This window comes from Medicago sativa, chromosome 3, assembly GCF_051527215.1.
Source record: "Medicago sativa cultivar Bolivia chromosome 3, Bolivia_mono, whole genome shotgun sequence".
NCBI lineage: Eukaryota > Viridiplantae > Streptophyta > Magnoliopsida > Fabales > Fabaceae > Medicago > Medicago sativa.
In genome coordinates this window covers 85,932,724-86,062,417 of record NC_140751.1, presented here as the reverse complement: position 1 = coordinate 86,062,417, position 129,694 = coordinate 85,932,724, and the positions used below count along the sequence as shown (strand labels likewise).

General features: G+C 33.6%; 8 protein-coding genes and 1 long non-coding RNA gene across 12 annotated transcripts; 6 read left to right on the top strand and 3 right to left on the bottom strand.

Annotated features, from left to right (window-relative positions):
- Positions 1-14,330: 14,330 nt before the first annotated feature.
- Positions 14,331-19,704, top strand: LOC146941301 (spermine synthase-like). The gene is made up of 11 exons (XM_085755072.1): positions 14,331-14,420; positions 15,213-15,433; positions 15,542-15,586; positions 15,999-16,075; positions 16,158-16,280; positions 16,671-16,775; positions 16,848-16,920; positions 17,052-17,123; positions 18,235-18,430; positions 19,075-19,204; positions 19,347-19,704. Exons 2-11 carry the CDS (start codon positions 15,244-15,246, stop codon positions 19,410-19,412), a joined length of 1,077 nt encoding a protein of 358 aa, XP_085611198.1. The 5' UTR covers positions 14,331-14,420; positions 15,213-15,243; the 3' UTR covers positions 19,413-19,704.
- A 1,649-nt stretch (positions 19,705-21,353) lies between these two features.
- LOC146941300 (cyclic nucleotide-gated ion channel 1-like) lies at positions 21,354-29,631 on the bottom strand. 2 transcript variants are annotated; one of them, XM_085755070.1, is made up of 8 exons: positions 29,404-29,631; positions 29,129-29,258; positions 28,190-28,751; positions 27,747-27,959; positions 26,178-26,467; positions 24,280-24,391; positions 23,065-23,301; positions 21,354-22,307 (listed from the first exon to the last, which is right to left on the bottom strand). In XM_085755070.1, the coding sequence occupies exons 2-8, from the start codon at positions 29,155-29,157 to the stop codon at positions 21,609-21,611; spliced, it is 2,142 nt and encodes a 713-aa protein (XP_085611196.1). In that variant the 5' UTR covers positions 29,158-29,258; positions 29,404-29,631; the 3' UTR covers positions 21,354-21,608. The 2 variants fall into 2 exon arrangements, with proteins under 2 accessions (XP_085611196.1, XP_085611197.1); XM_085755071.1 differs by having other exon boundaries at positions 29,129-29,248.
- Positions 29,632-33,160: 3,529 nt separating this feature from the next.
- On the top strand, positions 33,161-37,890 carry LOC146941299 (uncharacterized). The gene is made up of 9 exons (XM_085755061.1): positions 33,161-33,560; positions 33,644-33,710; positions 34,294-34,322; positions 34,413-34,621; positions 35,058-35,176; positions 35,326-35,421; positions 35,506-35,581; positions 36,615-36,768; positions 37,517-37,890. Exons 1-9 carry the CDS (start codon positions 33,348-33,350, stop codon positions 37,667-37,669), a joined length of 1,116 nt encoding a protein of 371 aa, XP_085611187.1. The 5' UTR covers positions 33,161-33,347; the 3' UTR covers positions 37,670-37,890.
- Positions 37,891-40,323: 2,433 nt separating this feature from the next.
- LOC146941298 (putative protein phosphatase 2C 76) lies at positions 40,324-46,636 on the top strand. Of its 2 annotated transcripts, none has more exons than XM_085755060.1 (9): positions 40,324-40,558; positions 40,663-40,925; positions 41,811-41,938; positions 42,895-42,993; positions 43,216-43,374; positions 43,758-43,844; positions 44,393-44,484; positions 45,637-45,711; positions 46,164-46,636. In XM_085755060.1, the coding sequence occupies exons 2-9, from the start codon at positions 40,663-40,665 to the stop codon at positions 46,353-46,355; spliced, it is 1,095 nt and encodes a 364-aa protein (XP_085611186.1). In that variant the 5' UTR covers positions 40,324-40,558; the 3' UTR covers positions 46,356-46,636. The 2 variants fall into 2 exon arrangements, with proteins under 2 accessions (XP_085611186.1, XP_085611185.1); XM_085755059.1 differs by having other exon boundaries at positions 40,658-40,925.
- A 3,268-nt stretch (positions 46,637-49,904) lies between these two features.
- On the top strand, positions 49,905-54,413 carry LOC146941297 (DnaJ heat shock amino-terminal domain protein). Its single transcript, XM_085755058.1, has 3 exons — positions 49,905-50,026; positions 50,122-50,254; positions 51,804-54,413. The coding sequence occupies exon 3, from the start codon at positions 51,913-51,915 to the stop codon at positions 54,025-54,027; it is 2,115 nt and encodes a 704-aa protein (XP_085611184.1). The 5' UTR covers positions 49,905-50,026; positions 50,122-50,254; positions 51,804-51,912; the 3' UTR covers positions 54,028-54,413.
- An 11,744-nt stretch (positions 54,414-66,157) lies between these two features.
- On the top strand, positions 66,158-78,476 carry LOC146941296 (putative trehalose-phosphate phosphatase 2). Of its 2 annotated transcripts, none has more exons than XM_085755067.1 (11): positions 66,158-66,326; positions 75,312-75,401; positions 75,489-75,644; positions 75,881-76,021; positions 76,546-76,617; positions 76,704-76,832; positions 76,948-77,001; positions 77,487-77,588; positions 77,676-77,753; positions 77,852-77,992; positions 78,089-78,476. In XM_085755067.1, exons 2-11 carry the CDS (start codon positions 75,366-75,368, stop codon positions 78,224-78,226), a joined length of 1,047 nt encoding a protein of 348 aa, XP_085611193.1. In that variant the 5' UTR covers positions 66,158-66,326; positions 75,312-75,365; the 3' UTR covers positions 78,227-78,476. The 2 variants fall into 2 exon arrangements, with proteins under 2 accessions (XP_085611193.1, XP_085611194.1); XM_085755068.1 differs by having other exon boundaries at positions 66,183-66,326; positions 72,342-75,401.
- Positions 78,477-84,876: 6,400 nt separating this feature from the next.
- LOC146941295 (uncharacterized) lies at positions 84,877-94,829 on the bottom strand. Its single transcript, XM_085749940.1, has 12 exons — positions 94,758-94,829; positions 94,040-94,582; positions 92,460-93,032; positions 92,011-92,332; positions 91,533-91,779; positions 91,232-91,448; positions 90,771-91,123; positions 90,171-90,662; positions 88,056-89,193; positions 87,625-87,975; positions 87,178-87,415; positions 84,877-86,386 (listed from the first exon to the last, which is right to left on the bottom strand). Exons 1-12 carry the CDS (start codon positions 94,827-94,829, stop codon positions 85,020-85,022), a joined length of 5,913 nt encoding a protein of 1,970 aa, XP_085606066.1. The 3' UTR covers positions 84,877-85,019.
- Positions 94,830-103,746: 8,917 nt separating this feature from the next.
- LOC146941294 (uncharacterized) lies at positions 103,747-104,598 on the bottom strand. The gene is made up of 2 exons (XR_015033521.1): positions 104,445-104,598; positions 103,747-104,338 (listed from the first exon to the last, which is right to left on the bottom strand). It is a non-coding gene; the product is annotated as an uncharacterized LOC146941294 (long non-coding RNA).
- A 7,324-nt stretch (positions 104,599-111,922) lies between these two features.
- Positions 111,923-112,552, top strand: LOC146941293 (uncharacterized). The gene has a single exon (XM_085749939.1). It carries the CDS (start codon positions 111,923-111,925, stop codon positions 112,550-112,552), a length of 630 nt encoding a protein of 209 aa, XP_085606065.1.
- The last annotated feature ends 17,142 nt before the right edge of the window (positions 112,553-129,694 follow it).

Sequence of the window (129,694 nt, the reverse complement as noted above, 5' to 3'; positions counted from 1 at the left end):
ACAATGTTTTATTTGTGATCAACCGAATTATGATTTATTTTAAGTCCAACATTTCTTTTGAATCAGATGAACTATTTAGACGTATTAAATGAAAATTGTCAAGATAAATGTAATGTTTCTATTAAATATTTTTTCCTTTTATATGTAAAAAAATCTCTTAAATATTTGCATTGCGTTCGCTAAGGATTTTATTTGCTTATACATGTCGATGTAAATTTTTATGTATTTATATGAGAAAGTTAATATGACAAAATTTTGAAAACTAATAACTATTTTTAAAATATCAACGTTAATGTAGTGTTTTTATTAAATATTTTTTTATTTTATTTGCAAAACATTGTTAAATAATTGCACTTGCACTACACTCGTCAAAATTTTTTTGTGCTTATATTGCGGAAGCAAATTTTTATACACCGATATGAGAAAGTCAATGTGATAAAATTTTCAAAACTCATGATTATTTTCTTGTTGAGATAGTGCGTATTAAAAACAGTAAACTTGAATTCAATGAAATCATATCTTCTACCAAGACATTCACTGGGGAAGCAGGAACCCTTCTGATTTAGGAGCAGATGAAACTTTTTTTACTTCCAAAACAAGTAGCAAAAAATTGAATAATAGTTTCATATCTTTATTATTTTCACTAGCAGAAAGATGAGACACTACCCGACCTGTCTGTCCGCTCTTTTTGGATCATGGGTCATTGAAAGTTGAAAGTAATTTTGGAAGGAAAAAAAGTCAGCTCAAAAGAGCCAAAATATATTATTTTCTGGTCCATACTATTTGGTTCAGAAAAAATGGACAAATCTCAATGACCCAAATAATATGGACCAGAGATTTTATATTTTTTGTGAAATAAACTAAATAAAACAAATATGAATGATTCCATAATAATTCAAAAATAAAATAATTTTTTGTTTTTTGAGATTTTATGATTACAGTGATCGAGAGAACGTGAATCAGTGAAAAGAGAAACAAAAATTTGTTCTGGCAACTTGATTCCATAATCAATGATCCAAGAATAAATAGTTTATCTCACATATGTTAATAGGCCTCACATATGATAAGAGTTGCTATTTTACTCTTTAATTGCCCATTGAACATATTATATCTTAGTGTATCGATGATAATTTTCCTTTTACTATTCCTTAAGGTCTTAGATTCGATTCTCCATGATGCCAATTTGGATGGGCTATAATTTAGCTTCTTAAAAAAACCATTTATTATTGATTATATTTATAGTGACATATACTTGACATATCATGTATTTTGCACGATATATTTCATGTGGTAACCAAAAATAAAATAATGTGTTTGTTACACTTTTTTTAATATTTAAATTTAATTTTATCCGTAATCTTTTTTAAATGATAAGGAAAAAAATCGGACATATACAATTTATTATATTTTTTTAATATTGAATTTACTTTTTTTTAATATTTAAATTTACTCTCATCCGTTATATTTTTTGAATGATAAGGAAAAAATCAGACATATACAATTTGTTACATTTTGTTTCAATATTGAATTTACTCTTATCTATTTATTATATGTGCTATTTGTATTTAAAGTTGAGGGTAATTTTAGAAGTAGAATAAGCATACTCAAAATAGGTTATTTTCTTTATATGTAGTATAGAATAGAAGTATAGATATTTAGTCTCTTTTAATATTTTTGTTTAAATGTTTAAAATTAAAATATATATATATATACACACACACATACTATATTTTATACTACATATAAAGAAAATAACCCTTTTTAGAATATAATCATCCAGACCGTTGAATATGACCTTATTGGAATAAAAACAAAGCAGGAACTGGAATTTTGGAAATTGAAATCTTCAGTGTAAGTCGATCTGACAAACTATCCCATTAAAAACCTAGTCAACACGGAAGGATAATGCTTCGACGATCAAAACGGATCCTACCGACTAACAGTATCAAATATATTCAATCAGACAGTTGAATATGACTTTATTGGAATAAGAACGAAGCATGAACTGGAATTTCGAAAATCGATATCTTCGGTGTAAGTCAATCTGAAAAACTATCCCATTATAAACATAGTCAACACGGAAGGACATTGCTCCGACGATCAAAATGAACCCAACCGACTAACGATATCAAATATAATTTATCAGACCATTGAATATGACCTTATTATTATATTGTTGTTGTTTTTGCTGCTATTATATTATGGGTGCGTTTAGTTTGAACCACCTAATGTTTTGGTCCAACTTAGACCAATTTTTTGTACCTTTGATCAAATGAGATACATGGATTTTATAATAGTCTTGCCGCACATAATTACTCTCTTACTATTTCAATCTCTCACACCATACACGTTCTCTCTCTTTTTCATTAGTTCATTTCTCTTTCTGCCTTTCTTCTCCTATCTCTCATCAACACAATCTTAGATCCAACCTCACCATTTTTACAATTCAACCATAAACCACTACCACTCCACTCCTCAAGTTCTTATTCCTTTTAATCTTTTTACTGTTGAATTAAACTTCGAGACTTTATTAGATTGAATAAATCCTTTATTGGTTGAGACTTTGAATTTTCTACATTATTATTGGATTAAATTTCAAAAATTTTCAGTTCACTGCCAGCTTGAGAATCAATATACTGACTAGCTTATGTTTCTAGATATCAAACAATGGCAAGGATGTCTAAAATGGATGTTTATACTTCAATATTTTTTTGTTTTTTTTTAGAATATATGTCTTCCTGCATTACCCAGAACAAAAGACAAATTTGTTGTTGTGAATGAACTAAAAGAAATGAATTATTAATTAACAATTAATCAATGAGATTTTACATCTAATTAGATTACTTGAGTGTTTCCTCTCACATTTAGATTTTACACTTTTAATTGAGTGCTAAAACCTGTAAGTTATACCATTACACCTTTAATTTAACAATGGTTGGTGAAAGGAAAACATACTATGAAGAACACCATAGAAAGTAGGAAGAGATGAAAGAAAGAGTGTTTGCAATGAGACTATGAGAGAGAAATGGTTGATGGCTTGTATTTTGTGTGGGTGAACCACAATAAGATATGGTGGGATGGTTAAATCCAATGGTGAGAAAAAGTGGTCCAACTTGGACCAATATTTTAGGTGGTCCAAACTAAAATCACCCTTATATTATTACCCGGGATGATAATATATATCTACAGGTAAACATAAAGTTAACTCTCTTTATTTGATAAAAATGATATTTATGTCGCTCTGCTATTCACGTTAATGTTTGTTAGATGAGTGTTAGTGGATATTAAGGTATTCGCAAATATCAACGAGCCAAATGATTTTTAAAAACAAAAAATGCATTATTATTAAATAATTGAAATTATTATTCGTTAAATTTTATTATTAATATTTGTGGCATTAATAATTATTTTACAAGATTTCATATGAGATTTGGACAATGTCTCTTGAAGTTGCAAAGTCAAGCTCTTACCGCTGAGCTAACACCTCTTAGACTTATTCCTTCTATTTTGATAAGACAAAAATATTATACCACTCACTTTTACCTTGATAAGAAATTACTAATAAAAAAATCATTAATTAAAATATCCAGTTATATTTTATTTCAAATGAAGAGAAGATTTTTATTTAAGTGATGCGATAATTGTGTAGTTTTACTAATTTAATAACATGTACAAATTTATGTGAGTTTGGATACTTAAAACATGTTTATTTTATTCTATATGTGTTAATAATTTTACTAAATGTAGTAAATTTTATCCGCACGTGCATCTATTAATTTGCAGGTACTTAATATATGGTTTATTTTATTTTATTTTATTTGTGTGTACCCATTAAGATATTTGTTTCGTATCGGTCCATGGTGAACTTTATTTCCAGATACCATGCATACTTAATTTTGGTCATCCTCAATTATACTGTCTAACTCGAGCAATGCCAGGTATGCACACTAATAATCAATGTTAGAACCTGTGTTGGGGTCTGCTGTAATAACTTGTCCGGTACTGCCCCATCTTTCTGCTAGTGAAAATAATAAAGATATGAAACTAATAAATCAATTTTTTTCTACTTGTTTCAGAAGTAAAAAAAAGTTTCATCTGCTCCTAAATAACTTTCTTCAGAAGGGTTCCCGCTTCCCTGGTGAATGTCTTGGTAGAAGATAAGATTGTATTCAAGTTTATTTGTTTTTAAATATGCCCGTATCTCAACAATAAAATAATCATGGGTTTTGAAAATTTTATCACATTGACTTTTCTGATATCGGTGCATAAAAATTTGCTTCCGCAATATAAGCACAAAATTTTTTCGTCGAGTGTAGTGGAAGTGCAATTATTTAACAATGTTTTGCAAATAGAATAAAAAAATATTTAATAAAAACAGTACATTAACGTTGATATTTTAAAAATAGTTATTAGTTTTCAAAACTTTGTCATATTAACTTTCTCATATGAATACATAAAAATTTTCATCGACAGTTATAAGCAAATAAAATCCTTAGCGAACGCAATGCAAATATTTAAAAAAAAAATTACATATAAAAGGAAAAAATATTTAACAGAAACATTAAATTTATCTTGACAATTTTCATTTAATACCTTTAAATAGTTCATCTTATTCAAAAGAATTGTTGGACCTAAAATAAATCATAATTCGGTTGATCATAAGTAAAACATTGTTGTAGTTCATCGAATCTAGACAAATAATATGATTTTATATAAAAGAATAATATTTAAAATATAAAAAATGAAATGAATGAATTGATATTGTTTTATTTTAGAATGATTTTATATAAAAGAATAATATTTAAAATATAAAAAATTAAATGAATGAATTGATATTGTTTTATTTTAGAAATATTTATTATTATTTTTTTTATTTTAGAATGATTTTATATAAAAGAATAATATTTAAAAATTAAATGAATGAATTGATATTGTTTTATTTTAGAAATATTTTTTTTTTTTTTGGTGGTGGCCGGGTTCGAACCCGTACCTTGCATATATTATGCATTGTCCATGCCAACTGAGCTAAGCTCACGAGGACATTTATTATTTCATATATACACATATTCCTACAAAAAAAAGTTATACACATATAAATTGACTTTTTCTTAACTAAAACTTGGATTATAAAACGCTGCAGAAAAAAAATATTTCTCACTCATAAGATATATTTTGCATTCCAATTCATTTCATCTAAAAGTATTGGTCAACTGGTTAAGCTATATGTTCAAGAGTTTGTGTGTGCGCCCTGGTTCGATTCCCAGGTTCCCAGGGGTGATATTTGTGTGTGCGCCCTGGTTCGATTCCCAGGTTCCCAGGGGTGATATTTTTATTTTTAATGATTTTTTAAAAGCCATTCTTAATTGGAATGAATGCATGTCATTGTTCTTTGAATGGTTGAAGAAGATGAATTGAAGAACTTCAATGATGAAGGATGAACTCAGATTTGAAAAACAAAAAAAAAAGGAGGGTTGGAGAGTGATTGGATTGAAAGGAAAATCTAATTAATTTGATGGTTTAAATTGTAAAATGTCATTAATTTAAAATGGGGTGAATATGCAAATAAAAAATACATGCTTAAATTATGAAATAAAATAATAAATTTAATTTTTATAATGGAGGACACGTGGCTATTTTTGATTGGTTTGGGTAAATTGCCCACCAATTTTCAAAGGCAATTTAGAAAAAACCTTTTAGAGAACATTGTTCTTAGAATTTCGGTTGTACCAATTCAACCTTTACAAAATGAATAAACAATCAATTTAGTCCTTAAATTATCACACACTCGCCAATTTAGCCCCTGAACTATTAAAATCTTGTAAAAGGTCCTTAAACTACACAGTCATTAATCAATGTAGCCCCTCGGTAGGGACCAAATTGATGGGAAGAAGTATAGTTTATGGACCTTTTAGTTAATTTTTATTGTTTATGGACCAAATTCATTAGAAAGTGATAGTTTGGGGACTAAATTATTTGTTTATTCTTTACAAAACCGGCACCATTTATATGTTACACATACACATGTTGATGTTATACTTTATCTAATGCGAGACTTCTCAACAGCAAAGATTATAGCTAGAAATTTATGTTTTATTATTATGTCATAAACTCAAAATGTCTCTCAAGATAGATCAAAGATATTTCACCAAAATAACACAAGAAAAATTAAGTAGTAGCATTATATATAATTAGAAGTACACTACCAAAAAAAAAATATAATTAGAAGTGTTAATCAAATTGTTAGTAATAGACTTAAAAATATATTGATAAATACTCAATACATTTATTTAAGTCTTCGTTGAATAATATTTATCAAATTTATAAATATATTTAAGTTATACTATTCATATTTTCATAATATTAGCAAAATCTAATTTGTCAGCAAAATCTAATTTGTCAAATTGCTTTACATCTTTTTTTTCGGTAGTGGCCGAGGTTTACATCTTTTTTTTCGGTAGTGGCCGAGGTTTGAACCCCAGACCTTGCATATTTTTATGCATTGTCCAACCAACTGAGGTAAGCTCACGATGACAAATTGTTTTACATCTAACAACAATACTAGTTTAATATATCTAACATTTTTACTTATGCACTTTTATATATATATATATATATATATATATATATATATATATAAATATGTAAAAAAGTTGAGTGTAATATTTAACTAAACGTTACTATATTACTCCCTCCGGCCCTAAATATAAGAGAAGAATCTTTTTTTAGGTTAATTGAATAATGAATGAATATAGACTATAATATGAACTAAATACAATGTTTATTCAATGAACATAAAAAAAGAATCTTCTCTTATATTTAGGACCAGAGGAAGTATGTTATAATATTTTTTTTTCCAGTTACAAACAAAACATAAAAATCATGTATATTTAAGAGTAAATGCACCAACTTGCTCAAGTGAAATTGTTTTAAAAATCTTGAGCTCAATTTATGAGTAAAACGATTCTTAATCAAATTTTACTACATTTCAACTAATTTTTATAGAACAATTTTGATCAGATTTTGCTTGTCTTCCAACCAAATTTGGATTATTAGATCACTTCCCTAGGAATGGGAGGATAAAAAAAAAAAAAAAGCAAGAACCTACAATTAGAGCATAAATATCGCCTGAAATTTGCCGTGTCCTCACATTTCCCAATAGCATTGTGTCAGCATTTTAATTGGCACCGTGGTAATGCATTGCAACCGTAGCATTTCAGTTTTCTTTGATAAAAAATAATATAAAATATAAATGTAAGAGACATTGTGATGTTTGATGGGACCCATTTTAAAATTTTAGAAGAGTGGTATAAATATTTAGAAAATGTGGTTGAGTGGTTTTTTTTTGTGGTGTTTTTTATCTTTTTTTTTGGTGGTGGGTTGAGTGGTTTAAATAATTGTAAAGGGTGAAGTAATATATATAGTATTATGTTATGTGAGATCCATTTATACCACCTAAATGAGTGACATGGATGTAGATGCTCTAATATGCTCTTTTTGTTTATCATTGTATCATCTAAAGTTTGGATTTTAGGCCATCCACCTAGCAGCATCAGGTGCAGTTTATAACTTTTAAGTAATCCAATCATTTTGGACGAGAAAGAAAAATTAAGACCATCTACAATGGGGAATCCTTCCCCTATTAAGCACCATTGTAAATAGGCACCCCATTTGTGACACCAATGCATATGGTGCTTATGAAGGTGGGTGCTTATATATGCACCCTCTCTCTCTCCGATTACTCATGGGTCCGACATGTACAATTAATTCTATTTTTTTATATATTTAATTATTGTATTATTTTGATATTAAAAAATAATTATAGACAAACTCATCTTCAACTTCAACATGATCTTGTGGAGCATATTTGGCAACGTTTTGGGAGTGATGATCAACAAGATTAGTTGTTATTTAGAATATGCAATTTTTCATCATTCATGTTATATCGCTTTTTTAAGTTTTAATTTTTTTTTGAATTATTAATAAAAATAAAATGAAAATGTTCGTTTTTTTAATAATTTATAATTAAATTATTTCAATATTTTAAAATTATATAATTATGAATGAGTATAAAAATTATTGTTAAAATGTAATGATATAGAGTTATTGCTGGGACCCAATTAATAATTATTTTGAGGTGCTGGGTTGAAGAGATTGAGTGTTTATTACGTATTAATTATAAAACGAATGACGTGTATAGTCATGACCCATTTAAGCACCCAAATTGGGTGCCGCATCGTGGATGGTCTAAATAACTTTCCAATCATCTAAAGTATTATTATTTAATGGCAAGAAAATACATAAACCAGCTTTCTCTTGCCACCACAAAAAGCAACTCCATCGCTACGTTCTTAATTAGGACCACGAATAAGAACAATTTTAATTTTTCGGATGATTGGAATTGTGTGACATGGAAGACCTCATGAAATGGTTCATTGTATTGTATATGGAACATTTCTTACTTTTGATTAATGAATGAACTGGTGCCACGTATAATGAACTTATTTTTTTAAACAGTTAGAATAGATTCTCAATTCTTATTTATTTTATGCAATAGATTCTCACTTGAAGTTGAGATTTTGAGTTTTTTGTAATTAAATATATTGAAACACATACTATTTTACATTCAATTTAATTTTAATTAAAAACAATTTTCTCTTGACCAATAAAAAAACAAGCTTCTTCAAAAAACGCACGATAATTTAAATCAACCCACGTTTCAAATGCATTCGTTAATATTTGAAAAGAATCTTATTTTTGGTGAAGCTTGTGGTTGTCGATACACATTGTTATTGAAATTCGGAAACTTTGTATTTCTTTTTTGAGACATTAGCATGTCCTTAAAAAGAAAAGGAACAATTATATGAGACGTACACCCTCCGGTTACTATTATAAGCAAAACTTTGCATTTTAAATTCATTCAATTAATGATGTATATGATCTTTATTATAGACTACATACATCATTTAATGAATGAATGTAAAATGCAAACTTTTGCTTATAATAGTGACCGGAGGGTGTACATTAATATTCCTGTTTTGTACTCATCCCATAAACCGACATCTTAGCTGCTTTACACATCTGGAATATTGCAAACCATATACTACAAAGTAGTTCTTGACCCCTCTACAGATTATGCAATCTGTTCTTAGTGGTGGTAAATAATTTGGGATATCTCTTGCACTGAATTATGTTTTTCACGTGTTGAATTGAATGTGTGCAGTTAAAATATAATCAAGATAGCTCCTTTTGCACGGCCAACTTTGATCTATCAACCACGACAGCAGCAAACACACCAAAACAACTCCTCATAGACAATTTTGCTAATTAACAAAGAGAACTTGAATTTCATCACGAGAGCAAGAACACCAAGCCACAAAGAAACAACAGAAATGCTTGATTGCCTTCCTACACAGTTAATGCAATTTTGTACCGATAAAAACACAAATATCCATTTAAAACAATATAATTAATACTTACTAAAAAACTTAATATAATACATTGTCTGAAAATACAATTAATATAAAAACGATATTTTAATACTGACCCAAAGAAAAAAGACTTTTCTCAAAAAAAAGTCAATAAATAGATATAAATTGAAATACTAACATATACTCAAAACACCTACACTGAATGTCAAAAATGTCAAATGTTTAATGTATAATTATATACACATTGATAGATAAATAGATGAAAGAAAACGATGTGATATATTAACGAAGTGTTATAAAAAAGAGAGATAAAAGTAAAATGAGGTGTAAAATGAGTATATTTTATAAACATTTTTTTTTTATCTCTCTCCATATATTTGTCAAATTGCTTCTCTAGATTATTTGGCCTATTCTTTGTAAAGTTCTATTGAGCGTTCTTGTCCCCTTTTAGATAATTTGTTTTGTTGATTTTTTTGTGGTGGCCGATGTTTGAACCCCTAACCTTGCATATATTATGCATTGTCCATACCAACTGAGCTATGCTCACGAGGACATTTGTTTTGTTGATTGTAAAGACTCTTGTAGTCCTTTTTTTTCATTGTTAATTAATTTTTTCTACAAAAATATTAAAATAGATAAAAAAAGGCTTAAATATGCATTTCATCCCTGCAATTATAGGCCATTTGATTTTTCATCCCTGAGCTTACTAAGGGCATTTTGGTCATTTCACGTGCATATGATTCAATTAGCAGTGCCACGTCATCAAATCAGTGACGTGACAGTGATTAACTCTGATGAGGGACGAATTTTCAAATGATTAATTTTTACATGGGCAAAATGGGAGGATTAGTAAGCTCAGGGATGAAAAATCAAATGGCCTATAATTACAGGGATGAAATGCATATTTTACCCATTAAATAAACAGGAATATAACATAAAGTAGTTTTTTTTTTTTTGGGCTTTGGCCCTCTTTTGTAAAAAAAAAAAGAGTAAAGACTAAAATGAATGATGTGCTTTAATTTAAATAAAACAAAAATGTTGAACGTGTCACTTAATCAAATATTTGACAATAAATAACCAAAAAGTCAAAACAGCTTTTTGAAAGTATATGATTGATTTTTTTTTTTGAGGGATGATTGATTTTTTTTATTAATCTGAAAACATAGTATGAATATAATAGCATTTAGGAATTTTTTTTGGTAGATACAATTTTGTTTGGTGTCGATATTGTATAGACAAAATTAATTTAAAATTTAAATTTCTTTTAAATTAATTCAATATAATTCTCGTGACCTTATCTCAGTTGGTAGTGATATTGCATGTTATATGCAGGGGTCAGGGTTCGAACCCCGGACACTCCACTTCTCCACAATTAAATTGTGTGAGCTCTAGCCACTAGACTATTTGACCAAAGAAAAAAAATTAATATTGTGTGAGCTCTAGCCACTAGACTATTTGACCAAAGAAAAAAAAATTAATTCAATATAAAATAATGCCACTAGACTGTTTGACCAAAGAAAAAAAAATTAATTCAATATAAAATAATATTTTATTGAATAATTGTATTGCATGTTCACCTAATATTCATCTTATTTCTGTTTAACATAGTTTTTTTCTTCTTGACTACATTAGTTTAATTTGTTAAAGAGGAAAAAAAAACACTATCAATATAATTTACCCCAATATTGGCTAGATGGTAGGATAGTTTGGCCTATTTCCAACTCCTATATGTATAAAATAGAGAAATTATGAGTGTTTTTATAAAAATATTATTCATTATTTTTTTTTAACAAATCAAAATGGAATATATTGCTCAAACGAAAGAATAATTCATCCAGCATAAGGTGTACTAAAATGATGAATCACCCAAATCTGTTACAAACCAAAGCACCTATGAAAAGGTTGCCACCATAATAAACAAGAAAAAATTACACAACACCCATGCAACAAAGTGGATGTCTCCACCAGTCATGATAACCAAAAGCAATAGGAACAGGGTGCGAAGACAACCAAAGAAATGAGTTCATCTTCACCTTTTCAAGAATACTATGAATATTAATTAGTGCATTTTAGAAAACACAGTTGTTTTTATCTTTCCAAATTGCCCAAGCACACGCATTCCAAATAATTTTAAGGTATGAACGAGTAGCTCTCGGAAACGCTGCTAACTGAGTAAACTGCAAATAGTGCTCCTTGATAAAGAGAAATTAAAAGAACCAGAGGAAGAAGAACAATATATAGTGAAATGTATGATAGGGAAAAATTATTATTTTTTTTTTAACCAAAATAAATTATGTCATTTCATTAATCAAAATGTGTTCAATACAACGTGGTGGAGTAACAACAATCTCGAAACTAGCTTCTAACATGGCCGCCTTTGCTAATTTATGAGCAACCACGTTTGCTTGTCTCCGCACAAACTCAACACTAGAGTTTTCATAAAATTGACTAAATAAAGTTTTAATCTTGAATAATACTTCCAAATTTTGCTGCATCATGCTCATTGGAGGCAAAACTGTCAACCACCTTCTTTGAATCAAGTTCAAAATCTATCAGTCCTAGACTTAACTCGTGGACCCATTGAAGAGCCGACAACAGACCAAATCTAATGCTAGGAGAAAAATTATTAATGTCTCATTGTATTGTGAAGTGAGTTATAGTTTGGGTCAACTTTTTTTTTTTTGCTAAGTGACTTATAATTCGAGAATGAGAGATTATATTTAAGTGTAGAGAATTTTTAGACTAAATTTTAAAGACTTTTTTTGCATTTAACTATGATCTTTAAGTAATTTACTTAATTTATTAATGGTCACTGATTCTTGCGAGCACAAGTACATTAAATTTGTATTTGTACCCTTTAAGTGATGGGTGGTTAAAATATTCATTGATTTTACTTATGAATATTTATTAGGGTCATGTTAACTTGTGCCCTAGGGCACAAGTTAAGAAACTAAAAATGAAATTTAAAGATCACTTTTGCATTGAAAATATAAAATTTTAAACTTTTAATACAATGAATGTACAATTCACAAGAAAAAGTTTCTTTGTTTAGTTTTTAAACTTGTGCTCCAAGGGCACACGTTAACATTTTCCTATTTATTAATATACACTCCTCGTATCCGAGACAAATTTTATCCGCAAATATCCGCGTGTAAGAAATTTTTCCATGTCTTTGGTGTACTTAACAAGCTTTTGATTAACTAGTCATTAAATCATGTGAGACATATAATGTAAAAATCACCTATTATAATCAAAAATTTCCAAAGCATAAATTTAAACATTTTACTTAGAGTAGTGCTAGCAACACTTTATTTTCAACACTCTCTCCAACAATCACTTAAATCATGATGGTCTCACACATTGAAAATAGGTTCCACTTAAAATGGTGGATCATACATTACTTTCATCAAATAAGAGAATAAATATTGAAGTGTGTGTCTCTAGCATTCTTTTATCAAAGGAGACAAAATCCCTTCATTATCATTTGGATCAATCAATTAATGGTTTAGTTTTACATCTCGAAAAAATAAAATATAAAAGAGTGTAGTGGTGGGATTTATATGTTCGAGTGTTTTTAATCTACACTTCTATCCCTTTTACGGTTAAACTCTTTAAAATTACAATAAATAAAATAACTTAATAAAGGTTTTTTTTTTAAGAAATTAAATAAAGTTTTTATCCCTATAAAAATATCAAATTTTATTTTTAATCTCTTTAAAGATTTTTTTTCCAAACAATGATACTTTAAATATTTTCTACGAGCATTTTTGTTTCTTGTTTTTAGTTAATTCATGTATACCTTTTAAAATTTGAAATTATTTTTTGTTGTCATATTTAATAAACTATAGAAATCTCCATCCCAGAAATTTAAAACTTTTTAACAAGATTAATCAAACATAAATTTTTAAGTTTTTGATGCTAAAAATTTATATTATTTTTTTTAAGCCAAGAATAGAATGACATCGGAAAAAATAGTATTTAATTAATATTCTAAACATGCATATAAAAACTAATTCCAAGATTTAAAAAGGATACATGAGTTGACTTAAAACAAAATTTAACAACAATTAAATCTATTTAACTCATCTGTAACCTCGTGGTTCAACTTTCAACATCAATTTGATAAACGATATGTAAGTACTTATGTAAGAGATCTCGATAGCTCAAACCTCAACTTATCTAAACTTTTTTCATAAAAATAGAAAATACTCCCTCTGTCCCTTAATGTAACCACCCATTTGATTTTATTTTTGTCCCTAAATGTAACCCCCTTTTCAAATTACTAGATGCATTTATTACTTTTTTCCTAAACATACTCTTAATTAATACCACTAACTTGTCTTGAAATATGAATAGTACACATACAAACAAAGGACAATTTGGTAATATTAATACACAAAACAGACACATTAATTACACTGACAACTTTTCTTAAGAAACTAGACTTTTGACCTGTGCATCGCACGGGTTTTCCCGACTATAATAGAGATCAATAAATAATCTTTAACCCGTAAGATCATTAATATGGTAGAAAATATTTTCTTAAAAAAAAAAGGCAAGCGGATAGGAATGAAATTGGTGTGCAATGCATTTTTTAAGATGTAATTTGTTAGGTTAAATAATTGCAAACTTAATAAAGCAAATGAGCGGAAAAAAATTAGGTTAAGTTGCTGCAGACGTAACAAAATTAATAAATAAGGATGTGAAAAATGCAAAGGGGTTACATCAGGGGGACGAAGGAGTAGAAAATACTAATGGCATAGTGTATTTTATTGGGTGGCAAGGCAACATCAACATCAAGGGGGCATTAAAGCTTAATTTAATAGAGTTTAATGGAATCCCCATTTTCTTTCATGTGGAGAATAAAAATCTTATAAATTGATACATAGAGACGCCATTTTTGTTCCCAGAAGAAGCAATCAAAGAACTGTGAGAGAGAGAAAGAGCCGCGTTTCTATCAACAACACCCTCACCGACATTCACACCAGACAGGTCTCTCTCCCTTCACTCCTCTTCTCTCTGTTTCGTTTTTTTTGCATATCCTAAACCCTAGTAGTTGCGCTCAATAAACGCGCCCCATAGATTAATTAATATTACAAAATTGTGTTTTTCGATGATTCACTATCACATGTTGATGCTTTTCTGATTAATATCATATTATTATTACCAATTATATTAAGAAAATACCCTGTTTTGTTTTCTTATTTGATTTATCAACATGTATGTACTTGATGGAATGATCGATCCATGCTACAATTGCCTTAATTTAATATTTTTAATACAAACTGATTTCATGCATGCTGCAGAATCACTTCAGCTTTTATATTATAATTTAATTCATTTGATATCAAATTATTTTATATTATTAAAATATATAGAATTTTAATTTTCCCCCCTTTTTCTGGTGGCTTGTTTTGTTTTCTTCAATCACTTTTATTTTATATTTCAGGAGTCCTGTGTTCTGTACTCTTTGTCAGTGACAAAAACTATAAACTTTAATTTATAAAACCAAATAAATAAATCAATAAAAGAAATGCAGTGCTTTTAAGCTTTGCTAAACTGGGTTTTTATTGTTGATACTTTGCTTGGATTTTACATGTGATTTTGTTTTTTGGGGGCTGTTGTTTTCTTCTTTTCATTCTCTGTTCTGTTATTTGGTTTTGTGAGTATTGATTTTTGTGTTTTGAGCTTATGTCTAAGCGAAAGGCGTCATTTTTTGTTCTTTGAGATTTTAATTATCATTGTTTAATTTTTTGTGTGACAACTGGTGTATTAATTATACAGAGACTGGAGCCAGTGAAGAAAAGGGTTATTTATGGGGGACGCCGTAGAAAGAGGTTTGGAATGCCAGAAGACTATGGATGGGAAGGCGAGTAACAGGAATGGTTTGGAGAAGGAGATTCCTTCATGTTGTTTGAAAGCCATGGCTTCAGCCCCTGAGTTGGAGGCCAATTGTCACTCTACCGTTGTTTCGGGGTGGTTCTCAGCATCTCAAACTTGCTCTGGTCATTATCAGCTATTTTAATTTTGTATTCTTCCATATATTTCCCATTTCCTTTTCCATTCCACTAACAACAATCTTTTGTTTCATCGTGTGGCATATTTTTTTACAGAAAAATCAGAGGAAGTTCTTTATTTCAACAACCCAATGTGGCCAGGTGACTGTTATTTTGCATATGGAGTTGTTTTTTCTTCATGTATACTTGCAACTTTGGAGTGTGCGCTTTTTTTTCTTTTCTTCTTTCTGATGTTTGATAACTGAGACTGCAAATGTTTTTACTATTAAAGACAATCATATTCTTGTTTATCAATAAATAAAATTTGATACAACCGAGCCTTCATGGAGAAGGATGAATATGGGGGTGGGGGAAGGAATTACAAAAATTCTTTTATATCTTTGAAAATAACTTTTGGCCAAGGAGGATAAACTAAATGTTTGATGTTACAGTATCAAACTTACTACATATTGTGGTAACATACATTTCGAAATGCTCTCACTTTGTTGCCAAGTATGTAATTTTTATGTGTATATGACGGTTGCTGATGGTTTTGGTGTGTGTCTATCATTAGGAGAAGCCCATTCAATCAAAGTAGAGAAGAAATTGTTCCAAGAAAAGTCACTGTACCAAGAGGTCTTGGTTTTTGAGGTATGGCATCTTCTTCCTATATTGTTCTCTTTTTATTCTACCTATAAATGAGAAGTGATTAACACTTATCTTCTTTTTACAGTCATTAACATATGGGAAAGTTCTTGTACTTGATGGGATTGTTCAGTTGACTGAAAAGGATGAATGTGCTTACCAGGAGATGATAGCTCATCTCCCCCTCTGTTCCATTCCGTCCCCCAAAAATGTAAAGTCTTTTGATCTGATCATCAGTGTATTGGGTCTCAACTTATATTGTGTCTTCTTATTGAACAAAATATTGAAGTAACGTTGGTTTCAATTCAAAAATACAGTTCTCTATTATCACTTAGGGGAAATGATACTGCAGAAATACGTACATCCTTTGATATTCAGCAGTCTCAATGTCGCTTCTTCCTACTCTATTCTTTAATATTTTGTTGATCTTATCATCTTGACAATGCATTGGTTATGGCTCCAATGCTCTTATATGTGTATGGAGGAAAGCATTTGAGACTGACTAAAATTTGAAAGGATTGAATTCAATTCATTTTTATTATGCCTTTTTTCCCATACTGTTTCCACCGTCTGCTAAATAATTTTTATGTTGTTAATTCAGGTTTTAGTTGTTGGTGGTGGAGATGGTGGGGTTCTAAGGGAAGTATCCCGCCACAGCTCTGTGGAGCATATTGATATTTGTGAGATAGATAAGATGGTTATTGATGTAAGTTATGGCTTATTTTAATATAATTCATTTCATTAATGAAATGAACTTATTGCAATGGTTATTTTGTAGGTTTCTAGGAAGTTTTTTCCAGAGTTAGCTGTTGGGTTTGACGATCCTCGTGTACACTTGCATGTTGGTGATGGTACATATGTTTGATGCTAGTCTCATTTTATGTTTGTTATCATGCCAACTATGGCTTTAATTTACTGGTTACAAACTATTAAGGCTATGTAAGCTTATTCACTTAATACTCTTCCCACCCATTTTTGCCAGCTATTGAATTTCTTAAACGTGCACCTGAAGGGAGGTATGACGCCGTAATTGTTGATTCCTCAGATCCTGTGGGTGAGTAATTTAAATTCAAAATGGTCTGTTCAATATGTTCAGTAAATAATGCACATTATTGGAATTAGCACTGAACATAGCATATGTTATTTTGTTCAGTAAATAATGCACATTATTGGAATTAGCACTGAACATAGCATATGTTATTTTGAAATGAAAAAAGTCGTGTTTTGAGGAGGATCTATATTTTCTCACTAGTATGGAAATTGCTTAACTAGATCATTGGCCCCAACCCTTGTATCTCAATCTAACACACTTTTCGAAGTTGTGGGTTTTAGATAAAAAAAGGAAGAAATAATAAAAGCTTGAATATTGTGATAATAGTTTGATAGTGACTTTGTACAAAAGACTAGATACTGATTCATATTTGTAGGGAAACAAGACTCTTAATCCTAAATAAATAGATAAATCAGAAAACAAACATAGTAATCTCTAAGTAATATAAAAATTAATTATAAGAGATAATCTAAGATACTCGAAAATTATAAAGTGGTCTAATGAGATAAACTAAGGTACTGCAATATAATATAGAGATACTATTAGATATTGAAGGAGTTTGAAAGAGGAGGTTCGATCCCCTGAAACTAACATAACTAACTACCAACACTGCTAACATTTGCCCATCAAAGACAAAAAAGATACTGCAATATAATATAATATTAGATATTTCTAATATTCTACACCACTATTCATATCAGCTCTGTTCTTTACTTTGTGTCAGTTTAGCCTTCATTTATGAGAAATTTCAGTGATGACTTTAGATTGTTTCATTGGTATGATTGATCATCTGTGTCACATACAATTTTGATTTGAATTTTATTGAAAACCGTGATTTCTTTCATATTGTTTTGTTGGCTGCTGGTATAGTGATTGACTATCTATGTGTCACATCTACATTACATATAAATCAGATTTGATTTTTATTCAAAACCTTCGTTTTGCTCCGATTTTCCCTGAATTTTTGTTCCTAAAATATTTATATTGAACTATTCGCTAAACTAAAACTGATCAGCCACTTATTAATTTCATGTAATGTTAAGCAGAGTTAGATTCTTCCTTTTCTGGTTGGTTATTTTTATCAACAACTCACAATATCACTTTTGTAATTTAGGTCCTGCCCAGGAACTTGTAGAGAAACCATTTTTTGAGACTATATCTAAGGCATTAAGACCCGGTGGAGTTCTTTGTAATATGGCAGAAAGTATGTGGCTTCATACACACCTTATTCAAGACATGCTCTCCATTTGTCGAGAAACATTTAAAGGTTCTGTACATTATGCATGGGCAAGTGTTCCAACATATCCAAGGTAGAGTTTACACTATTCAAATTGCTGGTAAATTAGTATGTGATTCTACTTTGAAGTTCCTTTGATTTTACTTTTAAAGAATTTCTGTTTTCCAAGTTTTCTGTTTCTACATGTTGTGAGAGTAAGGGTAATTTTTTTACAGTGGGACACTTACACCTCATGATAAAGTTGATCCCACTGATGGATCTTCAGTAATTGTTGGTCCCACAAAATTTGTGATTATGGTTGGTGTGTTGCTGGAAAAATTCATAGGAATCATGAAACTTTCATTTTCCACTTGTTGAAAATGTTACAAATTTGTATATATTTTCCACTTGTTGAAAATGTTACAAATTTGTATATAAAAAAGTTAAAAATTTAGGCAGTTGATCCTAGCCTTTTTGGTTTGTCACGTTGCATTAGTGTGCTTAAAGGTTGTGGTAGGTTTTCACATTACCTTCTTGAGAGGATTCACTTTGTTATAATTGAATTTTTGGTTTAAGAAGGCCTGAGATTTTTACTTGCCTAGTTTGGCATTTTGGAACAGTATAGGGGTAACAACTAATCCGTGCCCTGACAGTTACTAAACATGATTGTAATTTTGGTTCATCTTGATAGTATTGGTAATTATGTGATGCTTATTGTATTCCTTTCTTGGTATGCAGTGGTGTGATAGGGTTTCTTCTATGCTCAACAGAGGGGCCGCATGTTGATTTTGTGAACCCCATCAATCCCATTGAAAAGTTAGAAGGTGCTGATAAGCATCGGAGGAATCTTAGGTTCTATAACTCAGAGGTAAGTATATGGTCCATATATTGTATTTACTTATTTAACTTTATTTATTGGTTCAAATTTTGCAACAAAATATCAGGCATTTAAGCGTGAATATCAGAATACCTGCATGCAAGAAAGATCTTACGACCCTTTTCTTATGCAGATACATACAGCGGCTTTTGCACTGCCTGCATTTCTGAAGAATGAGGTGAGGTTGCTCCGTCAGTAGCAATGCTTGCTTGCGTATTGTACCACTAGTCATCTGGGGAAATAGATTATTGTGGGAGAAATAGGTACCAGGCGTGATTATTTATGTCATCCAATTCCGTCTGTGAACCCATTTAAGCCTTGTTGAACTCTGGGCAATATTATTAGCCTCTTTTTGTGGTTGTGTTTAAGCTTGAAAGCATGCATTACCAGTTATTGATGTATTGAATAATTTGGGATGCAGGGTGTGGATTTTAACAAATATAATTTTGCATTTTGTCAAAATAAAATTTCACATAGTAAGTGTGTTTAAATGGCTTTTGTGAATCTGTAATGTGGGATAGTGGCTGAGTTGGATGAGATTTTGGTTGAATTTGCGGTGTTTATTACCGTTGGTACAAACTCTTGCTTTGGGGCTTTGAGCTAGTGACCATGGAACTTTGTCACATTTGAAGATGAAAGTGGGAAGGGAAGAATACAAAGTAAACTTCGCCTATGTATATTAAATTACAAAATAGTTATGATGGTGAGAGTAAAATCTATGGTTTTATTTGACAAAAGTAGCAGACGAGTAAGCAACGGTAAATAACAGTATCATAACTATCTAATACATATATAGATTTTTTTCAGCAAAAAAAATCCATGAATTTCCTTTGTTACTCAAGATGTTTAATATATTAATGCTAACAACACACTATCTAATACACTCTTTGTATGGGACTCCAATGATTTGGTGCGACCTATATAGTGTTTAAAAATGTGTTAAGAGTATGTTGGTAACACTCCACATTTTGCACTAAATGTGTAGTATCTTTGTTAACTCGAACAATAGATAATCTTTCAATATACTCTCTCCGGTCACATTTATAAACAAAATATTACCTTTTAGGTTTATTGAATGACTAATGTATTTTGTCTATAAATGTGACCAAATACATTAATTATTTCATGAACCTAAAAAGTTGTTTTTTGTTTATAAATGTGATCGGAGGGAGTACTATATTACTTCACATTTTTTAATTATTTAAACAATTAAATTATATTTTTTAAATATCCATACCACTCATTCAAAATTTTAGAATGAATCTCACTGATCTCATATTATACTCTAAAACTTATTAATTAAAATAAAAACAAAATCAAAAGTCAGAAGTTGCAGGCAAAGGAACCGTTGCCATGCAAAGCCACTATTGAGAGTTTGGATACTCTTATTTTGTACTACCAATTATACAAGACCTTTCGACAAAAAGTTTTGGTATTTGTGTAACCGTTTCATGTGGACAGACGATATTTACACTCATAGGAGCCTCCTAGTAATATTGTGAAACTTAATGTGGACGAGGACAAAAACTCTTTCAACAACCCGAGGCTAGCCGGTTGTGATTAGTTAATTGGATCATTGTTCCCTCTTCTAATATTAATGTTGAATTACATGCAATCTCTTATGGTTTGATTGTGACTTGAGCAATGGTAGGATCATGTACTATTAGATAAAATAATAACGACAATAGTTATTATTTTTATTAATATAGTAATCATGTATATACTAATTACTAAAACTAGTTTTTACAACACTACCAAAAAAAAAAATTAGGACACTACCAAAAAAAAAAAACTAGTTTTTACACATGTATTGTATTTTGTTGCCTAGGGTTACAATATCTGTTTGATGATACTTAATTTATCAAATGATTAAATTATACTTTCTTATAAGTTTTGAAACTAATTTAAAAAGCTATTGTTATTTCAACATAACTTTCATTGATAATTCTAAATAAAAATGACTAGTATGTAATTACATGTTTCATTTAATTGAAATTCCAATGTAAAAGTGATAAACTGATAAAGGTTTCCCGAATTTCTTCCCTTGTATGGTACCGTTATTCATTTGACATTTGTTCTAGTACCATTTTGGACTAAAAATATCATCACCATCGGCCATCACAAAGTGCGAAAAACAGACTAAAAATAATAATATTCCGCACCAGTTTCATTCACGAGTGAAAACATTTTAGCAACAATCATATACGTGTATATACAACTTAATAATCAATGCTTTTATACACATTCTATATTTTACGCTAACTTGAAAAATAAAATAAATAACAAAACTGACATCTTGGTCTTCCTATCATAATTTCATTCTAATTTTTTCAGTTATGTGACACCATTTCTTTTCTTTTCTTACAGCACAAGGCATCCATCTCCATTGATTACACTATTGCTCTTCAGCAGTAAAATCTGGTTCGGTAGGCTTCTGGAGCATCATGGGAGGTAGTCTCTCTGGCACCCTGGGCTTCCTTGAGCCATTTTTACGTATGGCTCGAAGGACATTTGCAGCAAACCTTGAAGCATATATTGTGGCACCTAGGCTAGGTGAACTACCACCTTCCTTGGCCAATGCATCTTGGAGCCTATTCTCCTCTTCCCTTAGAGACTCTTCGAGCTTCTTTTTACAATACCGCCTCCACGCTGCTTGTATGAAACATGCAGCCCATGTACGCCATTGTTGCGAGTAAAATCTGAAAGTGTGTCGAAGCTGCTTACTGTGAAGGCGCCGAAATTGAGATGCAACAAACTTCAAATCCTCAGCTTTTAGAGCAAATGCTTCCACTTCTGAAAGAGTTTGGACAGTCCTGGTTGAGATGGGAAGGTTGGATGCAGAACGAGGATCTAATGCCCATGTGAGAAGCTCCTCTCCACAGAAGTCACCGGCCTTGAGGTATTCAGAGTTGAAGAAACCCGTTCTTCCACCGTTTGTTGTCACGGTCAACAATTTGCCGCGCATTATGAAGAGCATCTCATCAACAGGATCTCCTTCGCGAACAATGCAGCTTTCTTTCGTGTAAAGTACTGGTTTGAGACAGTCACACACTGCATCCAAAAGTTGCTCATCCATCTTCTCAAATATTGGCACCTGAAAGCTCGTTCAAGAAAGATAAAAAAAGAGTTATTAATATTATATGGAAAATCAAACTATAGCTTCAAAGCTTCCAATAGCAAAGGTGATTGGCTTATTTTTCAAGGATTGTCTTAAACCAATCGTATTTTGAATTCCCATGATTCTTCACCAGGAAGCATGGCATTCACAAACTAATTTTAAAATAACTTCAACATGACTGATGTCTCTCATCTCTCATAGCAATTACAATAGAAGACAGAAACTTTATGACCACCAGTTAAAAACATGATCAGCACTAATTCAAAAAAGGTAAAATGTATATATGCAGAACATGTTCAAACAAATGACGTGGGAGAGAAACAAAAAGAATTGCATTCAAATATATGCTACGGTGCATGTATGTTATTCACTTATTTATTCTACGTGTCTTAGAAGCAGAAATCCATTTTTTTTTAAACGTACACCCAATATTTGTTAGGTTTGTGCATGCGAATACAGTATAACATAACTTCCTAATATATTCTATTAAATGCTCCACCACCAAACAAAATATAGATACACTAAAACAGGGAATGTAATTTTCTATTTTGAGGGACCTGCTAGGCATTATGGACAGACATATTCAGCAAAGAAATTCACAACCACTATAATCGCAGATAGATAAAGAATTTTTCAGAATGAGAAAACTTAAAAAGAAACAAAGATCATTGAAAAGTAAAAGAACTCCTGTATTAAAACAAGTTTAAAAGACAGGAAATATGGAGAAACATACCCTCATCAGCAAAGCCAAGCAGAGATGACGCTTAATGTCCCTTCTTAAATCCTTGGGAAGATTACGGATCAAATTGTCTTCATCAACTCCTCTAGTTTCTTGCCATTTGTATTGCTCATGTCGTCTGATTCTTTCTCTCAAGTGGTCAGGGAGTAGTCGATGCGACATCCACTGTTCTGCGTCTCTCCTTTTCACTCTCATCTCCTCCAATCTTGTAGTTGTTGACTGTAAATATGTCTGTTTTGGAAGAAAAATGAAGTATGATGGATCAAATTGTTGAGGAGAATAACCCAATAATAGAATGGTCCGGGTGTCAAACTATTTTTCAAGCAATAATGTCAATGTAAATAAATAAGGAACAGGATTGTATTTAAAAGATAATAGGAAAAAATAGAAATATTTATGGAAGTGGAAAAGGAATAGGAACATATGTTTGCACGTACGCAACACAGTCCCATACATAGAGAATTACAAAAACTTAATAAACACGAATTCACTGGTTCACCCTATTCTAGGAAACACTTGCAGAGGCAAGGCAATCAACATCACTTGAAAAAAATCAAATGTATGCATTTTTTCCTTAGAAGGCCCAAAATATAAGACTCTATTATTACAACATCCCAGGTCATAATACCACAAGATCACTACTTCCCCAGAACAGCCCCAGAAAATAGTTCCACGAGAGCTTTTCATCCACTCCCCAAAAAGAGGACCAACACAAGGGTGGGACAATTAAAGCCCTAGTTTAAGACACACTAGCAAAGGTCGAACCTAAAAGCGCATACTGATATTTATGAAGCAAAAAGACCACACATGATGGCAAAAAGGCCCAACTCCTCTCAAAGCTAGTTTTAGGTCTCACCCATCATTGGGCCTGGCCCTGCTCAATAAGTATATCAAAATTCAATACTGAACATTACCACTGTAATTGTAGCAAAGTGCTCTAATACCAAAAATATGATGTCCTTTTTCTTGAGAGTCTCCCAAAGGGAAAATCAAATTAAATAGCAAAAAACAAATTTATAGTGCTTTTGCTATAAAAAAAAAATAGCCAAAAGAAAGACATAAAACCAGCAAATATTAACAAAAAGGGACAGATCTCAGGAGGAATATATAATACTGGAAACCAATTTATTCCAAAATCAACAAATAGTACCAGCTTGAATTATTGTCTGATTAAATAAACATTATACGTAATAGATATTCAGTACCAACCTGCATATTTCCAATGAGGAATGCAAATAATACCAAACCAGCAATGGAAATGAAAATTGCAAAGAAGATTTCCCAAACAAAGGTACTTGTTGCCAGGTTCTGACCAAGAGAACTGCAATAAAAAGGATCCCCCACAAGAGGGTGGAGGAATAATTAAAGAATGTTAGACAGTAACTTGGTAGAAATACTCAAAATCAACATTTAAAAAATACTATGGGGGGATTTGTTTCATGACATGCAAAAATATTCCCAGAAAGGTGACCTTGGGATTTTAAGTTTCCATATTTGGTTCAAGTGTTTCTTTAACAAAAAAAAAAAACCTGGGTATTATTGATTCCCCAAAGAATGTAATTTACTCACGTTTTCCTTACTTTTCTTTCTATGTTAATGGGTGAAATTGTATATTTCCATAAAAATTCTTAGAATTTGGGGTTGAGGCCTAATTCAGCCTCACAAACTAGCTTTTAAGGTGAACTCGGCCCATGCAGTCAGGCCTCATAACCACTACTTTAAGTCATATCTATAGACAATGTTGGATTAGACACACACCTTCACTTGCACTACTCAAGCCATATCTCTACGTGATCTAAGACTAGACACACACCCCTCACACTCAACACAATGAAGGAGCTAGGAGTTGTAATTAAGGAAAGGAAGCCAAAATTTCCGCAAGTAAGGCGGCTAGGGGAAAACCACAATTAACATAATTTTCCAACAACCCCGTCATGCCCAAGCTATGGGCCTGGAGTGTCACAATGCAAGTGACCCAATATTAGATCTATCTATGACAATATTTAATACTACCTCCATCCCTAATTATAAGACTCTTTTGAGAAAAAAATTTGTCCCTTTTTATAAGACCCTTTTGTTATTTCCAAATACATTAATTATTTCTTTACCAACATACCCTTATTTATTTTCCATATTTTTCTTCAATCAACAATAAATAATATGTTGAAAATATAAACAAACTCTGTCTCTTAAAGGATATAATTCTAAAAACAATAGTAATTACAAACAAATTTAATACTACAATCAACTTTCTTAATTCTCGTGATTTTATCAAAAGGCTCTTATAATCAGGGAAGGAGGTAATACCATCTTATAATTTGGACTTATGATCCATCTCAACCCCACAACACTAAATTATAACGTGAGAAATGACTGAGGCTTATAAGCACTACTCAAGCTATATCGCTAGGTGATGTGGGACTAAACACCTCCCGTCTCCTCGCACCCATGAAGGAGGCAATGAAGGCAATCAAAAGTTGACGCAATTAAGGCAGCTTGAGACACACCGTAATTAAGGTGGCTTTCCAAGAGGAATAGAAGTTACTTTCAAACTCAACAAATAAGACTGAATAATTGTTTTTATGTATATTGTAATTAGGACAGTTTTTATTGTATCAAAGCCTCCTTGGATTTATTATTGCTAAGATCTATAATGTCTAGTTTCTAGTTTCCACCAAATTCTACCACATTATTATCATAATTTTCTATTATTGAACTAAATAAAATTTGAGAAATTTTCTAGAAAAAATTACGTGCTTCACAAAAATATGTGAATTGAACTTGGGAAGGAAAAAAAAGGGTTATAGTATTCCCAAGAATATAATTCCTGGTTGAAACAAATGCCCATGTTAACATGAACATATACAGCTCTGAAATTGACATTTGACTAGCAGACCCCCAATTTTCCCTCTTCTTGAGGCGGTACATATTTCAAAAACTTAAGCCAAAACCATTTTCCTCTTCTTTGAACCAAGTCACAATGGCGCTCATAGTTCACATCAACTTAGTAAAGTGGCCACAAAAATCATAAACACATTGCAGCATATGATTAATTAGTAATCTAAATAACCAATAGCATATATTAATAAAGAATCAATGAAGCAAACCTCAAATTCTTTAGGCCCCACCAAAAACAATAAAAAAATTTCTGTGGGAAGTCCATTGACCCCACAACTCCAGATTGAAGGGCATCAAGGAAAATTCCAAAATCAAAGAGCTTTTTATCTGGATTCTGTATTGGGCATGAAGCATTCAGGAATGTTGTAATTGTGCTCAATCCATGATGATCATCACAATACAATTCTGCCTTTATACACGTGGTATTTTTTTGACAAGCCCTTTGCCAGCATGTGGTTTCTCTTTCTATAGAAAACAAATACCAAAAGGCACCAAGAACCTATGAAGAAGTAAATCAGAAATTAGAAAGATAGGAAGATGATATATTTTTGAATTTTCATATTTTATTTTTTTTAAAAGGCAGATCATATCATTTTTTTGAATTTTCATTAATAAGAGCATTTTTACTAAAAAATACAACAATTATGAAGGATTTAAATATGCTACATTTGGAACCAACATAAAATGACGTGGACCCGAGAATGTGAAACAACATATACATCAGACGCATGTGCTTAATATGTGTATCTGTGGGTCAAACAAAAGTGTCTAGCGATATGTCCAATGAAGGCACAACTCCTTTAATTTTTAAGCGTTTGCGTCATGGTGACCTTCAGCAAGATTCTTATTAGGAGATATAATGTGGGTATGAGAAAATTGATTCAGCTCGTTAGACATAATTAGGAAAAGAAATGAAAATTAATTCATAACATGACCTGCTGTATGTTGTCATCTGCAAAGAAAAGGTCTAAAATATCACTTTTGCACACAACTAAAACATGAAAACCTTCCCCCTCCCAATCCGCCTCTTATAATTATCAGGAGATATAATGTGGGTATGAGAAAATTGATTCAGCTCGTTAGACATAATTAGGAAAAGAAATGAAAATTAATTCATAACATGACCTGCTGTATGTTGTCATCTGCAAAGAAAAGGTCTAAAATATCACTTTTGCACACAACTAAAACATGAAAACCTTCCCCTTCCAATCCGCCTCTTATAACTTTGTAGAATTTACCAAAGGTTATCATATAATTCATCATACAGAGACCCCTTGTAGATTAATTTTTTAACCAATATTCCAATATCTGTATCAAGTACTAAAATCAGGTATGTGATGTACAACTCAATACTACAATATATTTTGATTAATTTTAACCAATACACTATTATCTGTATCAACTCAGATAAGACACTTATAATGAGACGGAGGGAGTAATGTACATCTCAATCGTGTAAATTGCACAGTTGGGATCATAAGCCATGTGTGTCCACATAGTCACCACAAGAGAAAATATATGTGGCTAACAAAATTTACTTGTTTAATCTAGTGATCAGGAAAAATGAAATTTAGTGTAGTAGATAAAATAAAACCGCAATTATTAGATACGCTTCAAATTTAAAACCATATTTAAAAATAAAAAATAAAAAAAGTAAGGAAAAATACCAATGAATTCAGAAATAAAAAACCCATGTAAGTAACTAAGTATAGCTAAAATACTTTTTAATAAATATGCAAATGAAAAAAACAAAAATAAATAATGCAGCATAAACATACATGACTTGCAAGCATGTAAAGAAAGAGATTGAATGCAGCTCCAGCCCATGCTGTTTCAGTGAGAATGCCAGAGGTCCTTGTAACCTCTTTATATAGTGGAGCTATTCGTATAAACCGTGGCACATATTGGAAGAATACAATAAATTTCAGCAAGTTTTTCGTGTTCAGTGATTCAGAGCCTGTCATCTTCGGAATGATAAATAGAATAACCACCTAGCAATGTAAGAGCGAGTTTTGAGTCAAAAAAGCTTACTAAAAGAATCCAATCGTGTAAACTTCTGAATCTATGCATATAAACACTTAGGAAATTAAACATGGAGGGCTGAACTTATCGACTAATTACCTATTTACATTACATGATGAATTTGCCAACACGTTATGATATTGATATTGGACTTCAATGCAATAACTAACTAAATTAAGGACAGAAGAGTTTTCCGTACCTGTGGGAGGGGAAGAACGGCAAGAATGTCAACTAAGAAATATGATGCCATATATCTCTTTGCTATTGCCCAAGCATCTTGAACCAACACACCTCTTCCAAATACTCGAGAAGAGGGAGCAATAAATCCAGTACGAAATTGAAAAATTATATGAATAATATAAAAAATGTCGGAGAAAGACCTTAAAACAGTTGCCGTAGTTTCCATTTTTTTGTCCCGTGAAAGACATTTCTTGCCATCATCAATCACAGGGATATAAAAGAACAAAGGATCAATCGATACAGCAATAAGACACGATAACACAAATATTTTGTTCCATTTTTGAAGAAAAGGACCCTGCGGATCAAGAATTTTATTTCTAGAACTAAAACATCTAGTAAGAGCACTGCTTTGTGAAAAAGATTTAAAAGGTTTTTTTGCAAATCCCTTTATCCTCTCAGAACTAGATTCGAATCCCCTTTGAAACTTGCTTGAAACTGATTTCAGTGTAGTTTTAATTCTCCCTGACTGCGTAATGTGAATTATTCCGGGAGAGTTAACCTCTGAACTCCAGTCCTGAAATCTAAACATCATATAAAAAACAACAAACATAATCTCAGTCCATGATAAACCATTCGGTGAAGACACATTCGAACACAAATGTGGATTAAGTAATAAAACCTATGAAGCATTGAGACAGACACTCACACGACACTAACACTGACACGTCGATGTCAGTAGTAATTTAAGAAAATGACAATTGAATGTAATCACATGTGTCGGTGTCGTGTGTGTGTCTATGTCTTCGGACACGGACACACCTTCGATCAGAAATGTTGATACTACATAGAATAAAGTTTGACAAAGTCAATGGGAAGCACAAGATACTTGCTTCCATTGACAATAACTAAAATACTTGTAAATAATTAAATTTAAGGTAGGTAGAATATAGTAAATAACCTAACAAATTTATCTTGATGAAAAGTCATGATCGTGATAAAGTTGAAAAGCAAGACAAAACACAATGAATCCGTGTCTTGTAATAATAAATCTTAGAAAACAGTAACCTTCTTCATGAACCTGTCAAAACCTACAACAAGTCAATAGAGATTGATTTTATGAATTAGTCAACCAAAATAGTAATTAATAAAAATTAAATGAGAAAAAGGAATGAAATAAAAATCAACGGTAGATGAAAATGAATGAGAATAATGCGAGGAGTTATGAGAAGGTACCAATTCATGAGAAATAAGTGAAGTAATGAAAGGAAAAAAGCATAGATAGGATTGATGATGCTGGTGAAGGAAGAAGAATTGAAGTGGAAGAGAAGGTTCGTGGAAGGTGTTATTATTTACAGAGAGATAGCGACGGAGAAAGATATATGTAGAGAGAGAGAGAGAGAGAGAGAGAGAGAGAGAGAGAGAGAGAGAGTTTGCGTTTTTTGTGTTGCGTTGCGGTTGAACAAGTTGAATACTGCTTGAGAGACAGTCATAGACAGAGAGAAAGAGAAGAAAGTCCTCTCTGTCGCGGGTCCCACTCCCCACTCCACCCTCAATTATTATATTTATTTTCAAAACAGGGGTGCAAATAGCAAATTTGGGCCTCAAATTGAATACCAGAGTTTCTCATTTGATAATTGAATTCTGCTATTCACCCAAACGTTTCTGCTCATTCCCAAAGTAAATGTTCAAAATGCCCTTACGTAACTTAAGTCACGTCAGTGTATAATTTACTTGAGTTAACATAAGCTACGTGATTTAAGTCACGCTAGTGTTAATTTACAAATATTGGAGCATGAGTTAACTCACGCTACATAATATGCAATTTTTTTTTCTTTCCAAATTAAACTAATTATTCAAATGGTAATATAAATCAATAATTATTCAAATGGTAATATAAATAATATGAATGCTAATAATATAAATGGTAATATAAATTCTCAACAATTACATAATAAAAACCTCATTTTATTAATACTTTAAGACAATTACATAATACATAATTTGATACATTTTATTGGAATAAAGTAAATACGCTTCTTTGAGGTAAAAATACACCAACTCAAGGGTAATAGAGGATCTAGGTCGGTGGCAAATGAGACCAATCATCTTGGGGCAAAAAGACATCATCCCTTCGGGGTAAGTGTAAATGTGGTTCTTTTTATACCCTAAAAAAGAAGCAAATTTACATTTACCCCGCGGGTTGACCTCTTTGTGCCCCAAGTCGGTTGGTCTATTTCACCCTCTTCCTCGACCCTTTTTTACCACTAAGTCGGCCCCCAAAAAAAGCTAAAAAAAAAAAAACTAAAACTATAAAGGTGAAAGAGTGAGGAGGAAAAGAGAAGGCATGGTGTGAGGGAATAGTGAGTTTTGGAGGGGTATTTATAGTGAGAAATGGGTACCATAGGTTTTATTAGTACTAAATGCAGTCAAAAGAGTAGAAAAAACGTGTAGAAATGAGTTAAATTGAAGGTGGAATAACTGATCAACTTCAAAAAAACGTGTTCTTGACCAAATACCATCGGCCAACCTAGCGCAAGTTAAGTCACGCTGGTGATAACGTTGGCGTGAGTTAAGTCACGCTAGTGTTAACCTTGGCATGAGTAAACTCACGCTATTGTTAACCTTTGCCTAAGTTAAGTCACGCTACTGTGACCGGTTTTTCATGCATCGTACAATGGTTTTTACACGCTTTTGTTAATTTTTGCATTTGTTTTATGATTGCGTATTTAATTAAAAAATTCCAATAAAGTAAATAAATAAAATAGATTAAAATAAGCGTGAATTTGAATAAAATTGCGTATTGAATAAATTTGAATAAAAGTTACATTACATTACATAAACGACATGTATGTCAACTATATATGTTATCACATTACGTTACATTACATTACATTCGGGAATGCACATTCCAACTACAACAATTATCTTACCTCTAAATGGGGTAAATTCAAACTCGCTAAACTGCAGGACTCCAACATCCGACCGACATCTCCATTGTTTCATTCAAAAGATTAAATTTTTGTTAGGTTTGGTTTAAATGACGGTACTCAAGTGTCAAAAGAATGAGGTCCATTCTTTGACACGTCAATACCTTCATATAAACCAGCCTAACAAGAATTTAATCTTTTGAAAGGAACAATGGGAATGCCGGTCGAATGTTGGAGTCCTGCCGTTTAACAAGTTTGAATTACCCCATTCAAAGGAGGTTCTGTCTAGGCTTATCACAGCACGCAGCGTGAGTTAACTCACACAACGTGACTTGACTCACGCAGTGCAAGTTAAGTCACGCAGGCGCAATTTGGGCAATTACTTTGGAAACGAGCAGAACCGTTTGGGTAAAGAGCATAATTCTTGATAATTTACTTCCTCTCCTCACTTCTCATGCGCTCTCCGAAATTTCAAAACTTCTTGTAAGTTTTTCGATTATATATTTGAAATTAGGTTTTCTCGTATATTTTTTGTGGAAAAATTTGGATTTTAAAATCTAAAAAAATAAGTACTTTAGATTTTATAATCCAAATACTCCTCATACACCCTACTTGATGCATATGTAGGGGGTTTAGATTATAAAATTTTAAAGTGCTTATTTTTTCCGATTATAAATTTGAACACCCTCTTCTTTCAACCAATAATGGAAAAAAACAGGTTCACATTAGATAATCTGAAATTTATTATTAGCACACAAATTTGACCTTTTGTGACATGTATAACCAATTTAAGAATAATACTAACTATTCTAACCATCTACTCCAGCGTGCAGTTGAAAATCATATTTTCATGCCACTTGATTGAATTACTCTAAAATTTGGCAAGCATATTGTGAAAAAAATCAAGAGCAGGACTTTCGTAGAATGAACTTCTTAGGAAACTCCGCCCCTCAAAATTCAAAATTTAATCATTTAGACCGATGTTTCATTTTTTATTTTATTTTTTTCGTGGTATTTTTATATTTTATTTAATAGGTTTTCTCATATATTTTTTACTTTTTTGTGGTTTTTAAAAACAAAACTCGGAACTGCTGAAATGGGAGGCGTGTATAATGCTTAAGATTGATCTAACGGTTCATAGGATTTGAAAGTTAGGTGCCTTTGGCGCCCTAAATTCAGGCAATCCCGGATGTGGATTCCCTACAGTCAGGGAAATGACACAGTCACACAGTTAGTGGGTTCTCAACCCTTGGATGCATCTAACGGTTCCAGATTGCTACCATTTTAATTCTCTCTTTCAGCACATTTACACGTAAACTTTTCCTTATCTCTCCAAGAACAATTCCTTTCTCCCTCTCTACCTAAAGTAACGCCGCGGTGAATCACTAAGCGCCACCATCCGTCTAGCCCAAAAAAGTGTCTTGGCTTTTTATCGGAATGATAGACACAGGTGGAAGATTGTAGGATCCATTAGTTGACCATTTATTGAAACGGGTAATCTATAGTTTATATCTCTGCAGTCCACTTGCTCAGAATGTCGTGGAACAGGTTTAGTTTGATTTATAAGTTTGTTAGATTAGATTGTTATGATTTATGAGTTTTTAGTGTTAGAGATAGTTAGTTAGAATCATTTTTACAGTTAGTTCGGAGTTTGTGACTATGGCCCTGTTTGGAAAAAAAAACAACTTAATTAAGTGCCTATTGCATAAATTATTATGATGTACTCCCTTCATACACACTGCCATTGTTTTTGATTTTTGTTGCCATTGCAGAGCTCAATTTTTTTGGGATGAAATGGAACATAGCTCGGGGAAGCTGTAAATGTTAGAGGCTGCAAATGTTTGAGGTATCAAGCGGTGAAAATAGCTTGTAGTATTGTTTTTCTAAGTCAAACGATGTGTACTTCAGTGTCGCAATAGAAAAAATTAATAAACAACCGTTAGATGCATCCAAGGGTTGAGAACCCACTGACTGCGTGACTGTGGCATTTCCCTGACTGTAGGGAATCCACATCCGGCAATCCCGATCCCAATTAATTGGACCCAAACTGCAGAGAATCCATCATCAACATTCCACCGTATATACTTACTGACTATTTCTTTCTGAAGCATTCAAAGTGTCATATTTTCCTTCTTCTTCCCTTAACTAACTGCCATCATGAACCCAACCTGAATATTAACAACCAACTCATTCTCTCTCTCTCTCTCTCTCTCTCTCTCTCTCTCACACACACACACACACACACACAAAATGGGAATGATCAATTTGATAAAGGATTTATCACGGTCTCTCTATTTCCTCTGCTCAATTCAATTCTTGAGAATGGCGTTGCTATGGACCTTTTCTGTTGCATTTTCTCATTACCAATTGTTTAAGGATTCGCACTTTTCTCACAAAATCGTTTCATATCCAAGGTCTTCACCTTCCACTTATCCTAATAAGCCCGTTTGCGTCATCACCGGCGTAAGTTCTTTTTTCTTCCTTCTCTTGCAAATTTCATTAATTATTATTATTACTATGTGAATTCTATGATTTTTTCTATGTAGGCAACTTCTGGCTTGGGATTATCTACTGCATGCAAGCTTTCTAAGGAAGGATATGTTGTTGTTATTGGTAATTCTTTATTCTTTTTGCTAATCACGCTACAATTATGCTAAAATGCCTTATGTTTTAATTCCTTTTATATGCTAACAATTCACTATTTTCTACAGCTCCATTTAATTCTGAGTGAAATCCACTTTCTAAGTGCATGCTTCGATTCACCGTAAAATTGATCAAATTATGGTGCCATTGTGATTATATAAAGCTCTAACTCTAAACTGTAGTTTTTTTTTCCAAATCTTGTGATTATGTCAATCTCACCATCAATCCAGACATGCACTAATAGAAAGTGGATCTATGTAGCATCGAAGCTTCAAATTAAATGCGTGTTTGACACGTGTTGGTGTCTGTCTGACACTTGTGAGTTGTGACTAAAATACAATCACTTCTACTTTGTCAAATTTCTACGGTGTCTATGTGTCGACTTTAGTGTTATGTTGTGTCTGGTGTATGTGTCTATATTGGTGCTTCATTGCGTAGGCTAGGTTATTTAGTGGGATTTATCCAATAATAGTGTGTTCAAAAGACTATTTGGAAAAATGTTTTGCTACTTGCTAGCTTTCTTACCTAAGATTCCTGTTATGGATTGATGCAGTGGGAAGATCAGAGCAGTTGTTGTCAGAGGTATTTTTCTATATTAATTATTAGCATCATGGTAATGATGATTCCATTCATCGTAAATATCTTAATCATGTTCTTTCCATTGTTTGGTAGACCATAACAAAGATCAAAGGTTGGAATGAGGACGCCCATCTCAAAGCTTTTCAGGCTGATCTTTCGTCAGTTCAGTCAATTATAAAGTTCAGTACTTCCCTGCGGCAGTGGCTTTTGGATTCCGATTTGCACTGCTCGGTACAGATACTAATAAACAATGCTGGAATACTTGCAACATCTCCTAGAGTCACAGCCGAGGGCTACGATCAGTAATCACTTTTTTCTTCTTCTTATCTTCTGTGCTTGTGGTTAACAAAATTCTATCTTTATCGTTGGAATTTTCATGCTCATGCTTGCCTTGCATAACACAATAAAAGGTGCATAAGACACACTTTCAAGTAATATTACTTTCCTGATGTGCATAATTTATTTATGCTTTGGGGATGCAGTAATAGGTATTAATTAAATGTCAACTTTTGAGATGGTGTTGATTTGCATGACATGATCACCAGGAACTTTATGGAACTGATACTTGAGAAACATAGTTAGAAGCATTTGTATGCACATTGGATGCATTTTTATGGGAGCCTTTGATGCAATGTTATTTATCTGTTTTATATATGCTCCATGTTTGTCTAACTGTCTGAGTTTCGAAATTAGTAGTTACTCTTAAAATCCAACTATATTTTCCACTCTTTCTCCCAGGATGATCGGCACAAATTATATCGGCCCATTTGTTACGACCAAGCTTCTATTACCACTTCTTGAAAGCAGTCCTGTATCTTCCAAAATTGTTAATGTAACATCATTTACTCACCGAGCTGGTAGGATAATCATTTTAGTCCTCACTTTTTGATTTATATTATTGTCTAGTGATCCTACTCTTTGGGTTTTACTGTCTTCCATAAAACACTTATTGATTTTCTCTACAATGGCGCGCTCCTATAGAACCTTCTCAAGCTCTTTTCTTCAGTTACTAATATGCAGGTTGATGAGGGAACTGTATCTGGAAAGAGATTTTTAAAATCTAAACAATATCCATATGCTCAGATCTATGAGTATTCAAAATGTAAGCTGCATATTCTGAATGAATTATATAGATTACACTGTATCTTTAGCCCTAATTCCTAACTAGCATGTATTTTTGTTGAAGTATGTCTACTTCTCTTCTCATATGAGTTCCACCGACAGCTTTGCCAGATGGGTAAATCTCATCAGATATTTGTCAAGTATGTTTACCAAATCAACTTTTATTTCCTTTTGCCATCCTTTTTTCCAAGTGTTGTGTGTTTTTATAAAGGGTTAATTAAGTTTTTAGTCCCTATAAATATTCACAGTTTTGTTTTTAGTCCCTACAAAATAAAATCACACTTTTTAGTCCCTGTGACATTTTCCTTAAGTATTTTAGGGACCAAAAATGTTGGTGAATTTTTTTTACAGGGACTAAAATGCTGATGGAAAATTTTTATAGGGACTAAAAATGCTAATGAAAAATTTTATAGGGACTAAAAAGTGCGATTTTATTTTGTAGGGACTAAAAACAAAATTCTGAATATTTATAGGGACTAAAAACTTAATTAACCCTTTTATAAATATAGGTTATTTGTTTTTGTATATGTTACCTAATTAATGTATTACTGTGATATTTGTTGCTCGAACATGTTTGTCTGATTGCTTCCATGACTTTCCTACAAATTATTGTTTCCCAAGTTCTTTTCTGCACAACCCGTGGGCTCTTGCTTTTGGCAAATGTATATGCCAATCTGAAGATAATGCCTTGTCTGTTGATCTCATGCCAAACCTGTAATTCTCATATAGTTCTGAACTTTCAATTAAAGGCTGAGATCTGTTATGCATCCCTCTCTTGTTAAGGATACAACGGAGCTACTATCACAATCTTTGTCTCCCAACAAGGAGCATACTCCGCCCCTGAAGCTACAGCTACCTTATTATCCAATGAGTTTGAAGGAAAAATGTTTAAGTGCGAGCAGATACACTCTTATGAAAACTCACTTGTGGTTGTGTTTGACATTGTTGCATAGATAGCACCAATAAGAGTAACTTTGGGTTTGAGATAGTGTTGCAACTCGCAAGGAAAACGAACATGAATAAAAATCATACGGGAAAATAAAAGTTTGCAAGAAAAAGAGAGCCTTGCAAAATGTTTTAAGCTTTGTAGATAAAACTTTATTATATTTCTGGTTAATAACCATGGGTTCTACTCCACTTTTAATATTCATTTTCTGTATTGCTATGCATCAGTGTTGCAGATCCTGGAGTTGTACAAACAAACATCATGCGAGAAGTTCCAGCAAGCCTGTCTTGGGTGGCATTCTTTGTACTGAAGCGCCTACGCCTATTGGAATCCTCTGAGTGCGGGAATGATTCCATTATTGATGCCGCTCTTGTTCCGCCTGTGAGTACTTTTTTAGCAGTCTTTGTTGATATCTATTTTACATTTTTATTGCAAGCATTGATGTTTCAAAGTGACTGAAGGTTTCATCTGATGCAATATCTAATGCCTGATGCCTTATCCTTCCGTGTCGGTAATTCATCTTGAACTAACACAAGGAAACAACATATTCGTCAATTATTTACATAAATACATTAAGCCTGCACACACACAAACCAGCACAGTCAGACGAAATGATTGAAAGTAGCAACGAACACACTCATGAAATTAAATTTATTGTAAAATACGAGATTAATACATATGTTCTTGAAAATATATGATTTTTTCCTCGTGTTTTTGTACTGCTAAAAATGTTCTGTTGTATGACTAAAACAGTAAAGTATTAAAAAACAATGATACACTTTTTTGGGTAGAAAAATATAAGCTTAAATGCAGTTCTTGTCCCTCTATTTTAACTGAACATGATTTTTCGTCTCTCCATTATAAATTCAGGATTTTAGTCTCTTAGTTTCACAAGTTTGAGGATTCTTTTTTTCAGAACCCAATTGCGAGCTTATTCTTTATAACTTGTCATTTTCATTAATGACGTGGAATTACATTTGATGATTTGACAATTACTAATTTGGACCTTTTGAATAATTGATCTGTACAAATAGTTATCCTCGATCACTGATATTTCTTACAAATTAGTCTTGAGTCTTGACTGGAGCCATTGAGTTCAAAATGTTAATAAGCGTACATTTTTTTTCAGGGAACATCAGGAGCTTACTTTTTTGGGGGGAAAGGTAGAACTATAAATTCTTCAGCATTGTCACAAGACGCCAAATTAGCTCGTGAGCTTTGGGAAACTACATCCAATTTGCTATCGGCGACCCCCTTTGGTAATAAGGGAAACAATTTTTAGCATTGGATTATAGGTCATGTCGTGTAATAACAGAGAATACTGGCACTCCTGACAAAAAAAATAAAAAATAGTGGCACTTACCCTCTGAAACATGGGTACATGTAAAATGATGAAGTACCTATAACATGGGTACGTATCCGGTATCGGTACATGTATGGTGCCCGCGATATTTCGTTTTTGTTAATTGTTCTATTGTGAGTGAAATTTGTGGTTTTCTCTTATTGATTAATATAATAATATATGCTAACACCAAAAAAAAAATATATGCTAATATAATACTCTTAATTTTTGTGCTTTTGAGTTTTTTTTTTGTTGTAATCAACCCTATTTTTTACTTTTTAGACTTTCATTGTGATGTTCTTGTTGTGATTCGAAGAATTTAACTCTTTCATGTTATATTATAAAACAAATCTCATATTTTTTTACTGATGTATCCGTACCTTACTATTTTCTTTTAAAATTTAAATTGTTGTATTCACATACCTACGCTTACTATACCTATCACTTACGCGATGTAGATTGATAAGTGGTAATCCCTCTTGTTTTTAATATAAGCAAAAAAATATATGTATTTGGTCTAAATTTAGATCAAATATACATATCCATTTGCTTTTAGAAAAAACAGGAGACATATTTACTTATAGAAAAAACCCAGAATAATGACATGAAAGTTTTGAGCTTTCTGATGCATGTTAAGCTATCACTTGGCTGTTTTCTAGAAACATTTTAAAAGGATCTCTGGAAACAGGTAAAGAAAGTAATTTTATTTTCCAAAATAATAATCCAATTAAGCATGCGTGTAAGAGATGTATTTTTTTTATTATTATTATTAAAAGTACGGTGAACGTCAAAAAAAAAGTGGAGCGACTGTAAATTGATTTGTGGTTTGATAGACTCGTGAAAAAAATGGATGGAACATAATCAATTTTTACTCGAAAACATCTAAACAATTTTGACTCCTTTCAATGTGAAGTGAATCATATAAGTTATGAATCTCAAAACATACCACAAGTTCAAGAAACAGGGGAACACCAAAATGAAACTATTTCCGCTTGTTGCATAAGATTGTACTCTCTTGTACCATTCAAGATTATTTCCATGTTGGCAAGTTGAATTTAGGAAAGTCATGTGTTTCTTGGACTCCTTACATGCGGTTCATCCTTTTTTTTTTTGAAATAACATGCGGTTCATCCTGTCACGTAGGAAACACCTCAATTTCATCATTGTGCTAATGAGTTAAGAGATTAGTAGACAATTGATGCAGAATATTGGTTCATATCTCTTCATCACATTTTTTTGTGAAGAAAATGTCTGTACGATGTTTTAGCGAATATTAAAGCTAGTAACTTAGATAATTTGCCTCTGTTCCATTTGTCCCCTCCTAGTTTGTCCTCGTGCTTATTTGTTGAGGCTCTTTGTAAGGACGTAGTTCTCCTTTTTTTTTTTTTTTTTCCTTTCATGTAACCAAAAAATATATGACTAATAAATACATAAATGATCTGAAATCATGTATAAATTGCTTTGAGATCAGTTTCTTTTACGGGGCATATTGTGAATGATACAATTTATATTCTATATAAATTACTAAATTTGATACTTATACTTTCACGTTAATGTTATTATACTTTCAAGATTGATTTGTCTGATAAATACGGATGAAGATAACGGTAACAGTGTGGTGGCGACGAAGTCTTTGCGGTGGAACGAAGGATGCAGACATGTTAACACTCCCAAGTTCAAGTCAGTGTAGTAAATGAGGTTGAAAGTGTAAAAATGTGTGGGAAAATGAATCGTACCTTGAAAGTGACGTTGAGTCACCCTTATATAAAGGATGGAGGAGCTAACGGAGTCCGCAAAATGTGGCACCTAATCAGGAGGTCGTTGGAGGCCACGTGTACGACGTTGGATGCACGATAACGTACTTCAGCGATGTGGTGTGCACGAGCACAAGCGTGCTCACTCAAGCCATGTGTCTTGATCCAGAGGACTTCATGTCCACGTGTCGTCATAGGATGGCCTTCTGGCCGGTCCAGAAAAAAGATATTTAAAAATGTTACTCATACTCTTAAGATATTTAAATAAATAGCATCAAAATTTTGTGACTCTATCATAGTTCATAGACAATTTACCGGACTCACATATCTTCTTGGTAACTATGCACTTAGTGTGAATCATTCATCGATTTTTCTGATAATTAACCTTCGCCGAATAACTTGACTAGACAACTTTAGTGAACCACCTCTTTTTAAAAATTATTTTTTGGGTACATACTAGAAAAACCCCTCAAACAAAAATTATTTTGTAATTTTTGGGTACCTACTACACCATTTATTTAGTAATTTTGAAACCAATAATTTGTCATCTCATTTTCCAATTTTTTTTTGTCATTTCATTAAATGATGTCATGTAATATAATCATATATTACTAAGTCTGATCTAACACTTGATTGATTTGGTAAAAGATCTCTTTCAATTTAACTGTCTAAAAAAATAAAATCATTTTAACTTTCTCAAAAGAGAATTTTACCATCCAATACGATCTTATTTATTCAATGAATTTGTCGTAAAGTTATTTGTATGTCGATGATACTCGTCTTACATTATTAAAAAAGAAAATATTACTATTAACTCTGCTGTTCTCACAAGTGTCCTCCACCCTCATCTCATTCTCATCTCATCTATCCATTTTAGTAGATTCAAACAAACAGTTTTTTGATTGATTGATTCTATAAAACCAAAATTCAGTTATCATGATGCGTCTTTAACATTCATCACCTTCACATTTCTTTCGCAATTAGATCACAATACATACTCATTATTTATTAATCATTTAATTAACACCTCTTAATCTCGTGTTTCGAATGCATCGTTACGTCTTTTGAATCGAATGTGAGTAACGATTCAACACCGATCTTATTAATTTTCGCATTTTATCATTCAATTATTGTTGATGTGATGTTGTAAATAGTAATTTGTGTATGATTCTAGGGTAGATGGTATGCGGAATTTTGATTCGAGCTGGAATTTTGACCAAGAGATTGTTGCCATTCAATTACGTTCGGAGGAAGTGTTTGCAAAGAGTTTTTGTTGTTCATTCACAATTTGTTGCGAATCGCGTGTTTAAGAATAAGTACATAGGGATGATGGTTGATACAGGTTCTATGTCAACAAGGGCTGGACCCTCTGTGGAGGATACTGTGTCCCACAAAGAGGATGATTCTGCTCGTTCTGGTTTTGTTACTGGTGGATGCAAGAGGTTCATGTTATTTCATCATTTACTTACTTGATTATTTTAAATATGGAAAATGTATCTGCTTGCTATGTTTGTTGAGGATAATTGTTTGATCCTCTCATCTTTGTTGCCGAGATAGTTAAGTAGCGTGTTTTTTACTTTTTTTTACATTAGATTTTTATATTGGGTCGAACTGATATATATTAAAATGGCTTATAAGGTTATTGGTATAACTCTTTATAAGCTCTTTTTAAGCTTTATCTCTTTTCGATATGGTACTTTGAGTTTTTCGCAACATTTACATCTCCATTTGGTCATTGTAAATTTAGGATCGAAGTATTGGCTGTTGGGGGTCGTGGTCTTTAATGTTGCGCGTGTTTGGGCTGTTGTAGCCTGTAAGATTTTTTTTTTCGAAAGAATCAATTTTGCAATTATTGGTTTTGGAAATATCTGTTTTCTTCTTGGGGTTCTTATCTTTGGAGGTTTGGTTATTTCTGAGGATTTTTTTTAACACATATGGGGTTAAAAATGGAGGGGTTATTCATGGATCAGTTTTGTTTGTAAGATTGCATCAAAAGCTCATTTTTGCCATGTTTATTTTACTTCCCTCCTTACCAAACTGATTTGTATTATCAACTTACCAAATGACGGGAGTTAATGGAAACAGTTTTAGTTTAAATGAGGTGATTAGAGAGTCAATACTACAACCATAGCCCTTCCCACTAGATCAAGTCGGATACATGATATTCATTTCTACTCTTACGACAACATTCCAATAGTAGTGATATTTTAGTAAGGGCTTATAGTGGAAGAATGGTTGTGTGGTTGTATTTGTGTTGTACATTATGCTTTTTTCCTATCTATATTGTGATCAAGTAGTGCTTATGTCGCTGAATTTTTAATTGGCAGTGAAGATGAAAGACTTAGCTGTGGGTATTCAAGCTTTAGGGGGAAGAGAGTGACCATGGAGGATTTCTATGATATTAAGACATCAACCATTGATGGCCGTTCAGTGTGCTTATTTGGAATATTTGATGGTAAAAATTCCAGCCTCGTTGCTTGCTAGAATGTTAAATCTTTCTAGTTCTCCAGGCATTTCATATGAAAAATGAAGCTTTTTCATCATACACGAAATGACAAGCTAAGATAGTAATCTTAAAAATTCATGGACTCATGAAAAAATAAGATTGGACAACTGGTTTATTATTTTGTTTACGTATATTACTAATGGCAACTTATTATTTAGTTTTTGGCCCCAAGCAAAGAAAAAATAGGAGAAAAGTGTAACATCCAAGTGTGCATAGCATTTAATATTATACCGAAACAGTTTGTGAGTTATACATGTTTGTGGTTGTATGTCATGTTCCTGTGGTGTAAATCCTAAGCAGAAAAGCTTGCTTTAAATTCTAAAAGTCATTTGCCTATGTTGATCTTCCAAAGAAAAATCAAAACAATAATGACAGTAATAAAATGAAAAAAGAGAGCAAATATCCTGAATCAGTTTTGATCTTTCTATAACTAACCCTGTCTTTATGAAGCTTCTGTATCTAATAGAGACACGCTGTTTCATGTTTGAACATAGTCCCCATGAGCTTTCAACAAAATGTATTGATTCTAGCTGAAAATTCAGTTGCGAAAATTGCTAAATCTGGAAACGTTTCCCTGACATGCCTGCTTCTTGAATTAAGTTCCACCAAATCCTCAACGCCCTCTTCTCATATCTTATTTTCCATTTTTCAATGCACGGCAAGGACTAACATTGCAAATATTCGAAGGTTAAGCAGTTTGATTTTTGACATTGAATGTTGAAAGCTAACACGATTTTATTTGTCTACAGTGAAATGGGTTATTGATATTTTAGCTTAACGAAACTAGGGAAGTGGCTGCTATTTGGGGTGCATTTTTATCTGTTTGCAGATATATCAATGACCACAAAGGTCACCTGTTCTGTTGCCTTGAGAATTTCTAAACGAGTTTTTAATATTCCATGCAGGTCATGGTGGTTCTCGCGCTGCTGAGTATTTGAAGGATCATCTTTTTGAGAATCTCATGAAGCATCCGAAGTTTTTGACAGATACCAAATTGGCTATAAGTGTGTTTGAATTTCACTTATTATTTCTTGTAATATTGAAGACATGTCACTTTTTACCATTTGTTTATACGTTCTTGTCAAATCTGACATCATCGGAACCATTTGAGTATGCATTTATTGTGTTAGTCCTATTTCATTCAAGGGGTCTAGGGTTGGTTCATGGAGTGCTTTTCATTTTTCAGTCTGTTATGTGGATGTTTATTAACTTAAGTAACCTTGCAGGTGAAACATATCAGCAGACGGATGCTGAGTTTTTGAACTCTGAAAAAGATAATTTCCGGGATGACGGTTCTACTGCTTCAACCGCTGTTTTGGTTGATAACCGTCTTTATGTTGCTAATGTTGGAGATTCTAGAACTGTTATATCAAAAGCCGGAAAAGGTAATATTTAGATTACCTACTATATTTTGATTTCTTCATGTTACATTTCTTGTCTAGCTCACTAATAATATTGGTAGTGGTTAAGTTCTCATAGCATATTTATTAAGTATAAGCAAAGTTTCTCCTTTTCATAAAAACGAACTCATATAGTGATATGATTACCAGAGAAAACTTATAATGTGAAATACGATATTAGTGTAGAATATAAACATAACTACATAAGATATCACTTGGAAATTAAAGCATTTCTAACAAGACAAGGGTTTCCTTGCCTGCTCTTTGGGTTCTTGCGTTCTGATTTTTCATATTTACTTTCATTTAAATGCATTTTGAGAACTATAGTATGTACAGACGTCTTAAACTTGAGATTTTGTTTTTGACAGCAATTGCTCTCTCTGAAGATCATAAACCTAATAGAAGTGATGAGCGGAAGAGAATTGAGAATGCTGGGGGTGTTGTCATGTGGGCAGGTAACTTGGTTTTTATGTAGAGAACTTGCTACTCTAGATTGTTCTATTATTGAGGATATGTTTTTGGTGCATTTTGTGCAAGATACAATGGGGTTGGTTTGAAATCTGATGTGTATCAATTTATCATTGGTCGAAGATGAGGTTTTAAGTTTTTTGATGATGACATCGGAAGTTTGTGCGGGTTTTTGTTGACATAATAACATGCATGAAGTATTATCTTCTGGCTGATCGATACGTTTTTAAGAAGTGTGAAAATTTTGATCCAAAAAAGTGTAAACTGCATTGTAATTTGTAAATGTGTTTCTAGCTTATATGTCTTTAGATGTTCAATGTTTTGTGATACAAAGTAACAATGAGAATAGGTGTGCAGTATTTTGACATTTGATTGATGTATGCATCCGTGTTCTCAACTTATGCTAGATTGGAATAACATGCTCCATATATCTCTGCCTTGGAATTTTCTGTCCATCCAAGGGATGTAATTTGATTAAGAAATGGGACGAGTAGCTTAGTGAAAATATATTCACTTGTGTTTATCTGCTGGTCAGGTACTTGGAGGGTTGGAGGGGTGCTAGCAATGTCCCGTGCATTTGGCAACCGTATGCTGAAGCCATTTGTTGTAGCAGAACCTGAAATCCAGGTGATCCTTGATTACCTTGTGTACCTTAATTAAAGTTATGCAATCTATTATTTGATTGTATGGTTCAAGCTAGAGATCATTTTCTCTGCACAGATACCAAATCCTAACAGTGAATGTAGATAATGTCTCTTAACAGTGAGAACAGTGTATTATTTTTGTAATTAAAAGTAAAAATAGGAAATGAAAATATAAGTACTTATAAATATAGTGTGGGGTTGAGGACTTGAGAATTTTGCAACTTGGAAGAAGTGACAAGTGAGAGAAAGGAGTAAGTGAAATTATCACAGCTAATGAGAGTAGGGGAAAAAGAATGTGCCGCTAGTCATGTATGGGTTATTCAGTATTAGGTGCACATTGTGAAGTACCAAAAGACCACCGACAAATGGCCAGAAGTTGATAGGCTTGTTCACCAAATCGCTATCGCTCCAGTTCCAGCACATGCGTGTATGATCTATTTAGCTGAAATTGCGTAGTTATTTAAGAAGATAATATTAGTTGTATATAATTTTTTATCGGGTAAGGCTTGGTTGTTGTATATAATTTTTTATTGGACCACCGTTTTAACATTGAAACTATAGGAATTGGTTAATTCGGTCCATGAAATTAATGAATTTTCAAAATGATCCATGTAATTGTATATCCATTATCGTACTAGTCTTTTCTATTGCTCAATTTAGTCCTTCAAATTATCCTAAATGGACTCATGTGATAAAAAAAAGTTAATTTCAGGGATCAGTTTGAAATTTCGCAATATCGGACCAAATTAACTGATCCCTATTATATTAGGGATTAAATATTCAATTTACTAGTTTTTTTTAGATCCATGTGGATTTTGTCCATATTTACGAGAACTTCAAAACATTTTGTCATGCAAGTAACAGTTTCAAATACTTTTTTGGAAGCCATGTCCCCTAGTATAGGAAGTGAGATTGAATATTTTATTTGCAGCAATTTCTGTTATGTTCCCTCCCCACTTTAGCAAGAAAACAAATAGATTATCTATTTTCCATTGATGATGCAGAAGGCCTTAACTTAGCTTTCCATGATGTGGATAACCTTAAAGGGACATCATCTGTGTTCTGAACAATTGCATGTTGAAGTGAAGTATTGTATTATGTTGACATTCTGCTTTATTTCCTCATATATTTTCAGGACCAGGAGATAGATGAAGAAACTGAGGTGCTTGTTCTTGCAAGTGATGGACTCTGGGATGTAGTACAGAATGAGGTAAGATCGGTCTTCCTTCTCAGCCCTGCATTGCTTGTTGCTTTCACATACATAATCAGGCAGGAGCTGTTTGTCATTACTCATTAGTAACAAATATAATTGGTGAAATAAAAAGAAAAAATAATGAGCATGAAGATGTATATTTCAGCTGGTGGAATGCCGAGTTTTCACACTTTTAGAACCTAATCCTATTGTCAATTCCCCCATGTAATATTTAACGATTCCAATACTTTAAATGAAGATGAAGATAAGTACTCAACATTCTTGGACCATTAACCTCAATTTATTGTGTCGGCAAACCGGCATGATTTATTTTTAAACCAAATAAAATGTGTTTTTTCTTCCTTACTCCTGTGCTAGAGCGGAATATTTGTTTAAATTGCCATGTTGTGTTTATTTTTCTCTTTGGTGCTCGGGTATTTATTTCTTTCACTTTGCCATCCTTTGATCAGGATGCTGTTTCTCTCGCACGCGCGGAAGAGGGAGCTGAGGCAGCTGCTCGTAAGTTAACGGAAGCTGCTTTTAATCGTGGTAGTGCAGATAACATTACTTGTATTGTGGTACGATTCAATCATGAAAAAAGACACGCAGCTAATCCTGATAAAGCTAGTACAGCTAGCAGTCAGCATGAGCAGAGACAATGAAAAGCACATGAACATGTGCTTGATTTATTGTGTGCTTGATTTATTGAGGGAAGAGTCTGCACATGCATGATGGCTGACTTGTGCATGTCAAACAACTGATAATTTGTTTATTCATCCGTTTTGTAATGTAAGTCACTCTTGTATTGTGATCATTTATGGATTCATGCTCTTTCTAAAACTTATTATGGTGTTTGCTATAAATAAGTTTATGGCTTGTAGAGGCTCCAGTTTGGTATTTTTGTTTTGTATCTAATAAATTCAACGTGCATCTTTTTGCGTTATTCATCTTTTTTTCTTATTTACGCAATTGAATTCAGCAAAATCACATAACGAATTGTACATGTACGAGAAAAGAAAGAACAGAAAATACGAAATAAAAAATAAATAAAAATATTTATACTTTTTTTTGAGGGAAAAAATATTTATACTTTATCACTCGTACCATTCAAAAAAGTATTTTACCATTCGTATTAAAGTTGGAAATTCCTTTTTGGTATTAAGAAAAGGGAAATGCTAACAAGTGTTTTTATGGCACTTGATATGAAGTCTTTTTTTTGTCTTCTTAATAAGTACCCTTGTTAGCATGATGACCCTTAAAAAAATTAACATCGTCTATCTTGCCTAGTTATGGATCGTCTTACAAAATTTTCGTGCACAAATTAATAATATGTAAATCTATAAATGGATTGTATTATCTCATTATAGATTTACTTCTTTTAAAATGAAAAATCTATTTAAGTGGAAAAGTGATGAATTGCAATAGTAGAATAATTAATGCATAAATAATGTAGTTCATTCGGTTTTAAATATAAAATATTTTTTTTTCTTTTCAAATTCATTGAATAACTAATATATCTGATTTATATTATAGATCAAATATATTAAAAATTATTCAAAGAACTTTAAAAAAAGTATATTCTTTTAATTAGTAAATCCTAGACCCATACTTTGTGCGACTTCCCCTGCCTTGCAGATTTGGTTGAAACCACAGACATCAGAATTAAGTTTTACCAACTCCAGCAAATTAAACAAAAAAAATTAGTTGTAAGTCTGTAACACTTGCTAGAAATGGCGCAGTCAAGCTCTTTCGAGTTAATGGTAAGCAACTAAGCAAGTAGATAAAAAATTATATACGACGGTCAGATTTATTCACACAACTGAGTATTCAATGGCAATCCATATAACTTATAAAAATTCGACAATGCATATAAGTTGAAAGGTTTTATGAATAAAAAGGAATGTTTGACACCCACTTAGAGTCTAGAGATAGAGACGGGTAGCATAAGAAAAACAATATTCTAGGAGAAGGGGTTTTGGTTGATAATCTGAAGTTCGATTAACAGATACCTATAAAATTGATGTATTGTTGATGTCGTTGAAAAAGATGAACATGATTTATTACAATTTAAAAGTCACAAACATTTATACTTATGATTTTAATCGATTTTTTTTAAGAAACCAAAATAAAATATATTTCTCCAAAAATAATTCCCTCCAACACAAGGTGTACAAGAGGCGGATCAAAGTTCAACATTTTACATAAAAAATACAGAACCAAAAAAGAGCAAAAAGCTAAACATAAAAACCTAGATACTCGGTCAAAAAAAAAACCTAGATACAATAAGGGGCTAAACCACTAATTATGATAACTAAAGCAAAAGTAGCGTTATTTGCTTTCAGACACCAAAAAGAATGAGACTTAATCTTCTCTAAGAATTGAACAGTTGAGTATTCCTTATTATAAAAAATCTTGTTGTTTCGTTCTTTCCAGATTTTCCACATGTAAGACAACCAAATCAAATGCTCAATGTTGTGTCACACTTTATAACCACCTGCTATACTACCAAATTGGGTAAAATGATCTGTGGTATCGGTTGGATCAACCCCATATATTCCTAACCAATTTCGAACAAGATACCAATGGGACCCAAAACAACGACAACCTAAAAAAAAATGAGTAGTCGTTTCCGGTTCACCGCAACCATCACGTAAAGCCGAAAGTCATTATGTAAAATACCACAACGAATTAAATTATCTTTAGTTGCCATACTATTACGGAAGAGCCACCACTCAAACACCAACACCTTCAAGGGAACATGTTTAGGGCAAAAGATATTTGGAACCACCACTCAAACTGGTACACACCACCAACTGCGTAACCACCAACTAAATCCAACTTCAAAGCCGTTGATCCTGATGTTCGACTTGCAAAGTCACATTTTGAAGTAAAATCCTACACTTATCTACCAACTCATCCTCCCACACAAACAACCGATGTCTCCACTTCCACGCCTCACCACTCTCATCCTAACCTAATGAAAGCATATTGGTAATTGACAACCACTTATGCTTAGACAAATCAAGCAACCTATGAAATCTATCTTGTAACGACAACTCACCCAACCAACAATCCGTAAAAAAAAAAGTACTTTCCCTTATCCCAACCTCCCAACTAATATTGTCCTTTGACCATCCTCCCACTGCGAGTGTAACACCATTTCGAACCCAAACCATCTCCCTCCACCAAGCAGACCCATCCCTACCTCTGTCCATTGACCGACCCTCCTCCACTCCATACCTCTCCTCCAACACTATAAACCACAACCATGTTCTACCCACTAACATCCCCCAACACCACTCACCCAACAGAGCAACATTCAGCTCTCGAATCCTCTTTACCCCCAAACCGCCCAAGAAACTTGCCTATTCCCCCCCCCCCCCCTCTCAAAAAGACACACATATATCAAAAAGATATTCAATAGAGGAAATGATATATGAGGGAGCCTTGAAGAAAGAAATGGCATAAACATAGAGAGATGACATGACAAACTTAAGGAGAACAAGACAACCCCCAACGACAAATTCATGAATTTCCAACCGGACAGTCTTGACTTGATTCTATGCATCAGCGGATCCCAAAACTTCAGCCAACGCGCATCACTGCCTATAGGCAGCCCCAAATACATAAAAGGTAACCTTCCGACTCGACAGTTCATTACCTTAGAGGCTTCACTCAACAAAAAATCACCGACATTCACCCCAGCCAACTCACTTTTATGAAAATTGACCTTAGACCAGGCATAGGTTCAAAAAGGAGAAGAACGACGCACGTTGATCGCACATTGGCCCATGACTTCTCATCCAAAAACAGAGAGTATCATAAGCAAATAGGAGGTGGAAAACAACAGTAGCCTCGATCACCCCCATCCAATAACCTGAAAACAAATCGCTTGTTGCCATACCTGATAACCTTCAATCAAAATTATAATTTCATAAATAAAAAATATTCATAATTTATATATGTTAACACGATAAAAAAAAATAGACGATAATGTCTATCTAAATGTTAATATCATATACGAAAAATATATAAAAACCGAATCAAACCAAACCAAAACAACTTACCATTCGTGAAACCAAAAAATGTAAGACCATGGTTAAAATTTAACCCTAGTTAAGTTAATGGGTCCCAATCCATTATAAAAAGGTGTATTTGGCTAAAGATTAAAAAAAAAAAAACCTTAAGACAAGAAAAAGAAAATCATTACCAACAGCAAAGCAAAGTAGTAAAATTGGGGGAAAATAGATTCTTCACCACTTTGACAGATGGGTCACTGTATATCGTGACCGTCTTCTCAGATTCAAATTCCAAGCTCTTTCTCTCCAATTAGGTAATTCCATTTTGCTCATAATTTCCACTTCACGAAAAATTTCGTGTTGATTTTTTCTTTGCTAACACTTTTCGTTTGATTTCAAACGCGCGCAGGTTTTTAGGGTTTTCATTTTCTGAAGATTTTCAAGCTCAATTGTGCTTTCTGTTGCTTGTTTCGAATTGTTCAGCTACTGTAGATCTATGGCGGGATTCTGTTAACTTCGAAATTCGTGTCATAAAATCACAGGTTGATTTCCTAACACTTCGCATTCCGTTAACCTTTTTTTTTCTTATTTTCAGATTTTTGTAAGAATTTCGAATATTTTTGCGTTGTGTGAATTTCATGTATCAATTGGATCAATTTTTTTTTTTGGTTTGTGCAGTAGTTTAATTTTTTTTTTAATTTTGATGATTCAAATTTTGTGATTTTGATTTGTGATTAGTTCAATCGAGCTAATTGATCATGGAATACGCTATTTTTTTAATTATGTTGTGTTAGTGTATGTAGTTTGGAAACGAATAGTTGATTACTGAATGTTGTTTATTTATGATGTTATTATGATTATGAAACTGGAGAAGGTGCTGTTAGTTGCATTTTGGTTTGGCAAACAAGTTATAACTATATGATTTGTGGCAGTTTGCAGTTCATTTTTATGTCGACTTTGTGGAAGAAAAAGCAAATAAACTTATAATCTAAAATAGCGCGTTTCTGAGCAAGTTGAACTCGTCTTATTTTAAGTGTTGGTAAAAACCTGGTATGAGGAGAATTGAAGTATTGGAAATATGTTTTGGTTATGTGGACGGATTTTGTATGAGTATTCGAGTAGGATATTATTGTATATTATTGCTATACCTTAAGGTATGTTTGGATGAAGGGTTTTGGATGGGAGGACTTATTTTTCTTTGATTATCAAATATATTTCAAAATATGGACTTCGCCGTCCAAAGCCCTCCTCTCCAAACTCTTCAAAATCCAATTCCCAAGCATACCCTATACAGTGTTGTCAAATCTCAGCCACGGCGGATATCGGTGGCGGGTTTTTGGCTTTCTGCCATGTGGCCAATTTTGTGAAGGATGGTGATGCCACGACGTCATACATCGGACATGGTGGTGCTATATGTCAGCCGGTATGGCGGGTTTTTAACTCTCTGCCATGGCCGGCCATCGACAACACTGACCCTATGATTTGCCTGTAAAAAAACTCATGTTTACTTTCTGCTCTTTAAAAGTGTACTTGATTATTTGATTAGGCGTTGTAACTATATATGTCAGTGCTACATCAGTTCTATGCATTGATAGGCTGACTTAATTGCAAAATCTGTTTCTACATAAGTTCCACTTGAACTATAATTAAGGATCCAGGATTTCTTGATAGAAAACAAGTGCTGACATTAGCATTGTTATTCCTGTGTATCTTGTTTCCATGAAATCACATCAGAATCAGGCCTTGCTAGAGATCATGTCCTTATTTTGTAATTGGGCAACATTTACACTTTAATTAATAACACGTCACTCTTTGACACACATAACATATGTTGTTTCATACAGGTGCCCATAGAAATTCTTTATGATACTCAATGCATGAGACCCCATGTTTAATCATTAAAATATAAAAACTGAATATTCTTACAAGTTGCTCACATAATTTCAGAATTTATAGTCTTTTTCTGTAATAGCTTTGAATATTGATGTGATGCATACTTTGAAAAGCTGGTTTGCTTATAATTGTTGCCCATCACACCTAAATCTCTAGAATTTTAGTGGTAAATCTCAGTTTGTTTCTCTGTTGGTTCAGGTACAAGGGGTTTCCTCAAGCAAAGGTGGCTTGCTATAAAGTCCAGTTTTCGTGTTTAAATCATTTGTCTTTTAGCTAAGTGTGGAGGCAAATATATCAAAAGCTGGAAATGATGGAGTGCAACAAAGATGAGGCAGTCAGGGCTAAAGAAATAGCGGAGAGGAAATTTTCTGAAAGGGAATATATTGGTGCAAAGAAGTTTGCTATCAAGGCTAAAAATTTGTATGCTGATTTGGAGGATATTTCCCAGTTTTTGACTACTATTGATATTTATATATCTGCTGAGAACAAAGTAAGTGGAGAAATGGATTGGTATGGTATACTTGGAGTGAGTCCCTTTGCTGATGAAGAGACTGTTAGAAAGCAGTACAGGAAACTGGCTCTCACCCTTCACCCTGACAAAAACAAGTCTTTAGGTGCAGAGGGTGCATTTCAGCTGGTTTCAGAGGCATGGAGTTTGTTATCAGATAAGACCAAGAGACTAGAATATAACCAGAAGAGGAGTTTGAAAGGCTTCCAACATACTACTCCAAACCGTGCTGGGCATCCATCAAATGTACCTAGTTCAAATGGTTATTATCATTTTAAGAAGAATGCAACTTCAAATGTGAGGTCTGGGAATCATAATGCTCGGGCTCCTGCCACTTCTGCCCCTCCACAGAAAAAGGCTGAAACCTTTTGGACTATCTGTAATAAGTGCAGGACACATTATGAATATCTCAGAGTTTATTTGAATCACACTCTTCTATGTCCCAACTGTAATGAAGCTTTTGTGGCCATAGAGAGGAGTCCTCCTCCCAATGTTTTTAAGCCATCAAGTTTGCCCTCCCATCAACAGCACCAGAATTCACAACGTCATCCTGGAAGTAATAATTCAAACCTTCAGTGGGGTTCCCACTCCAGAATGGCTGGTTTTGGTAGCACCGATGGATCGTCGTCTGTTGCCGCTCAAGCTGCAAGTGTCGTGCAAAAGGCAAGTGAGAAAGTGAAGAGAGAAGGAGCACCATCAATTGCTGAATGGGAGAGGATTCAAATGTCTAAGAAGGCTGATGGTTCTATGAAGAAAAGGAAGGCAGATGATATTCGCGTTAATGGCTATCCAGGATATACGGCAAATCATTTTGCTACGGGATCTGGAGCAGCAGGTTTGGGCAGTTTCTCTGGATCAGGAAAGGCTAACTTGGAAAAAGAAAGGACTTATGGTTTTTCAGGTCTTGGAGGCAAACATTACAGCATACGAGAGTTGTCATTGTTTGAGTTACGAAACATGTTGATGGATAAGGCACGGAATGAAATTAGTAAAAAACTTGAAGAATGGAGGTTAATGGCTGAAGCTAAGATTGTCAACAAGAATAAGAGACAGAAAAACATATTCAATGACAAAACAACTGGTTCAGAGAAGTATGGAGAGTCCAATGTTAATGGTAACAAGCATTTTTCTGTTGATTCTTTACCTGTCACATCTGATGGTACAGTTAAGAAGAGCCAAGCCTATGTTACAATCAATGTTCCGGATCCTGATTTTCACAATTTTGACCTGGATAGAGCTGAAAGTTCCTTTGCAGAGGACCAGGTCTGGGCTGCTTATGACGATGATGATGGAATGCCTAGATATTATGCTAGAATTCACAAGGTGATCTCCACAAAGCCATTTAGAATGCGGATTAGTTGGCTTAACTCTCGAAGCAACAGTGAATTGGGCCCAATAGATTGGGTAGGTTCTGGTTTTTATAAAACTTGTGGGGATTTCAGGACTGGCAAGCATGAAGTATCTGAATCATTAAATTCATTTTCACACAAGGTTAGGTGGACAAAAGGCACCAGAGGAGTTGTCCGCATCTTTCCAGGTAAGGGGGAAGTCTGGGCACTTTATAGAAACTGGTCTCCTGATTGGAATGAACATACTCCAGATGAAGTGATACACAAGTATGACATGGTGGAAGTGCTTGATGATTTCAGTGAAGAGCAAGGTATATTAGTTACTCCCCTTGTTAAGTTTCCTGGCTTTAGGACAGTATTTCGAAGGCACCAGGACCAGAATGAGGTTAGGAGGATTCCTAAAGAGGAGATGTTTCGATTCTCTCATCAGGTTCCTAATCACTTGCTCAGTGGCCAGGAAGCTCATAACGCTCCAATAGGTTGCCGAGAGTTGGATCCAGCAGCTACACCTTTAGACCTCCTTCAGATAGCAACAGAAGCTAATGAGGCAGCAGGTAATGTTTAGAAAACCTGAGTAAGACACATAACCTTAAGTTCAGTTCTTCTGAAGAACATGCATTTTGAATAGGAGAGAGGATGCTTCAAAACCTTATAAAGCAGAAATGTTCAAATGAGGATGGCAAACAAAAAATGGGATAGTAGATGATAATGCACAACATCGTGTGACTGTTTATGCAATAGGTCTGGGAAATTAAAATTAAAATTTGATGAAATACACCCTCTTACTCCACATTTTGATTTTGTAAGCCTGACCCAGATAATCTCTAGTGTCTTTTGGTTTTTTGTTGTATAATTTTAAGACATGTTATTCCTAGACTATATATGGATGTCCATACTCATGGTGAACACAGTTATTATTATTCATCAATCTGCAAGCAAGATGATTGATTATACTGTTCTTGGATTTCATGCCTTCCCTGTTTGGTAATTTGCTTTTCCAGTTTATGGAGAGGCCTTTACTTGCGTCTGATTCATTTGCTTTTCCAGTTTTTGAAGTAATTCTTTTATAATATGAAGCGAAAATAGCATTTTTTTTTTTTAAAAAAAAAGTTAAAAAACCATCTCTATTATCAGTATCCAAATATTATTTTACATAAGTTTTTAAACAAATGTACATGTTACTGTGTGATCTACGCTGGGTCGTATTATGTGTATATTATGTCTATGGGTTTGTATAAAGATGAACCGAGTATAAAAAACTCGCTTGGCAGGGCAATGTTGATTATATACTCAATCAATAGCGGTTGATTATTTTTCAGTTTTTTCTTTTTGTTTTTGTGGAATTTTGACGTTTCAAGTTTTGGTGGGGGGCCGTTATGTTATTTTTAGGGCTTTGTTCTTTTTTGCAGATGAGATATTTCACGAAGAATGTTGTTCACGCTTCACTCAATGTTAGGAAACACTAGTAATTTATCAATATAACTTCATCGGCAGTTAACTGCCGATGAATTTTAACCGACGGCAGTTAGCTGTCGATGGGTATTTACGTCTTTTTCTGGTGTGTTTCAGCCTTGTTTGAAGTGTGAGCAACAATTTTCATATTTTACTTTGACTAATGTCTACGAGTTTGTTTGAAAATGAAACCGGAATAAAAAAACTTTTTTGACAATGAATCCATCTTGGTTGACATTGTTGATTATGCACTCAATCAACGATGAACTGATTCTCTAGAGTTTGATGGATTGTTTTCAATTTTTTCTTTTTCTTTTTGTGTATTTTTCTTTTTGTGTATTTTTTAATGTTACAACTTTTTGGTGGTGCGCGATTATGTTAGTTTGGGGGCTTTGTTGTTTTTTCATAGATGGGATACTTCACTTTGAAATAAGTATGAGCCAAAGAATCTATCTTGGTGGACATCGTTGATTTTGCACTCAATTAATGGTGGACTAATCCTTTAGACGATTGTGGTTGATTATTTTACAGTTTTTCTCTCTCTTTGTTTTTGTGGATTTTCGATGTTACAAGTTTGAGAATTGCTCTTCTCCCTTTTGTTTTTGCTCATTTCCGTCTTACGTGAGTTAACTCAAACGCACTTATGTGAGTTAATTCACGTTGAAAATACACCTACGTGAGTTAACCTACGTTCGACTTTTTTTTTTATGGGAATGAGCAATTCTGAATGGGAGAAGAGCAATTCTCTACAAGTTTTGGTGATGGGCAATTATGTTAGTTTGTGGGCTTGATGTTCTTTCGTAGATGGACTACTTCACTTTAACCAGTGTCTACAAGTTTATTTGAAGATGAAATGAGTATAAAAAACTCGCTTGGCAAGGAATGAATCTATCTTGTTGGACATTGCTGAATATTCACTCGATCAATGGTGAACTAATCCTATAGAATGTGGTTTGATTGTTTTTCGATTTTATCTTTCCTTTACTTGGATTTTCGAAGCTACAAGTTTTGGTGGTGCGCAGTCATGTTAGTTTGGGGGATTTATTGGTTTTTTTTTAGATGAGATACTTTACTTTGACTAGTGTCTACATGTTTGTTTGAAGTTAAAATCAGTATACAAAACTCGTTTAGTTAGGAATCTATCTTGGCGGACCTTGTTCATTATGCACTCATTCAGTTGTGGACTAATCCTTCAGAGTATGGTTAATTTTTTTTTTCTTTTAACTTTTTTTCTTTCTTTGGTTTTGTGGATTTTTGATGTCAAGTTTTGCTAGTGGTTTATTATGTTAGTTTGGAGGATTTGTCGTTTTTTCGTAGATGATATACTTCACTTTGACTTTGTATCTTTCTTTCTTTCTTTCTTTCTTTCTTTTGTATATCTTGTGTTTAGACATAGTGTTAATACTATTATTTTGATCTTTTCCAAAAACAATAAAATCACATGGTTGAATTGCAATATTTTGCAATACCAAAAACAATAAAATCACATGGTTGAATTGCAATATTTTGCAATACGATGTCGTATTTTGTGCATATTATGTCTACGAGTTTGGTTGAAGATGAACTAAGTACAAAAAATACGCATGCCAAGGAATCTATCTTGGTGGACAATGTTGATTATGTACTCAATCAATGGTGGATTAATCCTTCATAGTGATTGATTATTTTTCAGTTTTTTCGTTCTTTGTTTTTGTGGATTTTCAACGTTACAAGTTTTGGTGGTGGGTCATTATGTTATTTTGGTGGTTTTGTGGCCTTCGACGTTACAAGTTTTAGTGGTGGACCATTATGTTATTTTTGAGGTTTTGTTGTTTTTTTGTGTGTGGAGATACTTCACTTTGACTAATGTCTGCGAGTTTGTTTGAAAATGACATTAGAATAAAAAACTTGTTTGACAAAGAATCTATTCTGGTTGACATTGTTGATTATGCACTTGATCAACAATGGACTGATTCTCTAGAGTTTGATTGATTGTTTTCAGTTTTTTCTTTCTTTGTTTTTGTGGATTTTTTATGTTTTAACTTTTTGGTGGTGCGCGATTATCTTAGTTTGGGAGCTTTGTTTTTTTTATTTTTTTTTTATTTTTTATTTTTTTTTATAGATGGGATACTTCACTTTGAAATAAGTATAAGTCAAAGAATCTATCTTGGTGGACATGTTTGATTTTGCACTCAATCAATGGTGGACTAATCCTTTAGAAGACATATTTTTCTTTCTTTGTTTTTGTGGATTTTCGATGTTACGAGTTTTGTTGGTGGACAATTATGTTAGTTTGTGGGCTTGATGTCCTTTCGTAGATGAACTATTTCACCTTGACCAGTGTCTACAAGTTTATTTAAAGATGAAATGAGTATAAAAAAAACCTGTATGGCAAGGAATATATCTTGTTGGACATTGCTTATTATTCACCTGATCAATGGTGAACTAATCCTATAGAATGTGGTTGATTGTTTTTCAGTTTTATCTTTTTTTTTTCCTGGATTTTCGAAGTTACAAGTTTTGGTGGTGCACAATTATGTTAGTTTGGGGGCTTTGTTGATTTTTGTAGATGAGATACTTCACTTTGACTAGTACCTACGAGTTTGTTTGAAGTTGAAATCAGAATAGAAAACTCGTTTAGCAAGGAATCTAGTCTTGGTGGAACTTGTTGATTATGCACTCATTCAGTTGTGGACTAATCCTTCAGAGTATGGTTAATTTTTTCTTTTCCTTAATTTTTTCTTTCTTTCTTTGGTTTTGGTGGACTATTATGTTAGTTTGGGGGATTTGTCATTTTTTCGTAGATGATATACTTCACTTTGATTTTATATTTTTTTTTCTTTTTCTTTTTCTCTTTCTTTGTATCTTTTGTATATCTTGTGTTTAGTCCGTGGTAATACTATTATTTTGATCTTTTCCTAAAACAATAAAATCACATGGTTGAATCGCAATATTCGGCAATACAACGTCATTTGAAGTATGGGCTCTCCTTTATGGTATTAGGTTGACTCGTAGTATAGATCTCTCTCATGTTGTATTTGAAACAAACTCTTCTTTGACAATTTTTGCTATTTTTAGAAGATCTATCTCTACATAACACATTTATCCTCTCTTAAAAGAGGTTCTTACTCTTCTTAACATGCTTGATTTGCAATGTTTTTTTCTCATTGATTCGAGAAGCAAATTGTTGCAAACTTGTTGGCTTATCAGATTTGTTTGTGTTGTCCATTATCCACCAAACATCATACAAGATGAGAGAGAGAGTAATTTTTTTAATAAAAATAAAATGATATTTTAGATAGTTTATTCTTTGAACAAAAATTGTCTCGTATTTAGTGAGATTGAAATTTTAATTGTCTATTGTTTTTTTCCACATTTTGTCTAGTCTTGTGAATAGTTTTAAAATTACATACAGTACGATTAAAATTGTGATGTTCAATCCCTTATTTTTCACCAAATAATACACATCATAACAGTCTATCTCTTCTCCACCTAATGAATTGATATAGAGCATTTTCCATTAAAAAAATTACAGTATCAATTTTTTCGGTGATGCAGTATCTAAAATTTAAATTAGTCTTAAAAATGATCCTAGTGATATAATTTCTAAATACTAAACAAAAATTGAAACATTTTTCATGATCTACATAGTCATTGCCTAACATTGTCGTTTATTTGCTAAGATCTTTGTATTTTCAATAAATATATATTTGGACGCAACTATTACCATTGTATTTACAATGGTATTGTTCATAAGTGTAATAAAAAATTGGGAGTGCTCGTAGTTGCAAACTTTCACTCAAGATATTAATTTTTAAAAATTAAAATATTTTTATTTTTAATTATTGTTCATCATTAATGTTCTCAAAATAATTTTCTCTTAAATTTCCTGAAAACATAAGCACCATCAAGACCAAGTTCAACTGTCCAAGTCTTTGTGGTGGCAGTAACTTTCTCCACCCATAAAATAGTAAAACGTCTTTGGGATGTACACATGTAAAAGACAAAAAATGTGTGCCTTTGCAAAGTATATTTGCAGATTAAAACATGTTACAACCTACACATCCAAAAAAAAAAATGTGGAATTTTACAAAACAATTTTTTTTCTGTGATTGCTCATTCAATTCCATGAAAATGAAAGATCTTATCGAAAACTAGTTTTTGGTAGTGTATTTTTACAATTTTAAGCATATAAAAGTGAAGAAAAGTAATATGTTTAGTTAATATTAAACTTTTTTTAATTAAGGTAACAAAGGTAAAATTAAAAAGAAAAAAAAGTAAACTATAAGATACTTGAATTAGTTTATCAACAAGGTTCCTCTAGCTTATTCCATCCTAAACAACTTGGCCTCTCATTTTTCCTTCACTAATTGTTTCTCTTTTTACGTGCTACCCAAACCTAAGACCAATAACACACACATACAAAGGCAACGCAATCTATCGTTCTTGATTCTCTATTTTAATTTTTACTGCACTAATTAATTGGATTATCTATTGAATATATATAAACTCATGAAACTGCCCTATATTCTTTTAGGGCAAGTGTTTGATCAACATTTATAACACTATCATGAATGAACTGTTGAATAATAAACAGTTCCACACAAATTTCATTAATTTTCAACTTATGAGAACCTTATGTAACCAGAAAAAACTTATGAGAATCTTTTTTCACAATCTCTCCATTGAAAACGAAACTATTATGTGAATGTGGAAGTTATTTCTTGTACACTTCGTAATATTTTAATAAACATTAGATTACATATATATTCTCTATCACATATATTCCCGAAATTGTACTTAGACACACCCTAAGCTAAGAAACAAATTACCCTGGCATTATTGTAGTGTAGTCAAGAAGACTATTCCTTTGAAATATTATTAAAAGCTGTCTCTTGTTCAAAGACATTTTTGCAGAAACCATCTGCACAAGACAGAGAATCGTGGATTATATTATTACTATAGCTATATGATATGAAATTGCATGCATATGAAGTGAAGTCATTGACAATATATGCAAATGCAAGTTATTACTAATAAAATTGGTGGAGGAAGGTTCATGGAAAATCTTGAATGGGTCAAATTCAATGACTTGGAAAAAAAAAAAGCAAGAAAGGTTCGTTTAATTTGCATGAAAATCCAAATTATTCCAATTTAGTACTACTACTAAATTGTTCATTGTTTCCAAACATGAGCAACAAAAGTTAGCAAGTTCTTTATTTTACTAGCACTAGCTCATTATTTTAACCTAGTCTATGAGTGTGACCTAGCCCTATAGGGCTGTTTGGGTAAATAAATTCACTGCTAAATTAAATGAAGGTGTTGACTCCATCCACCGACTCTGAATTCTTGCATGATTCAAAAGACCACTCTCATTCTCTTTTTTGACTGACATTAGAGTTCATGACTTCATGCATGTGGTTCTTCTAATGCATTTCCTCAATTTATATTGGACACATATACTCTCAATTATTTGTGTTTTAGTAATTCTTTCTTTTAGTAGAAAAATCTAATGACCGGTCAATAGATTTTGGAGCAAGTATAATTGGACTCAATTATACTTACTCCAATTATTTGTGGCTCACATTTGAAATGTGTATACTTTTTGGAAAAATATTATTTATATATACAAGTTTTCAATGCGAAATGACAAGACTAAAATATTCTCGTACAACTTCATTTGTTAATGCGAAATGACAAGTTAAGACTAAAATATTCTCGTACAACTTCATTTGTTATTTTTTTTGAAAGAAACTTCATTTGTTGTTTGTTCATCGTATACTTGGATCAACATTAATAATCTTTGACATAAGAGTATCCTAAATGAGACACATAATATAATAGATATAGAATAAATTTTATTAATTATTAGTGTGAGCTATTTTTATAAAGTAAATACTAGTGATTTGCGAGTGGTGCAAATAACATTGGTTGAACGGCACAACTACACTAAAATACTTCTCCCTACAAGAAAAAAAGAAAAACTACACTATATGAGGAATATTCACGTTTGATTCAAACAAATAACCCAAATTTTACACCGAAACTACAAAATGCATTTTCATACAGATATTTTGTGTCATGCATGCACATTTTTATACTATTTCTTCCCTTTAGTTTCTTTATTGAAGGAGGAAATCCAGTTTGCCATTCAAAAAGAGAAAGAAAGGGAGGAAATCCAGCTCTACAATTAATTTTTTTTTTGCAGGCGTTTATCAAACTAACATATATATACACATGCATATTTGAGCGTTTGAGTTTCCTTTGCGATATTCCTTTAACTTGACGATTTTTGAGTGAAGAATCATTGTGATTTTTAAGGAAAAAAGATGGAACTCAATTTAATCACCGAGATATTTGAAAATAATATTTTGTCATTGAATAAAATATACGAGACAATTTGGTCCTTACTTGAATCCAGGGCCGTTCCCGACAATTCGGAGGCCCGGTTACAGACTTGACAACTATCATTTAAAAAGAATTGAAAAAAAAATTCAATACTATTTGCTGACATACAATTAAGTTGTAGTTAAATATATAAACAATGATTCAAACATGACTTTTACCTTCAGAAAAATGGACATTTACTTATGGATAATGCATGATTTACATTAAAATTGATGTCTTTTAGACATTTACCTATAGAAGAAAATTGACACTTAGTGACGAATTTTGTCCGTCGATACAAGTTTTTTTTTTTTTTTTTAAATTTAGAGGGGCTCCTAAAGTGAGGCCCTGTGCCAAGCGCCTTGTTGCACTTGACCAAGGCCGGCCCTGTTTGAATCTCTAATGAAAAATAGGTTTTCGATAATGACCTCTCGATGTCTTGTGAGTGACTCACCAATGTGTATGTCCTACTTGTAATATTCTTTCAAAAGGATCTATTAGGATGTCTCTTGTGATAATTAAATAAAAGATCATGCTAATTAGTGTTCTTGCATACTAGGACATTTGTTAAGGAAATAAAAAATAATAGTTTTGTATTGAAATCGATAATATTTTAGCTTTTTTTTTTTGAAGGAGATAATATTTTAACTTTTAAAAGGTTGAATTTTATCACTTTTCATAATTCTCAAACACAATATTTTTTTTTATTTTTACTCTTGTTCATTTTTTTTATATATATTTTTACTTTCTTAATTTATGTCCCAATGACATTCTTTAGCATTTACCATGATAAAATTGGATAATTTAGTTCATGTGACATAAACAAATCATAAATCATTTCTACTTCAATCAAAGTACCCAATTTTATTCTTTTCTTTTCCATTCAATCAATGTAGCTCAATGGCAGTTGGTTGTAAAACCACCTCTCACCAGGCCACACACCCGTAACACCACAAACAATGTCACATCTGTTCATCCAAATCCTACTTCGACAGTGGTCATGAAATCAAAAGTCGACCATCACTTCCATTTAGTCCTCCAAGATATGCTCAATTTTGGAAAAGTGGTATATATATATTAGCATCGCAGATCCAATACAGATGATGCATAGTCTAATATTAAAGCAACCACCGTCTATATATGTACCAAAAGTGGTATATCATTGAAGCAAATAGTCACTTTAGTCCCTGACTCTGCCCCTCGCTGTCACATAGGTCCCTGACTCATGATTAAATACAAACAAGTCCCTGACTCTACACTTCCGTTATCACTTTAGTCCCTGCCGTTAAAAAAATCTGTTAAGTGATGATGTGGCACGCTGACAAGGAGTATGACGTGTCACAGGGACTAAAGTGAAAGTAAAAAATGGTCACTTTGGTCCCTGAATCGAAAATCAATATCCTCAATTTACTGTTAAATCCCTGACTGAATATACTTATTGTCAGTTAGGTCCTTGAATCGAAAATCAATATCCTCAACTTTATGTTAGGTCCTTGACTGTGTATACTTACTGTCAGTTAGGTCCCTGACAGTAAACAAGAAATTTCATTGAGATCCTTAGCAAGTTGTTAGTTTAACATGCTACTTACTGACAACACTAAGGTATCTGTATATATCACAAATAGTTTTATGGTTTGTTTTCATAGTCTAATAAAAATATACACAGAGATGGTGTTCTTGTTTTTTAGCATATCATTCATAGAAATATCAAACATAAATGCCCAAATATGGTGCAATATTTTGATTACTCTGCGGTTGTCATTAATGACTTAATAGTTATGTTATGGAAACATTTTTTATTAAACTATGGAATCATTTTTATAAGTGTTATAATAATATTTTGGTATTTAGCATAGATACCTTAGTGTTGTCAATAAGTAGCATGTTAAACTAACAACTTGCCAAAGATCTTAGTGAAATTTCGTGCTTACTGTCAGGGACCTAACTGACAGTAAATATACACATTCAATGACCTAACAGTAAGTTGAGGATATTGATTTTCGATTCAGGGGCCTAACTGACAGTAAGTATACACAGTCAGGGATCTAACAGTAAATTGAGGATATTGATTTTCGATTCAGGGACCAAAGTGACCATTTTTTACTTTCACTTTAGTCTCTGTGACACGTCATACTCCTTGTCAGCGTGCCACATCATCACTTAACAGATTTTTTTAACGGCAGGGACTAAAGTGATAACGGAAGTGTAGAGTCAGGGACTTGTTTGTATTTAGTCCCGAGTCAGGGACCTATGTGACAGCGAGGTGCAAAGTCAGGGACTAAAGTGACTATTTGCTCTATATCATTGTTACCCTTTTTTGTTATGTTATGAATCTTTTTAGAATTTACATGTTGTGGATATTTTAAAAATTATCAATGTTAAAGTTAACGATGTCGATCTTTTTAAAATTCTCTAATTTTGCTGTTACTTTCGTGGATCTTTTGTAACTCTCTAATATCAAAGTTACTACTATTTTAGATATTTTTTAAATAATTCTTTTTATCTTGAATTTTTTTAATGCTAAAGAAGAATAAACGATTAATGAAAAATATTAGAAGAGCGGTGCTATTTAGTGGGAAGGAAAACATCAAGAAGTTATCCCGAATAATTTGGAACCGTTAGATTAAGGGCTTCTACACAATACATGGGCAGCTGGCAATATAATAAGGTGGAGAAATACAAGGAATGCAAGGTCGTGATACTCTCGGGATATTATTTCTCGGGAGAAGTAGCATTTTCCATATTAGAAATACTTTTTTTAACATCCATCTTTGACAAGAATGAATGGTTTCGACCAGCTGACCCCTTATGGATCCTAATGCAAAACTTTAGGGAGAATAAAAAGTTCTTGTTGACAAACGAAAGGTACCAGAGATTGGTGGGTACGTAAGCTAAATTACTTTTCACACTCAAGACTTGACATTGTCTAACGAGTCAGTGTAGTGACTCAATTTATGCACTCTCCTAATGAGGGACATCTTGAGCCAGTTTATAGAATACTTAGATATTTGAAGGCCAATCTCAGAAAGAGGTTATTTTTTAAGAAGATTGGTGAAAGAAATGAGTCTATATCCACTAATACAGATTGTGCCGGTTCAGTCACATACATAATATTAACCTCTGAATATTTTACCTATGTATGAGGTAAACCTTATGATCGGATACCGAATTTTTTAAGAAAAAACCTTGTGACATGGAAAAGTAAAAAACAAAGTTGTAGAAAGAAGTAATATATAAGCTGAGTTTAAAGTTATTAGGTATATGTGAAGGATTATGTACCTGGAAGAACTTAAAATGAAAATCGAGCTTCCATTTTTAGGCCAATTTTTTTTATGTCATTCTTTTTTGTCGAAAATATTTTTATTGTTCTCTAATACGTGGATTTTTTCGTTTTTACTTAAGTAGTAAAAATTGTATACTTACTCAAGTACTACAAATTGTATACTTACTCAAGTACTACAAATTGTAGGGCGGTGAAAGTAATCATAGTTACTATTTACCACACCCCGGATTTGTTGTTGGAAAAGTCAAATCAATGAATATTGTGTGTATATATGTAAATCACACCTAAAGTAGGGAGAGATCATAAAAAGAAAGAAAATTACTTTAAAAAAAAATAAAAAGAAAGAAAATTGATCTGGAAAAGCAATTGTGGCATAGTGTTAAAAGCACGCACGTTGAATATGTTCATAAAGATATGTTTTTTGTCTTTTCTACTTTAATCAAGGTTTTATATTCGAATTTAGTCTGAACATACAACAATGCTAAAACTTTTAGGAAGAACTTGCCGTTCATTTAAGTCCCATAATATTCAAGGAATTAGTCTCCTCGGTTGCACGCGGAGGATTGACAGTTTACACTAAAAAAATATGTCATTTTTTTTTGTTGCATTTAAGAGACAATCAAGGCCATTATTAGTCATTGGCTCATTGCATGGTGGTAACTTAATCTTCTTGTTTTTTTCTTTTGGTGAAGTGGCTGAAATTGAATTATGTAACAAAAAAAAAAAAATTGAACTAAACTTTTCTCATGCAGTTGTGAATTTTAAGTTTATCATATCATATACTTATTTTAGACACATGTTACTTTTTTCTTTTAAAGCCTAGCACGACTAGTTAATTACCTTTTTTTTTTCCTTCACACAATAAACGTTAATTACTTTTTTTAAGAGAATAAACTTTAATTACTTAAACAAATATTTTATATTATATTTAAATAGATAATGAACTTATAACCTCGTAATAATATTTTGAAAAAGGCTTAAGCACATTTTTGTCCGTTAACTTTTAAAAATTTATGATTTTGATCCCTCAAAAAAAAAATTGGCATTCTATCTTAAAAAAAAAACACTTTTGCCCTCTTATCTTTAAAAAAATTAAAAACCTTGATCCTCTATTTTTAGATACATGATGTCTTCTATGCGGTTTGCAACGTTTTGTGAAGTTAGTGGGTCAAAATTACTAGTTTTAAAAGTTAAGAGTATAAAAGTACTTCATCTGTCTCAAAATAGTTGTCTCATTATCATTTTTTCTAGGTCTCAAAATAATTGTCATTTTAGAATATCAATGCAACCTTTATACACTTGTTTATAGAATTTCATTCAATTTAACTACTCTACTAACAATAATTAATAATTTTTTTAATAAATGATAATAATTTTACCTTTAAGATTAACACATTTAATTATTTTCTTAAAAACAGTACACAAATCTTAAACGATCATTAATTTAAGTCGAAGGGAGTATTTCAGTACTATTAGTATTCAAATTTTTTTATAGGGATTAATGGAATTTGTCTCCCATGCATGGGCCCCACTAGTTGGCACTTGGCGATCACCCAAACCCCATAATTCCCTAAACCCCTCCCCTCTTCCACCTATAAATAACACCCCATTTCACCTCTTCTTTCTCCCCCTTCTCCCTTTCCCTTCCTTCCATTCCCTTCCTTATATCTTTACTCTGCCCACATTTTCCCTTTCATCCTGCTTCTCATATCGTGGAAACACATAAACAAGTCCACAACAGACTGCACCACTCCATAGTCTTTGTAAGCTCTCTTCCACTTCTATTATATGCTTTTTGTTTTATGTGTTTGTTTTATTGTATTTATACGTCCTTTCGTTTTTCTTATATCACAATGTCATTATTCTATTCCACCTGTCCAATTTCTATGAATTTGGCCGTTTCATTTCCTTGCATGTCATTGATGTTTGGTATATCCTTAACAGTTAAGATAACATTTGATATTTGTTTTTCGGTATAGTACATAACATTAGTTAAAAAATATTACTACCTCCGTCCCTAATTATAAGACCCTTTTGAGAATTTTTTTTGTCCCTTTTTATAAGACCCCTTTGATATTTCCAACTACATTAATTATTTCTTTACATACATGCCCCTATTTATTATACATCTTTTTCTTCAATAAGCAATAAATAACATGTTGAAAACATAAACCAACCCTCTCTCTTAAGGGATAAAATTGTAAAACCAATAGTAATTACAAACATATTTAATACAAATATCCACTATCTTAATTCCCGTTATTTTTTCAAAAGGGTCCTATAATTAGGGACGGAGGTAGTAATATTTATTTTTGTCGGTGTGTGATATATCGTATCCTTCATAGTATTTTCTTTTCGGTGTTATTTATTTATTTTGGTTGATTTTGATTCCCTTTAAGTCACGTCTCTCGTTTCATTATTTCACCCTTTTGTGGTGATTTAATGAATCCTTAATATTAAAAAAAAAAAAAAGCTCATAGTTTTTTGTTTCATTTATGGGAAAAGAAGTTGTGCACACGAGAAAAGAGCAAAGCGGTTGGAATTCGTTTTATTAGTTTTGTTTTCGCTCTTTCTCAATTTTTCTAACGCAGTTTCGCATTTTCCCAACGCGCTCGATTTTAGAGCGTGTATGGTATTCGCTTCAACTTCACGGGCCTAAAATAATGGCGCAGTTCACTCTTGGGCTTTTCTCACTGAGATATGGTCCGTACACGTGTGACTCAGATGGGCCCGTGGACTTTTTGATTCGGTCCAATTTGAGATAGATTAATAAATTCAATCGACCCCTCCAAAGTGAATAAAGTGAGCAATATAAATTAACTAATTAAATTTGCTAAAAATAACTAACTAATTAAAATTAGGGTCTTGTTAGCGAGTGTTCTCGAACACTTTTTAAACATTTCAAAATAAGCATTTTTTCTTTCTTTAAAAAAATTCATATATTTTGATTTCTAAAGCATCGATTACATGCATTTTTATAAATACTGTATTTACTACTTATGTTTTTTAAAGAGTGCTTAGTAATACTCGTTAACATTTTCCTTAAAGTTATATCATTGAAATTGGAATGGTTAAATAATATCAGTTGATTTTCTTATTTTATATTATTTACTCACTCAAAAAGATGTTTTTTTTTATATATAAAAAAAATACTCAGCGAAAAGTTTTTTATTTTCACTAAAAAACCAGCAAAAAGCTAGTAGTGTATAGTTTTTTTTTTATGAAAATCACTTATAGCTTTTTTTTCGAACTCCAACCCTTACATATAATATATGCAGTATTTCTACGGAGCTAAGCTCTATTACTTTGGGAAAAAAGGCACCAAGTGGATTCTGACATGGAATATGAGGGACGATGAAGAAGAAAATAATATTGATTGTGTTTTAGTTTTCTATTTTTATTTTTTTAATAAAAAAATACTCCATCCGTCCCATATTAGATGACCTGTTTGATAATATGCAATTTTAACAGGACATACTTTGACCATATTTTTTTATTAATATACAAAGATAAATTTGATCCATGTAGCCGACCCCACTTAGTGGGATAAGGCTTGGTTGTTGTTGTACAAAGATAAATAATATCATATAAGATGTTGGATTCGTCTCGATCAATATTTTCAAAATATTAAATTTTCAAAATTTTTTCAAATAGATAATTAAAGATATTAAAGATAAAAAATATGCATTGATATATATGTCAGGGTCAATTAGGTCATATAATGGGACGAAGGGAGTAGCTTTCTATATGTATTATCGATTTTTGTTGTGATAATTTCTATGCAATTAGAGTATAAGATATTTTTACACATACTAGATTATTTTTTTAGTTGTAATACAATAGATTGTTAGTTTCACAAATTTTTATATGTGTGATTTGATCTAAGTGCAAAATTACTATTCCCTTCTCTATATCTAAGCACCTTTTTATTAGAGGCAAATAATGTTTACATATAGGAACAGAGGGAGTATGTTAAAAACTTTTTTTTGTAAAGTTTAAACTATTAAATGATCAATTTATTTTTGAATCTTTAACTAAATGCATAAGAATACTTATTTTAGCAAAAAATAATAAAAAAATATCAATAAATCATTACCTCTAAAAAAACACACACATTATTCATTAATTTCATAGTATTTTGTTCTTCTTGAGACGAGTCATTCGAGACATTCTTTTAGGTGTACTAAGATTGATTGAAAGGACATAAAACGGTTAAAGTCGGTGATGATATGAATAGTACTACTGGCATCGGAGCATGTTCCATTTCAGTCCTATGTTGGCCACTCTTTGCTGACACACTCTTATCTTCTGCACTTTTCATCTCATGTCAATTTTCTTTACTTTTTTGTCTCCCGCTCTTATTTCACTTTTCCACTTACTGCAACAGAGATATGCTAACCGATAGTATAAAAAAATAAGTGCAATAAAACATGATTTTATTGACTTCTAATTTCTTTCATTAGAGTTTATTTTACCTGTATCCTTTTTATTATAGGTAGACCAAGAATTCATCTACATTTATTTTTGTTTTTTTAGGCATAAGTTAGCACGTCCAAAAAAAAAAATGCTAACAGATGATGAATTACTGTAAGAAAGAGTTGACTGTTTTCTCTTTATATGAGTTATCTCTGTGTTGCTGCTGCAGCTGTCGGTTTGTCGAACGTAGATACTCCTTCCTTATTCAAAAGTGAGAGTTTGGGTTTTGGACCATTTGTAACATGTGCTACTCCCTCCGTCTCAGAATATCTGACCCATTTTCTAAAAAAAAGTGTCCTAAAATAACGGATCCATTTCAATTTTCAATACAACTTTCATCATTCCTAATACAATATACTCCCTCCGTCCCATATTACTTGACCTAGTTGACTCTGTCACGTATGCCAATGCACAATTTTAAACTTAAATTTCTTTAATAATTTAGTAGAAAAAATTACGAAAATTTGATATTTTGAAAATATTAATCGAGACGAATCTAACAACATCTTATATGCTATATTTTGTTTTTATATATTAGTAGAAAAATAGAGTCAAAGCGTGTTACATGAATAGTGCAAATATTCTAAATAGGTCAAGTAATATGGGACGGAGGGAGTAACTTTAATTAATATTACTTTCATCATTCCCAATACAATATATTCCACTTTATTTATACATTTTTCTTAATTTGTGTGAAAAACCAAATTAGGCCAGATATTCTGGGACGGAGGGAGTAATTTTTAAGAGGGCAACTTTATTGATTTGTTTGAAACATCAAAAATCATAGAATCGACTTTGAATCTAACGATAAAATTTGTTTAGTTAAAAAAATGTTACAGTAGGAAATGTCTCTAAAAAATAAAAATGTTACAGTAGGAATCGACATCAAAAATAATAATTTTAATTTAATGTCTCTAAAAAAAAATGTGTTCTATGCGGCTGCTTATGCTCAGCACCTATGGCTAGACTTGTTTGTTTATTCTAATACTATTGGCAATTGAAATGGCAGTGCTAGAAAAACTGCTGATTCAATAGGATTTTTTTTTTCTTCTACCCCTATCAACAAAAAAAATGATATGTCTACCCCTAGTTGAAAACAATTGATCAAAATGCCCCTATTCTTTATTTTGGATGGCGAGCAGAACCAATTTTCAACAATCCCTGCAAGTTTGCAAGCTTTTTTTCTGAACAAACAGTATGTTCTCCATTTCAAATGGAGAGCAAGGATTTTTATTTATTTCTTTTCCTGTTCTTCTTTTCAAATGACGAGCAAGCCATTTTTAGTTTTTTTTTTTTGTGTTATATTTTTAAAATGGCAACCAAGCCATTGATTTTTTTTTTTGGTACAACTTTTTGTTTTTGTTTTTTAGGTACACTTTTTTGTTTTATCTAGGGGAATTAGCCACTTTAGTCCCTGAATAGGAAATGAGTCGTCGCTTTAGTCCCTGAATGCAGATAAATTGCAAAATAGTCCCTGAATGTAGACTATGTTAGTCAATTTAGTCCCTGAATGCAGAATCCGTTAGTCAATTTAGTCCCTGAATGTAGACTCCGTTAGTCACTTTTGTCCCTGAAATTGATCAACATAGTCTACATTCAGGGACTGTTTTGCAATTTCTTTGCATTCAGGGACTAAAGTGACTAAATGTCATTCTTAACCTTTTAATATGATTAAGATTTCTAGGAATAATGTTCCGGAAAATGTTATTCCTGCAATTGTAAATTTAATCCTTGAAACAAACACACCTAAAAAAATCAATGGCTTGGTTGCCATTTTAAAAATATAACAAAAAAAAAAAAAAACTAAAAATGGCTTGCTCGCCATTTGAAAAGAAGAACAGGAAAAAAAATAAATAAAAATCCTTGCTCTCCATTTGAAATGGAGAACATACTGTTTGTTCAGAAAAAAAAAGCCTACAAACTTGCAGGGATTGTTGAAAATTGGTTCTGCTCGCCATCTAAAATGAAGAATAGGGTTTGATCAATTGTTTTGAACTAGGGGCAGACATATCATTTTTTTTGGTGATAGGGGTAGAAGAAAAAAAAATTCATTCAATAGAGCACACAGAAATAAAAATACTTTTGTTATAAATAAAAGTAGTAGCATAATGTTACAGTAGGTGTATCTTGCATGAATAGCACTAGAGGCGTATATTCTGTTGAGCATCTCTTCACGGGAATGGTGACTATGATCTTTGATTTTTTGAGCGACACATCCTCAATTGTCTAAAGGAAGAAAGTACGAATCTCGTAATTATAATAATCGTATCAGATTGACTGGTTTGTCGTACTAGGATGTCTGGTTTCCTACTTGGTACACCACCACCAACCCATGTCTGGGATAGTGTCTACTCTTTTTGCATCAATGGCTTTGTTTACTGCCACGTCAAATCTCTTTTTTTCTACAAATTATCTTGAGTGTTGTAGTCTCACATTGTAATCTCTTTTTTTCGGATCATATAAAATATGTTCGAGTACTTTCATAACTCAAATTAGTATTTTTAATAAGATTCAAACTCATTTAACATGGTGAGAGTCACGTTACAATATCTTAAATGCAGCTAGAAATCAAGTAAGAGTTTAGATTATTTATCATAGACTTGCTTAAATTATTAATCACTTCATACAATATTTTACTTTATTGATAGTAATATTTTTTCTTGTGTTCACTTCATACTTTCGGCTTCAAAAGTCAATTGTGTCCTTTTTAACTTGGCGTATCTTCAACTCTCTTTTGCTTTTCTTTTTTTAACCGATAAAAAGTAAAACTCTCTGGTTGCATAATAGATTACACGTGTATTCTTGTTTTATATTCCTCTTCACTTTGTTTTTGATTTTTCTTTTTCATTTTTAATTAAACTTCTTCACCAGTTTGTGGTTGGTGTTAGCCAGAACATGTTCACCAACGTATACCTGTCACTTTCTCAAGGTGAAAACAGAGTTCAGCATAATTATTTTGTTGGAAAAAACAATGTTCAGCCTTATTCTTTTTTGGGATCAAAAGCCTGTTTTTGTTGTTAACCGTACCATGTTTTGTTGATTGAATTTCTGGCAAAAGAAAGAATATAATTTAATATCGTAAAGATAGAATCTATGGGCACATTAATGTTTAGTACAATCCCTCACTTGTTTGGTACAAGTTTCAATTTTATATTATAGTATTTAATTATACATGCAGGTTAGCATGGTAACATTTCCATGTTTTTATTTTATGATTACTAAGATGAATTTCCAATTTAATTATATTTAATCTTTTTGTCAAATTTGAATAAGGCTAAAGATTTCTTTATTTAATGTGGCAGGTTAAAACCTTTATATTCTTTGTTTGGAAACCAATTTACAGTACTATAATCTGAGTTGATCAAAAGGAACATACTTTCCTTCAAGATTTTGTTTAATTTCACCATGTTATGTGTTGTGTGCACTCAAAGCACATAGCATATTAGTATGCCGTAGTTTCACTCATCAATAAATCATTTTAGAAATTACTTTAGATTATAAACCATTTTTTGGTAGGAGAAATGCAAATAATTTGGTTCAAGTTTAAATATTCCTTTTAAAATGCATATGATGTATACCTTAACCCAAAGATATTAGCATTGTTGTCACAATGTCAATGTACTAATCTTATTAAGAAATCCACTAGCAATAGATAGCGTATCAATCACGGATGACCTTGATCATGGGTGGAAGGGTCGAAACCCAAGACACTATTTTTTAGGGGTATGTAAATTATTATTAATACTATATATAAAGGTACCATTTAAATAATTTTAAATGCACAATTTAATTGATTTGTCTAGGACATCAAAAGTCTTAAAATTGGCCCTTTGGTATATATCAACCAACCATTGTCATGTGGGATTGTTTGAAAAAGTACTCCTTCCGTCCCGCAATAGATGACCCATTTGAAAATTTTAATTTTGATCTAACTTACTTTGACCGTATTTTTCTACTAATATACAAAGATAAATAATATCATATAAGATGTCGTTAGAGTCGTCTCGATGAGTATTTTCAAAATATCATATTTTCATAATTTTTTCTAATATATTATTCAAGATATTTAAGCTCAAAGTTATGCATTGACATGCGTAATAAGGTCAACTGTGTCAAGTATTATGGGACGGAGGGACTATTAGTTTGTTGTAAACTTTGTTTAACCTATGTGCTTGAGAGAATATGAACTCAAATAATTTGTCATAGGATGGCTCTATATACTAGATTATGATTGAACTAGTCAAGGAGAGGGAAAAAAAACGGAATCAGTTAGCAAGAAGAAGTTGGGAATACTTGGTGTTGTGTAAAGAGTTAGTTAAGTGGACCCAAATTGATCCAAGGAATAAAATATCAATGTCTCACTTTTCATTGGGATATGAGAAGATTGAAAAAATGAAAAAGAAAGAAAATGATGTGAATGACTGTATCAGAGTTGTTGAAGTAAACTTAAACTCATATTTAATTAATTTTTGAGCTTATTTCACTCTCATCTGAGTCAGAATCGACTAATATCCTACCCAACTTTTGAGGGAAGTTTTTCAAACTTTGCATTTCTATATAGAAATCAGAAATGGACAAAGTTGTCAAACATCTCTAATGCTTTAATAATTCATAGTCCTTTATTTTGTATTGTTTCTTTCTGTACTTTTCTGTTTAAACCAAACAAAATAAAAAAATTTCATATGGAAAATGACATTGGTCATGTTATTTAACTACTTTATTCTTCAATTACTTGGCCCACTGAAAACATTTGTTAGCTCCTGGTTTCTCCGAATTGATTGAGAGTGGCCATACAGCATTTCTGCATATTAAATATGTTCTTGTACTTGTTTATTTCATATATGGTTGAAAATGACTTCCTAGTACAACCGACTCTTTTTTTAACTTAGGTACGTAGGAAAAACAATATACTTGCTTCTTCATGCAATCCACTAATGTAATTGTCCACAATAATCCTGACAAATATAGATATCTTTAAAAAGGCTCCATTAAATATGGTTACACTTTTTTATATTATTATTTGCTTCAAAAAAATATATACCGTGAATATTGATTCAAGTTGGAAGTTAGACAATGACTTGTAAAAATCGCAAAATATGTGTTTTATGATTGAGCCAGCTAGGAAAATTCAGTTAACAGATTGACACTTATTTCCATTTTACAAATTTAAACTTCTATTTGGTGCAATCAACCTCTGTACCCTTCAACCTTCAAAAAAAAAAAAATAACTCTACACCCTTAAGAAAAACCTTTATTGTCACCATGGGACCCACATTGGTTTTTTTGTGAGTAAAAGTCCACCTATTGACCATCTTGCTATTTGTAGTCACGGACTCACGGCCCACAACCGGTTGCGATCACATGTTTACGCTTTAGGCCCATCTCCTGTGAATATTTTTGCAAATTATATTACCAATCGGTTTATTTTTGATATTTTATTTAGCCTTTGACTGAACTTTAGATTACTATGGCACTATTCATTAGAAATTCGATGGTTAATATCGAAATGTATTATTATATTATATCGATATAGTATTTAGTATTCAAAGAGACAAAATATTTCCTTCAAAATTACCAATATATTACCGTAAAAAATATCACATCGATATGTAATTGCTAATGACTGATTAATGGGTATTAAAATTATTACATTAAATATTTCATTTTTTTTTACAAGAAGAAATATTTCGTTTTTATGTTACTTAATGTTTTTTATTTTTTGAAGGAAAGATTTTTATTTTTCTTAAAGATGTTGAAAGGCTCCGATTTTCCATACCAGAAATTGCCATATACATACATGGAAATATTCGGCAACTAAGTAATTACAAATAATTTTTTTTTTTTTTTTTGTAATAATTTGTCCGGTAATTATTACATATAGTGACAAATAATGATTACAAATAATTGTGTGAGATATTAATAAAATATATGTGATCAATGCTACAATATTGCTCCTTATTTTTTGGTCAAGATATTTTGCCCCTTTATTGCTCCCTCTAAGGAAAAGGTTTGATCAATAGAAGTGTATTTAGTCCAAAATTTTGACTAAATACATCAACTTTTTTTGACAAAAAATACATCAACTTTTGTTAATTAAATTTTTCTTATATTTTTTGGTGGCACAATTTTTTCTTATATATAGAACCGAAGGTAATACTACTAAAAATGTATAACTCTGTAGTATTCGGTAGTTCTTCCAAGACTAATATACAATTGATCAAATTTGTGTAATTAGTTGCGTTGATCCAAACCCTTCACGGTTTTGTTTTCAGGAAATTATTACTGCACAAAGGTGAGTGGAATCACTATCGAAGATCCAATTAAACATGAAACATATGATTTTTCTGCTTGTCACTTTCAAGGTAAATCAAGAAGTGTATGTGTTTTCATACATTTGTGTAGGTATTATTTTTACGATTCTCACGTGACATGTTTTTTTTCTTCCGTAGATTATAAAGAAGAAGCTGGCAAAGCTACGTGAGAGTATGGGTTTTCAAACAGCACATAACACTAAGCGGGTATCACAGCCTGATTTGAAGGCAAAGGAAGACTCGTTCGATGGTCTAATTCCAAGGCAATTAACCAATGGCTATGAGTCGTGGCTGGTAAGCTAAGCACCAATCAAGTAATAAAGCACATTATATTTTATATGGTCATATTATTAATCGATCTCAACGTAGACAAATTTCAATCGTAGTAGATTTGAGAATGGCCGGTTCATATTTCAAACACACGATATCACACAATAAAATAATCCAAGTCACCAATTTGATTTTGGACGGCACAAATTAATTAATCATGTTCATGTTATATGATCTTTGTTGTCATGCATTATTACTAGGTAAAGCACCCTTCTGCATTGAGCTCGTTTGATAGATTGATGAAAGCTGCCATTGGAAAAAGGATCGTCGTATTTTTAGATTATGATGGTACCTTGTCACCCATTGTTAATGACCCTGATCTTGCTTTCATGTCTGATGAGGTAATAATTTAGTACTAGTAAATTTAAGGTTAAATTACACCATGGATCTTTAAGTTTGTGGATTGTAATAGATTAGTCCTTTAAATTAAATTAGTTATGTTGGTCACACACAAGTTTGTAACAAATTGATTTTAAGTTATTTTGGTCAAATATAAGTTTTAAGTTGGTAAATGTTTTCAATTTAATCCTTCTGCCACTAAATTGAAAACTTTTACAAACTTAAAACACTTATGTGTGACCAAAATAACTTAAAGGACCAATTTGATACAAACCTCAAACTTAAAGGATTTATGTGTGGTCAAAATAACTTAAAATCTATATGTTACAAACCTCAAACCTAGAGGACCTCTGGTGTAATTTAACCTAAATTTAATTAATTAATTTACCATTCCTATACTCTATAGGACACTAACGAAAACGTGCCCGTCCTTACCCGTGTTTTTTAAGGAATAATGTTTACATTTAATAAAGATCATGTGGTGTTTAATTGAATTTAATTTGAAATTAATATAAATAAATGGCAGATGCGTGCAGCAGTATCTGAAGTTGCTACTTATTTTCCAACAGCAATAATTAGTGGAAGAAGCCGAGAGAAGGTGAGTAATAAAGCTTACTTAATTTTTTATTTATTTATTCTTTTTTCTGTTAAAAAAATAACTCATTATAAAACTTTTTGGTTTAGGTAAAAGATTTTGTGAAGTTAAATAATTTATATTATGCTGGGAGTCATGGTATGGACATAATGGCACCATCAGGTCCAATTAGATCTTCTGACGGCAACCAATGCTACAACAACACTCTTGACACAAATGTGAGTAATTCCATTTGTGCCAGTATACTTTAACCATTTTTAATTAGAGTATTTATTTAATCACTAAATATGCTTATAATAAAATAAAGCATTTGATGTTGATGTTAATTTTCAGGGCAATGAAGTTCCATTTCAACCTGCCAAGAAGTTTTTGCCTGCAATTCAAGAGGTCAGCAAGTTACATGGGACCATCTTCTGGTGCTGTAATTTAATAATATTTTTATTTTCTCATACAGTAAAGTTGAAAGATGTAATAAAATCACAGGTGCTGTTTCTTATAAGCTTTTCAGAGAGTTGATGAATGTTACAAATAACCCAAGGGTTCATTAAGAATCTTGATAGTATTTCATGCCATTAAGAAATTGAAAACTTTATTAAAACATTAGTAATTTTAAAATTTATTGACTGCTTCACGTAAAAAAATCTTAAATTTTCACGTCCATCTACATTTTCATACATAGTCATACGTTATTAAAAAAATCTTTGTGAACACTCTCATACCATATAGTTATGTTAGGTATAGCACCCAACATCTAAAGATGTCACGTCACTTTCTATATTACCACAGTAAATATTATGCAAACTATGGTCTTGAAGATAACACCTGAATATATTTTGCAGTGAAAACTGATGTTTGACTATTTGTGAAAACAGATATTAAGAAAATTGGAGAATGTTATAAAGGACATAGAAGGTGCAAAAATAGAAAACAACAGATTCTGCATCTCTGTACATTTCAGGCAGGTTCATGAAAAGGTACCATTTAATTTCTATTATTTTTTATAATTTATATATTTACTATATAGTTCTACATCTAAAGATAATAACGATGTTTGAATCCAGGATTATAACAAATTGGAAGAGAAAGTGAAGTCTGTGCTTGGAAAAAATCCACTGTTCTGCTTGACTGAGGGTAAAAAGGTATACTTTGCATTATTTTACCTGTTTATATAGTTAATAATCAATCCTAGTTGATTTCCCTACGGTACTGAATACTTTTTGTTTTTGTTTTTGTATAGGTTATGGAAATAAGGCCATCAATAGAATGGAACAAAGGAAATGCTGTTGAATATTTTCTTGACACATTAGGATTAAGCAGTTCCAGCAATTTCCTTCCTGTGTATATCGGCGATGATAAAACTGATGAAGATGCTTTTAAGGTGTATAATCTTACCATCACTTATTTATTCTGACGTATGCACATATATTCGATATTGAGTTAATAGTAACGGCTTAATTTTCTCAAATTTTTATAGGTTATAAAAAGAACAGGGCAAGGTTATCCGATTATAGTGTCTTCAACTCCAAGAGAAACAGATGCTTTGTACTCTTTGCGTGACCCATCGGAAGTACTAATCTTCTTGTCAAGGCTAGCAAAATGGAGAAAGGAATAGTACTCAAGAAGGCCTTTTAATATTAGTAATTAAGGTAATTAAGATATAGAATATATATAGATCATCCAAGTGAGAGAGTTTTAGAGTATGCATAGTTACTTCCCACAATGGTTTTTGGAGAAGTGGGTAGGAGTTACTTATTTTCCTTCTAGTAGTTGGTTTGTAAAATAACATTGTATATATAATATATGTTTCCCTTCTGTAAAAAAGGTTTCAAGATATAATAACTTCTCACAGAGTTATATTTTGATATCAATGAAACAAAATTTAAAGGCTATCCAAGCAAAAGCTTTACATGATGATTACATTTATAACACTGTTCAATAACCAAGCATCATAAATGATCACACAAAAAGGCTGATGTGATGGCAAGACAAAATCAACAATATCTTTAACTTGTGCAAAATGATAAATCTGTCACATTCTACATTCTCATGAACCTGACCAATAATTGCTGGAACCTATACTCATGGGAATTCGCCTACTAGAATTTCAAGCGTCGGAAGATCCAGTCGCCAGCAGCTGTAAAATCGGTTGAGGACGGCAGGAACTCAGCGTCAAACTCTTGTGGTGAGGATATGGGCTCAACCTCGACTGGATCAGTAGAACCAAATGCCTATTGCCCCGATTTATCCATTGAGAACAAAAGATTAAAAAAAGACAACAAGAAGTTAACCGGTGAATTGGCAAAGCATTACCCAATAAAATTGGATTATGGACAAGGCTGATCTGGAGAATTGTCCGAATTTTCTTGCTCATTAACAGAACTACTTGAGCCTTCATGAAACATTATAGAAAAATAGTTATATATTTATAATGATATCCTCATGAAAAGTTATAGAGAAATAGTTTGTTACAAATCTAATTGAAATAACCATTTAGATACCTGGTTGCTCATTTTTCCATCTGTAATGATTTCGACCATGGCTGGAAAACCTTTCCCTTGAATTAGAATTCGAATTGTTTGTCTGCCTGTGAAACTGTCCGGGTCTAGAAGAAAAAAAGATGTGGCATCCATCTTGTTTCTCAGCTACTCAAACTTGTCATGCTTCACAATTTTTGTTAGAACGTCTGCTTCATATATAGCAGCAGGACAATATAGCGGTTCTAGTCTCCCTTTGTTTACTTGATCTCTAATACAGAGATTCCTTGTCTCAATGTGTTTACGGTAAAATTTCACAATATTTTTTTGGATAGATAAAGTTTCATAGTGTTTAATTTTAGTTTAACAATTAGATTGGAGAAAAATATGACAACTTGTAATTATTTTCTTGATTTACATCGTATTTCAAATGGTTCAAGTTAAAAAAATAATTTATTTCATGTGGTTCATAAAATAGACCCCCGAAATCATTTGTTTACACTACACTCCTCTAATCCAACACTACACTCCAAAAAATCATTCCCAACACTTCTTTTAATTTATTTCTCATTCTCTTTTTCTTTACTTTTTTTGACCAACTATTTCTCACATTTTCTACTCTCAACGCTTTTCTAATGGAGGATAAATAACAACCACAAATATATCAAGAAATGATGATAGGTTTTGTAACTTAAACTTACTTGCATTATTATAATTATTAGATTAGATTAGATAGAATAAGAAAGGGTGAGAAGTTATACTATATGTGAGAATATTTTTTTTAGAGGTGACGCATATGAATAATCATAGCTTAAAAATAATGACTTAAGTTTAATTTATGGGAAGGTCTTGGAGGTACCATATCATCACAATTCTAGATCAAGAGTAACTCAAACTTACTTTAAATATAATATAGAAGACGAATATATAATTGATAGAAACACTTATACATTCAACCTTAACCTCATAGTTTCAAATATATATAAAATCCATATATATAAACTTTATTAAATCAAATCTAAAAATATTTCTAATAAATTAATTAAACCTTAATTAAAAGAAAACAACTAAATGGCAATAAAGTCTTTTAATTATCCATAAAAAAAAAGTAACCACAAAACTTCCCCAAAAGAATGGGAATATAGTTAGACAATTCCATGAGCTGCACCCACCCAAATTTACTCTTAATTGTAGGAATCTCAATTGATGGTCAAGGGTTAAATTTCCATGTTGCTGCGTTCAAATCATCAAAACATGATTTTGTCTCTCCAATTTCACGAAGATCAAGAACATTCCATTAGAATTTTGAATAAATGTGTGCTTCTACAATTAGTTACCTAGGCCTCCATGTTAATAACTCTTATACGAAACTATTCAATTAAAAACATAATAAGAATACTTTCTCTTATTACAATGACATGGATAATTGATCAAATTAAACTAACACCTATGGATAAAGATTCTTACCTTTTCTTGTTCGACCCTTTTGGATTTTTGGTGTTGGGAGTTTTGAGTTTCTTGTAAGCTCCATCCAAATCCTCCTCCATCTTATGACAATTAGTTGAGAAGGATAAATATCTAATAGTTATAGGAACAACCACATGTTGGCTTGGAATAAAAATGAATAAAAAAAGGGTTTTGCTAACCAATGCTCTTAGGGCAATGGTTAAGGAATCAAAAAAGGAAATAATTGTGAAATTTCATGTAGAAAAAGTTGCTTTTTACTATTTCAATAAGTTGAATGCACAATTTCCAAGATAAAGTTACTACTTTAAGTTTCTTATCAAGTGCCCTTAGGGCACTTGTTAGCATTTCCCATAAAAAAATATTCATTTTTTTATGCATTTTTATTATGTTTTCTTCCACATTTTTAATGAACTCTTGATCTCATAACAATGTTAAATAAAAAACAATAATGAAAAGATACTTTAATTTCAATGAAAAAATACAACCATCATTTCATATATGAAGTGTCCTTTCAACGAAACTCCCCCTTTCTCCAAAACATGTGTATGTGAAATCAAAGGAAAAATATCCATTAGAGAATACGAAAAAAAATTATAGAAATAGAATTCAATATCCAAAGTAAAGTCTCTGTAAAATCCAAACTAACATTATAATCATATAATCAGTCAAGACTATAGAAAAATAAAATATAACGCATCCACATAAGAAAGGTACAGAATGCATATATGCAATCAAGGTAATTCAACGTTACCTTTCTATATTTGAAAAAATTACCTATGCATGCCGGTAAAAATTTCAATGCTATGGTGGCCCTATGAACTGCTTCCTACATACACAATATAATAACCAAAAGAAAACTATTTACAAAATAAAATTTGGAGAGGGGAGAAGTATTAACTGGTTTTCATTTTCACTATATCTGAAAACACATAGGAAAATGCATCTTCCTTCAGCGATGCATGGACAAAAAACGGATTTTCCAAAGGATCTAACCCTAAAATGTAATACATACATAAAACGGAAGCTTGAACAGAAAATTAAAACTATCAAAAAATGAATAGAAGAAGACATGAAAAGGATAACATAAGCAACATATACATACATACACACACACACACACACACACACACACACACACACACACACATACATATATATAAGCTTAGAAAAAATGAGGATCTTTATAGTAAACTTGTGTGTGTAAGAGGATTGATTAAGAATATGAATAATTTTAAAATGTAACCGCTCAATATTAATAAAATGGATTATAATGCATTCATTGTACAACTTGCATGAAGGGAAGTAAATGGAGTGTTTTTTTGCAACTGATGGAAAATGAAAGATAGATAGTAAGGAATGGCTAGTAAAGAATCAAGGACAAAAGAGAGCCACGTGACATATAACTATGAGAGATTAGTTACAAAAGGGAGACATTGGTGAAGTGACAAATAAACAAAGTGTAGTTTAGAATACATGTATATAGAGATAGAGATAGAGATAGAGATAGAGAAAGATATCGAGAATTTATTCTTAACTTACTGCACATACAATTTTTTTTTTTTTTTGTGATATTGAAAAGTATGGATTACTCATACTCTTCTAAGATATAATCATGTTTTAGGAAAAGTTATGATATGATGAAAGAATTTGTGACTTCAAAGATATAATCGTATCCATTACTACGGTCTAGCAAATTTCTATTTCCCCTTCTATGCAATTTGCAATAGAGTTGTACATATTGACAAAGATGAGTCAACATTATGAAAAGGAAAAAATGAGTCTAACATGCACACATATTGATTGATTTTAAAAAATGCACATGACAAATATCATTAGTGTATGTATAGCAAAATACATAACAAAGCAATTTGCAGTGCAAAGGAACTTATTTCAACTTACCCATGAAATCACAACTAATTTGAATTGACATAGGTAGCTAAAATGTTGCATGGGAAGAATAAAATTGGTTGTATTCGTGTTTTATTGATTATCATATATGTGATTATATTATTTATGGTTGTATGAATTGGTCTTAGATATCAAGCGAAATACTTAAGGTGAAGCTTGATATTCGATCTATAACGGTGAGTAAGAGGATTAAATCATGAAAATAGATTTGGTCCTCTTGCTATCATAAATGATAATTGTTCTTAATGGATTTTGCTAATACATCTACCATACAAAGAGGTTGTTTATTAGTTTAAAATAAACTACTGCTCTTTGAAAGAAGCAAGTTTATCTCATCCTTACAAGTTCAATGCTCATAGGATTTGTAAGATTGGTTTTTGTTTATATCTATCATTGTGAAAAATGACAAATTCACAATCCCATGACCTTATTTTCATTGGTATTAAAATTGATATGAATATCTCATTACAATTGTTGTTTTAGCTAATCATTATTGTGAACCTTGTAGGAATGGTAATTTTTTTTTAAGAATAGCTTATTTCCTTAATAATATCTAAAACTGTAAATGTACTTCACTTATTGACATATCACTCTCAGTTAGAAATTAAACCAACATAAGCTGTCATCTCCAAATTCACAAATCGACCACAATGTCAATGGTGGACATCAACATAAAACCTATCCATTTAATCTGTTGGAGGCATAATCTAATAAAAAGACTAGAGAAATTTTGTTGGTAATTTGGTTTTCTAACGTTTGGGTTGTTTGGAGAACAAGAAGTGCTATCTCAAAAAGGTTTTTATTGGGAAAAGGTAGTGGAGAACAAGAATTTTGTCTTGGAAAATTCTCGCATTCAAATTAACTGGTCTTAGTTACACTCTTCATCAGTGGCTAGTAAATCTGAGGGCCTATGCATGTAGTTGTTTGTTTTCTCGTCTTGGACGTCGTAAGGTATTTTAACTGTCGTGGGGGGTAGCTTCTGGGTGTTGTCTCAAATTAATGTGTCAGGTTTGTTGATCTGAGCTCTATTTGTTGCACATTTGGCAGTTTGGTTGCGTATAGAAGCTTGCGGTATTCATATTCACAGTATCGTGTGATATCTTTGCCTCACGTGGTTTGAAAGAGCGGAAGAGGAGGCTGTGTTTTGGAGTCAGTGTGTAGTGCTGTAGCTGGCAGTTTTTTCTGCTATGTGCACATTGTGAATCGGAAATTGCGCTTGAACAGACTGCATTACAAATGACTTTCAGATTGTCAAGTTTCATGTCTGTTAATTTCTTGAAGCTGCAAATTATAACTCTTTTAGGCACATTTGTGGAGAGGTTGTTCGGTGCAATAGTGAGCTGTGGTGCATTTGTAGGCATCTTCGGGTGCCATACCTGGTGTGAGCAGCGTACGTTTGTAAGCTATTTTGGTATAGAAATTTGTAGCAATAAATTGGGATTCAAGCCTGTAGTATTGGTTTTGGAAGTAGCAGATGCGGCGACAAGATTTCATTATAGTTTGTGTTCCTGTGACATTATATGGTGGTTTGAGTGCAGATTTTTCTGCACTTTTTTTTTCTGAACTCATCGGTTTCTGTTGCAGCATGTAGGAGTGTATTAGGCATGGTATATTGCCGAAGTATAGCAGGCAGTGAACTAATCTAATTTTGTACCTATGTTTGTCTTGAGGTGTGGTGAGTAGTTCTGCATTAAGTGTAGATTTTTCTGCATATTTTTGGCTTTGCTGCAGCTGGTGTGTCTTAGTGGGTGTGTTAGCTTGCACAAGTAGATCAACCAATGATCCGATTGTTGTGCTACTTGTGTGGTAGGGGCTATTGTATTGTGTATTGTGTTGGCCACTGGTCTTTTGTGGTAGCCCGCTAGGATATAGGAGTGAATCGATTTGTAATCAAGTAGACTTTGTATTCCTTTTAGTCTACCTTAAGCATCTCTTCTGCTTGGGTAGATCTTTTAATATAATTCTCTTTGCGTTTACAAAAAGAAAATGGTTGGATTGAAAAACAGAAGAAGAAAAAAGAAACATTATGAATATAACATAGGCTTCTATCTATTTGATTGTTGTAGCTTAATAGTACATCAGTAAAAATAGCCCTTTGTAGGTTTACTATTCCAAAATTTGTAATTTTGTTTCTATCTAATGATCCATTCATAAAATGAAATCTTTCAGCACCCACAGTTTATATTTCAGCTACATGCATAAAAACCATACTATTATTATAATCTTCTGCACAAATTTTCTTCCATTACTCAGGATTCTAATAAGTTAATAACTGCTTAAGGTGGCTTGCCCCAAACCATCTCAGAATCCTCCCCATACTCTTAAAAACATGGGACATTGGAAGAGCAGTTTTTTTTTTAATATTTGGTATTATATTTATAAAGTAAAAAAAAAAAAAAAAAGATTATCATCATAACTCATAAGATACGCCAAGTTCATTTGAGATGAGAGCACACACAACAAAAGGTACCATTCAGTGCTAAATAACTACATGAAGATGCTAAAATAACTACGTAAAAGATGCTGATAAATATAAATTACTGCTTTCAAAAAGATTCACTTCCTACCCTTCTTCTTACCCTTCTTTGGTTTATTTTGATTCCCTTTGCCTGCTGCAGACTCTACTTTCACTTCCTTCCCTCTGCCTGCTGCAGACTCTACTTTCACTTCCTTCCCTCTGCCTGCTGCAGACTCTTCTTTGACTTCTACAATTTCAGGATTTATGATTTCAAATATCTTCTCTCTATCTGAACACAGTTTTGCATCAATGAAAAATGCCTTCTTTGGTGGTAGAAGATATGAAGTGCTATCCCTTAATTTCACAATGACCAGGGGTTGGTGTAAATCATGGAAGATTTGAGCAGCCAATTCCAAATACGCCATTCGAGCAGCCAATTCCAAATCCATCAGTACAAAATCAGAAGACGCCGGGTCTAATAAGTCTACTACCTGCGTACGTATTGTTATAACCCCGGATGCAGTGATGTGCTTGAGCACCTCATCAACTATCTTTTCATGTCTTACAGAATTTAAATTTAACAAAATAGGTATGGTTATCATCATCCTATGAACATCTTTTGAACCATAATTAATCCAATCATTTTTAATGCGTTTGTCAGAACAGATGCACTGTAAGAAACTGGCAACGAAATCATAAACAGATTCTAAATCTGGTTTGTGCTTCAAGCTTAGATTTGCAACTGCTTCATCTTCTTGGCAAGCAAGCCAATCCCCAAATGCTTTCTTACTTCCCAGAATAACCCCATTCCAAGATGAGGTTTCAACCATCAACCGCTCCATCAAATTTAGGAACGGAACAGGAGTTACATGTCTACCAAATGAACTCCAACTGTTTTTCATGCCCTGGAAAAACTCATTATATCTGACTTCTCTGGGTTTGTTCAAACATTGAACAAACATTTTTCCACAATTGTTCATTTCCAATATCTTTATCAACTTGGAGTATATTTCAATTTCTTGGCAAAATGGACGAAATATGAAATCTACCATCTTGAAGAGTTGCACTGGAGTCAGTTCACCTTTAAATATTGTCCATTTGTTTAACTCTCTCGCAACATCCAAGTTGTCAGAAATTATAGAATCTCTGATATTTTTCATAAAAGCTCCGGTTCCTTTTTGTATAGAAGAAGAACTAGGAGCAGAGCCACCCGGACAACTTTCCATAAATTTGCACTTCATTTTGTTCAAATCATGGTTGTTTAGAGTTGTAGTGTTCTCCCAGGCTTGAAGGTATCTTTTGCCAATGTCAAGCAACTCACCTTTTGCACAAGCATTCAAACAATCTGAATACATATGTCCGCTTGCGTACACTTCAGCAGCAGTTTTATATTGTCCTGCTAAATCGAAACAATCCCCAGCTCTTTTAAAATCGGGCTCTATACATTTTCTCCAATAAAGGTTCCCTGTCAGTAGAAAGGCAAGAAGTTAATTTTGCAGAGCCTAAGTTGACATATGATAAAATAGCCTAAAAATGAGAAGGTAGAGCATTCTGTCCCTAAAACATCATGATCAACTCCACTGTAGAGCGACTAGGCTTGTGTACTTATACATTAGTCCATCAAATGATTTTGATTTAGTTTTATTTGCTACAACTTCTTAGCATGTTAACCACTTCCACTTTCATATAAGCATTAGATGACAGTAATGAAATTTCAAGAAGTTATAAATGAAAGTAGGCTATGGTTTTTAATATCTAACTACAACACTTTGCCTCTATGATTCAATGTTTATTACATTATTCTATCAAAGTGATTTTTCACTTTCATTTATGTGCACAGAAAAATGGGTAAGCTGAAAGAATAATTTTGTGTTCTAAATTTTCCTTATTCTCTTTTCTTAACATGAAAAAATAAATTTATTAAGAAAAACACAAAAAGAGAGTAAGGAGTCCTCACAAAAAAAAGATCAAACAGAATACAAGGGAAAAAATCAGCAGAATAAAGCATCACAATATATCAAAAACATATGTGGCGACATCAGACACGACACCGACATGCCGACATAGTAATGATTTGGAAAAATGATTTGATTGAATGTTTCACATGTGTCAATGTCGTGTTGGTGTCGAGATACGGGAACGCGCCTTTGATTAGAAATGTCGGTGCTACATACAATTTTAAGTAGATAACCTCGCCAACAAACATATGGCATAGAAGTTATTATAAACATAGATGTCATAGATCTAAGTTCATACCAGCCCTTTCATACTCCCCCGAGTCAGAGCAGCACTGGGCAGCAGAATCGATCATTCCTATTCCTTCAAAAATTTCAGAAGCCTTCCCGAAGATTTCCTTTGCTTTTTCAGGACAAGAAACAAACATTTGTTGTGCCTGTGCCCTAAGACCAGCAGCCATAGACTTTTTCTCCCAAAAAGAGTCTCCAGCTTTTTTGAAATACACTTGTGCCATTTCAAAATTATTTTGATAAAATAGCTGCCAAGGAACCATGAAAATATTATGTTATAATATCATTTGTAGCAATAGATAGAATCTAAATGGAACAAAAGTGGAACATCCAAACAATTTTCCCACTTCATTAACGGCCGTAGCATATCAGTATACCAAAGTAATAATCAAAATGGAGGATGTTAGATATATTAATTAATTTAGTTTATTACTAAATAAGAATAAAATTAACCAACCTGTTCGCCACGTGACTTCCATTCTTCTGAAGTGCTTTCAACTTTCATTGCGTGGACAAATGAATCATCAAGTTCTTTGAATTGCACAAGATTCTTAGATCCCCAATAGTCAAACATAGGTTTAGAATACTCTTCTCCTGTGTCCTCACATATCCACAATCTCTGCCTTGTACGAGTTATGGCTACATATAACTGCTTAAGTTCAGAGCACAAAAGATTATGTTTCAAATCATTGAACACTGGACAAGGCTCAGGTTCTTCTAGCATATCTTTTTCATTCATATATGCATAAATCAGCCTCCATCTATTTTTGAACTTTGAGGAGCCAAAGAAATTGTACAACAGCACATCCTATAAAAGAACACATTGTCCATTAAAAGAATGAAATAACATAAACAACAAAATTGGATTAGATATGATTTTTTTGCTACCTGAAACTCAAGGCCTTTACACTCTAAAATAGTTAAAACAAGAGCTTGTTCCCCAATATGTTCTATTAAATCTTCTTTGGCTGAATCATTTCTAACCAAAATTACTTGATCTGCTCCAAAGCCATCAAGTTTCCCACCCTCAACTCCACTACTGCCAAAAATTGTTTCTATGGCATTTTTTCCACCACATCTGAGAACAATAGGAGGTCCTCCATATACCATGCCAGTCTCAGGCTTCAAAGAATCAATAGATAAAGGAAAGAAATGTGAAATAAGATCTATTGTGCTCTGGGACAAATTCAGCACTCCATCATGTGTGCGGAAATTTTGATTCAACCTGAAAACTTCAAATTTTTTCTTTGATCCTTGGACGAACTTATTATGAAAAAGAGCTTTGACATCTTGGAATCTAAAGTCAATTTCCTTTGCAATTGTTTGAGCAGTATCTCCACAGAAAACAAATCCATTTTCTGGATTTTGACAAACACAGTTCAATAGAGCAATTTGACTCAAGGTGAGATCCTGTGTCTCATCAATATACACAAATTGTATGCTATCACCCTCATATTTGTACTCTCTTAGTCGACGATGAATGTCTGCAACAATATCGGCCAAATCAAATTCTCTTCTTTCCTTCTTTATTTTCTCATAACTTTGATAAATCTTATACACATTTCTTCTCGTCTCGTCGTCCAAAGTTGACGATCGGCTATGAACTAGAGAAATGTAATCCTCGCGGCACAACTCTCCTTGAGCAGAATCCATAGCTTGTGTGCCTCCTTTGATATGAGAAGTTAGTTCCATGAAAACTCGGGATGAATCTAACTTTCTGGTATAGTTGTAATTGAAATGCGGCCAATACTGAGAGTCAAACCTCTCGTAAGTCACCTCATTATTCCTTATGAAAGTCTCCAGAGCAACACCAGAAGACAAATCAAATTTGTCAAAAAAGGAATTACCCACAGTCCCATCAAGCATCATTAGAAACTTCCGAAATGTTATTACAAGTGGGTATAAGTTGGAAGGAAGATCGACGAAAGAATCTGGTATATGCTTAAATTGTATTGATACATCAACATCAACCGTATCTTCTTCAACAATTTTGCTTTCTTCAGACATACTACCTCCACATATGATTCTGCATCCATAACATAGTGATCTAATAATGTTAGATACATATCAAATCTTTTAATTGATAGCTGTGAAACAAAGGAAATTTAAGTGAACTCCACATAAATATAATCGACAAACAGCAATGCATGACAAAACCCTCGGCTAGGACAAGCTCACAAACAATACAAAGAGTAAACCAGAAAATAAATGCAAGTACACTGCTCCCACAGACTGAGGCCAAAACCCACGTCTAGCAAAGAAAAAACAATCTAGACCCCCAAAAATCAGAAGATGAAAAATAACTGACGATGAGAAAAACAATCAGCTCCTCAGGCGAGTCTAAGGCCCCTAATACCACACCATCAAAACAGAACCACTTTGTAGCCAAACGACATGTTATCTATTTGAATACTTGATAGTCTGTTAAAAGAAACAAAAGTTGATTGTAGTACTTTTACTTCATAAATTTAAAGAATATAAAGCAAAGTATAATAATTTGGAGGCATAAAGCCCTTGTTTTAAAAGCCTCCCCTTGGACAGGCTCTATGCAAATGCAATTTATAGAAATAATAAGATGTTAGTTTTGATTCGATGTGCAAAAATTTTCAAATTGTCATATTGCAATAAAACAATTTATTTAATATGCCAAACAAGTTTTTTCATCAAATAAAAGTTGTTTCAATATGATTCACAGCCTTACATATTGTGTCCATGGATAATGTGAGTGCTAGACATAGTGCATACCAAAAATTGTGTCCATGGATGATGAATGTACTACATATTAGATATTCAAGCAAATTCTATTTTTGGACTGATGAGAAAATATCCTTAAATAAATATAGCAAATACAGAATGTGTAGAACCACTAAAGCAAATGCTGCATAAATTAAAACCTTTCCGATTTTTTGCTAACTCTGCTATTAAAAATTGTATACACACCAGCAATTGCAGTATGAAGAAAGAAAAAAAAAAATGGTATACTGGAAAATAGAGGTTTCACACCTTTTGAATCCAGCAATATGTTGGTTCACAGATTGACAAAGTTTTGGACTGACTGTAACAAACAATTGTCGCAAATAAGCTCTGTCCATCACAATTGAACGGCCTTCGCTCTCTTGATCATAACCTAAATAAGGAGCAGTATCTCCCTTGCCTCCAAATGATCTTTCATGAGCACCCTCCCTTTCAAATAGTTTTGCTGTTAGAATGGTAGTTTTTCCGGTACCGGAGCGGCCCCATACAAATGAACTATGACCATGTGAAATGATCTCGCGTTCTTCATCTGATACTTCAAATGGAAAATCTATATCTTTATTATCATCTGAACGTAAATGGTCAACGACAGGTGGTGAAAAACAATAGAACTTCATTAAAACTAAACTATCTTTTACTTTTGAATTTTCTAATTGTTGTCTTCCTTCACTATCACCAGAGGCCTTCTTATACCTGGTAAACTTAGTAGACCTTTTCCATGTCGAGGGAATTTCTACCTTCCTATGAAACGAGAAAACATATATGTTATATCAATTAGCTAAAACAACATATATGTTTATATAATGGAAGTACTTGTTGAGAGAGTGGAAGAGTACTTACTCCTGTAACTTTAAAACATCATAAGGTTCAAAACTTTGCTTTGTGCAGCAACTGATGAAGTGATCATTGTAGGTTCCAAAAATGTTTTCAAGTTCTTTTGCAAGAAGATTGGTGTATAAGTGCTCTCGAGGAATCAAATCCCAAATTTTGATAACTTGGGTGTACAGCTCTTCTTTTATTATATCTTTTGAGGTTATTAGAAGATAACCTGCAACTCTATACCCATTCACCATTTTTGAAATTTTCCTGCCAGTATTTGGTCTCCATCCATTGGAGATTTTTGTTATATAATGAAGGACATCATCTTGTTTATGTGGTGAAAGCTTTTTAAATGATTTGACAAAATTACCACTGAAGAGAACCTGCAAAAATGTAAAGTAATTTAAACTCAATCTTTCAATGTAGAAATGAGTTTCTACTAAAAAATTACTAATTAATATCGATAATTAAAAAATAAATTCTTTAATTACCTTCCACTTAGAATTCATGAAGAGACGGCTTTTTTGATTAACCAAATCATCAAATAGTTTGTAGTTTTGCTTGGCATTCCATATAGCGCCTTTCAAATCCTTATCATTGTCGGTGTTAAAGAAACAATCACGCCTTTTAGCATCCTCAACTAAGTCCCTCCATACTGTGTCATGGCTAGCTAAAGTCACCCCATCTCCCACAATCCAAAAATAGTTCCTATTGAAATAAAATCACTAACATGAAATTGAACTCTTTTTAAAAACAAACAAATGATATTTGAACATTGCATAGAAGGTTTACCGAGCCATCGTAAGTGGGACATTAATCTTTTCATTACCAACAATTCCCATTGAAGAGTGACAGTCAGCTCTTACAGTTAACAATATAATGATGTCCTTCTCTCGTACATTGTCAATTGTTACTACATTTAGATCAAAGCCATCACATCCTTCATACTTTTCTTCAAGATTTTCTTGAATGGAAATGACTTGGGCAGTATATGGAGATACTATGGCTATGCTTAGGTTCTCCTTTGTGCTAAGCCATGCTGCATTAAGCCACAAATAGAAAATATAACTATAAAAGATACATGTGCATTAACAAAAAGCTAAGCCATGTAGCATTAGGCCACAAATAGAAAATATAACTATAAAAGATACATGTACATTAACAAAAACAAACATTCATGTTATGCAATAAAATTGTAAATGACTCATATATATATATATATATATATATATATATATATATATATATATATATACACACAAATACTAACCTTTAAAAATCTTTTCAATTATTTTGGATACAACTGCAACTTCAACCATATTTTCTCGACTCTGCACATCACCATCTAACTTTTCAGAACCACCATCTATGTTTATGAATGAATATGAGCCAAACATTGGCCAAGAGAGATATTCCTTTTCACAAATGCCTTTTTTACCATTAACCATTCGGTTTTCATAAAAATGTGAATTTGGAAAGGAACTTATTTCTGGATGCATCCTATATTGTTTATTGAGAAGGTATTTGGAATGGCGACCAAATAAGCTCAACCTCTGAAATAAACTTCTTCCAAAACCAACATCCAAAGAAACCTTATAGTGAACAAGAGCAAATATTAGTATTAATTGGAGATAAATATTAATTTGTTGGGCATTAATGAAAAAAATGAGAACAAGGAGAAATGCTTAAATTATTGAAGATTATTTGTAGGATACTTACTTTGCTCTCAACTTGTGTTTGTGATATGCATTGATCTCCAACCAAAATGAGATGCTTTATATTTGGCAGTAGTAGCGGAATTATTGATTCACACTCCTTTACTTGGTTAGCTTCGTCAATCACCACAATATCGAATGATTTCATGTCAAATGAGTGAAACTCAAACGAACTAGAAACAGTGCAGAAGATTAATTTTGATGCACGTAAGCAGACATCACTAATTGATTCTTTCATCTCTATTATATCTCCAAATTCGGAGATATCGAGTGATGCTGCTGTCACTAAACTCAGCACATGTGATACTATTTCTTTAACTGCAACTTCTTTAGAGGCACAAACTAGAGTCTTGTGGTTCTTTTCCAACAACAAGGAAAAAAGAATAGCACCCAATGTTTTTGTTTTTCCAGTTCCTGCTGGGCCCTCTATGAGATTCACGGTTGGATTAATATTGCAAATGGAAGAAAGGATGGCTAAAGTTGCATTTTGTTGAAAATCATCCAACTGACCAAAAGCTAATTGACCATATGGCTCCAAAATCTTGAAATCAAAACTGTCCTTAACCTCTTCCTTAGCCTGTGTCCAAAAAATGAAACAACAATAAAATATGTCATAATTCTCTTTTCTATTCTTAATAAATTTATTATTTTATCTTCAAAATATAAAACGAAACAATAATAGCAGTATGAAATGAGTTTATAAAGAGGTGAGTTACTTTATGAACTCATATCAAGAGTCTTATCTATCCGATCCGATGTGAGACTTGGGTTTTTCCCAATACAAGGAACACTAAATTAAAATAATACGATGAACTTGATCATGTTGTTTTAGGGACAGAATCCTCTACCTTCTCATTTTTAGGCTGTTTTATTATATTGTCAACTTAGGCTCTGCAAAATTAACTTATTGTGTTTCTACAGGAAACCCTTATTGGAGAAAAATATAAAGAGCCCATTTTAAAAGAGCAGGGATTATTTCAATTTAGCAGGACAATATGAAACTGCTTCTGAAGTGCACACAATCGGCCATATGTATTCAGATTGTTTGAATGCTTGGGCAAAAGGTGAGTTACTTGATATTGGCAAAAGATACCTTCAAGCTATGAAACATGAATACGGACACAGACACGACACAAACGCCTACACACCGACACAGCTAATAATATGAGAAAATCACATAATTCAATGTAGTCATATGTGTCGGTGTCGGACACCGACACGTGTCCGACACCGGAACAGGCATAATCTGAAAAGTTTGCGTGCTTAAAGCCTAGGAGAAAACTCCAAATCTAAAAAATCATGATTTGAACAAAATAAAGTGCAAATATTTGGAAAGTTGTCCAGGTGGATCTGCTCCTAGTTCTTCTAATATACTAAAAGGAACCGGAGCTTTTACCAAAAAGATTAGATAATTTCTGACACCATTACCATTGTTAACCTACTCAAAAAAATGCAAACCAACAACATAAACAATTTTCTCTCAAGTCTAAATGGTTTCTTCTACTATTATTTATGACATATGATATACTGTTATATGAAAACAATTTGAAAACTAGAGTTAACTGAAGTCAAGTCATTTCTTACCTCACTGTCAGCACACAATATTTCCTTGATCAGCTTTGATTCTGTCTCCATTTTTAGTGTTTTCCATATTCTTTGTTTTGGAATTAGGTTGGTCAAAAGGGTCATAAACAAAGATTTCCTCTCGAATTTCCCGAATTCAAAGTTCTTAGGTACAATCACTTTGAAAGTGCACATACTTTCACCATCCTCTAGGATCTCAGATGACACTACAAGGCTCCATGTTCCTTCAGTTCTTTGTAAATCATCAATGGATTTTGGTTTAAAATCTGCCAAAATGAAAATATCCCCAAATAATGTTTTGTTGAGTGTTTTTCCATGACTATGAGACCAGTTTTCCCAGATTGGAGTTCGAATAACACCATATCTCTCATCATAGGAATGAACATCATTCTCAATTGAAAAGCATATCACTTTAGCATAAGGTGAACTTGATAAGAAATTCAGACTAGAGCATATGTGTGCTCTAGTGTCATCTATCAAAGGATTCACAAATGACTCAAAATAGTTATGAACAGAACTGAATGAGTTCTCAATCTGATGCACCTACGTACAAATAAGAACAGTGTATACATTAGGACTATCAAAAGAAATAAGTACCAAATATAGTATACAAAACATGTTTAAATCTTCACTTCATAGAGCAAGAAAAAAACAGGATCGATCATAGATTAGAAAAGAGCAAAAATATTAAAAAAGCAAAATTATAAACACTAGGCACCTTCTCCAAGTAAAGATCTCCATCAACTATGTTATCAAGAGACCAAGAAAGGATGGTTTCTATGAACTCCATTCAAGCTTTTCAACCTTTTACAAGTTCATAAACCTACAAAATGGAAGAAAGGTGAAAAAATAAAACTTGGAATGAAAATGATCTTGAGATGAACTTGAAAATATGAAAAAGGTGAAAACTTGGAATGAAAATAATGAGATGAACTTGAAGAAAATGGAAGAAACGTGAAAACTTGAAAACGATGGAAGTTGATTTACTTGGAAATGGAAGAAAGGTGAAATCTTGGAATGAAATGAAGGTACCGGAGTGATTTTTCTTTCTTTCTACCTATTGATGTTTGTTTTTTGGTTTTTGAAGGAACGCACTGGTGTTTGTTCTATGTGCATGTTTTCATTTTCTAAAATACTATATTTCACTAAATAATTCTTTATTTTACAATAATCATTTTTTTTTGTCTTAAATAAAGTGACAAATACCACAAGAAACTAACACACACAAACGATAGATCCTACGTTCAAACTTCAGACACATTAAATATCTAACTTAACAATTTTGATATTTATCAGTTGAATTAAAACTTAGAGATAATAGTTTAACTTTTTTTTATTAACAATATAGACATGAAATAGCGAAAGAATTTTTACTAAATTACCTTTTAAAAGTGATATTAATTAGATGATACATAATTAACATCACTTTATAAATTGAATATGCCAATTATTTTGGAATTCTTTTTGCTATACAAATAGGTAAAAAAAAAAAATAGATGACTATAATTTGTCCTAAAATAACCGACTTAATTATTTTAATTTTTAATACAATATTAATTACTTTTTTAAATTGTAACCTCTAATTAATATTACTCGCACCAATTCTAATTTATTATCTTCCCACTTTGAACGAACACATGATAAGGGTACATTAGTAAAAAAAATATCTCTCTTTCATTTATACATTTTTCTTAACATATATGAATTGGTCAACTAAATCCGTCATTTTAAAACAGATGAAGTATCATGTTTATTTAAACACTGGAAAATCGCGATTAATAAAAACAAAATAATATTTGCAAATTTTGAATGAGTGGTAAAATCTTGTTATATTTATCAATCATCAATTAAATGTAATAAACGTTGGCTTTGCACACATAAGACACATACACATCATATTGATAAAAAAAAATAAAAAATAAGACACACATCATACCATCATCACATAGGGCACAATGCATCGTATCACCATCATCATGATCATCATAGGGAACATTGTATAGAGAGAACATTTCCACACCCACTTATATGCAAGCAATGAGGTACAGTACCGAAAAAACAGGAAATGGAGAATTCATTGTTTGTTACAGCCAATTCTTTTTGTAATAACAAAACTGCATTGATAGCGTGACTACATAATTTTTTTTTACAAAAACAAAAAGATAGTCATTCATTCAAATCGATAGAATACATCAGATACAAACATCGCTAAAAACGTAAAGGGTGAATCTGCGAACAAACTCACAACACCCAAGCTAATAGCATAAAACGGCAAAATGCCTACAAATAATATGATAAAACCTAAATCACCGAAAATCACATGCTTTCGGATTTGCAACGTTGACGCCCAAATCATCGGTTGAATTTGCAATTGACTGATGTCGATCTTTCAATAGGAACTAAACGAACACCGCGACAAGACGCGAAATCAAACGCCGCACAAGACAACGAACAACACAATCCCGCACTTAGACGACGAAATCACAAAAAACACAGAAAAAAACTTGATATTACATAATTTTGTACTTCCAATTCTTTTGAAAAAAAAATTATTGAGCGTTTAACACTTTAACTACATTATTTGTATGGCAATCCACAAAAAGCATACCCAGAGCTCCAGATCCCAGTGAAATTATACTAGTTATCTTTTACGAACCTAATTAACAAAATTATTTACGCCCCTCTTCAAAATTCAAATTAAACAAAAGGTATTTTTTGGTATATATCTCAATTTTAAGTATCATTTTTTTGAAATTAATAATATTTTATTTTACTTTTCTTATAAGAATATATTTTTATAGCAAATTATGACTTTTCAGTCACTTAATTTATTTTGGTGGAACTTGATCCATTTTTAGGTGACAAAATTGTAAAATAATGTATTTAAATATTAAATTGACACATAAAACTTTGATGACATTTAGTAGGACTGATTCAAAAAATACGTTTAATTCTTTTTGCAAAAAAAAAAAAAAAAAGTTCTGTATTGATAATTTGTTTTGGGATCAACTGAATCTTTGTCTTGATATTGTTCGGTTTTTATTGGACTAGAACTTCATCAAATTTGATTGGGTTAATGAATTAATGTGGTGTCAAAAACTATTTATTAGCCTAAAAAATAAATAAAATAAATAATCTAAACAAAATGCATTACTCCTACCACAAGATGGGGCAGAAGGGACAAAGAAAAGTACAAATTTCGAATACAAAAATAATCCTTGATTCTGTTAGAATGGTGGAGGGACACAGAAAAAATGCTATGAACGGCTCAATATACCCAAACATCCCAAAGAAAGTACACACCACTAGTAAACCCAAAACAGAAATTTTTTAGCAAAGTCCACTTCTTTTATTGTATTGTGGCATGCATGCTTTTTAGGATCAGAAGCAGTGTCCGTCCATTATACCATTTTCTTCTCAATACTGTACTAATAATGAATGTATCACCCATGGTGCCATATTTACTTTAGTAAAATTTCCTTTTTGTTTTCCCAAAAAGAAAATCCCAATATGCAGATGTCTATCTTTTTATTGATAGGCTAAACCATTGTAGTAATTATAGCACTATTTTATTTATTTACAAAAGTTTCTAATCATCTTCTAAAAAAAATCAAATCATATAAAATACTCCCTCCGTTTCAAAATGAGTGTCGCTTTAGCCAAAAAAATTTGTTTCAAAATGAGTGTCGTTTTCAGTTTCCAATGCAATAATAACTTTTTCTTTTCAATTGTACCCTCCAATTAATACTCTGCACACTACTTCCAAAGTATTACTTTTAAAACTAACCAATAGTTAATAAGGATAATTTGGTAAAATAACCATTCTCTTTCTCTTAATCATTGCATTTCTTAATATGTGTGCAAACACCTAAAACGACACTCATTTTGAAACGGAGGGAGTAATTTAAAGTGTGGGGGTATCCCTTAATAGAATAAAGTCGATCTGTCCATAGCCACCACGAGAAAGTGTATGTCCGTAACTAGCATTCTAGAAAAGCTTCTGCATGTGCATACTGCTTCTTCCCAAGAGAGCAAGATATCTCTGTGGCAGGAAGGAGGCAGCAAGTTCCTTTTTGTACAATTGATAATTGGAATACATAATAATAGTGAGATAGTCAATATGTTTTTTGTCTCTTATGCAAAAAAAATATATGTGTGTTTACAAGCTAAGCAGTAGAATAAACTCTCTCCCTAATTACAAAACAAACCACCACCCCCACCCCCCACCCCCCCCCCCCCCCCCCCCCCCCAAAGAAAATACCTTATTCAATTTACTATTGGAAAACATAAAATTTATCTCTTTTATTTTGCCATTAGTTGTAGGGTATATTTGTAATAATAATGGAGTATTAATTTTTTAAACCTGGCATCCGGCCTAAAGACCAATTAATCTGAAGTACTAATCCCGCCGCCCATTAGCAAATGGCCAAATTGAACTTAGTACAAAGCCTTGTATGGATTGATCCAACACGTAAATTGACACTGCTATGAAACATGGACTATGACAAAATACATATATGTGCATCTAATTTGAGCAATTTATTTCATTAAAAAAAAGTATAAGATACAATAGTATTTGACTTTTATTTACCCATCTACTATCAAAAAAATTATATGTGTTGCAATCAACTTTAATATTTATAATCCCTCGTTGAAACACTTCTCACACATCTTTAACTCTTGAGTCTAATGTGTAGAAGCAAAGAAAAAAAATTCATTTATTTGTCTGAATTGTTTGACACGCCTCATATAAGTGTTATATAGGTGTCGGACATCGGTCTAAAGAGTGTCGAGGTGAAGAAAAACAACTTATTTACAACACTTGTCGGCACATGTCGTACAAGTGTATAAGAGCGTTGGACACCAACGCGTGTTGGACATCGTGACACGTCTAATCCTAGAGGTGTTTGTGCTTCATAGATTAATAGCACATAAAAGTCAAATCGAACATAATATTTTAAGATAATAAATCAAACAAATTTATTACTCTGATAAAAACATAATTAGTTGACATGGATTGTCGGGAATAGATTGTCTCCTGTGAGAATGTCTCCAGTTTTCTCCAGTGTCAAATCTAAGTCATTAAACATCTTCTCTCTCTTGATTTTAACATTTATTAAAATTCAATTTCTTAAATGCATTTAATTTTCAATGGGTAGGATTTCACTGGACCCTCCAGTCACTGGAGAGGATCCATTCCCTGGATTGTCGGTGTAAATAGATGCACATTGACTGCAAATATAAGCCGTTGATAAAAACATAATCGTTTCTTTGAGAAAGCAATGTTTGTTCTCCTATTATTTGTTTACTACATAGTTCTACATCTAAAGATAACAAAGATGTTTGAATTCAGGATTATAACAAATTGGAAGAGAAAGTGAAGTGTGTGCTTGGAAAGAATCCACTGTTCTTCTTGACTGAGGGTAAAAAGGTATACTTTGCATTATTTTTTAACTTCACCTGTTTATGAAGTTAATGATCAATTTCTCTTCAGAGGTACTAATCTTCTTGTCAAGGCTAGCAAAATGGAGGAAGGCATAGTACTCTAGAATGCCTTTAAATATTGGTAATTAAGATAAGATATATAATATAGATCATCAAAGTGAAAGTTTTAGAGTATGCATAGTTACTTCCCACAATGGTTTTGGAGAAGTGGGTAGGATACTTGTTACTTAATTTCCTTCAAGTAGTAGTTGGTTTGTAAAATAACATTGTATATATAATATATGTTTCCATTTTGTAAAAAAGGTTCTAAGATAGAATAATGATGAGTCAATAATTAGCTAGTTTTAATATAATACTAGTATTTGGACCCGTGCGATGCACGGGAAGTTGATTATCTCATCGATTAATAAATGTGGTAGTTGATCATGAAATGAAATAATAGTTGTTGTTGAGCATTAATTAATGCTTTCAAAAGATGACGACAACAACCAAACATTATCACACTAAGTAGGGTCGACTATATATGGACTGAAATACGTCATAATGTTCTATCATAATCTATATTTAGATTCAACTCATTAATCAATAAATCTTTTTTAATAGTTTCTCTTACATACTTCTTAGGTCTTCCATTACATCTTGTAATATGACTATGCGCTATATGATCTACTCTTCTTACTACAGAATCTACTTGATTTTCACTACTTGTGCAAACCACCTAAACCTATTATACACAATATTTATATTATAGCTGCTACCCCAACTATCTTTACAATGTTGTCATTTCTAATCTTATTCCATATAGTTTTACCGCACATCCAACGCAACAACCCCATCTCCGTACAAATACTTTATTATCGTGTTGGTTGTTAAACTCCTAACACTATGTTCCATAAAACATTGCTGGTTTGACAACTGTCTGATATTTTTGCACTTCAACTTTTCATCTACTCATCTTACTACATAATCTACATGTTTTCCCTCTACATGTCCAAACCACCTAAACCTATTTTTCACAATATTTATGTTATAGTTACTCCCAACTACCTCTACAATGTTGTCATTTCTAATCTTATCTCATCTAGTCTTAGCACACATCCAACGCAACATCCATATCTCTGCGCAATTACTTTATTATTGTGTTGGTTCTTAAATGCCCAACACTCTATTGCATAAAACATTGCTGGTCTGACACATGTCTGGTACTTTTGCACTTCAACTTAAACGATACGTTTGTATCACATAAAACACCCGAAGCCCTTCTTCATTTTAATCATCCAACTTGAATACGATGATTTACATTTTCTTTTAATTCTACATCATTTTGTACTATGAACCCAATATATTTAAATTGTGTAACTTGTATGATATGATCTCCAACTTTCGCCTCTAAGGTAGAACTACTTCGTCTTTTACTGAAATTACATTACATAATGTGTCTTGCTTCTACTCAGACGAAAGTCATACGCTTCTACGACTTGTCTCCAAGTCTCTAACATCCCATTCAATTCCTTCCTCGACACTCCAATTAAGACTACATCATCTTCAAAACGCATTCATCTCAGTGCAAGTTGTTGGATGTGTTTTGTAAGTACATCTAAAATCGATGTTCAAAGATAATGCATTAGGATTGACTCTTGGTCCAATCCTTGTTATGAAAAAAAAAACAATATTTAGATCTAACTCATTATTCTATAAATCTTTCATAATAATTTCTCTTGTAGTTTTTCTAGGTCTTCCTATACCTCTTGTAATATGACTACTCTTCTTATTACATAATCTACATGTTTTCTCTCAACATGTCCAAACCACCTAAACATGCTTTCCACAAATTTATATTATAGGTGCTACCACAACTATCTTTACAATGTTGTCATTTCTAATCTTATCTCATCAAGTCTTACCACACATACAACACAACATCCCCATCTCCACACACTTGCTTTATTCTCGTGTTGTTTCTTAACCGCCCCATACCCTATTTCATAAAACATCCCTGGTGTGACAACTGTCTGATATTTTTTCACTGGTATCACATAAAACAACTAAAGCTCTTCTTCATTTCAACCATCCAACTTGAAAACAATGATTTACATCTGCTTTTATTTCTCCTTCATTTTGTACTATGAGCCCAAGATATGTAAAATGTATAACTTGTATGATATGATCTCCAACTTTCACCTCTAAGGTCGAACTATTTTCCATTTTGTTGAAATTACATTACATATACTCTGATATGCTTCTACTCATTCGAAAGCCATATGTTTCTAAGTCATCTATCCAAGTCTCCGATATAGCATTCAATTCCTCCCTCAACGCTTCTATGGCTTATCACATCAGAGAGATTGTTAATAAGAATTATTTAAAATCTTTTTTTTTGGTAGTGTGAATTATTTAAAATCTATTGTTGACCATATTATAATATAATAGATCCAAAAATTAGGAAGAACATTTGCAACAACTTTTTTGGCTCCAAAAAGTTATCTAAGGGACTTAATAACTTTTATAAATAAGATAAGATACGCGATCATATTCTAAAAAATAAAAAAATAACAAAAACGTAGGAAGAAAATTTACAACAACTTTTTTGGATACGAAGAGTTGTCTAAGAGACTTAAGAAGTTTTATAAATCAGATATGCAACCATTTCCTAAAACTATTAAGAAACTGCAAAAAATAAGGAAGGAAATTTGCAACAACTTTTTTGACTCCAAAAGGTTATCTAAGAGACTTAAAAACTTTTATAAATAGGATATGCAACCATCTTATAAAAATATTAAAGAAACGAAAAAAAAATAAGGAAAGAAATTTGCAACAACTTTTTGGGCTCCAAAAAGTTGTCCAATATACTTAAGAACTTTTATAAATAAGATTTAGTGTCGTTTTAATTAGATTTGAGTTTATTTTAATAGGGAAATGCTAACCGGTGCTCCCGAGGCACTGCTTAAGGATATGAAAATGGAAATTATATAGTAGTTAATGCATTGAAATTGTGTAATTAATTTATAATAAAGTCAAAAACAGTTTCTTTTTATGGTAATAATTTCCTTTTATGATATGCTTAATCAGTGCCCCCGAGGCACCAGTTAGCAAGACCCATTTTAATATTATTTCCTTTTTGAGCTTTTTTACTTCAATTGCATATTATTATATTTCAGGAATAAATATTTGATGGATTAAGTCTTGGAGCAAAAGAAAGGAGTCTGGAGCTGATTCGGAGCAAAAATGCGAAGATTCAGAGACAAAAATATGTCTCCCCCAAGTCAGAAGCTTGGCACGGGCCGTGCTAAGGTTGGCACGGCCGTGCCACCTCCCAGGATGGCCTTTTGCTGCTTTTGCTTAGGATTTAAGCTACTCTATTCTGGTTTTGACCAAAAAGCCCTTTGTTGCTTGTGGAACATTCTATTGATGTAATTGCTTAGATTTTAAGTCGAATGTATCCTATAAATGGAGTAGCTAGCCATCACAAACAAAAATCATCTTTATTCTTGGAATTCAATCAGTGACAATTGTCTTTCTTAATAAAGTTCTTCTTTTATTTCTTTACTTTCTTGTTATTTACTTTATGCTTTTCTTCTTCTTCTCTATGTCTACAATGAGCATGAGTGAGTAGACTTCTTTGTCTTGGGATTGTTGGATAAGTCTAATGACGTAATCCGAATCAAACCAAGCCTTAAACCTTAATTCTATGTAACCCTAATTTCTAATCTAAATTCACCATTTTAACATGAATTAACCACTATCAAACTGTGGAAGCGAACGCGGAGGGTTTGATAATTGTTAATTCATCATCTCAAATATCAATTCATAAAGCGAACGCGGAGATTTGATATTGGAACAAGTGAATTTAGACAATGATTGCGAAACATGAGAATAGTCTAGCAAACCTTGAGACATATAAAGTTTCGAGCTTCAAGGATACCAAAGGCAATCACTCATGAGAATAGGTGTGGTTGTTGGAGGAACACACTCACTGACTTCGAGAGAAGCTTTGATACGCTAAAGAGAAACTTGTCTTTAGAAATTAGGACTAACGTAAGGTTATAAGTTTAAGGGTTTGTTTGTGAAGGATTCGTCATTACGATGAACCAATAATCCCAAGGCTCTTTTTATTATTATATTTACTTTCAATCAACTGAACCCCTCTACTTAACAATCTTTCTTCTCCTCTAATCATTCTCTAAAAGTTAATTAAATTGAACAACTCCCTGTTTAAACGATACTCTCTTTTATTACTACTTCGATAGACCGTGCACTTGCGGTTTGTCCTATCAAATAACTTCTCATATAGAGTTATATTTTGATATCAATGATGCATTACATTTATTTATAACAACACTAGACAACATAACTTATACACTGTTCAATTCAATGAAACGAAACATCATGAATGATCACACAAAAAGCCTGATAAGATTGCAAGACAAAATCAGCAATATCTTTAACTTGTGCAAAATGATAAGTTTGTCACATTCTACATACTCATGAACCTAACCAATAATTGCTGGAACCTATACTCATGGGAATTCGCCTACTAGAATTTCAAGCGACGACAGATGGAGCTGCTGCCAGCAATCAAGCATCGGAAGATCCAGTCGCCAGCAGCTGTAAAATCGGTTGATGACAGCAGGAACTCAGAGTCAAAATCTGGTGGTGAGGATATGGGCTCAACTTCAATTAGATCAGTAGAACCACACACCCATTGCCCCGATTTATCCATTGAGAACAAAAGATTAAAAAAAGACAACAAGACCGGTGAATTTGCAAAGCATTACCCAATAAAATTGGATTATGAACAAGGCTGATCTGGAGAATTGTCCGAATTTTCTTGCTCATTAACAGAACTACTTGAGCCTTCATGAAACATTATAGAAAAATAGTTATTTTATAGTGATATCCTCATGAAAAGTTATAGAGAAATAGTTTGTTACAAGTCTAATTGAAAAAACCATTTAGATACCTGGTTGCTCATTTTTCCATCTGTAATGATTTCGACTATGGCTGGAAAACCTTACCCTTGAATTAGAATTCGAATTGTTTGTCTGCCTGTGAAACTGTCTGGGTCTAGAAAACCTTCCCCTTGAATTGAAATTCAAATTCCCTCGTCTCTCGGATATGTTTGTGTTGTAATATCTCTGCATAAAATTTAAACATTAAAAATATATTATGTTTAATTTAAACATCAAGGAAGAAAAAAAGAAGAAAATTATTGATTTTATGAGGCTCACATAGAAAAACATAAAACAATAAAAATTTCATAAAATCATCAAAAGAGAAGAGATATTGAACCCTAAGTAAGATCTCTTTCAAGTATTTTGCATAATCGATAAGAAACAACATTAAAATTAAATTTCAACATTGAAATTTGAGATTGTTGGAACAAAATGTGTTTAACAATGAACCTTAAAGAGTTTTGATGATAACAAGGTATTAAAAATTGTAAATTGGACTAGCTAATATTTGTTCAAGTGTACAAGACCATAGTTAAAAATTTACATCATATAAAAGTTTTGAAGAACAAAAAGAGAGCTAAGGAATCAAGAAAAGGAAGCTTGAAAGCATCTGAATATGAAAGAGCATCTGAAGACAAAAGTGCGCCTGAAGAATGATGACGTCATCAGAAGCTGAAGGTCATCAGAAGCTGAAGGTCATCAGAAGCGGATAGTTCAGAAGCGACTTCATCAGAAGCTGAAGCTCATCAGAAGCTGATTATCACCACAAGCTGAAGATTCAAAGATCAACACTTCAAAAGCTGTCTATTGGATTCGAAAACACTGCAGAAGACTAGTGGATGGTTGCAACAGTCATTTTTGGTGAAGATTTGAAGGCATTGGAACCTTATCTTCAAAAAGCGTTGACATTGTACTTTCTACGAACTGTACAACCACCGTCTCCACTACTCTGTTTTGTGTCCACGCTACAAGACAAGAAAACAGCTCCAGAATAACAGTTATGCCTGCAAAGATGTTCCTTCACAATGGGAATGAATTTCAAATTGGTTCTTCATAGGACAACAACCAAACAAGGCAAAAGATCATTGGTGAAAGATCAAGCTTCAACAACGACTCTTTTGATGTGCTGGCAATTTCACAACGTCTCTTTCACACCTCTATATAAAGGAGTGAAGACTTAGAGTTTTGGTAGTGCTGAACAAAAGACTCTCAACATTTTTACAAGTGCCAAACCTCTGCTGAAATTGTTCTGCATTCACTTAGAATTTATGTGTCTCAAAGTCATATCTTAGAAATTCTTAAGTCTTAGAGTCTGTATCTGATTTGTATTGTGAGCACCTCTGATTGTATATCAAGTGGTCAACCTTAAATAATTTTCTGTGTAATTTTGTTTAACTAGAAGTCTCTTGCAGTTGTGCTTGAGCAAAGGAAGTCTCTTGATTGTGTTCTCGAGCATAGGAAGACTCTTGCAAAGTGTGCTTGAGCAAAGGAAGTCTCTTGCTGTGTGCTTAAGCAATTGTAATCAGATATTACATTCTAGTGAACTCTCCTTGGAAGTGCAAGGGGGACATGACTACTTCTGGTTTGTGGAAGGAACCTGTATAATTGTTTTGTGTCTTTCTTCTTCTCTCTCTCTCTCTTTCTCTCTCTCTCTCTGTTTTATTCCGCTGCGTTCAGATTCTGATTATCACTTTAGAAGCTGTATCACTTAGCTTCTGACCAGTGTGTTCAGTTTTTAGAGAATTGAAGAATTTTCCAAAAACACAATTCAACCCCCTTCTTGCGTTTTTCTCACCTTCAATTGATATCTAGAGCCTTGGTCTGTTGTTCAACACTTAACCGTGCAACAGTAAAATATCTGAGGAAAACATGTCTGGTGGATCTCCTATTCCTACTCCTGGTCAAACTAGCTATAATAATGTCTCACATGATTATAGTGACAGTAAGAAATCCAGTGTTGGAAAGATTCCAAAGTTCAATTGAGATGCTGAAGAATTTTCTTGGTGGAAAACCAACTTCTATAGTTATATCATGAGCTTAGACGAAGAACTATGGGATATACTAGAAGAAGGAGTTGGTGACTTGGTTCTTGATGAAGAAGGAACTGTTGTGGATAGAAAGAAACATACTCCTGCGTTGAAGAAACTCTACAAGAAGCATCATATTATCATAGGAGCTCTTGTCACTGCTATTCCTAAAGCAGAGTACATGAAAATGAGTGACAAATCCACTGCTAAAGCTATGTTTGCTTCTCTCTATTCAAACTATGAAGGCAACAAGAAGGTCAAAGAAGCAAAAGCTCTCATGCTTGTATATCAGTATGAGTTATTCAAGATGAAGGATGATGAAACTATTGAGGAGATGTACTCAAGGTTTCAAACCTTAGTCTCTGGGCTACAAATCCCGAAGAAGAGTTATATTGCTTCTGACCACGTGAGCAAGATACTCAGAAGCTTGCCTGCCAGATGGAGACCAGAAGTGACTGCCATTGAGGAAGCTAAAGATTTAAACACTTTAAGTGTCGAAGATCTTGTTAGTTCTCTCAAAGTTCATGAGTTAAGTCTTAATGAACATGAGTCTGCTAAGAAGAGTAAATCAATAGCCCTTCCATCCAAAGGCAAGTCATCAAAAGCTCTCAAAGTAGTTAAATCTGAAGAAGAAAAACCATCTGGTTCAGACTCTGTAGAAGATGCTGCTGAGATGGCTATGATCTCCAACAGACTTCAGTATCTGGTCAGAAAGAACAGAAAGTTTCTAACCAGAAGGAGCAACTTCAGAAGCTCAAGGAAAGAAGATCAGAAGGGATGCTTCAACTGTAAGAAGCCTGGACACTTCATTGCTGAATGCCCTGATCTTCAGAAGGAGAAGTCAAAGGACAAGTCAAAGAAGTCAACATTCAAACCAAGCAAATTCAAGAAGCAGATTAAGCAGAGTTTAATGGCAACCTGGGATGATTTAGGAAGTGAATCTGGATCTGACAAAGAGGAAGCTGATGAAGACGCAAAGGTAGCTGTTGGATTAGTAACTACAACAACTTCAGAAGCAGGATCAGATTCAGACTCAGAAGATGAAAACGAGGTATATTCTAAGATTCCCAAAAATGAACTTGTTGAGTCTCTTAAAGAACTTCTTACACATTTTGAAGTAAGAACCAATGAGTTGAAGGATTTAAAAGAAAAATATGCTGATTTGGTAAAACAGCAAAAATCAACTCTATTGGATCTGAAAGCTTCTGAACAAGGACTTAGGGGCTTTGACTTCATGTGTAAAATTTATGAAGATCAGCTCAGGTTCTTATGTCAGAAGCTAAAAGAAAAATGTAATGAAAAACCTTTAAGCAACCATGAAATTGCTCTTGAAGGTTTTATCATATCTGGCATTGACAGAAGCAGAGTGGCTTCTATAATTTATAGCATTTACAAGAACAATGGCAGAGGAGTTGGTTTTCCAGAAGTGAATGCATCAAGGAAGGTCTGAAACAGTTTTTGTACCTGAAGGTGTTGAGTTGGAAACTGTTGTTCAATCAGAACCTGAAGCTTCTAGCTCTAAGGCTAAGATTACTTCTAAGCCAAAGGCTATGATCAAATTTGATTCCAAGACTTCAAAGATCAGGATCCTGAAAAGATCAGAACCTGTTCCTTAGAGTCTGGTGAAACCAAAATCTGAGGTTCTGAAGTCTAAGTTTCAGAAGAAGATAGTTACTGCTTCTGAAGAACCAAAACCTAAGGTGATGGTTAATCAGAAGCAACCCAACTCACATCACAAAGTACAGGAAGTGAAGAGTAAAGCCTCAAGTACTAACCTTCCAGGACCCATAGAACAATGGGTACCTAAATCTAAAAATGTCAATAATGCAGGTACGTCTAAGAGCAGTGCCAAAGCAAAGATCATGATACCTAGATAGCGGTTGCTCAAGACACATGACAGGAGAGAAGTCCATGTTCCTCAGCCTAACAATGAAAGAGGGAGGAAATGTGAAATTTGAAGGCAACCAGTCTGGCAAAATCATAGGTACAGGAACTATTGGTAATTCCTCTACCTCTATTAATAATGTATGGTTGGTAGATGGTCTTGAACATAACCTTTTGAACATAAGTCAATTTTGTGATAATGGTTATGATGTGCTTTTTGAGAAAACCAATTGTACTGTAATCAACAAGGAAGACAAATCCATTGTGTTCAAGGAAAGAGGGTAGAAAATGTCTACAAAATTAATTTTTCTGAACTGGCTGACCAGAAGGTGATTTGCCTTCTGTCAGTGAATGATAAGAAATGGATGTGGCACAGAAGGTTGAGACATGCTAACTGGAGGTTAATCTCTAAGCTTAGTAAGTTACAACTTGTCAAAGGCCTACCTGACATTGACTATCATTCAGATGCACTTTGTGGTGCATGTCAGAGAGGGAAAATTGTGAAATCATCTTTTAAAACCAAAGACATTGTTTCAACCTCCAGACCCTTAGAACTACTCCATATTGATTTATTTGGACCAGTTAGCACTGCATCCTTATATGGAAGTAAATATGGATTGGTCATTGTTGATGATTATAGGAGATGAACTTGGGTGAAATTCCTGAAGAGTAAAGATGTTGCTTGTGATGTATTCAATAGCTTCTGCACTCAAATACAATCTGAAAAAGAATCAAAGATTTTGAAAGTCAGAAGTGATCATGGTGGAGAGTTTGAAAATGAGCCATTTGAAACTTTTTGCGAAAAACATGGAATTGTCCATGAATTCTCTTCTCCTAGAACTCCACAACAAAATGGGGTTGTAGAGAGAAAGAATAGAATTTTACAAGAAATGGCCAGAACCATGATCCATGAAAACAATTTACCAAAACATTTTTGGGCAGAAGCAGTGAATACATCATGTTATGTCCAAAACAGGATCTATATCAGACCTATTTTGGAGAAAACAGCATATGAACTCTTTAAAGGAAGAAAACCCAATATCTTTTACTTTCATCAATTTGGATGTACATGTTACATTCTGAATAACAAGCTCTACCTAAAGAAATTTGATGCCAAGGCCCAAAGAGGAATCTTCTTAGGTTACTCTAAAAGGTCAAAGGCATACATAGTGTATAATTCAGAGACACTCTGTGTTGAAGAATCTATGCACGTTAAATTTGATGACAAAGAGCTTGAAGATAAAACTTCAAAGCAAGGTGAAAGTTTTGCAGAGATACAGGTTCCTGAGGTTACTCCAGAACCTGATCAGATAGCTGAATCTGAAGAAAGTCCAGAAGCTGAACCCACATCAGAAGTACAAGATGAAGTTGCATCTGATGAAGCACAAGATGGCTCACATCAAGCAGATTCTCCCAGAAACACCTTTAAGCACAAGTCTTCACATCCTGAGGAGCTAAACATTAGAAATAAAGATAGTCCAAGAAGAACAAGATCATACTTCAGACAAGAAGAGTCAATGATTGGACCAATCTCAATGATTGAACCTACAACAGTTGATGAAGCACTTTCAGATGATGGTTGGATCTTAGCTATGTAAGAAGAGTTAAACCAATTTCAAAGAAATGATGTGTGGGATCTGGTACCCAAACCTCAGCACAAGAACAATATTAGAACAAAATGGGTATTCAGAAACAAGTTGAATGAGCAAGGAGAAGTAACAAGAAACAAAGCAAGACTTGTTGCACAAGGTTACAATCAACAAGAAGGCATTGATTATACTGAAACATTTGCTCCAGTTGCAAGATTGGAAGCAATCAGGTTACTTCTTTCCTATGCAGTTAATCATGACATAATATTATATCAAATGGAAGTCAAGAGTGCATTTCTTAATGGTGTCATAGAAGAAGAAGTGTATGTCAAGCAACCTCCTGGTTTTGAGGATATTAAGTATCCTGACCATGTTTTTAAACTGAAGAAATCATTATATGACTTGAAACAAGCTCCCATAGCTTGGTATGATAGACTAAGTTATTTCTTAATCAGAAATGATTTTAAAAGAGGACAGGTTGACACAACACTCTTCAGAAGGACCCTTGAGAAAGATATTCTTGTTGTGCAAATATATGTTGATGATATAATATTTAGTTCTACTAATGCATCTCTTTGCAAGAAATTCTCTAAGTTAATGCAGGATGAATTTGAAATGAGCATGATGTGAGAGCTGAAGTTCTTCCTTGGCATTCAAATCAATCAATGTAAAGATTGAGTTTATGTTCATCAATCAAAGTATACAAAGGAGCTTCTGAAGAAGTTCAAGCTTGAAGATTGTAAAATGATGAACACTTCAATGCATCCTACGTGCACCGTAAGCAAAGAAGATGAAGGAGCTAAAGTAGATCAGAAGCTGTACAGAGGTATGATTAGTTCTTTGTTATACCTCACTGCATCTAGGCCAGATATTTTATTCAGTGTATGCTTGTGTGCAAGATTCCAATCAGATCCTAGAGAATCTCATATGACTGCTGTCAAGAGAATCTTCAGGTATTTGAAAGGAACAACTAATCTTGGACTCCTTTATAGGAAATCCTTAGATTATAAGCTAATTGCATTCTGTGATGCTGATTATGCTGGTGATAGGATTGAAAGAAAGTCAACCAGTGACAATTGTCAATTTCTGAGTGATAATCTTATATCCTGGGCTAGCAAAAGACAAACAACTATTGCTATGTCTACAGCAGAAGCAGAATACATTTCAGCTGCAAGTTGTTGTACACAACTACTTTGGATGAAACATCAGTTGGAAGACTATCAGATAATTGCTAACAGTATTCCCATTTATTGTGATAATACTGCTGTTATTTGTTTGTCTAAAAATCCAATCTTGCATTTTAGAGCTAAGCATATTGAAATCAAACACCATTTTATCATAGACTATGTTCAAAAAGGAATTTTAGATATGCAATTCATTGATACTGAGAATCAATGGGCTTATATATTTACTAAGCCTTTAATAGTTGAAAGATTTGATTTTATAAAGAAAAATTTGAACATTCACTACGTGTCTGATTAAAAGATTGCTTGCTCCTGAATAGGATTTTAGGTTCTAAAATCAGTTCAGAAGCTATGGTCCATCAGAAGCTCTTTATTAAGGTTCTGAGGAAAATACGCTTCTGATGATGACGTCAACATCTGAAGTCCAGAAGCTGGATTTTATGCTTCTGAATAGTAGAGTTAGTGGAAACGTTGTGAGTTACTTTATTTGGTAACTCCTAGCCCACTAACTTGGTAGTTACTCTGAGAACATCTGACATGGCCTGTCTGTATTGGTGTATAACTTAAAAGGGCAATGATGATTCAATAGCTTTGAAAAGTACTTTCACGCGCCCCCAATGTCATTAATGCTATGTTTGTTTGTCTCTTTTGAATTGCAATCGTTTTACTCTTAACACATTGTCAATTCACACACTACTCACTTCACAACAAACATTTTACTTTCAAATATGTTCTTGCGAAGTAAGCGCAATTCTCTCAACCCTAGAACCCTAAAAGTATCATCATCTTCATCATCAATCAAATGACATCAGCAAGCTCGCAACGAGAAGGTTCAGAATCTACTTCAAACATGCAACCTCAAGGTGTTCCAGAATCTGGGTTGGTTATCAAACCAAAGACTATGTCTATTCCAGCAGAAAATCTGATTGTTCAAAAGGAAACACCTTTTGACTTTTCATCTCTGGAAAAATACGATGTGAACATGGAAGCCTACATCAAACCACAAACGCTACATGGTTATTTTTGTATGTTGAATGGACCAATATATGAGAATCTGGTAAATGACTTTTGGTTAAGGGTTGAAGTCTACGACAAGGAAGCGGCAAGACACGAAGAGAAAAGGGCTGTAGAGAAAGATTCAAGTCTAAAAGGAAGGACCAGAGAAGAAATGGGTCTGAAACCTTTTGAAGGAATGGAAATTAGATCTGCAGTGATGGGTATCCCAGTAACCATCACGGAAATGGTTATTGCTAAAGCCTGCAGGGTATCTTCAAAAGGATTTTTTCAATGGGATGTCAAGGATGATGTCCTGTTAGAAAGTTATGTAAGGTTGTTCTGCAAAGGAAACCCAAAGACTAAGACTGCAGAAATGGAGGTGTGTCACAGATTGTTGTTAAAGATCAGTGCACATTGCTTCTTTCAAAGAGGATGAAGAGCTAATCAACCAAATAAGGATCATCAACCAGCATTGTACTCAATGACTATGTTTCAAAGGATTGATCTTCCAAAATACTTGTTGCATCATCTGTGCTGGGCTATTAAAGAATGTATCAGCAAGGAAAGGAAGCAAGTACCTTGTGGAAGGCTTCTCTCAGAAATCTTTCACCAGGGCAAGCTGTTGGAGACTCTGAGGAGTTACAAACAAGCTTCTGATAGCTGTTTCACATTTACCACTTCAGACCGCATCTGGAACAACAAGTCCCTATATGCTATGAAGATCATCAACAAACTTCTTGTTGATGAAAAATGGGTAGAACTGACCACAGCTGAGTCAAAACCTCTAAAGAACTTTCCCTTCATTATTCAAGAAAGCAGTCCTAAAGTCCTGGCCAGTCTGTGGCTGCTCATGCCAGAGAATCAGGAGCCAACACTGAAGCTGATGTATCCAAAGGAAAAAGGGCCAGAACCAGTACTGACTCTGATGCTGTCGAAGTTAAGACAAAGAAGCAAAAAGTTAGTGCTGCTTCTATTCCCAGGAAAAGAAGAGGGAAAGGAGAGCGCGTTATCACCCAAGAGCATCTGGACGAAGCTCTTAAAGCAATAGAAAAAGAAGAGCATGAGCCCAAGAAGAAAAAGGTTCCTCTTCGAATTGTGAGTCCTATGGTTGAGGTGACTCTTGTAATGAAAAGGATGGCTAAGGAACGTGCTGATGATATAAAATCAAATAAGAAGGAGTTAAAAGCACAATACATTCAACAAAGAGATGAGAAGTTCAAGTCTCTTGGCTTAGGAGAATGTGATAAATTCTACAAAGAAAAGTTGGCTGAAGTCAGGGAAATTGCTGGTAAGGCTGCTGAAGATGACTCAGAGGAAGAAATGATGATCTTTGTGGAGAATGCTCCAGTAGTTGGAACTTCAGAAGCTGTTCTACAAGCTGCAGTTCTAGAGCATACTGCACCAGAATCCACTTCAGATGCAGATAACTCTGTCAAGGTATGTCAGATTCCAGTCACCTCTACCCCTATCTCACCCTCTTCATCACAACCACCTGTTCCTGAATCAATAGAAGATAATACTGTCTTAGAGAATCTAGTCTTTCACTACTCAGGTGAGTTACCTAAAGAAAATGTGGAGCCTAACTCATAGAAAGCCTCTGAAACAACTTTATCAGAAGCAACTCAACAACAACAAGCCTTCATCACCCCAACAACAACAATCACCCAAAACTGATATTGACCCCCAACCCAACATTCAAACAGAGCAAACATCACCTCAACAACCACCAACCAATACTGATACTGAACCTCAACATGAGTAAGCTATACCCCAACCAAACCCTCAACCAGAGCAAGCTATACCCCAACCAAACCCTCAACCAGAGCAAGCTTTTCCCCAACCTACTCCAATGGATATTGACAATCATCAAGTCAATTTCCAAGCCTCAACTTCAACTGTACACATTGCTTCTGACCAACCATCTTCTTCAACCCAATCTACGCAACTCACCATTCCAAAGTCTAACACTGTTCAAAAACTATCCCTTGGTGCTTCTGACCAACCCTCAGACCTAGAAATCCTTGAACAACCACCCCTAGACATCCTGGAATCCGAGTACATTGTAACTTAGCTACTCAAGATCAGTTCAGAAATGCAAGATCTGATTCAGCTCAGAAGACTGCTTGACTTGCCAATTGCGTATGAAGAGCAATGGTCATCCTTGAAGAAGAAAGCTTCTGACTTGTTAGATAATGTGAGCAACAGGTGCATCAGAACCAAAGCTGCTGCTGTCAGGAGATTCTTCAAGATCTCTCAATCAGTTAAACAAGCCAGAGGTCCCAAGCTGCTTCTGACTAATGAGTCTTTCTACTCAGAAGCAGACTATGTGACAAGGGAAGAAAGAGTGTTCAAGCTGCTGAAGCAGAAGCTAGCAAGACAACAGGAGGAAGCTAAGGCAAGAGAAGATGCTCTTCTTCAGAGGCAACTAGCTCTTGAAGAATTAGTGAAGAAGCAAGCTGAACAGATGGAGAAGATGATGAACATGATGCAACAACAACAACAAACCAAACCTTAGTTGCACACCCTAGTTTTTCTTTGTTGTTTTGTTTTAGTTGTTTTAGTTCTTGCTTCTGAACATCTCATGCTTTGAATTTCTTACTGGTTCTGAATGATATTAGATTGCTTAGTTGGTTCTGATTCATAATGCCTTGATATTTTGTTCATATACATTGCTCTGATTTACTTATTTATTTATGCTCTGATTATATTTTGATAAGATTACAGGTTCTGATTATAGTTATACTCTCTTCATGTTTGAGTTTTTCTCAAATCTTTTTGTCTTTTATGCTTATTTGCTTTTTGCTAATGACAAAAGGGGGAGTATATGTGATAGTATTTAAAGGCTCTGAGCCCCATTAATGATATTTGAAAATTATTTTGAAAAACATCTATCATTTTTACCTGAAAGGTATAAGCTATGAACGAAAGAAGGAGTATCAAATTTCAAATAAAATTAATTGAACCATTCTTCTTATCTCTAATCTATTTCTCAATTAATTATTGTTTATGATAAGTGTTTAAAAGTGATATATTTCGCATAGGAGTTTAGTCGTTTTAGTGACTTGTTTTGCAAGATTCTCTATGGAAAACTCCAAATATTGTGTTAATATGTCATTTATGCTTTTGAGCCTTAGTCTACCCTTTTTGTGCAGGAAATTACAAGCAAGGAGCAAGAAATGTCAAAGTTCATGAAGCTACGCCATTAGCGTGTCCTACGCTATTGGCGTGATGAAGAAATGCCCAAGGCCAGAGGGATACGCCATTAGCGCACCTGGGGCGTGGATCTGGAGTACCCTTGAAGAGTACGCTAATAGCGTATTCTGAGCTATTAGCGTACAATGTCCAGAGAGCTACGCTATATGCGTACCTGGAGCGTGGAAGCAGAAGCTGGGTTTGAAGAGCTACGCTATTAGCGTATTTCACGCTATTAGCGTAAATGCTCCAGAGAGCCACGCTATTAGCGTGGCTGGAGCGTAGCAGCAGGGCAAGAACAACGTGGCAGGCTCCCATTGGCCAGATTATAGGCCGCCTTACCACGCTATTAGCGTGAGTTGCGCTATTAGCGCAGGTGCAAAAACACAGGCCATTTAAATAGCATTTTTACCTCTCTTTTAGGTATTCACTATTCCATTGAAACATTTTACACATTTCTAGAGAGAGGTTAGAGCTATTTCATAGAGAGAAACACAAAGCAAGTGATTAAGGAGTAGATTCAACCCTAGATTCATTGAGACATCAAGGATCTTGGCATGGAATCTTCATCTTTCCTTCATTCCTTGCATTAGTTTACATGTCTATATGTAACTAACCTTCTTTGTAGTATTGAGGTAACAATCAAGCTATTATGTAATCTTTTGATCTTTTAATATATAAGGTTCTAGCTTAATGATTCAATATTGTTGTTATTCTTGCTTTTAATGCTTTCAAAGAGATTCAAGATGATTTGGACACAAACTCTTGAATCTAGAACTAGAATAACAATCTATCTTATGTTATATCACTCTTGACAAGTTTGTAAACCTTTGATAATTACTTTTAATCAAGATTTTAATGCTTTCGGATACTTAATCAGGCTGGACACGGTCGATTAAGTCATCCGATCGACTTTGTTATCGTTTAAGGAATTTGGACACGAATGTTTAAACGATAACCTCGAAATAACGATGTCGCTTTGGACACGAAGGATATTGTAGAAATGATTGTAATAATATTGGTTATAAAGCTAGAGTCTGTTAATCGATCGAGAGATTGCTGCTGTTATGCTTGCTCGTTATCTTATACCGCAAGCGAAATAGTTCGATCCCCTCTCGTTTTTACTTAAATGTCAAATATGGATATAGTGTTACACACAAACAAATTATATCCAAACCCTTAATGTGAACGATTGTGTAAATGCTTATGATTAAACGTAACTCCCTGTGGAAACGATCCTATATATACTCACGTGTACATAGTTATATGACGTGTAGGAAAAATCTTACATCAAAATGGCGCCGTTGCCGGGGAGTAACGGAAATTTTTATCATAAGTATTGAAACAATTTTGTCATGTTAAGTCAATTTTGCACAAAATTCTTTCATGCATATACTTATACACTTATGTCATTCATTATTTTTTATGCTAACCACCTGGTATAGTCTTGGTGAACTTTGTTTATGCGAGGTACCGTTGATAAGGAAGACCTACAATTTGATCCTGAAATTGAGAAAACTGCTAGGTTACTTAGAAAGCAAGCAAAGGAAGCTAGGAGATTAGCCAGGCTGGCTCAGCCGGAATCTTTACTTTTTATTCCTTCTCCGTCAGGTTCGGTGCATACTATATCACTAGGTGATTCTTCATCACATTCTTCTGCACATTCATCTCCGAGGAGTGAACCAGAAGTAGTCATGGCTAATGAAGATGAGAATGCTCTACCTATGTGGGTTAGTCCGAGGAGGCTAGCTAATCTTGGCAACCGTAATGCCAAATCTTTTGAGCTGAAGTCTGGGTTGATAAACTTGATAACTCATAACCAGTTTACCGGTATGGATCATGAGGATCCATATAGACATCTTACCAACTTCTATGTTACCGCCGGTACACTTGGTATGAAGGAAGATGAGGAAGAGGGTGTGTTTGTGCAATTGTTTCCTCATTCTTTGATCGGGAAGGCTAAGGAGTGGTATCTTGATCAACCAACTTCTTTGATGGAAAATTGGGGTGAGCTAGAGAAAGCATTTCAAGAACGGTTCTTTCCGGAGGATAGGCATCTTGAGGCTAAAACTTCAATTACAACTTTTGCTCAAGGCCAAAGTGAGACTCTTTGTGAAGCTTGGGAGCGCTATAAATCATTGCTAAGGAATTGTCCAAAGCATGGTTTTGATAGCCAAATGCAACTATATCTTTTTCGTCAAGGGCTTCAAGACATGTCCAAGACGATGCTAGATGCAAGTGCTGGAGGTTCTATTGCTTTGAAAAACCCAGCTGAAGCTGTCAGAATCATTAACCAAATGGCGCTCAACACAAGAAAATCTTCTCACAATCGGAATCCTAATCAAAGGAAAGCCGGTATTCTTGAGCTTGAAGCAAATGATGCGGTCTTAGCTCAAAATAAGCTTCTCACTCAACAATTAGAAGCTATGCAAAAGGAGATGAAAGCTATGCCTAAACAAATTCTTGAATCTCTCAAGCAAGAAGGAGGAACTGCTCAAGTCTTTACTTGTGGACTTTGTACGGGGGATCATCCCACCGGCTATTGTCCCGAGCCCGGTTCTTTTGAAGGGGAAGAGGTCAACTATGTGGGAAACCAACAAAGGCCTAACCAACCACAACAAGCCGGAACCTCACAACAAAATCCGGGTACTTCCAACTTCCAAGGAAGGTATCCGGCCAACCAAAACCAACAAAGACCTTGGAGAACACCGTACAACAATAACTATCAATATCCACCATCAAACTACTACCAACAACCTTACCAACAACCATTCAATAATCAATACCAAAATCCACCACCAAATAACCCCCAACAACCGAATAATTCCCAAAGCACCGAGGAGGTCTTGAAACAATTCATGCAAGTGTCCATGGCTAACCAGAAAAACACCGACGCGTCCATCAAAGGCCTTGAAACGCAAGTTGGTCAGTTAGCTCAACAAATGGCTCAAGGTCCTCCGCAAGGTGGAGCTTTCACCGCTAACACTCAACCAAATCCTAAGGAGCACAACAAGGCATAGCAGTCAAAAGCTATAGCTACAAGGAGTGGGAGAGTAGTAGGTATAGGGGTAGGTGATGATATTGTTGTTGAGGAAAAGGATGATGAAGTTGTCAATAAAGAGGAGTTCGAGGAGGATAGTGTAGAGATAGAGGAGGAAGTGTATATAAAGAATAAAGAAGCATTAGTTGAAAAAGAAAAAAATCAAAAAAGAGATCTAGAGTTACAAGAGGAGATGGAGAGGAAGAATAAAGATGTGGGGAGAGATAAAGGGAAGAAACAAGTAGTTGAGAAGCAAGTGGTGGCTCAACGCTTACCATACCCACATGCTCCATCGAAGAAAGACAAAGAGCGGCAATACGCAAGGTTTCTTGAACTCTTCAAGAAGTTGCAAATTGATATACCATTCTCGGAAGCCTTGGAGCAAATGCCGGTCTATGCAAAGTTCATGAAAGATATCCTTTCCAAGAAAAGAAGAATCAACGATGAAGAGACGATCCAAATCGATGCCAATTGTAGTGCTATTATTCAAAGAACAATGCCAAAGAAAGAGCAAGATCCGGGAAGAGTCACTCTACCGGTAGCTATTGGCACAACACATGTAGGTAAAGCACTACTTGATCTTGGATCAAGCATCAATCTCATGCCTTTGTCCGTTGCCAAAAGAGTTGGTGACCTTTGTATAAAGCGGACTAGGATGATGTTGCAATTGGCCGACAAATCCTTTGCAAAACCACTAGGTATGGCCGAAGATGTTCTTGTAAAAGTGGACAAATTTATTTTTCCGGCTGATTTTGTGGTTATGGATGTCGAAGAAGATGAGGATGTGCCTATCTTAATGGGAAGGAATTTCATGCAAACGGCTCGGATGATGATTGATCTTGATGATAATATCATGAAGGTCAAGGTAAATGATGAAGAGGTTACCTTCAACATCCGAGAAGCTTTGAAGTACTCGAAAGACAAGGGTGCATGTTTCAAAATGGATGCAACCGAAGAAGTCATCTTGACTACTCGGAAGCAAATGCACAATAGAACACCCCTTGAGAGTGCTTTGGTGGACGCACTCAATGCTATTGATGAAGACGAAGCAAGTGCCATTGAAGAGTGTTTGAAGGAGCTAGATTCCTTGAAGGAGGTTCTTCCTAATCAAGCCATACTTGAAGATTTGAAAGAAGAATCCAAGGAAGAAGCCAAAGTTGATGACACCAAGGTAGAATTAAAAGTTTTACCATCTAATTTGAAATATGTTTTTCTTGAGAAAGATGGTACAAAACCGGTGATCATTAGTAGCTCCTTGTCCATCGATGAAGAAACAAAGTTGGTAGAGGTTCTCAAGGCCAACAAGGAAGCAATAGGGTGGAAGCTATCCGACTTGAAAGGGATAAGTCCATCTTATTGTATGCACAAGATCATGATGGAAGAAAACTTTAAACCGGTAGCACAACCGCAACGCCGCTTGAATCCAAACATGAAAGAGGTGGTGCGAAAGGAAGTAGTGAAGTTGCTTGAAGCCGGCATGATCTATCCTATCTCGGATAGTGCTTGGGTAAGCCCGGTTCAAGTAGTTCCCAAGAAAGGAGGAATGACGGTGATCACTAATGATAAAGATGAGTTGATCCCAACTAGAACCGTCACCGGATGGAGGATGTGTATAGATTATAGAAGACTCAATCAAGCAACAAGGAAGGATCACTTTCCCTTGCCCTTCATGGATCAAATGCTTGAGAGACTCTCCGGTCAGTCCTTTTATTGCTTCCTAGATGGTTACTCCGGTTACAATCAAATCGCCATGAACCCAGATGATCACGAGAAGACGGCTTTCACTTGTCCCTTTGGTATTTTTGCTTATCGAAGAATGCCATTTGGCTTGTGTAATGCACCAGCAACTTTTCAACGGTGTGTTCAAGCAATCTTCTCCAAACTTATTGGAAAATGCATGGAGGTGTTCATGGATGATTTCTCGGTTTTCGGTTCGTCATTTGATACGTGTTTGAATAGCTTGGATACCGTGCTGAAGCGGTGTATTGAAACTAGCTTGGTGCTCAATTGGGAGAAATGTCACTTCATGGTTACCGAGGGTATTGTCCTTGGTCATAAGATTTCTGCTAAGGGTATTGAGGTAGACCAAGCAAAGGTCGATGTCATAGGAAAGCTTCCACCACCGGTGAATGTCAAAGGTGTTCGGAGTTTTCTTGGTCATGCCGGTTTCTACCGGAGATTCATCAAAGACTTCTCAAAGATTGCAAAGCCTATGAGCAACTTGCTCAACAAAGATAAGTCTTTTGTTTTTGATAATGAATGTCTTGATGCATTTGAATCTTTAAAAGAAAAGTTGACCACCGCACCAATAATCATTGCTCCTAATTGGGATTTAAATTTTGAATTAATGTGTGATGCAAGTGATTATGCTGTTGGTGCGGTCTTGGGTCAACGTAAGGATAAAATTTTTCATGCTATTCACTATGCAAGTAAGGTTTTAAATGAGGCACAAATCAATTATGCCACAACTGAAAAAGAGTTACTTGCAATAGTTTATGCAATGGAGAAATTTCGTTCTTACTTTGTAGGTTCCAAAATTGTTGTTTATACTGACCATGCAGCTATCAAGTATCTCCTTACTAAGTCCGACTCAAAGCCTAGACTCATCCGGTGGATGTTGTTGCTTCAAGAGTTTGACTTAGAGATCAAGGATAAGAAAGGCACGGAGAATCTTGTAGCTGATCACCTTTCAAGGTTGACAAACAATGAGGTAACCAAGAATGAACCGGAGGTTCGTGAAGAATTTCCAGATGAACGGTTGCTAGCAATCAATGTGAGACCGTGGTTTGCCGACTTGGTAAATTACAAAGCAACCGGGTTCATTCCGGAAGATTTTGAATGGCAACAACGCAAGAAGTTCCTCCATGATGCTAACCACTATGTGTGGGATGAGCCTTACTTGTTCAAAATTGGAGCGGACAATCTCTTGCGTAGGTGTGTGGATGATGAAGAGGCAAAGAAGATCCTATGGCAATGTCATAATTCGCCCTATGGAGGTCACTTCAACGGGGAGAGAACAGCCGCAAAGGTACTTCAATCCGGGTTCTATTGGCCAACTTTATTCAAAGATGCCAATTTACATTGCAAGCATTGTGATGAATGCCAAAGAACCGGATCAATGTCAAAAAGAAATGAGATGCCTCTACAACTCATCCTTGAAGTGGAAGTGTTCGATTGTTGGGGTATAGATTTTGTTGGCCCTTTCCCTTCATCATATTCAAATGAGTACATCCTGGTCGCTGTTGATTATGTGTCAAAGTGGGTGGAAGCCGTAGCATCGCCTAAAGCCGATAGCAAGACGGTGGTGAAGTTCCTAAAGAAGAATATTTTCACCCGGTTTGGTACACCAAGAGTGCTTATTAGTGATGGAGGATCACACTTTTGCAACGCACAACTTGCCAAGGCCCTAGATCATTATGGAGTCAAGCACAAAGTAGCATCACCGTATCATCCGCAAACGAATGGACAAGCCGAAGTTTCTAACCGGGAGGTCAAACGCATACTTGAGAAGACGGTCTCTACATCTCGGAAGGATTGGTCGGCTAAACTTGATGAAGCTTTGTGGGCATATAGGACTGCATACAAGTCTCCTATAGGCCTCACTCCTTTCCAAATGGTTTATGGCAAATCTTGTCATTTACCGGTCGAGCTCGAACATAAAGCCTTTTGGGCATTGAAGTTCCTAAACTTCGATCAAGAGAACGCCGGTGAAAGAAGAAAAGTTCAAATGCATGAGCTTGAAGAATTGAGAAATCAAGCTTATGAATCTTCAAAGCTCTACAAAGAAAGGACCAAGAAGTATCATGACAAGAAGATCACTCTGAGACAATTCATGCCGGGACAAATGGTATTACTTTTCAATTCAAGACTAAGGTTGTTTCCGGGCAAATTGAAGTCTAAGTGGTCCGGACCTTTCATGGTTAAAGAGGTCAAACCGTACGGAGCAGTGGAACTTGAGGACCCAGTCACCAAAGCCAACTGGATTGTTAATGGGCAAAGGCTTAAGCCCTACTTCGGTGGTGAAATTGATCGGTGTTTGACGACGATTTCACTAATCGAGCCATGATTTCTTCAAAATGCGTCAAGCTAAGGACGTAAAACAAGCTCTTGCTGGGAGGCACACCCAGTTTTGTAAGTATTTTTATGGTTATTGCATATAGTAGTAGTACATATACATTTACAGCAGAAATGAAAGACTTTGAAAAACTGATCCTGAAGCCACACGCCAATAGCGAAATTTGCGCTATTAGCGTGAGACCTCCAGAGAGCCACGCTATAAGCGTGAGTTTGGCGTGGGAGAAAAAAATTTTGTGGGCCCAGGGGATTAACTCCCCTTAACTTCCCACAACCCCTCTTTTTCCCCTTTCACGGTTTCATTTGTCCATTATCTCATAACCACACATAAAAACTTCTCTCCCATTCCCTAACCCTAGAAATCAAACCCACTTTTCATTTTGGTTCAAGCATCCATTTTTGCATCATTTCTTCTTGCATTTGTGTTGCTTCTCTCTGCATTAACAAGGTTTGATCTTCTCTTCCTATCTTTGTTCTTAAATTTGAAAAATCCATGTTTTTGACATGATTAGAGATGGTTAGGTTAGGGTTAGAGTTTTGATTTGTGAATAGAGATTGTTCTTCATTGATAATAGTTGGAAAAGGAACAATAATCATAACCCACATGCAACAAACATTCATCTTTTGATTTTGACCCATTTTGTAAATTTGAAAAATAAGGGTTTTGAATGATTTGTATGCCAATGTTGTGATTTTGATTCCTTTTCATGATTCTATTGTGTTTTAGAGACATAAGATGAAACCTAGGGTTGAAATTTGCTGGTTGGTGTTGTGAAATTGCAGGAACAAAGATTTTGAAAATTTGAAAATTGCAGGTACGAAGAACTACGCTAATAGCGAAATATACGCTAATAGCGCAACTTTTCCAGAAAAATTTCGCTATTAGCGCATCCTACGCTAATAGCGAAAGTTTCCCAGAAAAATTTCGCTATTAGCGTGGCTGGCGCTAATAGCGTAGATCTTCATACTTGCCCAGATTTTCAAAAAAATTTTTGATGTTTTTAACTGACCAATTCTAATTTGTGCTAATATTTTCTATGCAATATGTTGGTGTTTCCTGGTTTTGTTGCAGATGGCACCTAAAAATGTTGAGAAAACTACCGGGACTAAGCGTCCTAGAGGCAAAGGTGCCTCTACCTCTGCTGCACCTGCAATCCCAAACCGTTTCCCCACCCCTGCCCACTCTGCCAGGTTTAAGAAAATGGTACAGTACAAAACCTGGCACGAGAAAACTTTTGACATTCATCCTAGTGGTGAGCATTCTGATATGCTCCACATTTTCACTGGTCGCAAATGGACCAAACTCCTCGTGCCTGCAACCGAGATTAACACCGACCTAATCAGGGAGTTTTATTGTAATGCTGTCCCTGATGCCTCACCCGCTACCTTTGCTGAGACTTTCTCTTGGACTTCTTACGTCCGAGGAAAGCAAATCCCTTTTGATAGGGATGCAATCAATGATTTCCTTGAAAATGCTTTAAACCTTGAGCCATCTGAGGACCCCACAATGCCCACCTTGTGTACCTATGCTAAGAGAAACGCTCAAGGAAATTGGAAATATCAGCAAATTGAGCGTGATATAATGAACAAGGGTAGGCTATTTGTCAAAAATGACAAGGGAGAGATTAGGCATGCACTTACCAAGGAGATGACAGCTACTGCCCGCTTAATTTTCCAATTCCTTGTCCACAATGCCCTTCCAAGAGCCCATACTTCCGATGCCCCAAAAGCCGTTCTACCACTCATCTGGTGCATTATGAAAGAAGTGCCTGTTGATATTGCTCGCATCATTGCTAATGAGATGAAGGCTGTGGCTTTGAAAGTAGCCACTGGTGCTAAGAAGGTGGCTTTGTTCTACCCGGGTTTGATTATGGGATTGCTGAAGGCTTATGGAGTGCCTATTTCTGGACCCTATGATGAAGATATTGAAGGGGTCATTACTGACACTCATATTCGCACCTGGGAGAAAACAGAGCAAAGGGCAGCACAATACCATTTCTCTGATGATGAAGGTGGCCCATCTGAGGCTGCTGGTTCTTTTGACTTTTCAGGTTTGCAGACCTTTATGCTGGAGCAGCAGATGCATAACCAGTACGTGAGGGACCAGAATAGCTTCTTGATGGACCAGAATGAAGCAATTTGGAGGAGTAACATGGGCATACACCAGGACCTCTACAATGCTCACATGCATCCGGGAAATGCTGAGTACCCGGTTATGACTCCTGAGCAGTACCAGACTTATGTTCATTGGCCTGAGGGCAGGCCAAATCCTTATGTGGGGGTGGCTGATGCTGTTGATGATGAGGCGACACCTGATGATGCTGGAGTCGTGGGTGATGATGATGATGTGTACCAGGATCTTGATATGGATGATGCTGGAGAGGATGATCAGTGAACTTGAGTTTTTAGTGATGTTTTTTCTTTTTGCTTTATAACTCTATGTTTTTATTTCATGTTGGAACATCTGTTTATTTTGGTTGTATTTTGTACTCTTCAAGCACTGTGGTTTTTAGTGCTTGATTTGTTACTTTGTTACTTTGTTACTTTTTATATGGTTTAATAACTTAGTTTTTTTTGGTTTAATAACTTATGCTTTGGATGAAATTTTTGTTTACATCTTGCTTGTGTCTCTCAAAAGAAAATTGCTCATGAACAATAAATCTTAAAGTGCTCCATGGAGCCATGTTTGAGCAAAAGCAGGTGAGTGATAATGATATTACTTGTGATAAAGCGTAAGGCCAAGGTATTGGTTTCCTGTTATTCTAGGTTTTTAATAAGAATTTGAAACTTGTACTTTGCACAAAATATATATCATTTAATTCTTTTCATAGACATAAATATTTTTGAACCACTTAGTACTTAACATAAATGTGAGGTAGCTTCAATCTGTTGTATATATGCTGGAGACCAATAATCACCGTCTAACTTGTTTTAGTTATGTTAAATCTGATAATTATTTTGAATTGTTTGAAAGCATGGAAAGGATCAAGGCACTTTTTGAATTGAGAGTAACCTACTTGACCACATAAAGCCTACCTGTGAGAAGAGCGAGTATCTGATACCCCAATCCGAGCCTAATGAATCAAGTCCTCAAACATGAACTGTCAATATTCATAAGCACAATGCTTGTTGAATTTGCCTGGAATTTTTCAAAAATCCAGTTCATGGTTGAATCTTATAGGACTTTGATATTTTTACTTTGTTGAACCCTTAACCTTTTTGTACTTTGTCCCTTGCCTTAGGATAGGGGAACATTCAATTAGAGTTTTTGTTGTATTCAAGTTGGGGAGAAAAAGGAGGCATTATATGTTAAGTTCTGGTGAAGTTGTAAAATAACCTGACAACGTTGAATCAAAGAAAAAAAAAAATTGTACATTTGAAAAAAGAAAAGAAAAGAAAAGAAAAAGGAAGTGAAAAATCAAAAAGAGAATAAGTTGTCAAGGTTATAAGTTTTATTGTTAATCACCAAAGGTTTTAATTCTTGGTAGGGAAGTATATGGATTTCAAGTTGTGATACAAAAAAAAATGTTCCTCTTTGATAGGCTTTCTGATCAATTGCCCCACATATGACATTTCTTTTGTAGCCCGGCCAAGTTATAACCCTTGCAAGACCTTTTGATCCATGCTTTTATGCTTTTTGAGACGATATTTGGATGGACACCTAACTTAAATAGGATGTTAGCATGATTGTTGGATGTGTGTTCATTACCTCATTCATTGTTATCATTATATTGCATTTACTTTCAAAGAAGTGTGTTAGGTGTGGTTCATAGATAGTTATGTTTATGTATTGAAGTTTATGATGTATAGTTTGTGCTTAGGACATTTTTCGCATTCTTAGTTTGAACCTAGAGTAGCGGAGGACTTCATGCTTGTCCACGCAATCATTTTTGAATCACCATTTGTTTATTTTTGTTTTGAATTGTTTGACACCATGTTGAAAACCTTGTCCAAAGCCTTGTTAGTTTCCTTTTCAATTAATTTGTTTGAGGACAAACAAAAAGCCAAGTTGGGGAGAGTTTGATAAGTGTTTAAAAGTGATATATTTCGCATAGGAGTTTAGTCGTTTTAGTGACTTGTTTTGCAAGATTCTCTATGGAAAACTCCAAATATTGTGTTAATATGTCATTTATGCTTTTGAGCCTTAGTCTACCCTTTTTGTGCAGGAAATTACAAGCAAGGAGCAAGAAATGTCAAAGTTCATGAAGCTACGCCATTAGCGTGTCCTACGCTATTGGCGTGATGAAGAAATGCCCAAGGCCAGAGGGATACGCCATTAGCGCACCTGGGGCGTGGATCTGGAGTACCCTTGAAGAGTACGCTAATAGCGTATTCTGAGCTATTAGCGTACAATGTCCAGAGAGCTACGCTATATGCGTACCTGGAGCGTGGAAGCAGAAGCTGGGTTTGAAGAGCTACGCTATTAGCGTATTTCACGCTATTAGCGTAAATGCTCCAGAGAGCCACGCTATTAGCGTGGCTGGAGCGTAGCAGCAGGGCAAGAACAACGTGGCAGGCTCCCATTGGCCAGATTATAGGCCGCCTTACCACGCTATTAGCGTGAGTTGCGCTATTAGCGCAGGTGCAAAAACACAGGCCATTTAAATAGCATTTTTACCTCTCTTTTAGGTATTCACTATTCCATTGAAACATTTTACACATTTCTAGAGAGAGGTTAGAGCTATTTCATAGAGAGAAACACAAAGCAAGTGATTAAGGAGTAGATTCAACCCTAGATTCATTGAGACATCAAGGATCTTGGCATGGAATCTTCATCTTTCCTTCATTCCTTGCATTAGTTTACATGTCTATATGTAACTAACCTTCTTTGTAGTATTGAGGTAACAATCAAGCTATTATGTAATCTTTTGATCTTTTAATATATAAGGTTCTAGCTTAATGATTCAATATTGTTGTTATTCTTGCTTTTAATGCTTTCAAAGAGATTCAAGATGATTTGGACACAAACTCTTGAATCTAGAACTAGAATAACAATCTATCTTATGTTATATCACTCTTGACAAGTTTGTAAACCTTTGATAATTACTTTTAATCAAGATTTTAATGCTTTCGGATACTTAATCAGGCTGGACACGGTCGATTAAGTCATCCGATCGACTTTGTTATCGTTTAAGGAATTTGGACACGAATGTTTAAACGATAACCTCGAAATAACGATGTCGCTTTGGACACGAAGGATATTGTAGAAATGATTGTAATAATATTGGTTATAAAGCTAGAGTCTGTTAATCGATCGAGAGATTGCTGCTGTTATGCTTGCTCGTTATCTTATACCGCAAGCGAAATAGTTCGATCCCCTCTCGTTTTTACTTAAATGTCAAATATGGATATAGTGTTACACACAAACAAATTATATCCAAACCCTTAATGTGAACGATTGTGTAAATGCTTATGATTAAACGTAACTCCCTGTGGAAACGATCCTATATATACTCACGTGTACATAGTTATATGACGTGTAGGAAAAATCTTACATCAGTTTACAACTCTGATATTATTTTTTGCGCGCTCAATGAATTTAATTAACCTGGATAGAACTTAGGGGGAGCTTACAAACCTCACCTTAAAGGCTATCAGACTCAGGGGGAGTTTGAGCTTACAAACCTCTGACTCTGAGCTTACAAACCTCAGAACCCCAAAGTCAACTTGTTAATTAGATTAACAACAATTGATCAATTTTTAAATACTATTGTTTGTCATCATCAAAAAGGGGGAGATTGTTGGAACAAAATGTGTTTAACAATGAACCTTAAAGAGTTTTGATGATAACAAGGTATTAAAAATTGTAAATTGGACTAGCTAATATTTGTTCAAGTGTACAGGACCATAGTTAAAAATTTACATCATATAAAGGTTCTGAAGAACAAAAAGAGAGCTAAGGAATCAAGAAAAGGAAGCTTGAAAGCATATGAAAAGAAGTGCATCTGAATATGAAAGAGCATCTGAAGACAAAAGTGCGCCTGAAGAATGATGACGTTATCAGAAGCTGAAGGTCATCAGAAGCTGAAGGTCATCAGAAGCTGAAAGTCATCAGAAGCGGATAGTCATCAGAAGCGGATAGTTCAGAAGCGACTTCATCATAAGCTGAAGCTCTTCAGAAGCTGATTATCACCACAAGCTGAAGATTCAAAGATCAACCCTTCAAAAGCTGTCTATTGGATTCGAAAACACTGCAGAAGACTAGTGGATGGTTGCAACAGTCATTTTTGGTGAAGATTTGAAGGCATTGGAACCTTATCTTCAAAAAGCGTTGACATTGTACTTTGTACGAACTGTACAACCACCTTCTCCACTACTCTGTTTTGTGTCCACGCTACAAGACAAGAAAACAGCTCCAGAATAACAGCTATGCCTGCAAAGATGTTCCTTCACAATGGGAATGGATTTCAAATTGGTTCTTCATAGGACAACAACCAAATCAGGCAAAAGATCATTGGTGAAAGATCAAGCTTCAACAACGACTCTTTTGATGTGCTGGCAATTTCACAACGTCTCTTTCACACCTCTATATAAAGGAGTGAAGACTTAGAGTTTTGGTAATGATGAACAAAAGACTCTCAACATTTTTACAAGTGCCAAACCTCTGCTGAAATTGTTCTGCATTCACTTAGAATTTCTGTGTCTCAAAGTCATATCTTAGAAATTCTTAAGTCTTAAAGTCTGTATCTGATTTGTATTGTGAGCACCTCTGATTGTATATCAAGTGTTCAACCTTAAACAATTTTCTGTGTAATTTTGTTTAGATAGAAGTATCTTGCAGTTGTGCTTGAGCAAATGAAGTCTCTTGATTGTGTTTTTGAGCATATGAAGACTCTTGCAAAGTGTGCTTGAGCAAAGGAAGTCTCTTGCTGTGTGCTTGAGCAATTGTAATCAGATATTACATTCTAGTGAACTCTCCTTGGAAGTGCAAGGGGGACAGGACTACTTCCGGTTTGTGGAAGGAACCAGTATAATTGCTTTGTGTCTTTCTTCTCTCTCTCTCTGTTTTATTCCGCTGCGTTTAGATTCTGATTATCACTTCAGAAGTTGTATCACTTAGCTTCTGACCAGTGTGTTCAGTTTTTAGAGAATTGAAGAATTTTCCAAAAACACAATTCAACCCCCCTTCTTGTGTTTTTCTCACCTTCAGAGATGATAAAAGGGAAGTTTGTGTGGAACATACAAAAACAAGTGTGGATCAAGAGGCGAATGAAGAAGAGCAAAAGATTGCAAAGCAGTCGATTGATGGAGAGAATTGAAATTTTTCTAAAT

Bases quoted from the DNA above. Each gene is read 5' to 3' on its own strand.
- LOC146941293 (XM_085749939.1), top strand. From the start codon at position 111,923: ATGACATCAGCAAGCTCGCAACGAGAAGGTTCAGAATCTACTTCAAAC.
- LOC146941296 (XM_085755067.1), top strand. From the start codon at position 75,366: ATGAAACATATGATTTTTCTGCTTGTCACTTTCAAG. The intron at 76,618-76,703 runs GTGAGTAATAAA...TTTTTGGTTTAG, and splicing joins GTGGAAGAAGCCGAGAGAAG to GTAAAAGATTTTGTGAAGTT. The intron at 77,993-78,088 runs GTGTATAATCTT...AAATTTTTATAG, and splicing joins CTGATGAAGATGCTTTTAAG to GTTATAAAAAGAACAGGGCA.
- LOC146941297 (XM_085755058.1), top strand. From the start codon at position 51,913: ATGATGGAGTGCAACAAAGATGAGGCAGTCAGGGCTAAAGAAATAGCG.
- LOC146941300 (XM_085755070.1), bottom strand. From the start codon at position 29,157: ATGACTTTTCATCAAGATAAATTTGTTAG. The intron at 27,960-28,189 runs GTACGGAAAACT...TTACATTGCTAG, and splicing joins CCGTTCTTCCCCTCCCACAG to GTGGTTATTCTATTTATCAT. The intron at 22,308-23,064 runs GTATGTTTCTCC...ACGAGCTTTCAG, and splicing joins GCTTGGCTTTGCTGATGAGG to GTGCCAATATTTGAGAAGAT.
- LOC146941298 (XM_085755060.1), top strand. From the start codon at position 40,663: ATGGTATGCGGAATTTTGATTCGAGCTGGAATTTTGACCAAGAGATTG. The intron at 40,926-41,810 runs GTTCATGTTATT...TTTAATTGGCAG, and splicing joins GTTACTGGTGGATGCAAGAG to TGAAGATGAAAGACTTAGCT. The intron at 43,375-43,757 runs GTAATATTTAGA...TGTTTTTGACAG, and splicing joins TATATCAAAAGCCGGAAAAG to CAATTGCTCTCTCTGAAGAT.
- LOC146941295 (XM_085749940.1), bottom strand. From the start codon at position 94,829: ATGGAGTTCATAGAAACCATCCTTTCTTGGTCTCTTGATAACATAGTT. The intron at 93,033-94,039 runs GTAAGAAATGAC...TTTTGGACACAG, and splicing joins TATTGTGTGCTGACAGTGAG to GCTAAGGAAGAGGTTAAGGA. The intron at 92,333-92,459 runs GTAAGTATCCTA...GTTCACTATAAG, and splicing joins AAACACAAGTTGAGAGCAAA to GTTTCTTTGGATGTTGGTTT.
- LOC146941299 (XM_085755061.1), top strand. From the start codon at position 33,348: ATGGGAATGATCAATTTGATAAAGGATTTATCACGGTCTCTCTATTTC. The intron at 34,323-34,412 runs GTATTTTTCTAT...ATTGTTTGGTAG, and splicing joins CAGAGCAGTTGTTGTCAGAG to ACCATAACAAAGATCAAAGG. The intron at 35,177-35,325 runs GTAGGATAATCA...TCTTTTCTTCAG, and splicing joins ATCATTTACTCACCGAGCTG to TTACTAATATGCAGGTTGAT.
- LOC146941301 (XM_085755072.1), top strand. From the start codon at position 15,244: ATGGGGGACGCCGTAGAAAGAGGTTTGGAATGCCAGAAGACTATGGAT. The intron at 16,281-16,670 runs GTAAAGTCTTTT...TTGTTAATTCAG, and splicing joins CCATTCCGTCCCCCAAAAAT to GTTTTAGTTGTTGGTGGTGG. The intron at 16,776-16,847 runs GTAAGTTATGGC...GTTATTTTGTAG, and splicing joins TAGATAAGATGGTTATTGAT to GTTTCTAGGAAGTTTTTTCC.